The 144179-nt window shown below is 40.7% G+C and overlaps 3 protein-coding genes and 1 non-coding gene across 7 annotated transcripts in view; 1 reads left to right on the plus strand and 3 right to left on the minus strand.

Moving 5' to 3' along the window:
- The window catches only part of Apex2 (apurinic/apyrimidinic endodeoxyribonuclease 2), an 18100-nt gene extending 3910 nt beyond the window's left edge, over positions 1 to 14190 (minus strand). The window contains exons 1-5 of the mRNA XM_036175079.1: positions 13959 to 14190; positions 13096 to 13179; positions 11713 to 11893; positions 11044 to 11190; positions 10283 to 10352 (exon numbers count right to left, since the gene is read on the minus strand). Of these exons, the coding sequence (XP_036030972.1) occupies positions 10283 to 10352; positions 11044 to 11190; positions 11713 to 11893; positions 13096 to 13179; positions 13959 to 14112 (636 nt within the window). The 5' untranslated portion in view covers positions 14113 to 14190. The remainder of the gene's footprint in view (positions 1 to 10282; positions 10353 to 11043; positions 11191 to 11712; positions 11894 to 13095; positions 13180 to 13958) is intronic.
- A 6266-nt stretch (positions 14191 to 20456) lies between these two features.
- Positions 20457 to 77797, plus strand: Pfkfb1 (6-phosphofructo-2-kinase/fructose-2,6-biphosphatase 1). Its single transcript, XM_036175080.1, has 14 exons — positions 20457 to 20802; positions 47886 to 48011; positions 53253 to 53346; positions 54330 to 54396; positions 55360 to 55434; positions 55860 to 55916; positions 58412 to 58533; positions 61794 to 62001; positions 65025 to 65171; positions 67266 to 67370; positions 72856 to 72985; positions 75894 to 75956; positions 77088 to 77152; positions 77485 to 77797. Exons 1-14 carry the CDS (start codon positions 20706 to 20708, stop codon positions 77542 to 77544), a joined length of 1416 nt encoding a protein of 471 aa, XP_036030973.1. The 5' UTR covers positions 20457 to 20705; the 3' UTR covers positions 77545 to 77797.
- Positions 77798 to 79233: 1436 nt separating this feature from the next.
- Tro (trophinin) lies at positions 79234 to 90124 on the minus strand. Of its 4 annotated transcripts, none has more exons than XM_036174435.1 (13): positions 89938 to 90124; positions 88522 to 88595; positions 87087 to 88238; positions 86327 to 86452; positions 86155 to 86218; positions 85890 to 85969; positions 85347 to 85438; positions 84630 to 84709; positions 84499 to 84541; positions 84035 to 84097; positions 83440 to 83554; positions 79494 to 82495; positions 79234 to 79322 (listed from the first exon to the last, which is right to left on the minus strand). In XM_036174435.1, the coding sequence occupies exons 2-12, from the start codon at positions 88564 to 88566 to the stop codon at positions 79505 to 79507; spliced, it is 4851 nt and encodes a 1616-aa protein (XP_036030328.1). In that variant the 5' UTR covers positions 88567 to 88595; positions 89938 to 90124; the 3' UTR covers positions 79234 to 79322; positions 79494 to 79504. The 4 variants fall into 4 exon arrangements, with proteins under 4 accessions (XP_036030328.1, XP_036030331.1, XP_036030329.1 ...); XM_036174438.1 differs by having other exon boundaries at positions 86327 to 86431; positions 89938 to 90122; XM_036174436.1 differs by lacking the exon at positions 89938 to 90124 and adding an exon at positions 89851 to 89928.
- On the minus strand, positions 83734 to 83860 carry LOC118574915. The gene has a single exon (XR_004943791.1). It is a non-coding gene; the product is annotated as a small nucleolar RNA SNORA11 (small nucleolar RNA).
- Positions 90125 to 144179: the final 54055 nt, after the last annotated feature.

Here is a 144179-nt window from a genome sequence, read left to right on the forward strand (position 1 = left end):
TACTCATCTCTGCCACCCACCGTGGCAGAGTGCCTGAGGAAACTCTATCAGGCAGTGCACAGCCATCACACTTTCCGAAGATCCAGAAATGGCAATGGAAACCAAGGAACGGAACACCCACCCAACAAAGACGAGACCAGATATCAGCACACAGAATTACAATCTTCCTAATCCTAGGTGCCTAGACACCAACATAACCACACAATCAATAATAGCCAGGACAGTGTGGCTCCACCAGAATCCAGCAACCCTACTACAGCAGACCCTGAGCAATGTAATATAACCGAGGCACAAAACAAAGACTTGAAAATAGCTATTATGAATGTGTCCAAGGACCTTAAAGAAGGTCTAAGTCAATCCCCAAATGGAGTCTGTGAAAACACAAACCTGAAAGTAGAAGTAGAATCACTAAAGAAAGCCAAACTGAGATAATACTGGAGATGAAAAACTTAGGCACTCCAACAGGAACCACAGAAACAAACCCCACCAACAGAATACAAGAGATGGAAGAGAGACTCTCAGGTGTTGAAGACACAATTTCTATTGTAATGGATACCTCAGTCAAAAAAAGTTAAATCTAAAAAACTCCTGACATGCTGGGCGGTGGCAGCGGCGGCAGCGCACGCCTTTAATCCCGGGTCTCAGGAGGCAGAGGCAGGCAGGTCTCTCTGAGTTCGAGGCCAGCCTGGGCCATAGAGTGAGTTCCAGGAAAGGCACAAAGCTACACAGAGAAACCCTGTCTTGAAAAACCAAAAAAAAAAAAAAAAAAAAAAAAAACCAAAAACTCCTGACACAAAACATCCAGGAAATCTGGGACACTATGAAAAAAACAAATCTAAATAACAGGACTAGAGAAAGAGGAGAAACCCATATCAGGGGCACAGAAAATATTATCAACAAAATCATAGAAAAAATTTTCCCCATCCTAAATAAAGAGATGCCCAAAGTCCAAGAAGCATACAGAACACCAAACAGACTGGACCAGAAAAGAAAGTCCCCTCAACATGTAATAATCAAAACACAAAACATATAGAACAAAGAAAGACTATTAAAAGTCACAAGGGAGCCAGGCGGTGGTGCATGCCTTTAATCCCAGGATCAAAGTTAAAGAGAACTAGTTTCAGGTTTAATAAAATGAAAAAATTTGTGGCTAGTGGCGGCAGTGCATGCTTTTAATCCCAGCACTCGGGAGGCAGAGCCAGGCGGATCTCTGTGAGTTCGAGGCCAGCCTGGTCTACAGAGTGAGATCCAGGACAAGCACCAAAACAACACAGAGAAACCCTGTCTCGGAAAAAAAAAAAAATTGCAAGGGAAAAAGACCAAGTAATATATAAAGGCAGACCCGTTAGAATTACACCTGACTTCTCAAGGGAGACTCTAAAACCGGAAGAACCTGGACAGATGTTCTACAAACTCTGAGAGATCACAGATGCCAGCCCAGACTACTATACTCAGCAAGACTTTCACTCACAACAGATAAAGACATTCTATAATAAAAACAAATTTAAACAGTATGTATCAACAAACCAACACAACAGACGCTGTTAAAAGGAAATCTTCAAATCATAAGAGGCTAGTCATACCCACAAAAACATAAGGAATACATAATCCCTGAGCAGTAAATCAAAGTGGGGGGGGGGGACCCACACCATAGCAACAAAATAACAGGAATTAATAACCACTGATAACTAATTGCTCATTGGTAACTCTCAACATTATTGGTCTCAATTCTACAATTAAAAAAAAAACAGACTAACAGATTGGATTTGAAAACTGGATCCATTTTTTTGCTGCATCCAAGAAATACACTTTACCATCAAGGATAGACATCACCTCAGGGAAAGGGTTGGAAAAGACAGTCTAAGCAAATGGACCTAAGAAGCAAACAGGTAGAGCTATTTGATTATCTGACAAAATAGACCTCAAATCAAAACTAATCAGAAGTGATAGTGAAGGGGGCTACGTACTCAAAGGAAAAATGCACTGAGAGGGTAATGCAATTCTAAACATTTATACATCAAACACAGAGGTGTCCAAGTTCATAAAAGAAATGCAACTACAGCCGAAATCACACACTGACCCTCACACGGTGAGTGGGAGACTGCAATACCACACTCTCACCAGCAGACAGGTCATCCAGACACAAACTAAACAACATCATAATCAAATGGACCTAACAGATATTTACAGAACATATTATCCAAACACAAAAGAATATACCTTCTCAGCATCTCACGGAACTTTCTCCAAAGCTGACCACATTTTCAGACACAAAGCAAGTATAAACAGAAACATGAAAATTGAAATAATATCCTGCATCTTATCAGACAACCATGAAGGAAAGCTGGATATCAACAAATAGAAACAACAGGAAGCTTGTGGAAACTGAACATCTCTCTACTGAATAAAAAACTGGGTAAAGAGACAAAAGAAAAAATTAAAAATTCTAAAATTGGATGAAAATGAATACATAACATGCCCAAACTTATGGGACACGATGAATGTGGTTCTAAAAGGCAAGTTCATAGCACTAACTGCCTATATCAAACAAACAAACAAACAAACAAACAAACGAAAACTGGAGAGACCTCATACTAATAACTTAACAGTGTACCTAAAAGCAAAAGAATAAAGAAAGCACACATAAAAGGGATAGATGGCAAGAAATAATCAAACCTAGGACAGAATCAATAGAAACAAAGAAAACAAAGAATAAATAAAACAGAGTGGGTTCTTTGAGAAAACCCAAGTTAACCCATTACCCAAGTTAACCAAAAAACGAGCAAGAAGATACAAATTAATAAATTTATAGATAAAAATGGGGATATAACAACAGATACTGAGTATATCCAGAGAATCATAAGGATATAAATCTATATTGGACCAAACTGGAAAACGTACATAAATTTGATATATACCACTTACCAAAGTTAAATTTAGACTAGATAAGCAATTTAACCATACACATAACCTCTGGTGAAACCTATAGAAGCAGTAATTAAAAGTTCCCCAACCAAAGCAAGCCCAGGGCAAGAGGGATTCAGCATAGAATCCTACCAGATATTCAAAGAATTAGTGTAAATACTCCTTATATTATTCTACAATATTGAAACAGAAGGAATATTGCCTAATTCTTTTTCAGAGTCACAGTTACTCTGACACCTAAATCACACAATGATCCAACAAAGAAAATTGCACAGGCCATTTTCCCTAATGAACATAGATGCAAAAATTCTCAATAAAATATTTTCAAAGTGAATCCAAAATAATCGAAAAGATCAAGTGAGCTTCAGCCCAGAGATGAAGGGATGACTCAATATATGTAAATCAATAAATGTAATCCACCACCTAAACAGGCTGAAAGACAAAAACCACATCATCATCTCATTAGATGCAGAAAAGGTCACTGACAAAATCCAACACCCCTTCACAATAAAAGTATTGGAGAGATCAGGAATACAAGGAACATACCTAAACATAATAAAGACAGTTTACAGCAAGTCCATAGCCAACACTAACCTAAACAGAGTGAAATGCAAAGCAATTCTAATAAATCAGGAACAAGACAAGGCTGCCCACTCTCTCCACAGCTATTCAATATAGTACGTAATGTCTTAGCTAGAGCAATAAGACAAAGAGATCAAGGGGGTACAAATAAGAAAGAAGGAAGTCAAAGTATCTTAATTTACAAACAATATGATAGTATACATAAATGACCCTAAAAATTCCATCAGAAAAATTCTACAGCTGATAAATACTTTCAGAAAATTAGCAGGATGCAAAATCAACAGACAAAAATCAGTAGCCCTCCTGTATACAAATGTCAATGGACTGAGAAAGAAACCAGGGAAACAATACCTTTCATAATAGCCTCAAATAATGTAAAGTATCTTGGAGTAACTCTAACCAAGCAAATGAAAGTGCTGTGTGATAAAAACTTCCAGTCACTGAAAAAAGAAACTGAAGATTAGTAGGTTTCCCATGCTCGTGGATCAATAGGATTAATATAGTGAAAAAGCAATCTACAGACTCAATGCACTTCCATCAAAATTTCAACAAAATTTTTCATAGAAAATCCTGAGTAACACAAAAACAAAAACAAAAACAAAAACAAAAAAACAAACTACTGAAAGACTCACCCACTCCTGATCTCAAATTGTACTATTGTAATAAAATCAGCATGGCATTGGCATAAAAACAGGCATGTTGACCAATGGAATAGAACTGACGACCCTGACATAAGTCCACACACCAATGGACATCTGATCTTTGATAAAGAAGCCAGAAATACACACCAGAAAAAAGAACATCTTCAACAATGCTGGTCAACCTGGATGGCTGCATGTAGAAGAATACAAATAGATCTATACTTATCAACCTGCATAAAACTCAACTCCAAATGAATCAAAGGCCTTAATATAAGGCCAGAAACCATCATTGTCATAGAAGAGAAAGTGGGGAACAGCTTTGAACTCAGTGGCACAGGAGAAGACTTTCTGAACAGAACACCGACAGCACAGGAACTAAGAACAACAATTAATAAATAGGAACTCATCAAACTGAAAGCCTCTGTATGGATACCATCATTCCGACAAAGCAACAGCCTACAAAATGGGAAAAGACCTTTACCAAATACATACCGACAGAGGGCAAATAGCTAAACTATATAAAGAACTGAAAAAAAGTGGACATCAAGAAAATAACCCATTTAAAAAATGGGGTACAGACTTAAACAGAGAGTTCTCAAAAAGATGAAACACAAATGGCTGAGAAACACTTAAAGAAATGTTCAACATCCTTAGTCATTAAGGAAACATAAATCCAAACCATTTTGAGATTCCATCTTACACTAGTCAGGATGGCCAAAATGAATAAAACAAACGACAGCTCCTGCTGGAGAGGTATGAAGAAAGGGGGACACTCATCCACGCCTGGTAGGTTTGCAAACTTGTCCAGTCACTATGGAAATTAGTGTGGCAGTTCCTCGGGAAATTGGGAATAGACCTACTTCAAGATCCAGCTACATCACTCTTGGGAATATACCCAAAGTACTTTACACCCTACTACAGAGACACTGCTTATCCATGCTCAATTTTGCTCAATTCATAACAGCCAGAAATTGGAAACAGCCTAGGTGTCCATCAACAGATGAATGGATAATGAAAATGTGATACATTAACACAATGGAATATTACTCAGATATTTAAAAAATGAAATCATAAAACTCAGTTAAATGCATGAAACTAGAAAAAAAGTCATCTGGAGCAAAGTAACCCAGACCTAAAAAGACAAACAGAGCAGGTATTCACTTACATGTGTATGCTAGTTGTAAAGCTTTCAGTGTCCATGATAGCTACAGAGTAAGGGACTAGGAGGATGGGAGGATTTCCTGAGCACGGGGAAGAAACAATTACATAGAATGCAATTACGGCTACGCAGAGATGGGTGGGAGGTGGGGGCGGGTGGGACCTGAAATGAGAGGATCAAATAGAGACAGGGAGGGAAGAGGAGGATAAGAAAGAATACGGTGAGTGACAGCTAAAACTAAAGGCCATCCAAGAGGCCATATTAAACCTACTACAGTAGAAGCTTATTAATATATATATATATATATATATATATATATATATATATATATACATACACACACACACACACAACTGAAGAAATATAAATGAAATCACCAAATAATGGGGGAAACAAAGCTCCAACTAGACATCTCTTGCTACCAACTGAAACCTCCAGTACCAGGAATAAGTTACAATATAATTGAATTGTTGGCCAAAGGAGCCCCATGGAAACTCTCAAACAATTCAGACTATTTCCAAGGCTATTGCTTGCTCTCTACAAATTGATGGTAAAGCCCTATTGCCAAAGACAACACAAACATATCTCATTGAACACAAAAAAGTCAAGCTGGTGCCTAACCAGAGCCAGTACTCCACATAATACCAAAGGACAAAGATAACCATCAACTCAGCTAGAAACCCTTTGATAAACAGTGGTAACCTGAATTCATGATACACATGTGTAAAAGTGTATGCAAAAGTGGCACAAAAGTCCTGGGAGTGAGCAACCACTCTCTGATTGGATTTAAGTTATGCTCCATGAGATGGAACCCATGCCTGACACTACCTTGGTGGCCAAGAACCTGCGACTAGATGGTCAGGGGCTTAGGGAAAAACAAATACTACTGTTCTGCTAAAGGAATATAGCAATATGATGACTCATATTCTGCTATACCCATCAGTGCCTTGCTCAGCCATCATCAGAGGAGCTTCCACCTGCAGAAAATGGGAGCAAATATAGAGACCCACATCTGGACAGTGTGTAGAGAGTGACAGACCTTGGAACACTCCTAAAGGGGTGTCTTCATCAAACTCTTCCCCTCAGGGTTCAGGGAGATATGTAGAGGAGGAAGAGGAAAGAGTGTAAGAGCCAGAGGGGATGGAAGACAGCAAGGAAACAATGCCATCCAGACACACGCACGAATTCATGGACACTAGAGTACCTTGTACAGGGCCTGCACAGGTCAGAGCCAGATGGCATCCAACAATGAAAGTGGGAAATGGACATGATCTCCCATTCCTAACACAACGCTATCTACAATAGACAATTGTTCACAAAGTTAACATTAGTTTTCTCCACTGGAGTCTCCCTGGATATGTTAACCACACTGAAGGGCAGGCCCCATGCCAAGCAGTAGGTGGCCAACACAAAATAAACACAGTGGTACTTTTGTAGATCTTTGTCTAAGCATTTTTTTACCTTACTGGTCTTTTGCTTACATATTATGGTTTCCAATTTTGTGTTTTTATGGTTTCTCTCTCTCTCTCTCTCTCTCTCTGTCTCTGTCTCTCTGTCTCTCTGTCTCTCTCTCACACATTTCTGTTTTGTTCTGTTTTTTCTCTTTCTCTTTGTTTTCTAAAGAGAGAGAAAGAAAGAAGGCGTGAAGTTGAAAGGGTAGGGAAGGGGGAAGGATCTTGGAGATGAGGAAGGGGAAATCACGATTAGAATATATTGTGTAAACAAATCTATTTTCAATCAAATAAAAGCGCTTCCTTCCAGAGGACCCGGGTCTGAACCACTGAAGAAGGATGAAAACCTGTCGCAGGCCTTGATGGGTCTTGCGGCATTTATGCTCCTGCAGTGAAGTCTCCATGGAACCCCAAAGCAAGGTTCAGGGAACTTCTGGACAGCTCAACATGCCTCGGAGGCACAAAGCGGCACATGATGGCTCATCCATGTGTTGGGAGAATGGCCCACCCAACTCCACAGCAATGGAAGCTTGGCACTGAAGGCCCTTCCAGACCTTCCTCCCCATGTACTTCTTCATCTGTCTACTTACTTCATTTCAAATATTCTTTATGGCTAATCATTGGACATAAATTATAGTGGCTGCCCTAGTACTTGTAAATTAACTTAACCCATGGATGAGGTCATGTGAACCTCAATTTCTAGCTCAGAAGCTCCAACTGTAACTGGGTCTGAAGTGACAGTCTTGGAGAGTAGTCCTCAACATGTGGGATCTGACCATGTTTGGGGCAGACAAGTTATAACTGAACAGCACAACGGACAACTAGCTGATGCGCACAGATGAAGAGCTGCTTGCTCGCTTGGAGGTAAGGAGAAATCCCCACATCTGTAGAGCTCACAGGAGTCTTCTGTGGGTTATTATAGTATGAGAGCAGAGAAAAAACAGGCAGCTTGCTTTTCTAGCATAGCAGTCCTTTCTGTGAGGATGGTCAAGATGAGAAGTTTCCTATACATTCTAAGGTAGTGCTTCTCAAGCTTGTGCGTATAATAAAGTCTCCTGTAGGACTTTTCAAACAAACCATTACCATGGGTCCACAACTAAGAGATTCTGATTCCATTGTTTTGGTATAGTATTAAGGTATTGATAGGTTTGCTCTAATATGCAGTTAAGGGTTAAGGAAACACTGGCCTAGAGGTAATGAGAGGCTCATCTAAGAAAAAAGAGAGGGAATAGTGGCTTGTTTGGTGAGAATGAAAAAAGCTAGAGTAAAAAGAGCTTTTGTAGAGGGTGGAGAAATGATTTGTGTCTGAAATGAAGAGAGTATGCAGAGAAACTGAGGATGGAAAGAGACAGAACACTAACCATAAAGCACCTTGAATGCCTGGCCTCAATGCTTCCTCTGTATCACAAAAGTAAAGAGGTGGTTTGCAAACAGGAAAACTGTCCTCAAAATCTTTACCATGCCCACAAAGGACTCTGCAGCTCCACCTCCTGCCACTCCCCTCCCCTCCAAGGACACTCTAAAAAGGTTGAGACTTGAAGTTCTCCACACCGTTAATGTTCAATTAACCTCTAGAGATTTAGCTAGTTTTAGCTATCTGACTGATGTCTTTACTTGCCTAGGAATTCCAAGGTTACTCTGGCTTCCTAGGGATGCCATCTCAGCCATGAAAGCACCACTCTAGATAGCAATGTATCTAGGACACATTCACATACTGAAGGCTTAGGGGCCATGAGCTAGATTGGACTTGTTCTCTAGTACATGGGTCAGAGCCAGGCCAAGGTAAGGTCAGTATTGTCTACTGAATGAAAGACAAAACTTCATACATATTTTAGAATAGTATTTCAGTGGGACTATATAAAATTGAAAAAGCTTCTATGTAGTAAAGAAGCAATAATAGAGTGAAGAGACAACTACAGAACATGAGGAAATATCTTCAAACGACTTATCTCATGGAGATTAAGATCCAGAGCATACAAGGAGCTCAAACAACTAAATAACAAAAACAGGTCTGATTGGGAGCTGGAGAGATGGCTCAGCAGTTAAAAGCACTGACTTCTCTTCCAGAGGTCCTGAGTTCAATTCCCAGCAACCACATGGTGGCTCACTACAATCTATAATGAGGTCTGATGCCTTCTTCTGGCATAAAGATATATACATGCAGCTAGAGCACTTATATACATAAAATAAATAAATCTTTTTAAAAATGCATTTTTTTTGAAAAATCAATAACTACAACACTCAGGGGGCAGAGCCAGGTGGATCTCTGTGAGTTCAAGGCCAGCCTGGGCTACAGAGTGAGATCCAACAAAGCTACACAGAGAAACCCTGTCTCGAAAAAGCAAAAGAAAAGAAAAAGAAAAAAGAAAAATCAGTAAATAAAGCCAGGTATGGCAACACATGCCTTTAATCCAGCTCTGGGAGGCAGAGGCAGATGGATCTCTAAGTTTGAGGCCAGCCTAGTCTATAGAGTGAGTTTCAGACTAGCCAGGGCTATACGGAGAAACCCTGTCTCAAAAAAAAAAATGAACAAACAACCAAAAAGAAAAACTGGCAAATAATCTGAATAAATATTTCTCAAAAAGATATGAAAGTAGCAAATATGTATGTATATGACAAAATGTTCAACATAATTGCCAGGGAAATGTGAACCAAATTCAGTGTAATAGATAGCATCTCCCTCTCAGTCTTGTTCGAATGACTATTATCAAAGACAAGTAATAAATGATGACAAGGATACAGAGAAAGGGGAACTCTCATACACTGATGGTGGGACTGTAAACTAGTATGAAAGTTCCTGAAAACGTTTAAACTGAAACTACCACATGACCCAGATAACCTACCATGTTCACTACAGTAGCATTTACAACAACCAAGATACACAGGCAACCTATACATTCATTAATGAACAAATAAGGAAAATATAACACACATTCAGAATACAATACTATTTAGCCCGAAAGAAGACTATATAAGTCATTCGCAGCAAAATGAATGGAACTGGAAGACATGAAAACAAGGCAAGCCCGAAAGATAGATGCCATGTGATCTCACTCATGTATGGAAGTCTGAAAGACAGATCTCATGGAGCAGAAGAGAACAGTTGTTACCAGAGTCCAGGAGAGGTAAGAAGAAAGGGATAGAGTGGTTGCTTAATATAAACAGTGTAACAGGAAAATAAAGGCCTAGTGTTCCATAATATAGTAATAACTAGCAAGAAATTATTTTATATTTCAAACCAGGTAGTAGAAAGAATTTTGAATGTTTGCCCACACAGAAAGACAAATGTTTGAGGTGACAGATAAGGTAATTTACCCCAATTGACCATTATACATGTCAAAATATTACATGATACTTCATAAATACATACAATTATTACATTTAATTTCAAAATGAAAAAAGAATATATTCAAACCAAGCACTAGTTTTCCATAAAGGAAGTGACCTCTGGTGCCAAACTTCCAGTACTGGCTGTCTGGGTGAACAGAACCAGAGTGGGGTGTGGGGTTTAGAGGGAGCCTTACCAGACTGCCTGCATCACAGTGGTCAATGGGTCGATGGGCTGTATTTAGGTCTCCCAGGATTATCACATGACTGAAAAACACCATGTGGGACATTCAGCTGGACATTCAAGAATGAGGAGTCCCATATACTTTATTTTCCCCAGACCCGAGAGCTCAGAGGAGCAACCTCCCAGCTACAGCCTTTGCTACCAATTCCTCATAGCAGTGTGCCTCTTCCATTCTCCCATTTTGACACATTCTGGATGCTTCTCATATATTAGGAACCAAATTCTGATTGGCAAACTTGACACTGTTCCGTATGCTATGAATCCTTCAATGATGTCTATCTAATCCATTGTTCTCATCCTTCAAAGCTGAGCTCCGACAGCCCTGCCTAGAGGAAGCGCTCCATGGCTACTCCCACTTTTTCCTGTCTGTCCTTGAACTAGGTTAGGTACTTTCCCACCCTCGCCTCATTTTCTCCTCAAAACTCTTCTATGGGGTAGGGATTCACACAGGCACCTGACAAAAGAGAACATGGATCAGAGCTGCCCTTGAGGCTTACAGAAGTAAAGAGCCAGAACAAGTGCTCAGAGTACAAAGTCTGTGTGCATGTCACTTTACTCTGTCCTCACACCTCTTAAGCCAAGACAGCAGGACAATATTCGAAACTAGACTGTAAAGGAACTCAAAGACAAAACTCGATGTTCTTTTATGGAGCACGACATAAGGTTAGTAACCAAGATGAGCTCAACCACCCTGGCTGCCTAGACTTACAATACCTGCCAGCTGCCAAGAGGGCTTCTGCTCGGATCTGCAGCAGGCGATAGAAACGCATCTTGAAAGTCAATCGCTCAGCCTTCCCAGGATCCACATGTGGACAGTACACATTGATTAGGGTCAAGGTCTTCTCCTTCCCTTCCAATGTGCTGCAGAGAAAAGAGCACCCCCAAGAGAGGTCAGTTTCAAGACTCCCCTTCCATACTCACACCATGCAGCTTCCAGTTAATGGTTTGTTCATGGGATGGAAGAAAAAGGGTTTGGGACACCAATGAGCAGACACAAGCAGGTCTTAGTGATGGACTCTGGGTGAGGCAAGGACATAGTACCCAGGTAAACTGGGTGATAATGTTGACATTCATGAAGACAAGATACTCAGAAAAAAACCAATTTGGGGCAATGAGTTCTGTGATGGCTAAGCTGCTTTTGAGTAGCCTGTGGAATTAGAGAGCTGTACTCCCAGGCTAGTCTCCCACAGTAGAAAGGGGTACACAAGACTCAGAAGGAAGCATGATTTGCCAGGATCACTTAGCCCAGCCAGTAATAGAGTCCAGGAAGGCAAGTTTGGGAACTTTTCTATAGCAACTGCATACCTATAAGGTAGGCCTTATATTCTGGACACTAAGACTAGAACCAGAGATGGTCTGTAGGAGGAGGATATGGGCTATTACCGGATCTTATGTTGTGTAAGGAGGGCCCGGCCCTCACTATCCAGAACCCGGAGTTCTTCTTGGGTGAACTCATCCATGTTTCCATAGCAACCAACATCCCCATTTAGGGTGGCAAACACACCACTCAGGCCTTCTTCAGCGGCTACTGGGGTAGCACTGTCCTTACAAAAGGTAGCCACACCTGGGAAGACAAAGTATTCTGAATGGGATTGGCAGCCAAAACACTATTGTACAGCCTGTTGCACTCCAAATAGCCCCATACAAGGAATAGTTTTAATTATCTTTGTTAAATGTAACTGTTTATAAAAATGTATGAACAATCCTCCTAATTCAAGGGTCATATATGGCTCTCTAGAATCTGAAGCAACTTGGGCGCCAAATGTTGGGTTGTTCTGTGTAGCATGGGTCAGTTGCAGAAAGAAGGTACTCCAAGATGAAATTTTTAAGGCCTATATGGCAGCAGGAAGGTCCAGCCTCTCTGATGAACTGAACCTTGAACAGCCATACAAAGGCGTATTTACTGAGTGTTACACAAAGTTGCTTTGGGGGTAAAGTATTTCCTCATACCAAGGTCCCAAATCTAATCTATATGTCTCACTAAAGGAAAACATCACATGCCCTCCTGACTTTAGTCCTTTATTGTGTATCATTTACAATACATAATAATCCAAGAACCTCAGGTGCGCCAGAGGCATCTTGTGACCAAAGTCATGCAAAGCTGAAACGCCCCTACAGAAAAACCATTCTACAAATCATGGAAAACAATCACTGATTTCCACAAAGATTCTTTACTGTGCACTGATTGCACCATGATCCTTCAAGGTCAAAGTACTTCTAGAAAACAACTATTCATTCTAATGTCTACCCCAGATACAGTGACTCTGCTAAATTCCTAAAACAAGTAACCCATACCCTGAGGCCTCAGTTTCATCTAAAAAGAACAATAATAACAATAATAATGTATTTTACACAGAAACATGATAAATGCTGATGAAATATTGGCAATTAGTATTATCACATGTCTAAAGTCTTGTAAGAACCCAGAAAGTAAGCATTATCCTCACTTTAGAGGTGACAAACCCAAGATACAAAGGTCAATTAACTTGCCAGAGAACACATAGCTAGGAAGTGGGCCATGTCTTGAACCCTAGCAGTTCAGCCCCAGAGCTCATACAATTAACCATGACATTACGTACTTCTGAGGGCCAAAAGGATAATTTGGTACATAAATATTAGGTTTTATATAACCTCAGATCATGCAGCTTTAGCTTTGGAGATGAAAAGTTGGAATACATTACCTTCTCATTAAATACCAAAAACACTTTCCTGCTATTTGCCTCCATCACCAACACTAACTTAAATACCCCAAAAGACCCCATTTACCAGAATAGCCACTACGGCTGCGGCTGAAGCTGAAATAGGAGTTATAGCCCTCAACAACAGCCAGGGGCTCTGTCAGTGCATCTCCTGGGGGAAAAAAATGAAATATGAAGTTAGAGGTAAAACTAGTACTGTGGACCCATGAAAGACTGGAATTACAGTTATAGGCTAATTACTAGCATACATCAGAGCCATAACTAGCAGGGAGAGGGGAGAGAGAAGTATTTATGATGACAGGAGCTAGAAAGATGGAAAGGTCAGAAAGGGAAATTATATTCAAATTAAGTGGGGAAGCAGGGGGAGCTGAGGAGAGCAAATCAGAGCTAAGTCTTGTGGTCCAGGTGATGAGAGATCTGACGTGAGGGTGGGAGGCAGGAGAGGGAATTAGGAATATGAGTTGGGGATGATAGGAGAAAAAATTAGGAGTTCTAAGTTTGGGGTAAGACATGAAACCGGAATCTGGGGCTCTGAGGTGGAAGAGCAAAGAGGAATTGGGGCTATGGAAGAGAGAAATTGGAGCCTGGGTTGAGGACAAAGATTAGGTGGGAATTCAAGGACTGAAGTGGGAGCAGGGATGGAGAACTGAGGAATCTGGCCTAGGAGCAAATTCAAGGCACCGAGTTGGGAAGGTAGAATGGGCGGGAATCTGTGCCTGCGGGTTTCAACTGGGAAAGCAGGCCAGGAGTGGGAAGTGGGGGCTCTAGGTAGGGTGGGGGTGTTTAAGAGTAAAGGGATCAGTACTCTCAGGTGGGTATATGGGCAGGATTCTATCTACGGGTAAACGGAAAAGTGAAATAAGGTGGAGCAGGGGGCGAAAGTTAGCAGAAGGAAAACACGGTAGAGATCCTGGATTCTCAAACGCTTACTGGTCACTTTGGTCTCCTGGAGACAGACAACATCGGCATTCAGCTTGTCCAAAATGCGTCGCAAGGCCGTGGGACAGCTGCTGGGTTCCTGGCATGTCAGCCCCTGCAGGGGACTCCGGATCCCATTGATGTTCCAGCTTACCACGCGCAACATTTTGGCAAACTGTATGGTTTCAGGAAGCAAGCTTAGGCGCGGAAATTCACCGCCGCCGGAAGTGAGCTAGCTGCCCGCCTTCCTCACGAGTTTGCGCAGGCGTTCTCTCATCTGGTTCCCCCGCCCCCTCCGACGTGCGGGACGCACGCAGGGCGGGGCTTCCAGTTCAGTTCTCACAGGCGGGAGACGGAACTCAGGTGGAAGCTGTAGGAAAACCGGGTGTGGTCGTACAAGCTTGCAACCCCAGTACTCAGGAAACTGAGGCTGGGGCAGTCATGAATTCATGTCCAGCCTGGGCTACATAACAAGACCCAGTCCAAAACCTGGGAAGAGTGACTGGTGAGAAGCGCGTCTCTGGTTGAGCTCCTTTTCTTCTGGCCGCATGCTGGCCTGGACGCCCGATTCTGACTCCTTTTGTCGACACAAAAGTCCCCTTGATGCGTCAGGTTATTTACAAATGGGATTTTGTCACTTTGCCAAGGGTTGGACCTCTGGGGAAAGAGACTCAGCCAAAGCCCTGCCCTCCCCTCCCCCACATGGAGGCAGAGCTCCAGTTTAAGTGAGCGGCCTCTGGTGGTGGTTGAGGGGCCTCTGTTCCCGGAGTCCTTTGGGCAATGGCAAAGGGAACTTTCTCAGTTAAAAGAGCAGTTAAGATTGAGTCTGGAGGCAGGAGACTGCCTCAAATCCTCCCTGTATACCCATATTTGTCTTGGTTCTCATAGTATGTAAAAGATGAGACAGAAAACATAACTTGGCATTTGGCTCCATTTCTCAGATGAGCAAAATTGAGGCCTGGAAAATTTATGCTTCAGAATATTATTGTCTCCTGATGCAGCTATGGTTTTCCCGTCTACATTGTGTCATTTCATTCTTAGGAAAAACCAGGAAAAGGCGCTGAAGCTAAGTAGAAGTTGACTAAATTCGTCTCAGTCACACAGAAGTGGTAGAGCCAAGATTTAAAATCTTCTTAATCAGGTAAATGATTGATTGATTTTGAGTTAATATTTTCTGTCCACACGCCTCTGCATTTAGGTATTTTCCTGTGGGCACCGCTACACTTCATGATCCAACATTTACCACAAGGCACAACTCCCATTGATTCCTGTTGTCACTAGACTGCCAACAGCCGCAGTGGCCATCTCTGACTAGCATGTATGATAAGGGAATAAGTATTTAGCAGATGGATATAAACAGGGCAGTGGGTTCTTGACTTATTTTTGAGTGCACAGAAACAGAATCAGAACAGGCATGGGCCAATTTCCAGGGGGAAAGTATAACTTTCCACCCTAAGGTTTTCACCGAAAATTGCTACAGAGTTATTTGCACTCAAGCGCAGACACCCTCAGAATTTCACAGCCTTAGAGCCATCATCCTCTATGGCTACAGAAAGAGCCACAGTGGGCTGATCTCCCACTCCCAGGGGACTTAACGGTTGCTAGTTAGTGCCAGCAAAAAATAGCTCTGTAATTAAGAAAAGTCTGTGCCTTGAGCTTTTCCATGCTTTGGGAGTTGTGGCTAAGGATTGAGTCCCAGGAGTGGGTTAACTAGGACAAGGGAAATGAACATTTTTCTTCATGTTGCAAGATTACTTTTAAGCAAGGGAGTTTGCCTATACTGCACTGAAGTCAGATCTGGAGCTCAACTCCAAGGAAATCCAGTTCTTGCTCACCTCAATAGCTGGTTTTAATTTCCTCATTCTCCAGTGACTTGTTAATATTAGTACTGACCTTTGGGGCAAGGTGAACACATGGTTGGACTGAAGAGAAAAGGCTCTGGGTGGCTCAGGAACTTCTTTGGCAGATACAGCAGCTAACATTTCAACACTGCACACACCCCTTAACAAGGGCGCTTCCTCAGCCTTCCCAGGAACCAACGGATGTCTCCGGGTTTCCTATTAGGTGCCACCCACTGGACCTGCTTTGGGGGTCTGTAAATGCAGGAGAGCCATCGGATAATTAGCAATGGAAGAAAAAGCCTCTAAGAGAACAGGTAGGTGAGAAAAAAAAGGAAAAGTAGACAGGTGTTTCACAGATCAAAATCCTTGATTCAGGCTCTTGGGAAAGTTTTCTTTGCATAGGAGTTTGATTGGGCTATATTTAAAGGGTATGGGAGAATTGGGAAAAGATGATATGTATGTCTAATCTATCTGTCACTATTTTAAAATCCAGTTGTACTTGACTTTGTAGGATACTGACCTAAAGGACAATCCCCTGCTCTCTTTGAAATTCCAATTTTCATTTTATTTTCTTTAATTTTGGAAACAGGGAGGGTCTAACTATGTTTCCCATGCTGGCCCGAAACTCTTTGTGTATCCCATACTGGCTGTGAGTGTGTGATGCTCCCAGCCTACTTTCCTGCTACGTAGTATATTTTTAATTCAGTGTACAATAGAGACCAGATCTCTGACCTCTCTTCTAGTGTATAAAGTAGGGTTGATCTGCTATGAAATTTTGACAAGTTCTTTAGTTTCTCTGGGTATCAATAGACACCTTGGTAAAATATAAATTAAAGACCCTAGCCTACTTCCCACAGAGGTCTGACCTGATGATCGAGCAAGGGTAGGGGTGGGGGAGGCAGAATCCAGAGCTCTCTGGAGACACTTGAGGACTTTGCTGCTGTGTCTGAGTTTAGTGCTCTTGGCTTTGATGTGGCATCCACAGGTAGTACCACCCACAGCACTCTCTGTGCGCTCCTTCCTGACTGACTACGGCTACTGAAGAACCACTCATATGACTAGAACACCGTGAGCTTTGCAGAGCAGACAGGAGGCTGAGAATAGTGGAACAATAGGCCAGAGAAGTCCTGATGTGTGCTCATCCATGAAGCTAGCCTGTAAGCGTATGATCAGCCATCTCTCAGCCTTCTAGCCTGTAACAAATGCATTCACAACCACGCATTTCACGGCTTACCAATAAGGAGATCCCATTTAGGATTTTATTGCCCACATGTACTACTTTGATGCTTTAAATGCAATTCCTCTCCACACTCAGTGCTTGGAGGTAGGAGCAAGCTCTATGGGTCTTCAAAAGTCACAATTCATAGTTTTCTTGCCTAGAGATAGTCCCAGTTTAAAATGTATGGTTCCATCCTTTAGCCTTGAATGTGAATCCGATGCTGAGTGAACCCTGTGTCTATAACCTGTAGTTAGAGTTTTTTCTTCTCTCTTCTCCCGCCTATACTTCCTGCCTGGCCACTGGCCAATCAGAACTTTATTTACACAGAGCGATATCCACAGCAATAACCAATACATTAAACCTTCTCAGGGAATTTCATAATTTTATTTATTCTATTCCATCCCAAAATTTTAAAACTTTCTTAGATGCCACTCTTTACTTCTGACAAATCAGGTCCCTCATCCTTTTCCCTGAAAGCTGTTATAATAACTACCACTGGGATTTCTTATCGCTATGTTTATCTCATCTGCAGCAGAGAGATGTAGACTGTGAGCAGGGTCACTGAACAAGTGTCCTCCATACCAGAGCCTGAGATGAACAGTCAGTAGATCACATGGATCCAGGCCCCACCTTCAAGGACCCCACAGTCTAGTTAGGTAAAGAGAAACCCTTGCTCACATAGAGGCATGTGGGCAATATGAGAACCAAAGGCAAAGCCTCTCTCAAGGCTACAAGGCTGACTTTCAGAGAAGGTAAACCCTAAAACAGATCTTGATGAGCAAGACAGAGCTCAGTAAGAATAGAAGATGCTCCAGACTGAGCAAAAGACTAAAGACAGGAAAATGCTGTGGTTTGGGACCCTATGAATCAGCCAGTGCAGTTAAACATGGGGGTCTGAGGGATAGGAGCCTGAATAGGTAGATTGGGACTGATTTAGAAGTTTGAATGCTAGTCTGAGGCATTTCTAGAAGACTTGATTTTTTTTTTTCTGTTTCTGGGCTCAGAATTGATAACAGTGATAAAAAAAAGTTTCATAGGCATATTTAAATTAGGTTATCAAACCCAGACCCTAAGTTTTACCCTTTCAGACCTTGTCAGAGGTTCTCTAGCCACCTAGCTCAGATTTCCTGCTACTAAAATTATCTTCTTGATACTTGGCAGTGTCATAAGGACAAATTTGTAAACATAAAAGATATGTTCATGTTATTGGCTAGATTACCTTGGACAAACCATCCCCCCCTCAGCCTCATTTCCCTGTCTTCTTACTGTGGATGTTTGAAAGGAACAAGTAAGATAAATGAAATGGTGCTTTGTGGGCATTGGAAACCACAGAAACATGGTAAGATACTTCAGACAGACTTACACTACTTATGTAACTTGTTAGGGTTTAGAGACTTGTGTCTTGCAAAGTCTATTTCTGAGACTCTAGGGGTTCTCTGCTAATCTGAAAGACCAAGTATTTTTTTTTTAACTTTAAATTGACACATAATTGTACATACTTGTGTGGTACTCTGTGACATTTTATTACATGCCTATAATGTGCAGTGATTAATTGGCATATGTATCACCTCAAATATTTATCATTTCTCCTCTCTACCAGCTACTTTGAAGTATATAATTATCTGTTGTCAACCATAGTTATCCTGCTGTGCTCTGGAACATCACAAGTTATTCCTCCTACTTACCTGAATCCCATACCTGTTGTTCTCTCTTCCCCTCTCCCTTCCCCACTAGTCTATACTCAGCTTCTTACCAACATCTTCTTGTTTCTGCAGTAAGTGAGAACATGTAGTATTTGACTTTCTATGCCAGACTTAGTTAACTGAAACCAAAAATAAGTTTACCTCTTTGATTCTCGGGAACTCCGTACAGTGTAAGTGTTAATTCTGCACTATAATATCATGGTAGAGCTTATAGATTACTTGAAAGAAAAAGACAACTCATTTACTTCACAAAGGAAACATCAGTATTGGATAATATATATTCAGCATTCCCTGGGTTTCTTTATTATATCAATACATTGGAACTTCACTAACACTGAAGGAATAGGCACTACTTTCCTTCCCTATATACCAATTGAAAGAGCAAAACAAAACAGAAACAACTGAGTCACTGGAAAGTTAGCCTTCTGCCCAGTTTCTCAGCTTCAGCAATGGGCAAAGTGAGATTCCATCCAGGCAGTGTGGCTTCCGATTCCATTGTTCTTAACTGTTATGATCCACTGCCACAGTAGGTGCGTTGACATAGGTAGGTTTTGGTATTGAAAGTCTTATGTGTTGTATACATAGCAACTGGAGTGAATCTAACCCTTGTATAGACTAAGGTTCTGAGAAGATATTTTAGGAAGCTTCTTAAATGGCAGAGTGGAACTGGGAGCATTTGAGGGCAGGACCTAGAGATTTCTTTTCCGGAGAGATTGCCCTTGCGTAGTCCAGCTCAGTGGAAGAAAGTTGAGCTTCCTAATACCCAATCACTGGAGGTTTGTTGGGGGTGGGAAGGTTACGAAGAATGAAGTAAAAGGGCACTTGGACATCTTCCATGCAAGCTGTGCAGCTGCATGAATTCTACAGATAAAAGTCTCAAAATAACCAGGGGAATGGCAAGAAGAATGGGGACAAGTGAAAGGGAGACATCTGGATAAGGTGGCCCTGCTCTGTGGATTTGTGCTAGTTAGAGGCCATTGCCTCTTGTCCCTCATACATACTGTCCTCAGTGCAGTTTCCACTCTCCTAAGCCCCCATCCCAACATCTTGGCATGAAGAGCTTTAGCTGGGGTTTGGATTAGATTGTGAAGCCTTTGTTGCTGGATCATCTCATAGCATTGGCAGCCATGTGAACCGTACTTATTTATCGGCTCTCTGCCCAGCAATGACTGCATTCACTCCTATTCCTAAGGTGTCAGATTTACTCTGATTTATTTAACCTTGGCTGGAGAGTATAAAGATGATCAGATAGTGCCAATCTCTTTGGAGTGCCCTGGACAGCTCATTTTAAGAGGGAGAGGTCCTGTGGAGAGGGAGGCAGCAGACTCCAGGGAAAGACAGTTTTGCAATGTCTCGTTGAGTAGGGTGAGCAGTGAGGCAGTGAAAGTCTACTTCCAGTTTGGCTCTTAAATTGCTAGCTCAAAACATTGCATTTTGAATTAGGGACATTATGTTTGTGTTTTCGTTTTGGGGGCCCGTATAATTGTGGTGTGAATCTGTTTCTGAGTTGGAGCTTCACATTTTAATTATGCCTGCTTTTTTATTTCAAAGCTGAGACCTAGCTCCATCACCTTTGCCATGCCACACCACACAGGATGTAAGCACATGATCTTTGGATTTTCATTTGCATACTCTACTAGTCCTGTCTTCATTGGCAGGAAGTAACTGGTCAGACCTGGGCTGTCTTGCTGGCTGCCTTCCTTGCTGGGCTCCAACTTATCTTCTGTGTACATAGCCCTTAGAGTTCAGAGGCCTCTGCTGACTTCTGCCTAGCCTCTGGCTTTCAGCAGTCACGTCCCCACTTGTACATACAGGAGCAGAAGGAAAAGAGGGAGCTGGAGATAGTCTGTGACAGGCTTAGAAACCCAGGGCATCTCCCTGTCCCATCCCTGCCCGCCTGCTGCTGTGGCCACGACAAGAGAAAGGACAGCTAGGAACATAGGAAGAGAGGTCCAGTACCTTGTGGACAGTGCTGTCATTAGCTGCAACGACTAAGATGTCTCAAGAAATGGGAGAGCTCACTCAAACCAGGTTACAGAAGATCTGGATTCCACACAGCAGCAGTAGCAGCGGGCTGCAACGGCGAAGGGGCTGTAAGTGGGGTGTACATTCGTGGGTGGTGGTGGGAGGTGGGTTTAGAAGATCAAACGGTGCTCCCCATCCATTCCTGCCCTCACATAGACGTTGGAATAGATGAGCGATTGAATAAAATAGCTAGAGCACACCAAGAGGCTAATATGAGAAAGGGTAAGGAAGTAAGAGAGAAAGGCAGTAGAGAAGACAAAGATTGAGGATTACATAAAGAGCACCAAAACTACAGGGACCGCTGACTAAGGGCTTTCCCCCTTGAATCAGGAGCTTCTTGTCTAGAATATGAGCATCCTGGTATAGTACTATTCAGAATATTTGATTTTGGCATCTTTTATGAAGGATCTGGAAATGAATTTTGTTTAATTCATGCCAGGGTGAACTAAGGTGATGGTTCCTGGCATGGTGTCTCAGAGGAGGTGCTGAGTCCATAGCACTACCATGTCACTGGCCAGCATTGCCCTTCCTCTGCCACCGTCCTTCTCAAAATAAGTCTGTACCTGCCTGCGCTAGGAAAGACCGAGTACTGAACTCCTGTAGTGCCTCCCTGGCCTTGACATTTCTAGACAATCTTGCTGTTTTCAGGAGTTGAGGGCAAAGACAGTATTACAATGCCATGTCTGCTGGTGTATTATTCACTTTGAAATTTTAAGGAACAGGGACTAAAGGAAAGTAAGCAAAGCTTGGAAATAAGCTTTGAAACCGAAGTATGCCATTTCTCATAGATAACCAAGGATAATCATGCAACAAGGTGTTTGCAGCCCAGCTTGAGACAGCAGAAGGGGGCTAGAGATAAGACATCTGTGAACTGCAGGACTCGGACAGCTCAAGCAGCCGCTGAGGAAGCTTCCAGACTCTTAATGTTAGAGGAGGGTAGGCATAAAGCATACTGGGGGCAATACTTCATCATAGCAGTTCCAGGAAGATGTACAATATTAGATTAGTGCATAGGGTGTAGGATATGTATACAAGAAGAAGACTAGAGAATAAAACCCAGTGTCATGTTCTCTGTTGTTCTCTCCATCAGCAATCCTAATTACTTATCTGGCAGTGTAGTAGTCTGTATGAGATAAAACCTCATTCCACCCTTACCCATCCAGCCACTCTTGATCCTGTTGGGTTTTAGCTGGCAAACAGTGAAGTCATTCTGCATACAAAGCTCTTCCAGAGTGAAAACTCTTATATTCCTAAGAAATCTGACCAATGATCAGGAGGCAGATTCAGGAGGATTGCTCTAAGTTTGAGAGCTAGTCTTAGCTACACTCTAAGTTCTCAACCAGCCAGAGCTATCTCAAAAATTCCAACTCAAAAACAATGTAAGAACAAACCCTGAACAAAACAGAAAAATATGTGTTTATTTTCATTATGAGTTCCACATTCCTTAATTTTTCATAAGAGTAATACTTACCAGATGCAAGGCTGTGTAACTTTGAGTCCCACCTCCTGTGTTTGTAAATGTAGACAAGCCTCTTTTTGCTTCTGTTCTCTCACCTGTAGACTGATGTTGCTAACAGTGCTGTTGCAAAGATTAGATAAGCTGAAGTGGGTAACGTGCTTAGAAGGATGTCCAGCACGTAGTATGCACTCAGTAAATGTTATTAAACAAAAACATGGTTGCCTGCTCTTATTCACTATCATACCCAGTGTTAAATCCTGAGCCTGGCCCAGGACAGAGGCTCTCTAAGTGATCACTTAGCTTTTTCCTTTTCCTTTTATCATTGCCGTTTTCACAAGACATTCCTTAATGATTAACTGAATTGTGTGGCCAGGGCTTTCAGCAATGTCTGCCTTTCCTCCCAGGCTAGGTAGGCAGGCTGTTGTCCCTAGAAAGGTCTGACTCACCTTTTGCTTATAGCATCCTCTCTGGAAGATAGAATCAATAATTTTGTCCTGACTATTAAATGTATAGCCATGTATAGGGTCCTTGGATGGCTGCACTTTCTTACCAACATTATATGTAGATGAGCCACACATATTATTGTTGTGTCTTCCTAGCTTACTTATTTTCCCTTGGTGTGTAATTATATTTTGTGACTATCTTGTAGTTTACCTATTTTACTACTGATGCCCATTAGATAATTTTGAAATTTTAGCTTTAAACAATAATGAAGTGGTCATTTATCTTAGTAAATACTTGTATCTTGCTCTTCTTATGGAATATCTTGGCTGTTCTTGGCCAACTGCTCTTCTCATAAAATTTGGAATCATCTTTTCAAGTTATACACACAGAGAGGCAATATTTTAAAGATTTGATTGGAATCACACTCAATCTATAAATCAATATGGGGAGAATAACTGTCTGATATTTAATTATCCATGAAACATGATATATCTTTTGATATGTTATTTTGAGTAACATTTTATAATTTATTCTAGGAAGGATTTGCACATCATTTTAAGGAATTTTTCTTGTTTATTTTTATTGTTACTATAAATAGTACCTTTGTAGAAAGTTGTGTTTTATAGTAGGTCAATGCGATATATATATATATTATATGGTGAATTTCTAACTGGCAAACCTACTAAGTTTTCTTATTAGTTTTGGCAATTTGTGTGCAAATTACAGCTTTCATTTTTTCCCCAGCAATACTTATCCTTATGATTCTTAAATATCTTTTTTTAATTAATAATTTGCTAAGACCCTCCCCACCTCCAAAACATACAAACACACACACAACACAGTGCAATGTTAAAAAGTATGTTAATAATGTGCATTTGTAGGTTGATCTTGTTTTTAAAGGGACTGTTTTTGAAAGTTTGACCATCGAGTAATTAAATTTTTTTTGGCAGATACCTCTTAAGAAGGTAAGGAAGTTCTTTTTTATTCCTAATGACATAGTTCTTTAAAAGTGAGTTGGTGTTGCAATTTATGAGTTGTATTTCTGTATCTATTGAAATACAGCATGATTATTTGAATTTTAACTTTTTTGTGCTACATGTTTTTTCTTATTATGAGCTAATCTTGCAGTCCTAGGACATAAAAGTACTTCTAAATTTAGTTCAGTACAATTTTGTTCAGTACTTCTGTATTTTCTTCAGGAGAGATTCTGTTTTCATGTTGTCTTTTTCTGGTTTTGGTGTCAAGGTTATACTAACATCATGCAGTGAGGTGAAAACTATTTTCTTTCATTCCATCTGACAGAGTTTGTCCCTGAACTATCTGTTCCTCAAATATTTGGCAGAACTTCCAGATCAAACAGTCTAGTCCTGGGGTGTCTTTTCAACCTTTCCTTCAATGGGTCCCGTTTCTGTGACAGTGTCGCTGTTTGTTTGGTTGCTGCTGTCCTTGTTACGCTGTCCTGGGAAGTTCCCATTTCACACGTTTTCCAGTTTATTGAAAGTTTGGGTGTGCATCTTTTAAAAGATGTTTTCTTGTTATATGTTCTTTTTTCTAAGGTTCATTTATTATCTCTGTATTGAAAAAACCTTTTTCACACACTGTATTCTCTAACAACATTGTTTACTTGTACCTTTGTTTTGTTTTGTTTTTTCCCCTTGACAAATCTTGTGAACAGTTTATATGCTGTATGGTTCTTTTTAAAATAAAAAATCAGCTTTGGGTTTTGTTTTTTAAGCTTCATTTTTTTTTGTTTGCTCCTTCTGTAACTTTATTTTTTGCTTTATCAGCTTTCTAGTAGCTATTCATATCTTGCTGTCTTTGAATATTATTTAAATGAGTTAGATGTTCATCTTTATTTTCAGGCTTTTTTCTTTTCTGATCTATAATCAGCCTACTACACAGCGCTTGTGTTCTATGTATGCATAAATCTTTCTAGACCATTTGATAACCAGATAGTGCCATAGATTTGCTTAGTCCATCACTTACCAGTTGCCCTCCTTGCCTTAGTCTCTATTTCAGGACTACTAGAACAGTGCCAGCCCTTGAGCCAGCTTCTGTTTGGATAGGTCATATCCACTCAAATTCCATTCCTGCTAGAAAACAAACTTTGGGTGATCCCAGGTCCTTGAGATATGCTTTATGGAGCATTTGGTGACTGTTCTCTGAGCACTTGAAAAGACTGTATATTTTACCTTTGTGTTGTGTTTATCTTAATTAAATCTTGCTTGTTAATATGGTTGAAATGTTCCAATATTCTACTGGAGTTTGGGCTGCCTATCATTGTGGAAAATTTGTTAAAGAATCCTAATAATTTGCCAAATTTGCCAGCTTGTTACAAATAATTTTGACAGTTACAAATATATTTAGACTGCTGGTTAAGTTTCCAACCTTGGGCTGGGTGTTGGTGGCTCATGCCTTTAATCCCAGCACTCGGGAGGCAGAGCCAGGTGGATCTCTGTGAGTTCAAGGCCAGCCTGGTCTACAGATTGAGATCCAGGACAGGCTCCAAAGCTACACAGAGAAACCCTGTCTGGGGGGGGGGGAGTTTCCAACATCAGACAAATGGCTGAGGTGTCTTTAACATATCAAAGCTGGACCAGACAGCCAGGATCTCCTAGCATCCCTCAGTCCTGACTTGTTACAGAGTGTGGTTGGCATACCCTGCCCTCTGCCCTGAACTCTCCAGCCCCGGGGATGGGCTACCCTTCCCCCAGAGGCTTTTCTCTGTATGATCTAGACATTTTGGTTACCTGCCCTTTTGTACCTTTGGCCTCCTGGCTGCTGAACCTGGTTCCTCTCTCTCCCTTTTCCCTTATCTTCCTCTTCTCCCACATAGCCCAGCTCAGTCTGGTGATGTTCACTCTAGATTCCTCCAGATGTTCCTACCTATGACTATGCTCTCCCACATATCTATAATAAACTTTCTTCTCCACCATACCTAGGAGCAGTCATATCCTTTTCTTTCCTCTTTATTTCTTTTTTTAAACTGCTATATCTTTGGTAATATTAAATAGTTGATTATTGTTGCCATATTGCCCTACAATCTTATTTCCTTTGATACTAATATATCTACACTCAGTTGTTCTAAATTTAATATTTGCCGGGTGTATTTTCCTTTTTAAAATTTGTTTTATTTTTTTGAGACAGAGTCTCTTTATTAAGTAACTTTGACTGTCTTGGAATTCACTATGTAGACCAGGCTCACAGAGATCCACCTGCTTCTGCCTCCCGAGTCCTGGGATTAAAGTCATGTACCACCACTGCCTGGCTTCTTCACTTCTTTTATAATATCCTTCCTCTCTCTCTCTCTCTCTCTCTCTCTCTCTCTCTCTCTCTCTCTCTCTCTTTAATGAGATAAGGTGTCTGCTAGTTCAGACTGGCCTTGAATTTCTGATCCTTCTGTCTCCACCTTCCTAGTGCTAGGTTGACAGGTATGTACTACCATGCCTAGCTTTTACAGTGTCTTTTGAAGTACAAACATTTTTAATTTTGAACATTATAGAAGTAGAAAGATCACAAGTTTGAGGCTAGCCTTGGCTACATAGCATCTTTCAGTTCAGTCTTGGTTGCAATACTATGTCTCAACAATACAATTGTTTTAATTTTGATAAGTCCAACATACTTATTTTCTTTTCTTGCTAGTAGTTTAAGTATCATTTCTAAGAAACTAATTCAGTGCTATAAAGATTTATACCTAGGTTTTACTTTAAGACTTTACGAATTTTATAGTTTTGGTTCCTATATTTAGGTCTTTAGTCCATTTTGAAATATTTTTTTTCATATGGAATGAAACAGTAACATAACTTCATTTTGTCTTTATATGTGAATACCTGGTCATCCCAACTGCATTTACTGAAAAGATTTGTTTCCACACTGAATTATTTTGACACCATTAATGAAATTCAGTTGACCATAAATTAAAGGTTTTATTTCTGGGCTTTTAATTATACGGAGCCCCCATTAATTACAGTCTTCATTCCTATACTTTTAGCACATAGTAAAATTTACATATAATAAATTTTGAAACTTTGAAACATGAGTCCTTCAGTTTTGTTCTTCAAAATTTTTTTGGCTACTTTATACATCTTTTGCATTTTCATATGTATTTTGGGGATGCATTGGTCTATTTCTGCAAAGGGGCTGCCTTTGATCTGTAGATCAGCCTGGGAATATTACCATCTTGACAATATTGAGTCTTGGCTTTTGAGCTGTTTCATTTACTTGGGTTGTTTTGAACGTCTTTGTAATTTTCAAAGTACACTTTTATGTTTATAGATTTAATTTTTATGGCAGAATAAATGGAATTGGTTTTCTTAATTTCAACTTCTTTTCTCATTGCTACATTTAAAAATATTTATTTTTTAGATTATAAATCTATCATTTCCTCCTTCCCTTTCCTCCCTTAAAACCCTCCCATGTACCCCTCCTTGCTCTCTTTCAGATTCTTGGTCTCCTTTTTCATTAATTGATGTATATGCCTCTATGTATGTATATACATATATTTTCCTAAATACATTAATACAACCTGCTCAGTCTGTACACTGTTACTTCTGTATATGTTTTCAGGGCTGACCTTCGGCTACTGAACAGTCAGTTGATGTGATCTTTCCTGGGGAAGACTGTTTTTTAGCACTCAGCTTTCTTTATTTGCCTGTAGTTCTTTGTGTGGGGTTGAGGCCTTGTGAGCTTTCCCTCATCCATGTTAGCATATCTGCTGTTGTCCATGTTCAGCTCATGTTTAGGCTGTTGTGTAGGTGGAAGTTTCTGTCCTGCCAGCAACTCCCAAATATCCAGCAGCCAGTTCCCAAATCACCACAGAGAGGCTTATATTAATTATAAATGCTCAGGCTTATTACTAACTAGTTCTTACCTTAAATTAACCCATAATTCTTATCTATGTTTAGCCACGTGGCTTGGTACCTTTTCTCAGTATGGCATTCTCATCTTGTTTCCTCTGTGTCTGACTAGTGATGCCTGGCTCCACCCTTCCTCTTCCCAGCATTCTTAGTTTAGTCACCCTGCCTATATTTGTGCCTGGCTACTGGCCAATCAGCATTTTATTAAACCAATTTGTGTGACAGATCTTTACGGTATTTAAGAGGATTAGTTCACAGCACTGTTGTGTTGGTAAGCCTTTATGGTATACCTTCTGTCATCCCTAAGAGACACAATCTCACAGAAAACTCTATTCCTCTGACTTTTACAATCTTTTCCCCACCCCTCTTTCTCAACAATCCCTGAGCCTTAGGTGTGGGATTTTTTATTGTAGGTGGTTTTTTGTAATGGTCTCTGTCTATTGCAAGGTAAGTTTCCTTGATGAGGGATGAGAACTACACTTATCTATTGGTATAAGGACAAATATTTATAATGTACTTAGGGATTATACTGGTTTAGTAATGTGACACTTTATAGATTCTCCTCTAAGATCTATGACTTCACTAGCTCTGTATAGTTGGCTAAGTGTCCAGTAACAGGCATGATTTCCCTCTCATTGTTTGGGACTTAGGTCCAATTAGAGAGCCGTTGGTTACCACCAAGGTATGAGTACCACTACTGCACCCTTAGGGTTATTGTGCCATGGTGATTATTGTTGTGGTTCATAGGCATCATAGGTGGGTAGGATTGTTGGCTGCTTCCCTTCTTCTGATACTATAAAAGCTAGTCCTCAGTGAAGAGGCGTTTGGATCAGTTCTAGCTCAAAAAGCCTCTGGGTACTTCTTCTGAAGTATATGGCATCTTTAGCAGTAGTATGTATGCCCACTTATGAGGGCAACCAAGGGCAATAACAATACCTTATAATGTTTTGGGAGTCCCTTGGACAATCTTGATGAATAAGTTAAAAGAGGGTTTCTCATGCCTGGTGTTGAGGTTTTGTTAGATGGTCTTTGGGTCTTGGAGGGAGCATTGTCAGTCAAAATGAGAAAATTTCATTTTATATATATATATGTATATTATATATACAATGAATATACTATGTATATTATAGTATTTTTAGGTAGTTAATAGTATGTTTCCTAATGACTCTTCAAACATCCTTACTGTTCGTTTATCCTCCTCCCACCTTCTGTATTTATATCCCTCTTAGTCCCTAATAAGCCCCCCCTCATTTTTCTCACTTTTCACAATCAGATCAATTGTACCCTGCTGTTCCCCTCTCTATTGCTCCCAAACCCCAGCAATGGCCCATTATTATGTTTCTGATGTCTGCATTTACTCTAAGTTATGTGATCTTGCATGAAGATTTGGAGTTAGGGACAAAGCATAAGAGCATGTGATAATTGTATTTCTGAGTCTGGATTGCATCATGCAACCAGATGATCTTTTCTAGTTGCACCCATTTACCTAATTTTTTTTTTTTACCTCATTTCTACTTTATAGAAGTGTAACTGGTTTTTTTTGTTTTTGTTTTTGTTTTGGCGGGGGGGGGGGGGGGCTTTCGAGACAAGGTTTCTCTGTATAGCTTTGGAGCCTTTCCTGGAACTCACTTTGTAGCCCAGGCTGGCCTTGAACTCACAGAGATCCACCTGGCTCTGCCTCCCGAGTGCTGGGATTAAAGGCATGCGCTACCACCACCCCTAACTGATTTTTATGTACTGATCTTGTTTCCTGTGACATTTCTGAAGTAATCATGTTCCATAGTTTATTGTATTCCTTTAGCTTTTTTGTATATAAGATTATGTTATCTGCAATAGAGAGTTTTATTTCTTCCTTTCGATCTGAATTACTAAAATTTATTTTTCTTGGGTAATTATGTTGTCTAGAACCTCTAGTTGGATGTTAAGACAGAAATGTATGGCCACAGGCACAGAGACTGGGGTAATGCAGGCTCAAGTCCAACAATGCAGCAGCCATCACATTCTAGAAGAGGGAAAAAATGTATCCTCTTCATATGTCTATCCTCCAGAACTGTGAGAAAATAAATTTATCTTACTTTTTAAAAGAGAGAAACAGATGAGGTTAAAACAAACACCCTGATCTTAGGTAACTAAACATTCATTCATTCACCATTAAGTGTGATATTCTTGTGAATTTTTTATAGAAGCCTGTGATGCTTACCTTGATTGGCAACTGGATTGGATTGAGAAGCACCTAGGAGATTAATAAAGTACAGCATTGGGTCTGGCTATGAGAGCACATGCAGGGAGGATTAACCACTTAGAATGGGATGGCACCATCCCATAGGCTAAGGGCCCAGGTAGAATAAAAGAGGCAGAGGAGAAGCTCCCTAGTTCAGCCCTCTCTCTGCTTCATATTATAATGTGAGCTGCTTTGCTCTTCCCTATGCTCTCTGCCATGATGGGCTGAAACTGTGAGCCAAAGTCAGTCTCTCCTCTCTTAGTTGTTTTCCTCAGGTATTTGCCACAGGAACAGAAAGTCTGATAACCACAATGTCCTTTATGAAACTGAAGCTTTTTCCTTCTGCTGTTTGTCACGTGGCATGATTGTATGGCTTTTCATTTTCAATTTCTGTTATGCAGTATTACATTTACCAATTTTCAGAAATTATACCAACTTTGCATTCCTATAATCAATCAAGTTTGGTCACAGTATGTAATATTTTTTAATGCTTCTCTGGATCCAATTTGCCAGTATTTTGTTGAGGTCACATATTGATCTGTAATTCTTTTAATATCTTTGTCTGGCTTTGGTATTTCAGAAATATTTTCATTTCTTTTTATTCCATCCCATTGACCACACAATTTCAATGTGTCAGTTTTGAAGCAGCATATTCAAGTTGTAGCATTTGCCCTAGGATTTATAGTATACATTTAAATATTTAAGTTTATTTTCAAATAACAATTTTATATTCAAATATCACTTCATGTATAGCATAGATACCTTTTGCTCAAGGATTCCTAATTCCTCTGACTTTACCCTTGGAACTTTGCCATTAATCATTCCATTTATCTATATGCTATAATCACCTAATACATTCTACTCTAACTTTCATATGCACAGGCATAGGCATACTCATCCACACACATACACATGTAAAAAAAGACCTCCGTTCAAAGGGATTAGTCTTCAGGAAAATATAAATCATAACAATAGTGATATATTACTATATGCCTATTAGAATAGCCCAAATTTTAGAACATAGAATTCTCTTTTTCTTCATTAAAACTATGAAAAATCCGTTTATTAAATCCTTTTCCAACTATTTTCCTTTTTTATATAGATGCAGATTTCTGAGCTCTATCTAAAGAGCTAAAGAGCCTTCAGCATTGTCTAAAGCACCCTCAGTGTTGATTACAGGGCAGAACTGTTAACAGGTCTGAATTTATTTTTAAGAACATATTGCTGAATATTGAATTCTAATTTGACAGTTTCTTTTTTTTAATTCCTTTTCACTGTCTTTTGTCTTCTGATAAGTCTCTGAAATCTCTATCGTTCTTTTATTGATTAAGTGCCTCTCCCTCCTCTCTTTATGACCTCCTTCAAGATTATCTTCTTCTTTGCTTTTTGTGAAATTAGTTAGAATTATAATTGCCAAAGATTGGAAAATTGTTCAGTCACTTATTTTGGGCTTCCCTTTTGGTCACATTTCTCTTTTGGTCTCTTCTCTCTCTTGTAGCTTTTCCAGTTGTAATCACAGTTCTGAATGTTTATTGGCATATTACTAGGCTATGGGGGCAGACGACTGCTCTCTTTTCCTTTAAGTTAAAGTTGTGTGATTGATTAGCGCAGTGGGCCTGTATCTTGCAGCTGTGGCCATCATGAGTATTCCTCTCCCTTTCTATCCAAAGCATTTGCAATCTCTTTTCTTAAAACTCTCTTTCCCACTGACGATAGACTAATTTTTTTCCTTAGGTGAGATATGAAGGCTGGAACAGGATTGTAATGGGACGAATTTACCTTCCTCTAACTGTTCAAAAAATGCTAACATGGGCTGGGGATTTAGCTCAGTGGTAGAGCGCTTGCCTAGCAAGCACAAGGCCCTGGTGTTCGATCCTCAGCTCAAAACAAAAGGGGGGGGGGGACTGGAGAGATGGCTCAGAGGTTAAGAGCACTGACTGCTCTTCCAGAGGTCCTGAGTTCAATTCCCAGCACCCACATGGCAACTACAAGATCTGACACCCTCACACAGACATGCATACAGGCAGAACACCAATGCACATAAAGTAAAAATAAACAAATTATTTTTAAAAATGCTAACATTTTAGATCTCAGACCTCTATTAGAGAAAAGAACTAGAGAGAGACACAGTTGTTATCCTTATGTTCTTCTGTCCAGTGCCACATGGGGAGCTCCCTTTTAACTGCTCTGTGAAAAGCATGTGAGATTCCTGTAAAAATATTTGATAAAAGTGTGGAGACCCCAAAGAGTTCCTAAGGTTCCTATAGGGCCTTCTTACTCTTGTGCTAATGTTTGTCAAAATCATTATTGAACAATCTTACTAGCTTTTGGCATCTAGGGCCTTTATTTGTTGTCCCTGAGTTCCCAATGCAACAACTGGCTTTTAATAAAGTGAACCAAGTAGAGAGTAAGAAAGAACCAGCAAGATTGAGACAAGGGTCATGATCTATTACAGAACATAAGAGTTCACATGAGAACTACCATACAAACTATTGCATGTGCTCTGTTTGACCTAGGGATCTCCCAGTAGACCTTGCCTCCTACAGCATTTTAGAAACCAGAAAACAGTTCAATTAGTACTTTTATTTACTATGCATTTGACATAAGATCTAGCACTTTTACTTGTAGATATAATTCACTTCATTTCTCATAAAGAAAATTGAAAAATGTTTATACAATATATATATATATTAGAAAATATATATATTAGAATATAGAGCTTTATTAAAAATTCATTAAAAAAAACTAGAAATAACCAAGATGCCTTCAATTGATGCTGGATTAACAACTAGAATACCACTCACGAATGAAGAGAACTGTTGAGTCATACAACAATTAGAATATATCTCAAATGCATTACAAACTAAACTCTATTGTGCTAAGAAAAAAAAAAGCCTGAATCAAAGGTTGACATAGAATATAATTCAATCTATTTGAAATCCTGGGAAAAGCAAGGTTATCAGAATAGAATATAGATCATAGTAACCTGGGCTTGAGGGTGGGATGTTATTAATTCTAATTATAATCAGCTATGTAAGAGAAAATTATAGGGATGTAATTGTTCTGTATGGTGTTATGGAAGTGAATATTTGATTTTATATACTTGTAAAAACTCAGAGGGCTAAATTTGTGTTTTGGTTTTTTAAACAAATCATGTAAAGTATTTGGATAATCTAGCATTGAACGTAGTTTGCGACATATAAATCTGAACTGTACTACAAGTATATAGAACAACCTTACCAAATGGGATGGAGAAATATATAACTGTTGTTAATGGTTTGATTGATACTGTAAGACTAATAACAGAAAGTGTCAGTACAGAGATGCTACTGTTGTTGGTGAACTTGTTTCTTGTAGGGTTTTGTATAGTGGATCTCTTAAAAGTTGTTTAGAGATTCCAAATCTTACTTAACTCTTTTGGGAAATGTCAATGTTTTTCTTTTAGTTTTCTGTATATAATATTTTCAGAGCTTTTTCAGAAATACTATTTAGACCTGTCTTCTGTGTACACCCCCTAGTGGTCTCTCTGGGTCTTGGATGGAAGTCTTAAAAGGTTGAGCTTCTAAATTGGTATCCTAATTAGCACCAAAACACTAGCAAGTTGTAAGTAAACTCTTTCTTCTTTTGTTTCTTTTCAGTGCTTTCCAGTTTCTTAGGCTACCATTTTCTGTCCTCTGTTCAGAAACTATTCACTGTAATGGTTGTACTCCTTCTAGAAGCAATGTAGAAGGAAAGGAAAGAGGGAAAACTCCTATGAAGTGCAATCAGAAGTTTTCCTGTGTCCTGCCCGGACCCACAGCCACTCAGACCCAAGTAAACACACATATATTAATTATAAACTGTATGGCTGTGGCCTGTGGCTCAAGCTTCTTGCTAGCTACTTCTTATAATATTAATCTGTATATTGCCATATGTTCCGTGTCTTTACTGTGTGCCATTACATGCTTTTCCCTGGACAGCAGGATGGCATCTCCTCTGCCTCTGCCTTTCTTCTTCCTGTCTCTCTCTTGGATTTCTTGCCTGGCTATATCCTGACTCGCCATAGGCCAGAGCAGCTTCTTTATTTATTTTATTTTATTATTTTATTTTATTTTATTTTGGTTTTTCAAGACAGGGTTTCTCTGTGTAGCTTTGCGCCTGTCCTGGAACTCACTTGGTAGCCCAGGTTGACCTCGAACTCACAGAGATCCACCTGTCTCTGCCTCCCGAGTGCTGGGATTACAGGCATGCACCACCACCCGCCCAGCTCAGCTTCATAGCACCATATATTCACATCATACAGAAAGACATCCCACAGCAACCATCCCACAGCAATGAAATCTGCTTGTGTCCTGCTGACGATCTCTCAAACTCCAGAAAGATTCTCAACCCATAGAGTTTTGATTCCTATAAGCTCCCGTTCTGGGCCACTTCTACTTCTGAGATGCCTTTGAGGTTGCTTCCCTCACTATAGAACTAAATTGTAGAGTCTTGTTGTTTATTTCTGCTCTTTTAGGGAGGCTGCTACCAAGCTCCCAAATAAATCACACACAGAGGCTTATACGTAATAAATACCTGACCTTAATTTGCCTTAGTTTCTAGCCAGCTTTTATTAACTTAAATTATCCCAACTACCTTGTGCCTCTGGGCTTTTATCTTTCTCTTACTTCTGTAAACCTTATTCTTACTCTGTGGCTTGCTGGTTGTGTAGCTGGGTGGCTGGCCCTAGAGTCCTCCTCCTTCTCTGGCTCCTCCCTTCACTCTTCCATCTCTTTTTCTCTCTCCTCCCAGATTTCTTCTTCTATTTATACTCTCTGCCTGCCAGACCCCCCCATCTCTCTATCCTGCCTTGTGATTGGCTGTTCAGCTCTTTATTAGACTAGTCAGGTGTTTTAGACAGCCACAGTAACACAGCTTCACAGAGTTAAACAAATGCAACATAAACAAAAGTAACACCCCTTAAAATAATATTCTACAGCAATAGAGTAAATAAAAACCCAAAAGAGGCTGGGATGTAGCTCAGTGATGGAGCACTTGCTTCAATCTCTAGTAGCTACCCCCCCCACACACACACACAAAATAACCTCGCCAGGCAGTAGTGGTGCACAACTTTAATCCCAGCACTCGGGAGGCAGAGGCAGGTGGATCTCTGTGAGTTCAAGGCCAGCCTGGGCTACAGAGTCAGTTCTAGGAAAGGCCCAAAGCTACACAGAGAAACCCTATCTCAAAAAAAAAGAAGAAAGAAAACCTCAAAGAATTTCTCCCATGTTCTCTGAACATTATTTCTCACTTCTGTTTCTTCTTTTAAAAGTATATTAATGTGTATTTATTTATACAAAGTTATGGGATTCTTTGCTCAAGCCCAAACTACAAGCTTTATTCTCTGACTTACTCTGTCTATTAAACAGGGCCCAATTCTGTGCTTCATGTGATAATGAATTCAGGCTCAGGATAGTGAAGGTTATAAAATAGTGTTAATTTTGTAACTCTCAAGATATTCCTGCTTGTTTGTTTGATTTTTTTCATTTATTTATTTAGGGGTGAGATGTATATACCATGGACTGTATGGGGAAGTAAGACAACATCTAGTGACAGTTGGTTGGTTCTTTTCATTCACCATGTGGCTTTGGGGTTTGAATTCAGGTCAGAATTGAACTTAATGCCAAGTGTCTCTTTGCTCAGCCTTCTCACTATCACTAACCCTTGTTTGAGACAGGGTTTCGCTGTGTAGCCCAGGATAGTCTCAAGATCATGATCTTCCTTCCTTAGTTATCAAGTACTGATGTTACAGGTATGTGCCATTAGACATGTTTAATTATTCCTTCAAACTCTGATATTTTTTCCTAATTTTCCTAACTTTCCTATGTCTGTTTACTTTTCAATATTCATGCAGAGGTTCAGGCATTCTTTTAGGGTTTTATATTTTAGTTAGTGATAGATAAAAGACTCCAAAGAAGACTGGGCTGTATGTGTTTTGCAGAAAGCATATATTTGGTTATTATTTCTTTATCTGGTATTAGAATCTCTCTCTTTGATGTAGGTAAGCAATTTATATTGAAACTCGTTATTCATATACTTGGAATAAAACTCACCATCTTGGTGGATATTGGGGTGCCTGCATGCAAACTCTTAGGCAAGAGTTTCCTAAGTTTCAGGCCAGCCTGGGGACCTAGCAAAACCCTATTTCAAAATATACGTAACTTTCTCTGCAAAATCCTCCCATCTTGTGAAGCATTTTCTGTTCATTATATTTGTTCTTGCTATTTCCTGTTCATAGTATATAATCACTTTTCTTCATTATGTCTTCAAATATTTCTTCTGTTCATTCTTCCATATGTACATATTAAGTATACATGTATTACATTTTCTATTCACATGTTTGTTTTTGTTTTTCTATTTTCCTACTTTTCCTTATTATATTTAACTACTTAAATTTTTTTTATTAAGAAAATTTTTTCATTCATTTTACACACTGATCAAAGATTCCCCCTCTTCCCTCCTCCCATCCCCCAGCCTCCCCACAACTCACCCCCCACTCCGCCTAACAAGAAGACAAGGCTTCCCATGGGGAGGCACATCCAGTAGAGGCAGGTGCAAGCCCTCCCCCTTGCCTCAAGGCTGCACGAGGTATCCCATCATAGGTAGTGGGCTCCAAAAAGCCCCCTCATGCACCAGAGATGGATTCTGATTCTACTGCCAGTGGCCCCCCAAGCAGATCAAGCTATACAATTGTCTTGCCATGAAGAGGGCCTAGTCCAGTCCCATGAAGGCTCCACAGCCATGGATCCAACTTTCATGAGTTCTCACTAGTTTGGTTTGGTCATCTCTGCAGGTTTCCCCATTATGATCCTGATGCACTTGCTCATAGAATAAATCCTCTCTCTCCTACTGGACTCCTGGAGTTCTGCCTGGTGTTTGGCTATGGATCTCTGCATCTGCTTCCATCAGTCACTGGAGAAAAGCTCTATGATGACAGTTAGGGTATTCATGAATCTGATCTCTGGGGCAAGCCAGTTCCATTCAGGTGCCCTCTCCACTCTTTCTAGTAGTCCAAGCTGGAGTCATCCTTGTGGATTCCTGGTAACTTACCTAGGACAGGGTTTCTCTATCTCCATGATATCTCCCTCCATCATGGTATCTCTCTCATTGCTTTCCTATTCCATCCCTGTTCCAGCTTGACCATCCCATTCCCTAGCCTCCATTGCCCACCCCTTCACCCCCAGTTCACTTGTGGAGATCTCATCTATTTCCCCTTCCCAGGGTGATCCATGTGTCCTTCTTTGGATCTTCATTGTTAGCTAGCTTCTTTGGAGTTGTGTGTTGTTGTCTGGTTATCCTTTGCTTTACTTCTAGTATCCACTTATGAGTGGGTACATACTGTGGTGGTATTGTGTTCCCCACAATATTGTGCACCCTAATAAATTTGTCTGGCATCAGAGAACAGACAGCCACTAGAACAGAGCCACAAATGGTGGTTAGAAAATGGGTCAGAGCAAGCCATAGCAGAAGTTGGGAGGTGGTGGTGCACGCCTTTAATCCCAGCACTTGGGAGGCAGAGCTAGCTGGATCTCTGAGTTCAAGGCCACTTTAGAAACAGCTAGGCATGGTGACACACACAGCCTTTAATCTCAGAAATCCAGCCTTTAATCCCAGGGAGTGATAGCACAAAGCAGAAAGGTGTATAAGGCATGAGGACCAGGAACTGAGTTAGTTAAGCATTTGGTTGGTTTAGCATTCAGGCTTTGAAGCAACACAGTTCAGCTGAGAGCCATTGGGATGAGGACACAGAAGCTTGCAGTCTGAGGAAACAAGACCAGCTGAGGAACTGGCGAGGTTAGGTAGCTATGGCTTGTTCTGTGTCTCTGATCTTCCAGCATTCACCCCAATAACTGGCCTCAGGTTTGTTTTTATTAATGAGACTCTTTAAGATTCCAACTACAACATACCATGTTTGTCCTTCCCAGTCTAGGTTACTTCACTCAGGATGATATTTTCTAGTTCCATCCATTTGCCTGCAAATTTCATGATGTCATTGTTTTTCTCTGCTGAGTAATACTCCATTGTGTGTATGTACCATATTTTCTTTATCCGTTCTTCAGTTGAAGGGCATCTAGGTTGTTTCCAGGTTCTGGCTATGATGAATAATGCTGCTGTGAACATAGTTGAGCATGTGTCCTTGTGGTATGATTGAGCATTCCTTGGGTATATGCCCAAGAGTGATATTGCTGGGTCTTGAGGTAGATTGATTCCCAATTTTCTGAGAAACCGCCTACTGATTTCCAAAGTGGGTGTACAAGTTTGCACTCCCACCAACAGTGGCAGAGTGTTCCCCTTGTTCTACATCCTCTCTAACATAATCTGTCTTCAGTGTCTTTGATCTTAGCCATTCTGACAGGTGTAAGATGATATCTCAGAGTCATTTTGATTTTTTATTTCCCTGATGACTAAGGATGTTGAGCAATTCCTTAAATGTCTTTTGGCTATTTGAAATTCTTCTGTTGAGAATTTTCTGTTTAGCTCTGTAGCCCATTTTTTAAATTGGATTGTTTGATATTTTGATGTCTAGTTTCTTGAGTTCTTTATGTATTTTGGAGATCAGCTTTATGTCAGATGTGGGGTTGGTGAAGATCTTTTTCCATTCTGTAGGCTGTCATTTTGTCTTATTTACTGTGTCCTTTGCCTTACAGAAGCATCTTAGTTTCAGGAGGTCCCATTTATTAATTGTTGCTCTCAGTGTCTGTGCTACTGGTGTTATATTTAGGAAGTGATCTCCTGTGCCAACACATTCAAGGCTGCTTCCTACTTTCTCTTCTATCAGATTCAGTGTAACTGGATTTATGTTGAGATCTTTGATCCACTTGGACTTGAGTTTTGTGCATGGCAATATATATGGATCTATTTGCAATCATCTGCAACATCAACTTATGTCAGCACCATTTATTGGAGGCATCACCACAATTTCTTTAACCGTTCTGTTGGAGAACATCTAGGTTGTTTCCAGTTTCTGGCTATTATGAAGAGAAGAGCAGTGAATCAGCAAATGTGCGATGGTACGATGTATCATCCTTTGGGTATATGCCTAGGAATGGAATAGCTGGGTCTTGAGATCAATTCCCAGGATTCTCAGAAACTGCCATATTGATTTCCAAAATGGCTGTACAAGTTTGCATTCAAACCAGCAATGGAGGAATGGTCCTTTTGCTCCATATCCTTGCCAGCATGAGCTGTCACTTGTGTTTTTGATCTTAGCCATTCTCACAGGTATGAGATAGAATCTCAAAGTCATTTTGATTTGCATTAACCTGATAGCTAAGGTTGTTGAACAATTCTGTAAGTGTATCTCAGCCATAAGAGATTCTTCTGTTGAGAATTCTCTTTAGATCTGTACTCTGTTTTTTAATTAGATTATTTGGCTTGTTGATGTCTAGTTTCTTCAATTCCTTATATATTTTGGAAATTAACCCTCTGTCAGATATGGAGTTGGTGAAAATCTTTTACCATTCTGAAGGCTACCATTTTGTCCTATTGATGGTGTCCTTTACCTTACAGAAGCTTTCCGTTTTAGGAGGTCCCATTTATTAATTTTCAATCTTAGTGCCTGTGCTCTTGGTGTCTGTTCAGGATGTTGTCTCCTGTGCCAATGTGTTCAAAGCTATTCTCCTACTTTCTCTTCTATCAGGTTTAGTGTAACTCGAATTATGTTGAGGTCTTTGCAAACGCTTGGATTTGAGTTTTCTGTAGGGCGATAGATGTGGATCTATTTGCATTCTTCTACATACAGTTAGAACAGAAGATGGCTTCTTTTTTTTCCATTGTAAAATTCTGGCTTCTTTATAAAAAATCAGATTTACGTAGGTGTGCAGATTTACATCTCTGACTTCGATTCTATCCCATTGATCCATCCACCTTTCTGTTTTTATGCCAATACTATGGAGTTTTTATTATTATAGCTTTGTAGAAGAGCTTGAAATCAGGGATGGTAATACTTCCAGAAGTTCTTTTATTGTACAGGATTATTTTAGCTATCCTGGGTTTTTTTTGTTTGTTTGTTTTTGTTTTTCTGTTACCTATTTTTAATTGTGTTATTTATTTTCATATTTACTTCCTTAAATTCTTTATGTATTTTGGATATTAGCCCTCTATTTGATGTGTTGCTGGTAAAATTCTATTTCCATTCTGTAGGTTGCTGCTTTGTCAGAATGATGGTGTCCTTTGCCTTACAATAGCATTTTATTTTCATCGAGTCCCATTTGTTAATTGTTGGTCTTATTGCCTGTGCTAACTTTGTTTTCAGAAAGTCTTTTCCTGTGCCAGCAAGTTCAAGGCTACTCCCCACTTTCTCTTCTATCGGGTTCAGTGTATCTGCTTTTATGGGGTTTTTGATCTATTTGGAGTTGAGTTTTGTGCAGTGATAGATCTATTTTCATTCTTCACATGCTGACATCCAGTCTGACTAGTACTATGCGTTGAAGATTCTGTCTTTTTTCCCCAATGTGTATTTCTGACTTCTTTATCAAGAATCACTTGTCAATAAGTGTACAGATTTATGTCTGGGTCCTCAATTTGATTCCATTGATCAACATACCTGTTTTCGTACCAGTACCATGCTGTTTTTATTACCATAGCTTTCTAGTTAAGCTGGAAATAAGGGGTGATGATAGCTCCCACTATTTTTTCCTAAAATTCAAGATTGTTTTAGCTATCCTTGGTTTTCTGGGTTTTATTTTTTGTTTTGTTTGTTTTGTTTTGTTTTGTTTTGTTTTTGATATAAAGTTCAGAATTGGCCTTTCTAGGTCTGTAAAAAATTGTGTTGGAATTTTGATGAGGATTTCATTGAATCTGTAGATTGCTTTTGGTATGATGGTTGTTTTTACTATTTTAATACTGTGACATGAACATGGGAGATCTTTCTATCTTTTGATCTCTTCTTCAATTTCTTTCTTCAACAACTTGAAGTTTTTTATCATGCAAGTCTTTTACTTGCTTGCTTAAAGTTACCCAATGTATTTTGCTTTATTTGAGGCCAGTGTGGGAGGTGTTGTTTCCTTGATTTCTTTCTCAGTCTCATTCTCATTTGTAAATTTACTAATTTTTGTGAGTTACTTTTATATCCTGCTACTTTGCAGCGAGTATTTATCAGCTGTAGGAGTTCCCTGGTGGAATTTTTAGGGTCACTTATGTATACTATCATATCATCTGTAAATAACTATACTTCTACTTCTTCCTTTTCTGTTTGTATCCCCTTGATCTCCTTCAGTTGTCTTATTATTCTAGCCAAGACTTTAAGTACTATATTGAATAGATATGGAAAGAGTGGACAACCTTGTCTTCTTCCTGATTTTAGTGGAATTGCTTTGAGTTTCTCTCTGCTTTTGTTGATGTTGGCTATAGGCTTGTTGTCAATTGCCTTCATTATGTTTAGGTATGTCTCTTGTTATCCCTAATATCTCCAAGAATTTTATCATAAATGGGTGTTAGATTTTGTCAAAGGCCTTTTCTGCATCGAATTAGATGATCATGTAGTTTTCACCTTTCAGTTTTTTATATGGTGGATTACAGTTATAGATTTAAATATGTAGAACCATCCCTGCATCTCTGAGGTGAAGCCTACTTGATCATGGTGGATGATCTTTGTGATATGTTCTTGGATTTGGTTTCCAAGTATTTTATTGAGTATGTTTTTCATTTATGATAATAAGGGAAATTATTCTTTAATTCTCTTTGTTTGTTGGGTGTTTATGTTGTTTAGATGTTAGGATAACTGTGGCCTTGTAAATGAATTGAGGAATGTCCCTTCTGTTTTTATTTTTGGGGATAATTTGAGGAGTATTAACTCTTTGTACTGGCTGGTTTTTTTTTTTGTGTGTCAACTTGACACAAGCTAGAGTCATCAAAGGAAGGAGCCTCAGCTGAGGAAATGCCTCCTTGACATCCAGCTGTAAGGTATTTTCTCAATTAGTGATCAGTGAGGGGAGGGTCCAGCCCATGGTGGGTGGTGCCATCTCTGGGCTGCTGGTCCTGGGTTCTATAAGAAGGTGGGCTGAGCAAGCCAGGGGAAGCAAACCAGTAAGCAGCTCCCCTTCATGGCCTCTGCATCAGCTTCTGCCTCCAGGACCCAGCCATGTTTGAATTCCTTTTCTGACTTCCTTCAGTGATGAACAGCAATGTGTAAGCCAAATAAACCATTTCCTCCCCAACTTGCCTTTTGGTCATGGTGTTTTGTTGCAGCAATAGAAACCCTAACTAAGACACTCTCCTATAAAAGTCTGGTGGAGTTGGAGATTTAGCTCAGTGGTAGAGCGCTTGCCTACCAAGCACAAGGCCCTGGGTTTGATCCTCAGCTTCCAAAAACTAAAAACTAAAAATAAAAATAAATAAATAAAAGTCTGGTGGAATTATGTGCTAAAACCTGGCCCTGAGGGTTTTTTTCCTGGTTGGCAGACATGTGACTGCTTCTATATTACTATGAGTTATAAGTGTTTAAATTGTTTATTTTGTCTTGATTTAACTTTAGTAAGTGGTATGTATTGAGAAAAGTATCCATTTCTTTGAGAGTTTCCAATTTTGTTGTTAGAGGTTTTTAAAAGTATGTCCTTATCATTCTCTGGATTTCCTCAATGTCTCCTGTTATGTTCCCATTTTCATTTTTAATTTTGTTAATTTGGATATTCTCTCTCTGCCTTTTAGTTAGTTCGGATAAGGGTTTGTTTATCTTGTTGAATTATCAAAGAATCAACTCATTGTTTCATCGATTCTTTGTATTGTTCTCTGTGTTTCTATTTTATTGATTTCAGCCCTGAGTTTGATCATTTCTTGCGGGCTACTCCTCCTGGGTATGTTGGATTCTTTTTGTTCTAGAGATTTCATGCGTGCTGTTAAGTGGCTAGCATGAGATTTCTCTCTTTTTTTTTTTTTTTTATGTCACCACTTAGTACTGTGAACTCTCCTCTTAGCACTGCTTTCATTGTGTCCCATAAGTTTGGATAGTTTGTGTATTCATTTTCATTGGATTCTAGAAAGTCTTATTTCTTTTCTTTATTTCTTGACCCATTTTCATTCAGTAGAGAGTTGTTCAGTTTCCATGAGTTTATAAGCTTTCTGTTGTTTTTAATATCCAGCTTTAATCTGTGGTAGTCAGATAGGAATTAGGGCGTTATTTCAGTTCTCTTGTATCTGTTGAGACTTGCTTTGTGTCCAAGTATGTGGCAGTTTTGGAGATAGTTCCATGAGGTACTGAATAGAAGTTATATTCTTTTGTGTTTGGATGAAATGTTCTATATATATCTGTTACATCCATTTTGTTTATGGTGTCAGTTAGCTCTAGCATTTCTATGCTTTGTTTTGTCTGGATGACCTATCTATTGGCATGAGTTGGGTATTGAATTCTCCCACTTAGTGTGTGAGGGTCAATATATGATTTAAGCTGTAGAAGTGTTTCTTTTACAAACTTGGGTGCCCTTGTGTTTGGTGCATAGATGTTAAGGATTTCAATGTCTCCTAGGTGGATTTTCCCTTTGATGCATATATGTAGTGTGCTTTCCTATCTCTTCTGATTAGTTTTTGCTTGAAGTCTATTTTGCCAGATATTAAAATGGTTCCACCAGCCTGTTTATTAGATCCAGTTGCTTGAAATATATTTTTCCAACCCTTTACCCTGAAGTGATGTCTGTCCTTTATGTTAAGGTATGTTTCTTTGATGCAGCAGAAGGATGGTCCTGTTTTCACATCCATTCTGGTAGTCCTTGTCATGTTATTAGGGAATTGAGACCATTGTTGCTGAGAGATATCAATGACCAATGATTTTTGACTTCTGTTATTTAGTGGTGTGGGTGGTGGTGATGGTGGTGGTGGTGGTGTGTGTATGTGTGTATGCACTCTTGCTTGCATGTTTCCCCTCTTTTGATTTGCTGGTCTGAAATTATTTATTCCCTCTGTTTTCTTGGATGTAGTTACCCTCTTAGGTTGGAGTTTACCTTCTAGCCCCACTTCTGTAGGATTCATAGATATTGCTTAATTTTTTTTTTTCTCATGGACTGTCTTATTTTCTACATCCAGGGTGGTTGAAAGTTTTACTGGGTACAGTATTCTCGGCTGGCATCTGTGGTCTCTTAGAGTCTGCATTGCATCTGCCCAGGCTCCTTTGGCTTTAAGGTCTCCATTGAGAAGTCGGGAGTAATTCTAATAGCTCTGCCTTTATATGTTACTTGGTCTTTTTCCCTTGCATCTTTTAATATTCTTTCTTTGTTCTGTATGATTAGTGTTCTGGTTATTTTGTTCTGAGGGGACTTTCTTTTCTGGTCCAGTCTATTTGGTGTTCTGTGTATTTTTTTTGTACTTTGATAGGAAACTCCTTTAGGTTAGGGGAACTCTCTTCTATGATTTTGTTGAAAGTATTTTCTGTGCCTTTGAATTGGGCTGTTTCTCCTTCTTCTATTCCTGTTATAGATTTGGTCTTTTTATTGTATTCTAGATTTCCTGGGTGTTTTGTGCCAGAAGTTTTTTATATTTAATCTTTTCTTTGATTGAGGTATCCATTTCTTTGATTGTGGTTTCCAGGGCCTCAGATTCTTTCTTCCATTTCTTGTATTCTATTGGTGAATTTTGCCTTTATGGTTCCCGTTTGAGAACCTGAAATTTTCTTTTGCAGATTTTCTCCAGCTTGGTTTTTTTTCTTACTGATTCTATTTCTACTTTCAGGCCTTCAAGGGATTTGTTCCCTCCCTCTTTAAGACCTCTATCATGTGCATAAAGGCTGTTTTAAGGTCTTTTACTTGTGCTCCAACTATGTTGGAATTCTCTGCTGTGGTAGGTTACTGGCTGTAATGGAGACATACAGTGAGTATAGCTCCTGACATTACGAGGAGACGCATTCTCACTACAGACTTCCTGATCCTCTGGCTTTTATATTCTTTCTGCCCACTTTTCCTCAATGTTTCTCAAGCCTTGGGTGAGAGAGTTATTTTGTAGCTGTATTCATTGGGGCTGGGGTCCACAACTCTGCATTTTGATTAGTTGTGGTTTTCTGTAGTGGTCTCTGTATGTTGCAGAGATAAGCTCCCTTGATGAAGGGAGAGGACTGTACTTATCTGTGCGTATAAGGATAAATGTTTAGATTGTTGTTAGAGATTATGCTGGTGTAGTAAAGTAGTGGTAGATAACTCTCTCATCCTGTGTGATTGCCTTTCAAATAAAGCATTTAACACGATAGCCATAGCCAGTTTAAATCCTCAGTCTGATAATCCCAGCATCAGTGTCATAACTAAGTGTTTCTGATGCTTTCTCTCTCTTCAGACTTTTTATTTGGTCTTGATTCTTCTCCTCTCCTTTTGTGTTGCCTCCTAGAGACAGTCCACCTCTTTTATCTCATGAAGATATATTTCACTACTGTTTCATCTTGTGGTTTTTTTGTTTTGTTTTGTTTAGATTTCTTTAAACATTTTATGTGTATGTGCTGGAGTCCAGCTCCGGATGACAGCAGGGTCTGAAGATGGGTAGATGCAAGAGCGGTGACTGGAGGAATCAGATGCAGGACACTTCTTAGTCTCATTTTAGGAGAGATGGACAGAGAGGAAGCACAGCTCAGTATGGCTTGTCCTACTCTGACAGGAGCCGTCCCCTGCAGGACAGCTCCCAACAGAGGATGTAAGGAGTTGGTGAGGGAAGGAAGTGAGCCGGGCCATGGTGGTCAGGAGAATCTTGCAGCCTGACTGACTAGCAGCCAGGGTGCTTCTTTATTTATGCAGGGATACAGTCATGATGTTCCAAAACATAGATCATGTCATTTTTGGTTTTGGACATGCGTTTCACTTCCTTTTGCTCATCTTTTAGTCATCATTAATAAACTATGACAGAACAGAATTATCATTTTTCCCTCAAGTTTTGACATCATTAATAAACAGTTATCATTCTTAGGCATTAACCCTATAACCCAATTTTTAAGAATCTAGAGGCATATGACAGCCTGTTCTCAGTCTGGTAGCTTTGGTTGCTTCCAGGAGCTAGACCAAAACATCATCTTCAAAACAGCCAGGTATATTGCCATGCCCCAAGCAGTGTATTATTAACTCTTTTTTTGTTTGTTTGTTTTTGTTTTTGTTTTTATTTTTCAAGATAGGGTTTCTCTGTGTTGTTTTGGTGCCTGTCCTGGATCTTGCTCTGTAGACTAGGCTGGCCTTGAACTCAGAGATTCACCTGGCTTTGTCTCCCAAGTGTTGGGATTAAAGGCATGCGCCACCACCCACCACCACCACCACCACCACACACACACACACACACACACACACACACACCCGCTGTATTATTAACTCTTAATGATCAGAGTGCCCAGGAAAAATCCTCAGGCTAAAGCTGCTACAGTTATTATTCAAATTCTGGCATAATACAATGTTTATATTTTATATCTTTATAGAATTTGTCTATATGTCTAATCCTGGCATTTTGTTCTTCCTTGGTCATATGACACCACAGTGGCTCTGCACATGCTACCTGTCCTAAGAGAGGGAGGTTTTGACATCTCATTCTTTCATCATCTTTCCACTCCATACTTTGCTCAGTGTGTCTCTGTGTAGGGCAGAGGTATATGCCACGGAATTGTCTGAGTCGTACAGTGGGAAGAGGCTTGTAATCTGAACTGTGGCCAACTCCTCTAGCCCACCGAGTGAGTTTCCTTTGTTTTGACTATCTTGTTCCTGTGTAAGTACAGGGACAGATGTTTCAAGAATGTCTCATAGCCTCATGAAGAGACCTCTGGCTTCTTTATGTGTCATAATCTCCAAGGCATAAGGAAAACCTTCAAGTAGATAAGGATATCTCCTTAAAGGCGAGGGGAATAATATGTTCAGGGCTGTCCTGAGGAAGCTTAGAAGTAGCGTTCCTGGGAGAAGGCATAAATGATTCATAAGAAGTTTTCCATCAATCCAACATCCCCAAATTGTACAAATATTAAAAGTCCCTCGTATGAAACCAAAGGTGGCATGGCAGCCATCATCATACAACTCAGCTTTGCTGGATCTTTTGTCAAGCAGCTGTGCTGGCTTTATGACTTCTGCCATTCCATTCAGATATGGCTGAGTGCTTTGCTGCATGTGTATGTGCTTGTGGAGGGCAGCAGAGGGCAGCAGAGGGCAATAGAGTCCCTGGAACTGGAATTACAGGTGGTTTTTGGCTGACTCGTGGTTGCTAGGAACTAAACCTGGGACTTGTACAAGAGCAACAAATGCTCTCAACTACTGAACCATCTCTCCAGCCCCCTTCACTACTACTTTTACTGAAGCTATTTAGTTTGGTAATGAAGGATGGGGAACGAAGATGTTCTGTTATTAAGTCTCAGTCCTTGGCAGGCTTCCCTTGAATATTGAAGGTGTGACCATCACAAGTGTTTTTGCACTCCAAATGTAATGAGTAGGCCTGGCACCCTGCTAGGCAGGTACATTTTCTGTATTTCTTCCCAGTTCAGAGAGTTTTCATCGGTGCCCTTAACTTTGGTTTCGCCTCCTTCTGCAGATTGAACTATTTCCCCTCCCTGGTAAGAGAAGGTAAATTGGTCTGGCCCGAGTTCCAGGAGAGAAGGGGTAGATTGATCAGGATTGCCTGTCAGGTTCAGTAAGTTACCACCAGTGCTCTCAAGCTACAGTTTCTCTTGCCTTTCCCTTGGAATGATAAGGCTTTCCCCACAGGAATATGGAGCAAATATTCTGGGCAGAATTTGAGCAATGGTTATTGTTCTGTTCTCTTCCCCAAGCCAGAACTATACAATATTTTTCTCAGGACTTTTCTGTCTTCTCTGCCAGCTCCTGGAGGAAAATTGAAAAAGTATTTAAAGCTGTTTGTCTACAGTCCTTATGAATGTCACTTTAGCAATGCCTTAGCAATTCATTAGTCATTTTTTATCTGGACCATCTTATGAGTTGGTATGTTCTTCAGCAGTGTCTGTATCAACTAAGAAATGCCAGAGTTCTATTGCCCTCTGCAGATGCCTCTTTTTTTTTTTTTTTTACAAGTTTAAGTTGGCTATCTGCACTGCAACCTCAATTTTCTGATGATTCTACGAAAAGTTGTAATGCCCATTTAAATCGCACTTTTTTTTCTCATAATGGTGGAAGTAGTGTGGTTTCCAACTCTACATCTCTAAGCTAATAGCAGATGAGCCTCTAAGTGTAGGGATAAGCTTTTGAGGATCTGTTTGTCTTCCAGCATCCATACCACAGTTCACCAATTCCCCCACAATGGTGATCATGGTGGGTTTACCAGCTCGAGGCAAGACCTACATCTCTACGAAGCTCACACGATATCTCAACTGGATAGGAACACCAACTAAAGGTATGTCTCAGAATTCATTTGCTATACATCCCCATCACAGGCCACTAACTGAAAACTGAGGAAGGTAGAAGGCCATACCTTTCGGTACAGAAAACGCTGCACACCCTTGTTCCAGGATTAGAACCTCTTCTACCACTGTCACAACAGTCTTAACAAATTATATCATTTCACAAGACTATGTTCTGTGCCTAATACTATGCTGGGGTTTAGGCATACAAAAACTAGTATTAAGACTAAATCTGCTCTTCAGAAGGCTTACAAACTCAAAGCAATCCTCTGAGTACTTGCAAGTATTTTTTTTTATCACAACTACATTATCGCATCAATAACACTATTGTTTATTTGCATTGGTGTTTTGCCATGGGTGTCAGGTCTCCTGGAACTGGAGTTACAGACAGCTGTGAGCTGCCATATGAGTGCTGGGAATTGAACCCAGATCTTCTGGGAAGAGCAGTCAGTTCTCTTAACCATTGAGCCATCTCTCCAGTCCCCAATAACACTTTTTATCACTATAATTTTTCACTATTTCATAGTAAAAAAAAAAAAGTAAGGCCAAAGAGGTGAAATACCCTTTCTAAAGGGACACAGTTGTAAGTGACAGGATCAAGATACAATTGATTTCAAATTTGACATTCTCTGCTCAGTCTAATGCATGACTATATTGAAGGGAAAAGAGAGTTCCTGTGCTCTCCTTTCATTCATTATTTTCCTTTTATCCTTTCTCTTGTTTGTCCCATCTTTGTATCTACTCCATCTATCCAGTCACCCTTCCCTCATTCCCATCAAGCCTTCTCTGTTTCTCTTTTTTGTGTGCTAGGGATTGAACCCAGAGCTTTGTTTATAATAAGCATATACTCTAGTACCAAGTTATACCTGGCACCAAATCTTCTCTTCCCCACCCCACCCCCATTTATCCTTCCTTGCCTTTCATCCACTTTCTCTAATTAATTCACTAAAGTTTTCCATGTGCCAAAACCCATGCCAAGCATTAGGAAAGAAGTAAAAATGGGTAAGACTCCGGTCCTGTCCTTGAAGAATTCTAACCCTGAGTGGTATACATAACAACTCCTAGGCTGGACTAGGACTTCTCAGATGCATGCTGAGGGTGCTCACAGAGGGAATTGCTGACTGACAGGCATCAAAACCTTCATGATAAGAATATATCTAACATGGGTCCTGTGGGAGGAGGGGAACCTTTGACGAGGCAAGGAAGGTAGGAAAGAACTATTGTCTACAGAATTGCAAGCCTGAGGAGCTTCTACTGAATGAAGAAGCACATGACATAGTAGCAGATGTGTCTCTGTCCTGATCCCCCTTTTATTCTGTTTCTTCAACTTAACTGCTCACATAGGTCTTCAGAGTCATATTTCAAAGTACAAGACTGATAATACTTGAGATCTCCAAAGGTCTCCTTGGTCTGAAGTTTTGAAACCAAGTCCTTTTACTTCTGTTCAAGACCATCCACACTTGACCTATTCCAGACCTACATCCAGCCACAGTGGTTGACCCCTGTCCACCAAACATACTTTTCTTTCTGCAAATGTTATACCTTTGTTCAAGGAGTGTCTACCTACTTGTAGTCTACCTTTAATGAATGTCCTTGCTCCTGACCATCACCCTCTTACCCACCAGTAAAAGATACCTACCCCAAAAGGCCTTGTTCAAATAGTGCTTTCTCTAAGATACTCTAAGCTAAACCCAAATGTAACCTTTTCCTTTCCCCTCACTCTTCTGCATAGTTCAGTATTGTCTCTGTTGGAGCACTTAAAGGATTCTGTAGGAGCTACACTGTTGCCTGATTTGGTTACTGTCTAACTTTTTAGTTTATGAGCTGATTGAGAGCCCAAACACAAAAATCTAGGAGTGTGTGTGGGTGTGTGTGTGTGTGTGTCCCCCGTCCGTCCATCCATCCCAAAACTCATACCAACCACTCCTTACAGAGTAGGTGTCTTCCTTGGTCACTGTTGTATTGCTGTGAAGAGACACCATGCCCATGACAACTATTATAAGACAAAACATTTAATTGGGACTTGCTTACAGTTTCAGAGGCTTAGTTCATTATCATCATGACAGGGAGCGTGGCAGCATGCAGGCAGACATGGCACTGGAGAAGTAGCTGAGGATTCTACATTTTGATCCACAGGCACGTGCGCACGCACACACACACACACACACACACACACACACACACACACACACAGAGAGAGTGAGAGAGAGAGGCAGAGACAGAGACAGAGAGAGGCAGACACTGAGAGAGAGAGACAGAGAGAGACAGAGAGGCAGAGACAGAGAGAGACAGACACTGAGCCTGAACCTGAGCCTGGCTTAAGTTTTGAAATCTCAAAACCCACCCCAGTAACACACTTTTTCCAACAAGGCCATACCTATTCCAACAAATTCCACACCTCCTAATCCCTGATGACTAAGCTTTAAAATATATGAGCTTATGGGGGTTATTCTTATTTATACCACCATATTCCATTCCCTGGTCCCCATAGCCTTGTAGACATATCATAATGCAAAAATTCATTCAGTTCAAAATCAAAAGTCCCCATATCTATCACAGCCTCAACATTGTTTAAAAGATCAAAATTCAAAGACTTCTATGACTCATGGCAATCTCTTAACTTTAACCCTCCTGTAAAATCAAAATGAAAAAGCAAATCATGTAATTCTAGCGTACTGTGGCACAGAATATGCATTGTCATTTCAAAAGAGAGCATAGTGTGGAAGTACTAGACCAAAGCAAGACCAAAACCTAGCAGGGCAAACTCCAAATTCTACATCGACATGTCTAATGTCAAAGTGTTCTTCAGATCTTCAACTCCTGGCAACTGTAACACCTTTCTCTCTCTCTCGGGCTGGTTCTATACCTGCTCTGCAGTTCTCCTTAGCAGGTATCCTACAACTGTGACATCACCAACATCTTGGGGTCTGCAGTACAATCTGCGCTTCACCTTTACAGCTTTACACAATGGCCTCTCTTGCTTCCATGCTGGGGCTCTCCTGCTACAGGCCTAGCCTCAGCTGCTTTCCTTAGCCACAAAGGGAAATTGCATATCCCTTTTCTTGTATCCTGGACTCTATAGCCAGAACCAAATGGCCAAAGCTGCCAAGGTTTTATGCTTGTTGGAGCTGGAACATGGTCCTTCATTCAAATACGTTTTCATTAGTTTTCTGTTTTTGATAATTTTCTTCACTGCTTAAGCTTTTCTTAATTCCTTTTCACAACTTGGAAGCTTAACTTGCTGGAGCCTTTACCTGAGGTCACCACTCCCTTTATTTCATCTATCATCAGGCTTTTCTTTAAACTTTTTATCTCTTTGAACACAAAACTTAGCTCCATTACACTTCCTAGTGCCCCTTTTCTCCTCAAACTATACATTTTGTGATTTTCTTTGCTCAGCTTGTTCCTTTTCATTATAGATTTACATAAGACTAATTACTAATAACTACATGACACAGTCGATACTAGCCTGCCTTGAAATCTCCTCTGCTGGGTCCATTAATCTAAAATTCTTCAGTTTAGCCTGAGGCAGATGTGAGAGACCTACCCATTTCTCTGTGGGAGGCCCACTCCTACTTTTTCCCCAGGATACTCTTGAGGAGGAAGGAGTGAGAAATATTTACATAGAAAGATAGAGGAGAGAGAAACAGATAGAAACACAAGATAGCTTTGGGAGGGCCTAGAGCAATACCCACTGGCCCCTTCTGTCTCTTCTAAAGGGCTTATTAAAGGCATACCAAGGGGTGGAGCAAAAGACCTCCCCCCAGCACAGCCAAGTGCAGACCCTTCCAATCACCTGGTAAACATGCACGTGGTCAAGCCATCCTCTAATGCAGCCCTGATGGGTAAAGCAAGCTCAGATCTCACTAGGAAACCTCTGAGTGCCTCCACAGGCAGATTTTTAGGACAAGGGCAAAAACCCACCACATTTCTTTGCCAAAATATCATGAGAATGGTCTCTAGGTCACTTGCTAAATATCTTCCCCTCTGAAACTTGATCTGGGCCCTAACAATTCAAATCACCCCTAGCACTGCCTTCTATGCTCCTACTAGGATGGCCCAGTAAGCCTTGCTTAAAGCATCTAACCACTTTTCTAGTTCAAAGACCCAAAATCTTTCATATTCCTCCAACAAACAGCATGAAGAGACACTATGACCAAGGTAACTCTTATAAAGGAAAACATTTAATTGTGGTGGCTTACAGGTTCAGAAGTTTAGTCCATTATCATCATAGTGGGAAGCATGGCAGCATGCAGGCAGACATGGCCTGGAAAAATAGCTGAGAGTTCTACATCTGGATCGACAGGCAGGTGGAAGAGAGAATGACTATGGGCTTGGCATGGGCTTTTGAAACCTCAGAGTCCATCCCCAGTAACATGCTCCCTCCAGTATGGCCACACCTCCAACAAGGCCATACCTCCTAATCCTTCTCAAATAGTGCCACTCCCTGATGACTAATCAATCAAATATATGAGCTTATTGGAGCCACTTTTATTCAAACCACCACAGTATCCTAAATTTATTTCTTGGATGAGTGAATTAATGAAATGTGGTTTCTTTAGCTGTTTATCCTCTTTCTCCATTCCTTCTCTGTTTTTTTTCCCATCATAAGTGGGAAAGTGCTTTTTAGAGATTAACATTTAGATTATCCCTTATGATATAGAATGGTAAAATAACCTTGGTAACTGGGAGTCAAGAGACCCAGTCTGTATATGTTATCAATTCCCTCTTGCCTTGAGCTTGGATAACTGATTTTACTCTCTGTATCTCATTTCTTTATCTTCCCTATTGAATAGGACATTTAAACATTGCAATTTATGATAAAGTAACATAGCTTATAATCAAACAGGTTTGAGTTTCAATTCCAGATTGCCAGTTATTAACTTGAAAGCTATTTTGTACCTCTGAGCTTTACTTTCCTCATTTGTAAAGGTGAAATGGTTACCCCTACTTTGCAGGACTAATATAAGGGAGAAAATGAGTTGGTACCCATAATTTGAATTTTTTTTTTTTTGAGCTGAGGATTGAACCCAGGGCCTTGCACTTGCTAGGAAAGCACTCTACTACTGAGCTATATCCCCAACCCCAATTTGAAGTTTTATATGTATATTTTCCTTTTATATGTACAATCTCCTATAAATTCTGCCATCTACCCCTGAGGTTCCTTCCAGCAAGAACATATTTTTGGCCACTCCAATCTTCCCAACCTCTTCACTAGGGTTTCCTGTTTTCAGTGTTTAATTTAGGCCAGTATCGACGAGAGGCAGTGAGCTACAGGAACTATGAATTCTTTCTCCCAGACAACATGGAGGCCCAGCTTATCAGGAAGTAAGTGCCCAACATTTAAGGACCTGTGCTGCTCTTCGGCTGAGGGGACCTTTCTTCATATCCTTCTAGGGGAGAAGGATAGAGTAACCTGCTCTTTCATGGGTGTCCAAGCTTTTGACATTGCAGCATAGTGTGGTCATCTACAATGTTTATGCTTAGTCATAACTCAGTCAAGTTATGAAAAAATAGAAAAAAATGCAGTCTCAGTGTTTTAGGTAAGTTTACAATTTGTGTTGGGCCACATTTCATAATTATCCTACGCCATGAGTTGAACACCCCTGTGTCCAGTCTTTCTTGCCAGCCTACTTGAAGTCTGCTCTAGTAATAGCCATTCCCTATCAAGAAGCATTTACAGTCCTCTGTTTCTGGTGAGAGAACATAGAAATTTCTTACCCTCTCATCTGAGATTGAGTGTTTCAGTAGCTCAGCCCTCTTCAGTCTCTGCAGTGTCATCATTTCAACTTTAAAGTCTCTTTTACCTATATGGCTGTAAATACTTCTAGGTGCAACCTGGCTCTCAACTGGGTCCTCACTATAGACCCAGTAACCAGTAATTAGTAAAGAGATTTTTTGCTGAAAGCCTAAGTATATTATGTTATGCCTATCATACCTGTGTTTACAATGTTGCCTATGCTGGAAATTCATTAACTCAAAGACCACATCCCTAGGCCTTACCTGTGTTCATCAACCAATTCAACTTGAGCTCTAGTAGCACACAGAGCACTAAAACTAGGATGCTTTGATTGCTCAACTTTTCTTGTACATGTCGTCTTATATACATCATCTTAAGCTGTACACACAGAGCCAGTTTCAACTGTGACCCCTCTGTACTTAACATGATGCCTAGAACAAAAGGGGCTGTGTAGATGTTTAAAAGATGAATAATTTAGTAGAAAACATATGAGAGATAGTCCATAAGAGAACAAGGGTGAGGGGAACTCATCTAAGAATAGAAATTGTCTGCTTCTTTCTCTGTTTTTCAGGCAGTGTGCTCTGGCAGCCCTAAAGGACGTTCATAAATATCTCAGCCGTGAGGAGGGTCATGTTGCGGTAAATAATCTTCCATTTTCCCCCTCAAGCTGTCATTATGGAAAATAGATAACATGTACTAAGCATTTATTTATGCCATACATTATTCCAAGTACTTTGTTTATATTAATCATTTAATTCACATCGCCCCATGAGATAGTTGTCATTATTATGCTCTATTTTAGATTCCAAAAGAATTACCGTAGAAAGATTCAGTTGTTTCCCATGTTGGTGCAGTATTTGTAGAATCCATACTCTTAAGCCCCATGCTTCATTGATTTGTCCTCAAGATTTAGCAGTATAAAAATTTAAGACTGCAGTAAAACATTGCTGTCTTTTCTTCTATCGAAATGTTATAAACTTTCTTATTAAAAATCCTTGCAATTATAAACATACCATACCAAAATAACAAGACCCAAAGTCTATACAACTCCATGGACTTCCATACAGTTTAGAACATAAGCTGTGAAGCATGTCTTTTGTTGTTGTTTTCTTTTTTTTACAGAGAGATTTGCCCAAACATCTCAGCAATTTAATGTCTTACTTAAATCCTTGGGTTAGAGGTCCTCAAATATGTAGATGCTAAGGATAGGGAAATTTTCCTGTTCCTGAGCTTTTCTAAGGCTTCAGGAAGGACAGGCCTCATCTGGAGATGCAGCTCTATCAGTAATTCATGACTGTTATCAGAGCAAGTCCTTCTTCTAGGCCTGTTACTTTACCTATAACATGATCCTAAGAAAAATCCCCAAACTCTTCATGCCTTATTACATTTGTAGGGTGGAGGACATTTCTGAGCAGACAGTAAGGGCTCAATGAATGCTTTTGAAAGTGACACAAGCCAATTCTAAAGCCTTCTTTTTCTTTAAGACTCTCTTTAAGTTCTGCCCCCTTCTGGAAGCCCTCCACTTGGAACAAAGGTGAATGAAGAATGGTATTATATCAACACTAGATTGAGAGTAAACCAATTTTATTACATGTCTCTAGGTTTTTGATGCTACCAACACTACCAGAGAGCGACGATCATTGATTCTGCAGTTTGCTAAAGAACATGGTTACAAGGTAGAGTGACACAGCCATGCTTACCTAGAGCAAATTCCAAGGAAGTACAAATTAGGGCCCTTAGAGCAGCCAGTCTGGACACCATGGGCTCAGTGTCTAGCTTTCCTGGTAAATTCAAAAACAACAGAGCAGAACAGAACAGGGGGATATCCAGGTTAGGCAGTGGAAGCTGGTTACTGACAGGCTGAGACTGGGGATAGTGAGGTGGCAATGATGAAGGAGTCATGAAAAACATGTTAGATCCAAAACCCAGCAGAAATCTATGGCAATTCAGTTAGAGCCAGGCTGCCTCATAGAAGTCAGAATCCTGAAGGCACCATTGTGTGAAAGCATTCTTTTTAGAAATGTCCCTAGGGATGACTCAGGGATATCAAGAATGGGTATGTTTACTTGGCTCGCCAAAAAGCTCTCTTTTTCTCTTCTAGGTCTTCTTTATTGAGTCTATTTGTAATGACCCTGACATCATTGCAGAAAACATCAAGGTAAGGAACACCAATTACCTTTCTTTCTTAGTCTTTAAAAAAAAGTTTTAATTTAATTTACATTTAAATACACATGTATGTCTATATATGCATACATACATTATGCACGTGCAAGTGTGTCTGTGTGTGTGTGTGTGAGTGAGTGAGAGAGAGAGAGAGAGAGAGAAATGTGTGAAATGTGGAATGCACATGCTGTGGTGTGTATGTAGAGGTCAGAAGATAATTTCATGTGTCAGTCCTCACCTTCTACCTTATTTGAGATAGGGTCTCTTGTTCTCTGTTGCATTTTCCAAGCTAGCTGGCCCTTGAGCTTTTAAAGCATCCTCCTGTCTCCACTTCTCATTTCACAATAGAAGCACTGGGATTACAGATACACCACCACTATATCCAGCTTTATGTGGGTTTCGGTGATCCACATTTAGGTATTCATCCTTGTGTGGCAAACTCTACCCATTAAGTCATCTCTATAACCCTCAATCCTCCTGATTCTGTCTTAGGCTTGGCTCATACCTAAAAGACCACTATAAACTTAAAGCGTTCCTCTCTGAGATGCTCATCCCGCTTTGTATAAGAAGCACTCCCCTGACCATCCTTGCCCAGTGTTCCCATAAAGTTAGATGAAGCCAGCATCTATAGAGCCCTTAGAATGCATCAAGCACTAAGCTTGACTCTCTGGTTTTTTTTTTTTTTTTTTTCACAAAAACCCTGCATGTTTGTTGTAGAGGAGAAACTGAGGCTCCAAGAGTTGAGTTGGCAAAGACTGGTATAGCTCAAAAAAAAATGGAATTAGGAACACATCCCAGCTTGGCTGTCTTTCTCAAAAGCCCATATTCTCTATTGTGCCCCACATTTCACATCAGAATCATTGCTACTTTTAACCTCTTAACTGCATGGTCTAGAATGAGATCACTAACAAACTTTTGTTGTTCCTTGTCCCTTCAAATTACTGGTGCTCAGGAGCATAAGAGATCTTAAAGGCCATCTCTTTCAACCTTTCATCAAGTACTTAAAATTTCAGCTAAGTATTTGTCTATATTTCTGTTCACACCTATAGTAACAATACTCATTGTCCTTTAAAAAAATGTAGCCCAATCAAAGTGAAATTTATCTCCCTGTAACTGCTACACATTTGTCCTATTTTTATCTCTTGGGATGTATAGCATGTTCAAATCTTCTTCCTCTTCATCCACCCAATTATCCATCTATGTATTGATTCAGGAGAAACTGTACACTTGGATAGCCATTGTGGGCATTAAAGATATAGAAACAGTAAAAGCCCTTCTCTTGAACTCACAGTCTAGTTAGGGACACTGACAGATATATAGACAGAGCCCTTGAGATTAGAGATGAGGTAAGGGGAAAGGTTATAGGAACACAGTGGTAAGGGCCACTCTTTCATGCCAGGGGATGCCATGGAAAGCCTCCTAGTAGAGATAACAGCAATATCCTGATGTGTGCACAGGAGTTTTTACAGGTAAAGAATTGAAATGAAGAATAACATACACTAAATGTGATACATCCAGGGAACTAAGTAGTTTGAATCTGATAAAGCAAAATGTGTGTCCAAATAGGAGAGCAGTAAGGGATGGTAGTGAAAAGGCAAGTGGATTTGTCATAATCCACTTGTTAAAATAGTTCATACTTTGTCCTAAAAGACACTTGGAAATGGTAAAGGAGTTTAAATAGGAGAGTCCCATTGTCAAATGTGCATGTTATAAATATCCTGGGAAAAATAAATAAATAAATATCCTTCTGGGAACAGTGAGATGGCTCAATGGATAAAAATGCTCAGCACACAAGCTGGATGACCTGAGTTCAATCCCCAGAACTCATAAAGGTGAAAGGAGAGAACCAACTTCACAAAGTTGTCCTCACACTCACCATGGCATGCATTTGTCCCCCAACACCACATCGTACACATATATATGCACACAATAATAATAATAAAATTATGAAGTAAAATTTTAAAAGGAATACCTTTCTGACTACCAGCAATCAGTCGCAAAGTTCTAGTGAGCATAGGCAAAAAGATTGGCTATTTAAAAAAAAGATTAGAGAGGCTTAGTTTGTGCTAGTGAGTGAGATTCCTTGTAGGCTCAAGTGATTGAGTGGAGGAGTGGGAAATAAAGGAGGAGAAGGTGGACACTGGAGGATTAGGAGGTGCCAGTCTTTGAGAAAGCCAATGACAACATGCCTATTTTCTCAGCAGTGACTAAATACAGGACAGCCTTTATGATCTCAAGTCAAGATAGCTTCTTCTTCTGCAACACAGTTTCCTGTTCTCTTACAGACATTGTTAAGCAGTGTGCTCTAGGAGTAAATACATTGTAAAATATAGCCCAGCTTCTCTTTGGTTGCCTAATTTTGTCAAAGTCTTAAGTTTCCATGCCTTTGTAATGGGGTGTGTGGTAGTCAGTTGTCTGTAAGGGCCCTTTCCAAGTACAATGTCAGGGTCTCTGTTTCTCCACATTTATCCTCTTCCCACCTTCTAACAGCAAGTGAAACTCGGCAGTCCTGATTACACAGACTGTGATCAAGAAAAAGTTTTGGAAGACTTTCTTAAGAGAATTGAGTGCTATGAGATCAACTACCAACCCTTGGATGAGGAATTGGACAGGTAAGAACCCAACAACACCCCAAAGTCAAGGTCTAGAACCTTAGCCCAGTTTTGCTGTCTTATGGGGACCTTAATTTTTCTCTCCATAATATCAGAAGTGGGACTTGATATGTTTTTTATGCCCCCGTGCAGTCCAGTTTTCCGTGAAGCAGTGATTCCTTGATGTGGGATGTATTCATGAGGTGACTAAAGTTGTGCCTTCCTATGTAATAGGCACAGATTGAGACTTTGCTCCCAGAACCAATGCCTCCCTTCTGTGGATATTGTGTTGTTGTTGCAGAAATACTAGTCACATGACTGTCACCTCGGTATCTAAACAGATTTGCCTTTTTTCTTCCATCCCATTCCTGTAGTACCTCCCTAAAGGAGGCTGTGGTAGAGCTGAGATCATAACTTTCCAAAAAGAGGAAACTGAGTCTTAGGGAGCTGAAGCTACTTCCCAAGCTGTTACCATAAGTCATGGGTGAGGCTAGAAGTCTACTCACATAGTCTGTCTCCTGTTGTGTTTCTCCTCTCATAACCGCCATGTGTCTCTTCAATCGGCAAGTCTTTAGAAACCTTGTATGGTGAAGGTGTAAATAGAGTCAAATGAGACAGGCTCTGTCCTTAGGTAGCTTTTACAGAGGTTCAACATATGAAAAGACTATAAAGCAATAAAATAAGACAATTTGCTTTCATGATACCACTTACAGATAGGGAAGTATTGGTTGGCAGTTTAAAGCAGATGTGAGTTTAGATATAAAATGTTCAAAGAAACTCGCTCTCTTTCAAAATGGGTTCTTATGAAAACAGACTCTGGCTACCCATACTCTTTGAGACCCAAGTTTGAAGTGTAAAAAGGCTGTAAATGGTCATTATTACTCTAAGAAGTTTAAAAGCATCCTTTCAGTCTTATCCAATGAAAATGTAAGAAAAATGGGTATTATCACTTGGGAAACTGACAACTGGGATTGATCAGGTCAAACACTTGCCCGGGGCTATACAGTCTATACTGTCAGCAATACAGTCTGTACTGAATGAAGCCTGTATTTCCCAAATTCCAGCCTGATTTCACCCCTTCGCATTCTTCTATCACAGGAAATCTCAAATGATACTTAAAAATTCAGTGTAAGGGGCATGGCCTTCATGTGTAATTTTAGATTACTCACTGTGCATGCTCCCTGAATCAAAGATAACACTTGTTTCTCTCAGAAAGACATTTAATGGAACTGGGTTGTTTATGCTTTGAGAAAAGTGGCTTTTTCAGATTCCACAAAGGCATTGTATAGGCTAACATCATAAGCAGAAAGGGGGCTGAAGGGAAAGAATGACATTAAGGTAACTGAAAGACCTGAGTCTAGACACCTAGAGGGGCACTGTTTGGTTTTGTTTGTTTCTGTTATTCTTTTGATAAGCCCATTGAGCATGAAGAAGATAGATGTAGAAGGCCGGTTTTATTTAATTATTTTTAATAAAATTAGTTATTAATTTATGTAATTAATAGACATTTATAGCTCATGCATCATGGCCAGCTTTAGCAGTGCCTAAGGAAGACAAAGAAGCAAGGTTGCCCCTGTTCTGCTTTAAAGACCAGCAATCTGGAGAAGGTGGTGTATATACAGTTGACCCCAGGTGTGGGAACAGTAAGCCAGATGATTGAAAGAACTCAGAACAGGGAACTTGGCCCACCTTGAAGGAAGAATGCCTGGAAGAACTGGATTATTCAGTAGGCAAGCTAACCATGTGTTCATGGCATCAGCAATGTTGGATCTTGCAAAAAGAAAAAGAAAACTATTCTACAGCCATCTGACAATTAGTGTTTAAAAGCAGCAACAAAAAAGTAGGCAAAAAATAAAACCAAGGCCTTCTCATTAGTATAGTTTATGTATTTTATATTAAATTGCATATGTTAGGAGATGAACATGAACTTTATAATAATTTGTTATTGAGCAATTACAAACATCTTTATATAGCTCTAAACTGCAAGATTTCTTGGAGAGAGTAAATGTTCTAGCTTTTGAAAGATATGTACATAGGAGCTCAACTTTGGAAATCAGCAAGGTACATCATTTCAAGCAAAACAAAAAGTACTTTGAGACACCCGGCCTAATTTGCTCTTAGTATGCAAAGAGGAGAGGACTACTGAGAATATTTTAAGTACAACAGCAGTACAAGAATTCAAAAGTCATGGGTAAAGTGTGGTGCTGAGAGTGGGGAGACCAATGGTAGATAGCGTGTAAAATCACTTAGGCTGTCAGACAGACAAAGCTATGGAATTTGATAATTCCCTTAGAAATACAGTCTAGTATTAGGAAAAGATGTTCATTCATTCATCCAGTCTCTGCAAGATACACAGAAAATATTCAACAAATGCAAATGTTGTGGGAGCCACTGCATATGGATCCCAGAGCTGTGAAAGATGAGACTGTAGATGTAAAGGACTTTTCTAGGAAGATCAAGGAAGCAGCTCTCTGAAACCAAAACCATCAGCAGCCTTATGTGCCCTGGGTTGCTTGTGCCACCCTAGGACTGCATTTCCCACACCTTCCCATGGAGCTCTCTCAGATTCTTACAGTCAAATAACTAGAGATTTATGGCTGTACAGAAGCTGTAGAAGTCTTACTTCATGGCTCTAAGTCTTCCAATCTGTTGTATCTTCATCCCGCCTCCCAGCTCCTCCAGAGACAGGTTGTTGTATTTGATTATTACTCAATATATAGTTTCTAGAGCTGAGCACATAACTAAAGGGACCACCAGGAACTTGGGGCCATGACCACAAGTTTGCTAATGATGTTCTGCACCATTTCTGTATCCCTTCACACCAATACTTGGTATCTGTGCTGTTTGTGATAAGGATGTTGACTATTATCCACGTGTTTTCAAGTGTATGTTTCTGACTGCTCTAAGAGTTCCCAAAGGGTAGATAACTTCTACCCAAAGCACGGTGCCGAAATTCAGATGAAAGTACTTGTGAATTGCAGGTGTAGGCTATAGAGAGGAACCTCAGCCAGTTGCATTGTGATTAGGAAAGGTAAAAAGGCAGATTGACTCAAGCTGAAGAAAGGAGATGGTAGCCCACAGTGATGAGGTCCTTGGGGTTATCAGGAACAAAATCTCTAGGACATATACCTAGAACAAGACTAGGTATAACATCTTGGTAAGTAGAAGCTGAACTCCAGAGAAGGATTGGAAGCAGGATGTGTGGTTGGGAATTTCTCTTGAGATCAACTCTTCATACCATCAGCACCTAAGATGTTTGTTTCTGCTTGGGTCTGGCCCAGTCATCTGTCCTACATCAAGATCTTTGACGTGGGCACACGCTACATGGTAAATCGAGTGCAGGACCATGTTCAGAGCCGTACAGCCTACTACCTCATGAACATTCATGTCACACCTCGATCCATCTACCTATGCCGGCATGGTGAGAGTGAACTCAACCTCAGAGGCCGCATTGGAGGTGACTCTGGCCTCTCCACTCGGGGCAAACAGGTAAGGAAGGCTCCAAAGACTCAGGTGGGCAGACTAGGTGGGGTGGCCAATGACTGGGTTTTGAGGAGAAGTATCCTTTGATGGGAAAGGAGCAAATTATGATCGATCCTTGTCTTCTACCATGAGTCACTGAATCCTGTCACAGACATTGAATGGTTCCCATATGCCTACTGCTTCTGCAAAATCAGTAGCATGGTCCTCTAAGGCTGCTCAAATCTAGCTGCTTCTTGAGCTCTATCACAGAGACCACCCTTTCCATACTTGATGTCTCTCCTCATCATCCACCACTCTCTCCTTTGCTCATGCTCACCTTGCTGTCCCTTTTGGTCCTTCTGTCAGCTGGTAACTGTCAAATACATAGATAGGTGAACTGAGGGTCTCAGCCTGAATCCCTCTTCTTCATGACTCAGTGTTGATGTTCTCCCCTACTTCATTTGACAAAACACATTGCCCCTACCCTACTGCTTCTTATCACTCCATTTCCTTCCAAAGTCCTGCATCTGCTCCAAGATCTAGTCATCCTGGAATTCCTCACTATTCACTCCTTATCTCTTGGGTCACTGGCCTTTGGGAACATCCCTCCTCATTGTGGTCTGTTACTGACTCTCTCTGGTCATTACTCTCCCTGTTCCCAGCCTGATAAAGAAACCTTTCCATTCTGGGTACTGGTTTTATAAAGGGATTTACTTCTCAGCTTCTGGTCCTTTATCTAGGCTTGTTATCACACATGTTGCTGGGGAAAATCACTTAGGGATAGCATAGGGAGGAAATGAAGTACAAGAGAGGCATTACTGGTTCTTAGTGTCTTTTTAAAAAAACAAATTTTATTTGCTTTTATTTTATGTGTATGTTTGTTTTGCCTGCATGTGTGTCTGTATACCATGTGCATGCCTGGTGTCCACAAAGGCCAGAAGAGGGCATCAGATGTTCTGGAGTTTAGATTGTTGTGAGCCATCATATGGATGCTGGGAGCAATAACAGCCAGTGCTCTTAACTGCTGAGCCAACTCTACAGCCTTTTTTTTTTTTTTTTTAAATACCATCAGTAATGTGAACTAAGCATAACTGTCATTGTTTATGGATGAGGAAGCTGAGCAACAGAGACAGAAAGCAGCCTCAGATCACATGGTCAGTACAAGATAACATAGGCAGGACTGAAAACTAGGCCTTCCTGCCTTGCCTCAGCACCCCTGCTTGATAGGAGGGAGATGTCCCAAACTGGGACTGTTCCTAAAGCCTTGTCGTCAGAGAACCTTTCTGATTCCTGTGGACTGGAAATTTCCCTCTGGAAGTTGTCTCTTCCCTGACTCTTACCTCTCATGCTCTCCAGAACAGAGGCTGAGATCATTTGAGGTATTTTTCATCTCCAGGATTTCTTTGCTATAGTTAGTCCATTTCTTACTTGCACAGCTCATTTTCTTACATGGAGAAGGTTCCATGCCCACATGAGTACCTCCTGCACACACAAATGTGTGTATATATGCACGCATCTGACCCAAACCTTTACATTCTTCAGCCCCACTGCACCAGACCTGGTTTTAAAGGCCAGCCACCCTAATCTCTATAACTTTCACTTAACTAGTACCTACTGTGTACCAGGAAATAGTTTGCTTTCCACACAGCTCAGAGACAAGGCTGGATAAGTGCATGATGTTTACATTTTATAGGTATGGTATGAGGTCAGAGATGGGCACTATGTAAGGAAGCTATTAGGAATTTGCCTTTCTCTTACTCTCTCAAGCAAGGGCTTCTTCTACCCATGAACACTGACTTCTGACTTGCATCTATCATACAAATTTGTGCCTATGCCCATTTGTGCAGATTTACCTAGGACATGCCATGTTTGATTAGCACCTTGAACACAGGGCTCCCATGGCCCTTTGTGGTTCCCTTCTGCACTGCCATTGTTTCTCTAAGTGGCTGGATCTGGAGGGATTAACACTCCAGCATCCAAAACAGGGCTATGACTACTCAATGCATGTGCAAATGCCTTTCAACTGGGTATCAGGATCCCCATTCAAGCAATGGGAATTCACAGCATGTCTTTCATATTCTGGGCACTTATAACCTTGGAACCCCATTGTAATGGCCTGAAATCTGCTTCAGTGCAACTAGCTGATAGTTTCTTCCAGTCTCCAACTGAGGACAGGCTATGGTCACAGGAATATTAACTTTCAGGCCCAAGTGTAGCCCCAAGGACCACTGGAGATGGAGTATAACCAGAACTCCATGATGTGATTTGATTAACCTCAGACATATAGAAAGATACCTAGAAGTGCTGGATGTCATCAGAAATGGAAGGAGAAAGCATGCAGACCACAGGGTGTTCCATTTGTTCTTAGCCTCCACATATGTTAGAGGTGGGCCTGTTTGAATGAATGATTCACCTAGTAGAGGATTCAGTGAACAAACATCAGTGTCCCCTACCCTAAGCATAGATACTCCTTTTTACTTTCTTTCATCCTTAGTGGTTCAGGAAAAGATATGGCTTTTATTTTTGACCCTTTATGACTGCACATATTTGTTAGATAAAATTCATTATTTCCATGCTAATTGTATATTGGCCCATCATCTTATGGGCTTAATATTGTATGTGATGAGAACGTTCAAAATCTTCTAAGGGTTTGGATATGTACAGCACCAATTTTTAACAATAGCTACCTTACTGTGCATTGGAATATTAGGACTTATTCTCTTAACTGTAACTTTGTACCCATTGCTCACTCTCTAACCATAACTTTGTGTCCTTTGATCAGCCTCTCTGTATCATACCTTCTCAAGCGTATGTCTTTATGTAATTTTTTTTGTGGTGCTAGGATTAGAACCCAGCACATCAGTATCTGTTAGGCAAATGTTCTACCTCTGAGCTATAATCCCAGGTTTATCTTTATATAAATTTAACCCTCGTTTTCTTGCTTGTCCTTCAGTACTTCACCATTCACGAGAGGTTTGAACTTGTTCTTATGGCTCCCTTGGTCTTTCCCTTCTCACTTCTTTTTTCCTTTCTTTCCTTTGTACCCCTAGTATGCCTATTCCCTGGCCAACTTCATTCAGTCTCAAGGCATCAGCTCCCTAAAGGTGTGGACTAGCCATATGAAGAGGACCATTCAGACTGCTGAGGCCCTAGGTGTCCCCTATGAACAGTGGAAAGCCCTGAATGAGATTGATGCGGTAAGATGGAAAGGGTTAATGTCCTGCCATGTATGTATGGAGGTGGTAATTAATTCTAAGATTATCTCATGGGTTACCTCTATTCTAGGGAACCTAATTAGTTCATCAAACCTTGTTCTGTGTTTTGTCAACCAACCATGTATAAGAGATTTTGTGAAGTTCAGCATTGGATTGGCCTATGGGAACATCTGTGGGGCATTTTCATGATTTCTAATTTATATAGGGGGACCAGCTCACATGGGCAGTATCATCCCTAGGCAGGTAGATCTGGGCTGTATAAGAAAGGCATCTTAATATGAGCCTTAAGGTAATAATCAAGTAATCATGTTTCCTCCATGGCTCTTGCCCTGATTTCCCTTAATGATGGACTGTCATCCTGCCCAAAATGCTTTTGGTCATGGTTTATCACAGCAAGAGAACCAAACTAGACAACTTAGATAAGGTAGTTGTTATTTTTACATTTTGCAGATGAGGAAAGTTAAAGTCAGAGAGGTTAAGCATGTCGCCTAAAGTCAAAATAAGAAGGCAATGGTCATTTCCATAGGCAAAAAGCCTCACAATAAGCCTCAGAATAGAAGCTTAAAAGAGTCTAAAAGAATCTTTGTGCACTTTATTTCCTATGAGTAATGTCCATTCGGAAAGGCTGACACTGCAGAGCTGTTTGTAATTTGTAAGTGTTCTATTCCCTGCCCCTGAAGGAAGCCTGGTAGATAGTCCAAAATGACAACAGCCCGAGTCTGTGACCCCAGGCACCAAACAAATAGAGTTTAATTAAAACTCACACACTTCGAAGGAAATGTCAATAACAATATCACTTGTTACCACCAGCACCAGCAGCCTTGCCTACGGGGATTTGTCAGTAGACTTGGAAGCTCTCAGAATTTATCTTTCTAGACCCACTCTGAAACCATTAAAAAATTTCCTAGTTTTTGCCTTCTGAAGTATCTGTGGATAGATTTTTCCCAGAGATATTAAAATAGAGGGCAGGACAGGAAGATTAAAGAAGGCTATCCAATGGGAGAGTTGCACTGTATTGTGTACTTGCATACAGTTTCAGACACCTGCCACAAGTATGCTTAAAGGTATACACATGCTTCACAGTCACAGCAACCCTCTTCTGCCAATCATGTCTGCACTATATATGCACACAAATCTAGAAATAAATAGAGGCACATCATATACATATATGCATTTCCTATGGGTACAGGTGAGCAAGCCATTGACGTGTACACAGCACTAATACATAGCTTCAGACATAGTCACACAGATACAAATATATAGCAGAAATATAATGCAGAATGCACATATTCATGGATATATGCCAACAATACGCATGAAGACACATGCCACAGAATCACCACATGGGTATATTCTCAGATACTTAGACACTCTGTACATACACATAGAGACTACAAGTGCACTACATATGCAAAAATAGATACATAATATATACACAAACACAAGGCTTTGAACATATCTCAAGCACACTGATGTGTTTATCTAATTCTTTATCAATAAAAAAATCAGGAGTCAGATATTGAGGTAAGAACTTGAGTGATCAGAGAAGCAGAGAAACCACCAGCCACCTCTTCTCTCCTCAGTTCCTCCATCCAAAAGGCCTGAGATCCTCTTTCAGCCCCACCTTACTACTTCCTATCTCCTATCCTCAGTTCAAGACCTCCATGGTTAATTTCGGTCAGCTAGTGGCTAGCTACACCCTCTGACTCAAAGCAAACTTTATCATCAGAATGCAATCAAAATATCACAGCAGCACACATAATAAGCATGCTGCACGTGCTTATAAACACAGTAGCAAGTCCCTATTGTATATATACCTATATATAATATACACATACAGAACTATTGAGGTAATCATAGGAAAATATCATATACTCAGTCTGAACACACCCTTCCATTTGTCTTCACACACACCTCACACACACATACACACCATAGGCAACAGGTACAACTCAAGAGGTACATTCACAGAAACCCAGATGTTATACTATTCTATAATCATTGGTCTCTGAACTGTGGGAAAAGCTATGTGGATTTCCCTTGGTGTTTATATTGTTCACAAATACTTTTTAATAGGGTGTCTGTGAGGAGATGACCTATGAAGAAATCCAGGAACACTACCCTGAAGAATTTGCACTACGCGACCAGGATAAATATCGTTACCGCTATCCAAAGGGAGAGGTAAAGTTGAAGGGGTGGTCTCACTCCTAGGATTCTTCCCCTGTATCTTCATTCCAACTGCCAGAGTTTTGTAAATAGCTTTAGAAGCAAGGCAAAGCATGTTTTCAGTAACTGTCACCTGTCAACATACATGATCTGATCCTTAGCTGTTAGGCAACCTAACTCTCTTCTTTTAAAAATATTTATTTATTTATTTATTTATTCATTCATTCATTCAGTGTGTGCATGCATGTATGCCATGGCCTGCATACTTGTGAAGGTCAGAGAACCCATGGGACTCAATTCTCTCCTTCTATCATGTGATTCTGAGGATCAAACTCAGGTCGTCAGGCTCAGTGATAGTTGCTATGACCTACTACTCCTCTTTTTTTTAAAGCTACATATTTGCCTGCTTATAGGCATTATGTACTTCTAGAAGAATACACTTTATCCAATGCCTTGTATTTGTCATTTTCTCACTGGACAACTTGAAATAGCTCAATATACTCTAATTCTGTAATATTTTATTGCCAACTTGCCTAAAGTTCCAGGCTCTCTCAGCAGTTGGCAAGGAACAAAAGCTATTAGTTTAATCAACTTCTTGGCTACCATATGAGCCAGACCATAATTTTCCTGTCTCTATATGAGATGAATGCTTATTGCTTTCAGTACAGCCTCTACTTAGCCAGTTCTGCATTTTAATATATTTATTAGTCATACTCCATCTCTGATCCAAAACCCTATGAACAGTTATCTGAAAATATGGACATCTGGGAAGATAAAACAGTAGATGTTATGTTCAGTCACAAATCACTTTAATATTTTCATCTTCATTCTCAGAAGGGACTTTATTAAGTTAATGTTATTTGTTCTCATTTCCTTTATATATATATTTAGGCTGTGTTATTAGAGGCATACAAATTTAAAGCAGTGTTGTCTTCTCACTGCATTACATATTTTTATTAAGAATGACTTAATTCTTTTTTCCTTACTAATGCTATTTACCTAACACAAATCTAGCTCTCCATGGTATCTTCTAACCATTTTCTGAGTTCATCTTTATTTATTCGCTTTCAACTTCTCTGAGTACTTTTGTTTCATTTATGTCTCTTATAAGCAGTTTATAGTTGAATTTTGTGGTTTTTAATCCAAACTGAAATATGCCTTTTGAATACTAAGCATGGTACATATATTTTATTGGTATTACCGACTTTTTAACATTTGTTTCTATTGTCTTGAACTTTCTATGCTTACTTTATTTTTCTCTTGCTTTCCTTAGGATTGAGTTTTTCATCAGTATGTGTTATAATCTGTTTCCAGATTCTTATGGAGGTTACGCTAACTTTAAAAAAATCCATCATGGTTCTTTCTGTTTTTGAAGATATCCCACTAAGGGTATGAGGTCAAAATATTGTACTTTAAAATCACTCCAAATAATTTGTTGTGCATTGCTATACAATCAACTTGAACATTTAACTTTTTATATTTCTTTTTTAATTAAATTTTTTTCATATAATATATTTTGATTATGTTTTCCCCTCCCCCAACTCCTCCCAGATCCTCCCTACCTTCCCTCTTGCCCAACTTTATGTTGTTCATTCTGTCTCTCTCCTCTCTGCCTCTTTCAGAAAAACAAAAACACAAAAAAATGAAAATCAAAACAAACAAAAAAACAATAAGACAGAAAATGCCAAAACAAAACAAAAAGCTCACAAAAACAAAACAGATAAATCATGGAGTTAATTTTTCATTGGCCAGCTACTCTTGAGTATAGAGTCTGCTCTGAAGTGTGCTTGATATACCAGTGATAATACATTGGAGAAAACTGATTTGCGATTTTGCCAGTGGGTATCAGTTGCAAATAGCTTCTTGGTTAGGTGTGGGACCCCATGTCCACTCCCTCCTCTCAGTGCTGAGATCCTGAGTGACTTGAATCTATATCATGCTACCATAGATTCACGTGTGCATCAGTCCTGTTGTATCTGGGAGACACTATTTTCTTATTTTTCTGGAAGTCATCCATCACCCCTGACTCTTAATCTGTCTGCCTCCTCTTCAACATAAGATCCCTTAGTCTTGAAGGGAGGGGTTTGATGAAGACATCCCATTGAGGACTGAGTGTTCCAAAGTCTCTCACCCCCACACATTGTCCAGTTGTGGGTGTGTGTTTATTTCCATCTACTACAACAGGAAGCTTCTCTGATGAGAATTGAAGTCATTTATAGTTAATGCTCTTTTAGCAGAATAATAGTGTTAGATTTTCCCATAGGCCAATGACTTATCTAGTGTCAGGTTCTTGGACACTTTAGCAGTGTCATGTATAGGTTCCATCTCATAGAATTAGGCTTAAATCCAATTAAAAACTGGTTTGTTGTTCTCATAACATTTGTGCCACCATTGCATTAGTGTATCTTGCAGGCAGGTCACTGTTAAAAGGCACGGGTTTTGTAGCTGGGTGACATTGACAGTTACCTTTTCTCCTCTGGTAGTGTGCAGAGTACCTTCCAGCGCCATAAATGCTAGTCAGTAGGGGTAAAGCTTAGTTGGGTACCAACTCAACTTCTCTGTGTTTGATGACATAAGTAAGTTGTGTCTTCAAAAATAGGGCCTTACTATCAGATTGTAGAGAAAAACCAATAGCCTGCATTGTTTTGTGGCCTTCTGTGGGACCCCTTTGGCCAATGACTCAACAAGATGTAACCCATTCCTGGGACTGGAATTTTTACTTGCTAACATAAGATGTCTAATTGGGACATTGTCTCTCTTATTCTATGGTGACTCCATTTAGTTTCCTTTTGTGTATGTGTATATTTTAGGAAGCTTCTACAGTAGGTTTCCATGTGGTTTTTCAAAAGGCCTTTATAGTTAGTTGTCCCTCCCATATTCCCTCCTTTACCCTACTTTCCCATACCCTCCCCAAGGAAGAGGAGATAGAACATTATGTTCGGGAGTTATAAAGGTGAAACTAGAATAGGAGCAGTTAGTATTTGAATATGCATGACTAACGATCTAAAAACCAATGCCTCTGCTATCCCCTAAGTAGTATAGGATCTTTCAAACATCAGTAACTTCCTCTCTTTACTTATGTGTCTTATATTTTCATGTAGCCTCAATCTCTTATTCCCTAGATGAACTACTGTGTCGTAACTGTTATCATTACTTTATAAGTCATTTAACTAAAAGTTTACTGATCCTTTGATCATTCTTGCTTCTATCCCAAGTTCCATTTTTCCATCTTGTTATGAAAGTTTCTCTTCTGAAAATATGTCATTAGTACTTTCACCCTTCCTATTACCTAAAACTATCTTGGGAGTGCAACCTCAATCCTCAATGTTAATTGGTTACATATGAAACTCCCAGTTGATTATCATTTTCTCAGCACTTTAAAGATATTCCTCTCATTGTTTTATTGTTTCCAGTATGGCTAAGAAATTGTTCAGTTTCATTATTGTTTCATTGGTTAAGTGAAAAAAAGCTTTTATATCTGTGTTACCTTTAAGCTCCACTCTTCTATATCTAGATACTTACTTGATTTACCCTCCCTTCCTCCTTCCTCACTTCCCTTCATCTCTCTCCCCTCCTCTCCTTTCCTCTCCTCATCTTTTTCCCCTTTTCTTCTCCTCTCCTCCCCACTCTCCCCTCCAATTCTCTCCTCCATCTCCTTAGTCCCCCTTTTCCTTTCCACTCTCTTCTCCTCTCCTCAACATCCCTCCACTCCTCCCTTTCTCTCTCTCTCTCCCTCTCTCCCTCCCCCCCCCTCTCTTTCTTTCTTTCTTTCTTCCTTGTACTAAGGTTATAAAACTTCCTACATGTATGCCTTCAGCCTTTTAAAATAAATTGTTACCGGAAGCTTTTCCCATCAGAATCAGAGAGGCAGATACATTTTCTTACTTTTTTCCTGTTGATGGACTTTTTCTATTTTAAACTTTTATGGAGGCTATAATATCGGGAACTATGGGGGTCCAGGAAGAATCTACAACGAGCTGATAATTTAATCCTTGATGAAAAGAAATGAATCTATGTACACGAAACTCCTTAGTCCATACACTTTCTTCTTCTGTGTCAGTTCCCTCTCTACACAGCTTCTGTTCTGCTCGCGTGCCTAGTTTCTTTCTTGCCTGATTTCTCTCTACATTTACCTGCTGTCCCCTCTAGGTTCTGTCTTAATTCTCTCATCTTAGTTCTGCCCCTTCTAGGTTCTCATCTATCCAGTTCTTTCCCATTTTAACACTTCTCTCATCTCCTTCTCTCTCATCTTGATCTTCCTCATTTTGTTCTTCCCCATCTGGCTCTCCTTCATCTTCCATCTTGTTCCTCTGGTACTGTCTTCTAGCCTTTCAATCTAGTTCCTCTCCAGTTCTTACCCATCTAGTTCTTCCATTCTCTTTTGTCTTCTTCATCTCATCCTCATGTTCTATATGTCAAATCCTCCTCTAAGTCTCCTTATACCTTTCTGTTCTCCATCCTCAAGTTCTCTGTGGTATTCAGTTATAAACCCAAGCAATAGCAATCCTCCCCCTCCAGCCAGGTCACCAGGCTTGAATTCTTACAGGGTCATAAAGGCAGGTAAGAGTTTTCCTCAGGCAGTGACCACCAGGCTTTCTTTTATCATCCCATAGGTGAGTGGTTAAAGGAGGAGGTCAACTGAGAACTAATGATCGGTTAGTAGATCAAAAAGGGAATTGATGTGCTCAATCTACATCCCTAGAAGAGGTTAGGTAAGAAGTTAGGAGTCTATAATGTTAGTAAAGCTGTATAAGAAAGGAGGGTCTCACCTTAAATTGCACAAGAAATAAAGCTATCCGCCTGACCTAGGAAACAGGCAGTTTCCTCAAGGGTGTTACCTTAGTTCAGGAAATTGTTTGGCCTTGGATGCTTGATAGGTATTTTAGATAAATACACTGTTAGGAGTTCTTGGAACCACACACAGAATACAAAAAAATCATTGTGGAAATCGGCCAATATATATACAAAAGTTAAAATATCACCAAGCCTTCTTAAGACATGGCTTGACCTTAGTGGTAGCTTTTGTGATAATAGCCATTACATTTTCCTGCGGCAATATAAAGATTTGTCCTCTGAGAGTCTCATATTTATGTTGAATCCCAACTCCTAGCTTAACTCCTATTTCTATAAGGTTTTTGAAATCCCAGCTTCTTGGTTAATGAGATTGCCAAATATCCCAGTAGAGCTGTGGCATCTACACCCACTTACTTTGTTTTCATTTTGGAATACTATGGGTCAGAATTTTCCTTTTTTTTTTAATGCCAGTCGTACAGTTAAGTACATATCTCATAGTGGGGGGTATAGTGTTGTCTTTTAGCCCACATTTATTGATTGGTTCATTTAACAGACAAGAAACTAAAACCCTAAGAAACAAGTGATTTGCCTTAGTCACACTGTTGGGTCAACAACTCAACTGGCTCCCAAACCAAGTTTTTTCCTCTGGGTAAATATGCTTCACTCCCACTTCCACTTCTTACCAAGTATTTCTTTTTTTGTTTAGTCCTATGAGGATCTGGTTCAGCGTCTTGAGCCAGTTATAATGGAGCTGGAACGACAAGAAAATGTACTAGTGATCTGTCACCAGGCTGTCATGCGGTGTCTCCTGGCATACTTCCTGGATAAAAGTTCAGGTACCATCGCACCCCCATTCCTGGTATGAAGAGGTGGATATGATTTGAGATGCTGATGTCAGCAATTAGAAGTTTTTATCTTGGGTTGGCGATTTAGCTCAGTGGTAGAGCCCTTGCCTAGCAAGTGCAAGGCCCTGGGTTCGATCCTCAGCTACCCCCCCCAAAAAAAGAAGTTTATATCTTAGTGGTTAAAAGCACAATATTTAAAACGAAGATATTTAGGTTCAAACTTGTTACACGTGTCTGTGCTACCTTCAGTAAGTACTGTTACCCCGTCCTCCACCACCCTGTTTTCTCAACTATAAAAATGGAACAAATTAATGGTAAAATTAAACTAAACATGTTAAAAGCCAATAACAGATGATGCATTTATGGGCTATATTGCCATTCATTATTAGTATACTCTTAGTTAATCTATAGAATCTGCATATTGAAAGCCAGCATAAACAGTCTGCCACAGCTTCACATGCTGAGCCAGTATAGCTCTGAAGCACACTGGCCTCAGCTGAGAGTGAGATCTGTGCCCTTGCTGTAGGAATAATTTCTCCAAGATAGCAATGTCTACAATTTAATTTTTTCAAGTGGTAATTTATTTTTCAAAACTATCTAGACCCTGTATTTATGAAAGTATGTATACACAGACTCTATATATTGCCATATATACACAGACTACTTATGCTATGCTGTCATACATATTTATACAGGCTTCATATACTGCCATATGTGTGTGTATACTTTATATATACATACATACATACATACACTAAGACTTCATATATTATCATACAGACTTTATATACAGCCATATATGTGTGTGTGTATGTATATAGACTATATATGCTGCCATACATATGTATACACAGACTTCAAATCCTGCCATATATATGTATACAAAGTATATATATACTACATCTTATTCTCAGGTGGCTTGGCACCACCTTCATATGACAATCCATTTCTAATGTGGATGCTGAAATGTTGGCATTTTCAAAATATTTTGAAGGTATTTGGGAGCAATGCTAAATGCTATTTTCTAATGCGTACAGTGTCCCAAACTCTTGAGTCAGTTCTGTTATGCTAATTTAAAAATAAGGAATATATAAAATATGGAATAATTTAAGATTGGAATCCAAGGAACTTGAGAACTTGACATTGGATAAGTCCTATTTTCTACTTGGTCTTCAACATCCTCCCTCAAAAATGTCCTTACTTTAAATAGGTGATGGACTATATGATGGAGGTCCTTTTAGTCTTAGAATTCTGATATGTTTACATCTGTGCTTTTCAGAGCATTTTTTGAGATTGCGAGCACTATTCCCATTGCTCAGATGAGAAAACCAAGGCTTGGAGAAGTGAAATGACTTCCCAAGTTCATGGTATAGGAGTTAATCCCAGATGCCTGTCAAGAGGCCCTGCCCTCTCAAATATACACAGGGGCCTTGTAGTTACTTCCTAATGTCTCCATTTCTTACCGTCTTTCACAGAGACCATTCTAGCTGCTCACAACTTCTCCTGGGAGCAAGGTTACACAGGGCTGGGCAGATAGTTTGACCCATATTCAGGAGAGTGATGAAAGAATGCACAGAGAAGTCATATGAGTTAGAGTGCATACCCACAGACTGCAGGGCTAGGGCACCTTTAGATTGTACCTAATCTAATCTTGTTCTGTAAAAACACTGAGGGCCAGAGAGAGGAGACAGTGGTAGAGCTGGGTCAGAAACTGTAGATGAGTTACTTCTGTTCTCCAAAGCTATTTCTTCATATGGAAAGTAACAATGGACAGGACCCAGAGCATCAATGAGGGTGACAGTGTGGTCATACACACAAAAAATGTCATTGGCCCAGAGCTTAATTATAATGATTGACAGTGAGGAGGAACAGAATCAATTTCCAGGAAAATGCCCCATCTTGATATATCAGGAGATTGAGAGAATGGTGGCATGCTTTAAAGCCTACAATTAACCTAAGGGACAAGAAGTCATTACAAGAGATGGTATTCCAGCTAAATAAGGGAAGTAAGGATATGTAATGCAGCCTGGAGAGTGGTGAGGTGGATATCAAGACAAAGTGCCCCAAAAGGTGTGCATCCCCAGTACTCTGTGAATCCCTCCATGGTGGCAGTCACAAACTGCAAAGGCAGAGTAGGCACCTTGTCTTTGGAGTACCTAAGTTCAAGGCCTCAAACTGCCACTTCCTAGCCGTGGCACATTTCCCCCTGAAGCCCATTTCCTTATCTATGGAATGAGGCAGATCACCCTTCTTTTCTGTCTGTCTGAAAAGTAGAAACACTGGTCTTGAAAGGAAATTGTACATAAATGTTCAGAGTCACTTTCTGCGTAATTGTCAATAACAGGAAACCAATGAATCAATCAGTTCTTGTCTATAAACAAGTTGTAGGAATTGCACAGAGAAAGAGACAGAGACAGAAAGACAGAGACAGGGAGACAGATGGGAGGTGGGGGGTTGCTGCCTGAGCTGGAGAAAAGATTGTAGGAGTCGTCAAAATAGTACATGTGCCTCAGCCACGGAAGTACTACTTAGAAAGGGTTCAGAATTGTGGACTCTTGTGGGGGTAGAGGGTGTAAGGAGTCTGTGGAAAGTTGGCCTGGGGCAGGAGGGAAGCTTGCTTTCATCTCCTGCTGATTCTGAGTAAAGAATTGAGGCCCCTAGGTGGGTACCTAGCCCTTCCATGGGACTCACACTCTGTCCACCTTTCCAGGCAGCTAGGTTGCTCTCTCTTGCCCTGCTTAGCTTGCTGTTTTGACTATCCACCATCTAGAATACCAGCTGTAAGTCTGTACTGGGACTCAAGTAGGGAGCAGAGGTAGAAGTGGGAGCACCCAGCAACCTGGATGTGGTCCTCTGCCCAGTACTGCATCTCTCAAGGCTCTTTCTTCCTCCTTTCCAGATGAGCTGCCCTATCTCAAGTGTCCTCTGCACACAGTGCTCAAACTCACACCGGTGGCTTATGGTAAGTAACCCCACTCTCAGCTAAGGAAAGGCACGTAGAAGCCAGGACTATGCCTCCAGTGCCTAGCATTGGCTCTAGAAGGTTCCTGGGTGAGGTTCCCTGGGTGGCTGGCAGGATGTCCTGGTAAAGGTGCAGCTGGTGACAGTAGGGTAATAGGGAAGGACTAGGCTAGCATCCAGACCCGGAGCCTGGCTCTTTCTGTCTCTGCCTGGGCACTGAGTACAGAACATTGTTCTCTTTGTGGCCCCAACAGACACCTCAGGAAAATTATAGGTTGGGGTCATCTTGAAGAATGGGGGCATTAGTTACTTACGAAAGGTTCATAAGCAAGGAAATCAAATGTAGTCCAGGGTAAAAGGACCAACTGAAACCTGTGATAGGTTAGGTTAGTCTACAGGAATGGTGCTGAAGGGCTCCATTGAACAGTGGAGCTCCTGTGTGGGGCCCCCACACCTTCTTCTTCAGGTTCCCTAGAACTTCCCAGGAATCACAACTTTAATATTGCTGTAATTGTCTTCTGAATAAACCTTGCCTGGGTTTGAGTACCCAGAACCACAACCTAGGACTCTTCCACTTAGCATGGCTTGGAGGACTGTCAGTCATACATACATTAAGACCACTGGCTTATAGGTCACAAAAGTTGGGGGTGGGGTCACAAAGATCATCTCCTCTCATTTCTTTCCCCATGTACAAATGGACAATTGAAGGCGAGCAAACAGACACACAAAGAACTGGGCTTTGGGGCCCGAAATCTTTCCCACACATCCTACAGCTCATCTGAACTCCCCTGTCTTAGGGAAGATATAATCTAGGGCAGTGGTTCTCAACCTTCTTAATGCTGTGACCCTTTAATACAGTTCCTCATGTTGTGGTGACCTCCAAACATAAAATTATCACTACCTTATAACTGTAATTTTGCTACTGTTATGAATTGTAATGTTAATACCTGATATTTAGGATACTGATATGCAACCCCCAAAAAGGTCGTGACCTATAGATTGAGAACTGCTGATCTAGAGAGTATGGGCCTGGGGTGTGGGCAGTGATGATGGTAAAGGGGGAAATAACACCTTAGGGAAGACCTGGGCTTATCCTGAATGTTGATGGACACATGCGTTATTCTTTTCTGAGGCTGCAGAGTGGAATCCATCTACCTGAACGTAGAAGCTGTGAACACACACCGGGACAAGCCGGAGGTAGGTGGGGTGCTCTGTACCCAAGCTGGCTGTTAACAAGGTACACTCTGAAAGTACCCTCACACATGGAAAGGCTGTCTGCAGCCCCAGACATCCCAGGTGTTTCAAATCAATCAGCACTCAGTAATGGCAAGAACCATAGTCTAGGCCCATAGAGGCCCAGGGCTGTGACAGTCCCTGCTAAACAGGCCTCAGGCTGATTCCCCAGGCATGCCTAAGAAGAGTACCAGGACCCATCCCCTGCTGAAAGAGGGATGCCTGGCAGTGAGGACAGGAGGCAAGGCAGGAACTGGGACCCTATACCTCCTACTAACCCTGGGCTCTCTCCTTAGAATGTGGACATCACCCGTGAACCTGAGGAAGCCCTGGACACTGTCCCTGCCCATTACTGAATCCTTTCCAAGTGGTCAGATTGCCTCTGTCCTCGTTGCTTTCCTCCTGTAAGAACTGCTGCCCTTGTTCTCCCTAAGCAGACTCTGGCTTTGTCCTGAGAGTGCCCTACCTCCAGTGAAGAAGTCCGTAGCAGCTCCCAAACAAGTCTCAATTCCTAAGGAGCCTACTTAGTCACGGACAAAGTTCTTCTTAAATAACTATTTTCTAATGAATAAAGACATGTCTTCCTGCCTATAGGACAGGAAGAGGCTATATGGCTTCTCCCATTGTTCTCAAGATCTTGATTCTAACCCAACTCTGGTGCTGTTGGTGAAGAATGGGTAAGGATATCTGAGATCAAAGAGTCCTGGGGTAGCACTCTCAAAGATGGAAGAGATAGGTCCTTGTGAGTTCCTGTTGGTTTTGTTCCTTGGCAGTCAAGGTACACAGAGACAAGATGTATTCATCATCATACTCAGAGAAGAATCTAGCACTTGGGCGAAGAGCTTCAGTTTCCTCTAACTCTTGCTACCATCCTGAGTAATTTCATTGCCTATGTTAATGATTCCATTAACACCCTCTCTCCCTCCCAGGGATGTGACCCCCCTCAACTTCTGTGGTTATCTGTTTTCATTTGTGAGATCCTCTCTCTGGGCTAACTTAATGACTAAAAGCTTCCAATTCATTCAAGTCTGTAAAATTTCATCATCCTTAAGACTTTAGCAGTATGCCTCCATACCATAGGCATTCATGTAGTATTTCCTAAATGAACAGTATCTGCCCTTGTTCATCAGTATGTTCCTTTTGAGCTCTCCTTTGTCTCCTAGTTCTTTAGTCTCTCAATAGTCTTGTAATCCCTAACCAACTTGGACCTACTTCTTCAGCCACTAGCCGTCCACTAATCATTATGGGCCAGGTTCTAGTGTGCATCTGACAAAAAGACTCATAACCTGGCTGCTGCCGCCTTTGTTCCCTTGTCTTTCCATCACAACCACCCAGTAAGAGACAAGCCTTGGAGCATCCACGCCCTTTTTTTCTGGGATCTACTAGGGTTGTAGATCACGACTTGAAACAGGTCTATTTATCTACTCCCACAGCTACCCTTGGATCCTGTTCAAAGTCGGGGTCACCTTGTATTCTCTGGCACCCTGTCCCTTTCCACTGTCTCATACTACTTCAGTCAATTCCTGACTCTTACATATCAGTCCCCTGCCTCTCATTTGGCTTTGGCCCTATAGTCCATACTTATTTTTCTTTCCTATCCCAAGAGAATGTCTTCTTGCTCCCACGTCAACTCCTAATCCCTTCTTATCCCTCTATTCTTATACAGTTACCCCAAGTTAGTGTGAATTGACTATCCATAGCTCTTTCTGTTTGCATTCTACCTTGGGCTTCCCCCTTCCATATCTTTGCTCAAGCTGTTATCCCTTGGCCTGCCATACTTTCCCAGAGCTCTCTGACCCTGAGAAATACCTGCCTTTTAGCTGGAGCCCCACAGTCCCCAGGAAGCTAAGTTGAACTCTAGTTGTTCTACAAACCGCGAACATCACATCTAGCCATATCAAAAGATGGAATAAACTCAGATTCCTTTGGCAAATTTAATGTAACTCTGATACCAAAATATGACAACAACACAGGAAGCAGACACAAAGCAGGAACAGCAGATTTGTCATAGTGTTTCACTCAGCTAGTGGGTAGTAGCTGCTTAGGCTGCTGTGTGGACAGATTCCAAAGCTGCACACTGGCGCCATGGGAAGTACTGCTGCGTTGGCGTTCTCTGTAAACATGGGTAACAGACCTGAAAAAGAAAGCAGACAGGGACATGTTAGCCCCCAGCCCATTTCCTCCTATCTCCTTTCTTGTCTCCTTCGTCTTCTCACTTGGCCCTCCTATCTTAGGGTTTCTTCTAGTATCTCCCAACTATTACAGCTCTCCCCATGGATGCTGCCTAGGGGACCATCGCAGTTACCTGAAACTCCATTAGCCGTAAGAGAAGCCACAGGCACCAAGGTTAGTGCTTCCACCACCAAAGCCGGCACCGGTGCTTGGTCCACCGCTGAAGCCGGCACTGGTGTTCAGTCCCCCACCGAAGCCAGCACTGCTGCTCAGTCCCCCACCGAAGCCAGCACTGGTACTCAATCCACCACCGAAGCCAGGTGCAGTGCTTGGTCCGCCGAAGCCAGCTCCTGTGCTTGGTCCGCCACCAAAGCCACCAGTGCTTGGTCCGCCGAAGCCAGCACCAGTGCTTGGTCCACCACCAAAGCCAACAATAGAACTGGGTCCGTTACTGAAGCTGGAGCCGGTGCTGGCTTCACCAGTAAAGCCATTGCTGGTGTTGGAATCACTGCCAAAGCCAATGATGGTATTCAGTCCTCTGTCGAAGCTGGCATTAGGCCCACTGCCAAAGCCATCGCCAGTGCTGAGGCTTACACTAAAGCCTGCACCAGTGCCAAGTGTGCCGCCAAAACCATTATTGGTACTCAGGTCACCAGCAAAGCCATTAGTGACCAGTCCACCACCAAAGCCAGCGCTGCTGCCAAGTCCATCACCAAAGCCAGCGCTAGTGCCCAGTCCACCACCAAAATCAGTGCTAGTGTTTAGTCCACCATCGAAGCCAGCACTGGTACCCAGTCCTCCACTGAAGTCAGCATTAGGACCTAGTCCACCACCGAAGCCGGTGCTGGTGCCCAGGCCACCATTGAAGCTAGCATTGGGGCCTAAGCTTCCACCAAAGCCGGCGCTGGTGCCCAATCCATTGCCAAAGCCAGCACTGGTACTTAGCCCATTCCCAAAACTGAAAATGGCACTGGTGCTGTGCCCCTCACTGAAATTGGCACTGGGTGCACCACTAAAGCAGGAGTTGGTGCTGGAAGAGCCTCCAAAGCATAGGTTGGTGTTAGATGCACTGCCAAAACACAGACCGGTGCTGGGTGCTCCACCAAAACAGAGATTAGTGCTGTGAGAACCACCAAAGCTGCCGCTGGTAGTGGGAGCACTGCCAAAGCTAATGCTGTTGCTGTGGGCACTACCAAAGTCAGTGGTACTAAGTGCCCCACCAAAGCCAACACTGGTACTGAATGCACCACCAAAGTCGGGGTTGGTGCTGATGGCACTGCCAAAGCTGGCGCTGGTGCTGATGGCACCGCCAAAGCCACCACTGCCATTGTGTGCATTATCAAAGCTGGCGCTGGTGCTGATGGCACCGCCAAAGCCACCACTGCCATTGTGTGCATTACCAAAGCTGGCGCTGGTGCTGATGGCACCGCCAAAGCCAGCACTGCCATTGTGTGCATTACCAAAGCTGGCGCTGGTGCTGATGGCACCGCCAAAGCCAGCACTGCCATTGTGTGCACTACCAAAGCTGGCGCTGGTGCTGATGGCACCGCCAAAGCCACCACTGCCATTGAGTGTATTACCAAAACTGGCGCTGGTGCTGATGGCACCGCCAAAGCCACCACTGCCATTGTGTGCATTACCAAAGCTGGCGCTGGTGCTGAGTACACTGCCAAAGCCAGAACTGGTGCTAATGGCACCACCAAAGCTGGCACTGCTGTTGAGTGCATTGCCGAAGCCGGTGCTGGTGTTGATGGCACCACCAAAGGTGGTACTGCTATTGAGTGCACCACCGAAGCCAGTACTTATGGCACCACCAAAGCTGGCACTGCTGTTGAGTGCATTGCCAAAGCCAGCACTGGTGCTGATGGCACCACCAAAGCCAGTAGTGCTGCTGAGTGTACCGCCAAAGCCAGCACTGGTGCCGGAAGAGCCACCAAAACTGACACTAGTGCTTAGTGTGCCACCAAAGTCAGAGCTGGTGCTAGAAGAAGCACCAAAGGAAACACTGGTGCTGAGTGTACCACCAAAACCAGTATTGGTGCTAGGAGAACCACCAAAGCAGATACTGGTACTGAGTGTGCCTCCAAAGCCGGCACCAGAGCAGGGAGAGCTTCCAAAGCAGACACTGGTGCTCAGTGTGCCTCCAAAAGCAGTGGTGGTGCTAATTGCACCACTGAAGACAGTGCTTGTGGTAGGTGCACTGCCAAAGCTGGTGCTTGTGCTGAGTGCGCCACTAAAGCTAGCTGCGGAACTGCTAAGTGTGCCTCCAAAGCCACAGCTGGCTCCACCATTCAAACTGGCACTGGTACAGGGTGCACCACCAAAGCTAATGCTGGCTCCACCACTGAAACTGGTACTGGTGGTAGGAGACCCACCAAAGCTAATACTAGCTCCACCACTGAAACTACTGCCAATGCTGGCTGCACCAGCAAAGCTGATGCTGGCTGTGCTGCTGAAACTGGTGCCGGTGCTGGCTGCACCACCAAAGCTGATGCTGGCTGTGTTGCAAAAAGTGGCACTCGTACTGGGTGTGCCACTGAAGCTAATGCTGCCTCCACCGCTGAAACTAGTGCTAGTGTTGGATGTGTCACCAAAGCTAATGCTTGCTGCACTGCTGAAGTTGGCAGAGGTGTTGGGTACACTACCAAAGGTAATGCCATTTCTGCCACCAAAGCCACCACTGGGGTTGGGCATGCCACCAAAGCTACTACTGGAGTTAGGTATACCACCAAAGCCACCACTGGGGTTGGTTATACCACCAAAGCCACCACTGGGGTTGGTTATACCACCAAAGCTAATACTAGCACCATCACTGAAGCTATTTCTGGTACTAGCTCCTTGATTGAAGTTGACAGTGTTGGTGGGATCTGCATTTTCTTGGGCTCTGGAGTCAATTTCAAAGGAAAACCTGCTCCAAGCCTGAGCATCATCACCCAACTCTTCCCTTGTTAAGCAGTCAATATCCATGTCATCCCAATTCCAAGGCCCAGCCACAGCTTCCTCTCCAATCCCCATTTGGGCTCTTGCCTCAGCCCTGGCCTCAGCCTCAGCCACAGCCACAGCTGCAGCCTGAACGTCCATCTCTACTGCCTCCCGGTACTGAGCAGCCCAGTCTTTAGGATCTTTCTTCTGTACCTAAAATGGAAATTATAATTATTGTAAGAAAAATAGCCTTTATAGTTATGTGTGAAGTACCCATTTATGGGATCCACACAAAACTAAGGGTAAATTAAAAAAAATCTTTCTAGAATTCTAATGAGTAAGTCTTGATATCAAACTTCAGCTCTGATAACTCAGGCATCAAGTTATGTCCTTGGACAAGTTACTTAATATCACTGAGCCTGAATGTCCCCATTTGTAATACGGGAAATGATAAGAGACTCAGTATGTTATAGACTGAGTGTATTTCCCCAGAATTCTTATGTTGAACACCTGACCCCAAATCATGACTGTATTTGCAGACAGGGTCTTTTATGGGTATAACTTAAGTGAAATGAGTGAGGCCTTGATCAAATAGGATTAATGCCCTTATTTTTTTTTTTTTAAAAAGGCATGGCACGGGGTTGGGAATTTAGCTCAGTGGTAGAGTGCTTGCCTAGCAAGCACAAGGCCTTGGGTTCAGTCCTCAGCTCCGGGAAAAAAAAAAGAAAAAGAAAAAGCATGAAAATGAACTCAGGCTTGCTCTATGCTATGTGAAGATGCAGAAAAAGTTACATCTATAAGTCAGAAAAAGCCTACACCAGAAACTGACTATACTAGATGTTGATATAGGGTTTTTATCTCCAGGTTTTTGTTTTTTTTTTTTTTTTTTACCTCTGATACACTTTAGGAGTGTATTAATTTCTGTATCTAAAGCCATCCAGTTATTAATAATTTCTAATGGCAGCCTGAACTGACTGATGCAATGTAAAAATTAACTAGATAATGAAAGATATTTATCTTGCAGTATATATCTGGGACATTAGTGTGGATTTATATATTTATATGCAAAACATATTTTGCCCCATACCTGTCTATCACTGCACACAGCCCACCTTGGCCTGGAGCATCTAATGTGCCAAGCTCAGGAAGTTCATTACCTTACATGCAAATTTTAGGACTTTCATCTTGCTAGTCTCATGGTAAGACCGCAGGCCCCAGAAGAATTCATATTCAGGTGGTCTGCTGTTGGGGACTCTCTTGTATTCCAGATACCTTGGAGAAAGGAAATGAAACTTGCTTGTAAACAAGCAAAACAATTGTTTAAACACTAGGCCTCAGATGAAGCAATTTCCTCTAAACCAACAATCTGGAGAAAAATTTTCAAGTCCCTCCCCCCTCCAGACCCAGACTCATTCCAATGGAAACATGGCTCCATGTAAAGCCATGGTGATACATATAGAGGACATGATACCACAAAAGACAGATGTGTTTTGTCTCCTATGAAGACTAACCCCAGATTGCTTTTGGGTATGCTGTTAATAAATGGGCCGTTTTGGGCACCTGCTATGAGAACACACCATTGCAAGGGTCCTAATGGGACTTGGCCACAAGAATTTTATATAGGACTTGAGTGTAGACCACAGGATGCCTATTTGTCTATAAAGAGTGTACTAAAGGCATTAAGTATTTTTTGAACCAAATTACCACACTCAGAGCACTTCAGAGGTACACAAAACCTTGAACACAACTTACTTCTGCTTCACGAATTCATCTGTGATGAGTTTCCTCACTTCTCCAAAAAGTGAATGTCTTACCCTAGCAAAGGAAAAAATAATCAGTGAATATAGATCAGAACTTCCAAGATGGAGGTAGAGAGGTATTTCCCAACATGGAACAGATTCTACAGCCAATGAGGCAGTCTCAACGAAGTGAAGATAGTAGTGAGCATATGGCCACTAGAAGAAAACAGTGGAGGCCAGATGGCACTTTGTCAGAGATGCCTGAAGGTCCACCTTACACCTCATCTCAGAACAGACAGAAGACATAAAGAAGAAAAGAAGCAGAGTTCAGAACAATTTTGTCATTCATCCAGGTAAGAAACCCCCCAATCCCCACCCCACACATGCTCCCTAGACCACCAGGCTGACGCAATCCTGGGACCGTCCTCTCTTGCCAAAAGACAACACGGACAGCAAGCGCTGAGAGCCCAATCATACCCAGGACGCAGCCCCAACTTGCGCAGAACCTCCCAGATGACAGCTGCAAGAGGCAAGGAGACAAGGACAGAAAATGAGCATCTGGAATCCAGACAACAGTCACCTATTCAACTGCATGCCCAGCTACTCACCCTCACTGGCCTTGTTGCCATTCATAAAAATGACACTCAGAATCACCATGAGGAGGCCCAGCTTAGGTGTGTCCTTGGTCCTAAGAGAATAACAGGACAAAGAGAAAGTTTATGATCATAAGTCATCATCTATCCAACACAGTTCATTAGGCCAGCCTCTCCTAGATTCCTCAGATACAGAGAATTCGGCCTACTCTGTGGTCCCAGCTATCTATGACCCAAGGCAAGGTGCTTTCACTCTTGAGTCAAGGTCTCCAGTAAAATGGGAAGCCACATACTATCCCTACCCAGGGTTAGCAGGACATGGACGAATCCCTGTCAACCACACAGGCGCTCAGTTAATGGGAGTCTTTTCTTTCTCTCTTAAAGCCCCCAGCCCCGAGAAGTTCTAGATGGAACCCTAGTGACACCCTGCTCTCAAGCATCATGAGCCACACCAGAAATCCCTTTGAGAGCTACCCTTCCACAGCCAGGCCAGGCACCCAGTAGAAGAGAAGTAACAACAGGCTGACTTCCTGGGAGCCTGTTAGAAAGCCATGTGACAGCAGGAATGCCCCCCTCCAGGCTCTGAAACCCTTCTGTCATAATCTGGTACCACTGTTGCTCACAGGGATCCAGTCATGTGTGGGAGCTGGGACATGGGCATTTAGACCATCTTTCCTGAGCTGCTCAGAGGAAGCAGAAGCCCCTTCCCACCCTAGCACTTTCCCAGCTTACGTTCCCAGTATGCCTGCAGAGGACTCCTGAGTGCTGATAAGAATATACAAGCTACTTTGCTTATCAATTTCCTTCAGATTGACTCGAAACATCTGCCAAGTAAAAGAATAGCCTGTAAGATTGCAAAATACATCTTAGGTATCAATTAGCATGTTGGGCATTCTGCAGAAAAGTAAGGGTTTTGTGTGAAATAGAAAATGAATGTAAAGCATATAGTTCAGTACCAAGCACATATTAAACATGTAACAAACATAAGATAGTCATCCACAGCATCTTTGTGATCATCGAGCCTCTGCATTACGTGGGATGGTGTATCCAGCAACAGAAGCCAGGACTGAGCTACGTAGCTTCAGTACTTGCTGTGTTTCCACCGCTGACTTGCCGAGTGGTCAGTGGTTGCTCCTCCCCAGGCCACTGTGTGCTCATCAGCACAGTAATGGGAATGTATTAGGTCTCTGTGCTTCCCCCCAGGAGGGTGATCATATACCTTTCTTCTGTTGAAGGTTTCCCCAGTGCACCCATCCCCCAGGGCTGCCCCTTCACCTTCTCCAGAGCGTAGCTTGCTCGTTCAATGATCTCTGGGAAATACTCATCATATTCTTGGATGACATCCTTCAGCATGTCTACAAGAAAGGGAGACAGAAGATGCTAAAGTGTACAGAGGCCAGATGACTGTGGTCTTTTACAAGCCCTATGTGGTCAGGGTAGCTATGGTGAAATATGAGTGTGGCTGCTGAGGCAGTATGAGAGGAGGTGATGAGTAAACAGCCACAGGCTGTGAAGAAGAGAGCTCAAGGAGGCTGGCTACCTGAGCGCTTGATGGGGATCTTTGTCTGGTCCTTAACCAAAAGGTATTTCACCAACTTATTTGCCTAAAAGAGGAACAGTTGGGGAGGTATCAATACAGTGGCCAAACACTTGGAAGAATCTCAGAGAATGAAGAGAAAGAAAAGCAGGACATGAGCAGATTGAATTCTTACCCTTTCCTGCAAGATGGCCACATCTCGAGGTGGTGGAGGCCTCCGGCCCCATGGGATCCGCCTGAAATTACTCCCAATTCTTTCTTCTCCATTGAGATGCTTAGACTTTATCAATGGACAAAATTTCTGGAGTTACCAAATGAAAAAGATTGCTGTTTCTTCCAGAAAGTCCCCCTGGAGTCTAGCAGGCCTAGACTCTCTCCTACAGAGGGGTGTGGCCCTAACACTGGCTACCCTGACCCCCACGCTTTTCTTTCACTGGCTTCTAGGTAACATTGTATTTCAACCTCAAGGGCACAGCCAAACAAGGACATGGCCTGGGTATTTTCCCTCTTATTTGGCCACCACCATACTCAGCTAGCTATAGGCCTTAGATGGATCACCTTATTCCAGGACTTTGTTTTCTTCTCTGTAAAACTGGGACTTACAGTCCCCAGTTAGTAAGAGTTCTTTTTATGAAATCCGCATGTAACCTGGGTAAATGTATATGACACAAAGTATGGCACATGGTTAAATATAATGTAAATACATAGTGAGTTACACATAGGTCTTGACCAAATACACAAATGTCTTTCCCTACCAATCTATGAACTACTAGTGAACACAACTGTATCACATTCTTCTCAGCATTACCCTATAGCCTGTATGAACACAAGGTCACTCTTGAAGTTAAGTGACTCAGGAAACATAAGACAAATGAACAACCCAGTATAGGAATGAGAAAGCAGCAAAAAGTTAAGGATAATGTCACAGGTCTCACCTTGCGGTTCCTCTTGCCCCGGGTTCTGGTTGTGGGCTCTAAACTCAACTGAGCCAGATAGTCATCTGCCAAGGCCTGGACAGCAGCAGCAACCTGAGTCTCAAGGGCACTAATGCTGGCCTGAGAGGTAGGCATCTTGGCCTGAGCTCCTTGTTCCGTGATTTGAGCATGGCTTTCAGTTACCCGAGTCTTAGTGGCAGACTTTCGAGCCCTGGACCCTCTCCTGATCCGTACAGTGACTGACAGGGCATGGTTTGTGACCATTTGAATGGCAGGTGGAGCCTCAGAGAACTCAGAAGCAGAATTTGGGCCTTTATTGGCAACCTTCTTCCCCTTGGGCTTTTTGGGCCTTAGAACTACAGTTGAGGCCTCAATCTGTCTGCCAGATCCCTCAACAGCATTTGAGGACTCTACATATTCAATGTCAGTATTTGTGGTCTTAGCAGTTGTTCTTTTAGCTTTGGAAGTTTTCTTGGTTCGGATGGTAGCTGCTGTGGCCTGGATACTAGCTGTTTCCTTGGCAGTTTGGCCTTGGGTAGTTGTGTGTGTAGCAGTCGAAGCCAGTGAGATCTCAGTGACACTAGGTACGGTCTTATTGGCAGCCTTCTTTGCCTTAGAAGCTTTCTTGGGTTTGCTGACAGCTATCAAGGCCAGGGAATTAGCTGACTCGTTGGCAATTGGTGACTGGATAGTGGGTGAGGTACCTGGTAGGTTTAGGGCATGTAAGGGTGACTTGAGCTGTGTAGTGACATCCTCAGTGCCAGTTAGAGATACCTTAGGTGTAACTCTCTTTGTCTTGGCTTTCTTGGTCTGAGCAGTAACTGAAGCCTGGATATTGGCTGCCTCAGTAGTAGTTGAAGCCTGGCTGATCTGGGTGAACATTGGTAGGTTTAAAGCCTGCAGAGTTACTTTAGGCTTGTTGCTAGCAATGTCATTGGCAGATGGGACTGGAGGGGGATTGGGTGTGGTCTTAGTAATAGCTTTAATAGAAGTCTTCTTGGTCTTGTTTTTCTTAGGCCGGCTGGCAACAGGGGGGTCCTTGGATGCCGACAACAGGGAATGCATCAGCAGGACATTATCCTTCTCTGTGGTCTCAGTCTGTACATCTGGAGAGAAAGGAAGCCCTAGGCTCCCAGAGGGAGGCAGAGGGCCCTACATACTTAGGATTATGATCCTATGGGCCATCTGGCCTCCCTACAACCACCCCTCTTTACAGTAGACTCCCCTCCTTGGCAGTTTGATTGAAAGGGGGTGGGAAAACAAGGAGGAAGCAGGAGATAATAAGGCAAATTTCCCTCTTCCCAGCACCATGCAAAGGAAGATTGAGCCAGCTTAGGTAGGAAATTGTGGAACTACACAGTGGTAGTGGACTCCAGAATAGTAAGTGAATTTGGGGCAGGACAGATGGTCTGGTAAGAATACAGAGAGCTCTCACCTGGAATGTGGGCATCCGATAACCATAGTCATTTCTTCTATCCATCTTCCTTCCTGAGAGGCTAATAGCTGAGCCTGAAAGAAATTAGGGCTGAGTTAGAGGAAAATAAGGGGGCAGGGAGATTCATCAGAAGTCTCGCTAAATCTGAATGGTGAAAGAATTTATCTAATTTTGGGCACCAGACCTTTCTGGGTTTGCCTATCTAGAAGCCCAGGGTATCTGGTTTCTGAGCTCCAGCATTTCCAAAATGGCAAATCAGTTCTACGACCTACACCTAAATACCCTCTACCACACCGCAACCTGACAGTGCGCATGCGCACAGAACACACACACACACACACACACACACACACACACACACACACACACATACACACGCACACACGCATGCCGCACGCTCACAGGTTTCCCAAATGAGCTTGGTCCTAAGGGCCTTCAGTGCGCATGCGCCTTGGTGGACAGGACCATCTCGAACCATCTCGTTTCCACTTATGCCCACCCTCCCCCTCTGAGCTACAGAACCTTTCGGTCCCACCGGCCGCCGCCTAACTACACCATTTCTAGTCCACCCTTTCCCTTCAGAAGTGGCTCAGGCCACTTCGCGCCTCCCCCGCTTCCTCCCTCCCCCAGCAGCCCCCCCCAATTCCTTTGCGTCCGTGCTGCCTGTCAGCCACTCACCCTCGCCATGGTTCCGCAGTCCTCCGCACCTCCCACCCCTCTGCACCTCCCCCCCCTCCGCAAGCCCCCCCCCCCGCCGCCGCAGTCGCCTCTGCTGACACTGCCCCCCCCACCTTGGTCCACGTCTGCAAGGGCCCAGCCCCGCCCTTTCTGCAACATGGATACCCCACCCCCAAATCCAACAGGGATACCCTTGGTGGATTCCCAACTCCCTAACCCTACCAGGTCATTCCCCCTTTCAAACCAGTGCTAACCGGATCCTAGCCCGCCCTTTCTCCATTCCAAGCCTGGTCCTTTGGCGGTTTTAAAAGGCTTCTGTTGCTCCTTTCTTGGTCCCGATCCCATCCATCTTCCGTAGCCCAAAGGGGGTCTTTCTTCAGCTTAATCCGGGCCCTTAATTCCGTTCCTTACCTCCCTCCTGAATGTGGTATGCCTCCCTTTTTGCTACAGCCAGAACGACTTCTCAACGTTTCCTTTCCACAACCCCAAACAGGTCTGCATCCCTTCTTTCCATCCCCAAACTGAGTCCAGACCTTCCCGTAGCCCAGAGATCCCGCCTCCGCCTTTCCCCCTGAGAATTGGGTCCAGGCACCTCTAAACCCACCACATCAAAACCGCTAGATCCCAAACCCTGGCAGATTTTCTTCAAACCTTAATGTTGTGTGAAGCCAGTCACCCCGAAGCCACAGCCTTGAAGGCCCCACAGGGTCTTTACCAAAGCTAGCCACCTCAGCTCACCTCGCCCTCGTGAGTCCAGAGGACGTCTGCTCTCTCCAAGGCTCTGCTCAGGTCTGAGCTTGTTACCCCCCCCCTTCGCCTGGCCGGAAGTGGTCCTGCCTCTTTCCGCCTCCAGAGGGGGGTCTCCGTCCCTACCGGCCCGCCCCACCTCCTCCCTGCTTAACGACTTCCCGATCTCCTCAGTGCAGCTCCTCTTTTCTGTTTACTACTTCTTGTTCAGCATCACACCTATTCTCCATTTCATTTCTCCGTTCCCCATTCTGTGTCCCTGCAGAGCTCCCACGCCTGCCCCAACAACACTAATTACATAGCGTAAGACACTGTGAGAACAGAGGATTATGTCACATTCACTGCTGACTTTCAAATACGACCAGATTAAGATATTTAGAGTCTCTAAACATTAATAGGATGCTCCCAAATAATTCATATATATAATATAATATATAAATTAAATATATAGTTCATATATATATATATATATATATATATGTATATAAAGTAGATGTAAAAAAAATCAATTAGGGCTGGTCAGATGATTCAGCGAGTAAAAGCACTTGCCACTAAGCCTGAGGACATGAATTCTGTTCCCTGAACCCACATGGTGGAGGAAGAGAACCTTACTCCCACAAGTTGTCTTCGAAGTTCTGTTTGCACACAAACACATTATTTATTACACATAAAAATGTAATAAAGTGCCTGGATGTTTCAAGTTATTTCAAAATAATTGCATTGATGCCTTTTTAAAAAGCAAATTATTTGAAAAATATTGGAGTGGGCATTTAACAAAGCACTGATGTAATTCCAGAACTACTGGGGAGGAAGATGTGGAAGGATCTTGATTTCACGTATAGCCTTCTACACTGAGACTGTATATAAAAATTGTATACATATAATGCATATATACATATATACATTTGTATTATATGGACATACAAATATACATGAATGTTTTTTCCTGTTCTTCTTTTACTGATGCACTGAGCAAGGACTTAGGCTGTCTCTTGTAATATAGAGCACTACTACCAGTGCAAGAAACATTTTGTGGCATTCACTTTTTCATTCAACTATGTCAAAGTGAGTAGAGATGATTGTGTCAGATAAAAAAAAGATATGAAGTCAAAAACTAAAATGACACATTATAAAAAGAATGACATTATAGCTTGGGGATGGTGGCCCATGCTTTTAATCCCAGTACTCAGAGGCAGAGACAGGCAGAACTCTGTGAGTTCACAGCCTAGCCAGGGCTACATAGTGAGATCCTCTATCAACACAAAACAACAACAACAACAACAACAACAAAAGACTATATAATAAGAGACATTTCACAAGGACCGCATAAAAATTACAAATATATATGAATTCACATTGAAGTACCTAGATACATGAAACAATGTTAATAATGGATAGAGAAATGGAATGCAGTAAAAGAACAGTAAAGAACTCCAACACCCATCTTCCAACGATGTAGGGATTCTCTGGATGGAAAATCGGTAAAGTAAAGATGGACTTGAATTTCACTTTAGGCTAACTTAACAGCCATCTACAGAACATTCCAACAGACAGCTGCAGAACACACATTCTTCTCAAATATACATGCAGGATTCTCCAGTGCAAATCCTAAGTAAGGCCACAAAACAAGTCTTAACAAATCTAAGAAGAGATTGTTTGTCAAAACACAGAACTGAACATCACAAAATGTGAACTTTAATATATACAACAAAATTAGCCACAGCATACAGTGATCCCTTGATGAAATAAAATCTGACAAGTGAATCTTAACTTTATTATAAAAGCATCCTGAAATTACACATTTTTATGATGAAAAAGGAAAAGGGAACTGAAGGTTGAAAGAACCTAAGTAATATTGCAAAAGGTGAAAAAAGGAAAAATTTACCTTAATATATTTGGACAACTGATTGACTGGAAACTAAAAATGAGGGCAAAGGAAACCCTATAATTATACTGTCCTCTAGATAGTACATTTCTTTATTTTTCCCTTTTTGTTCTCTTATTGAAAATAGATTTTTTTCTCACACAATATATCCTGATTATAGTTTCCCCTCCCTCTATCCAGTTTCTCCTGACTTTCACTCCATTTGTGTCTCTCATTACAAAAGAATGGGCTTCTAAGAGATAACCAAACGTAACAAATAAAATATAACAAGATAAAACAAAAAACATCACATTGAAGCTGGACACAGCAAGCCAACAAAACACAGAGACTCCAATTATAGATACAAGAATCAGAGACGCATCCCTTCACTCATTCAGGACTCCCATAAATATACTAAGTGAATAGCTATAATATATACACAAAGGATCTGGTGCAGACCTGTGTAGGCCCTAGGCTTGCTCCCTCAGTCTCTGTGAGCTCATACACACCTTTCTTAGTTGATTTAGAAGACCTTAATCTGCTGGTGTCCTCCATCTCCCGTGGCTCTTACAATCTTTAGCCTCCTCTTCCATGGGATTCCCTGAGCTCTGGGGGGAGGGATATGATGGAAACATCGAACTGAGACTCTGCATAATGTCTGGCTGTGGGTCTCTGCACCTGCTCCTATCTGCTGCCTGAGGAAGCCTCTCTTATGATGACTGGATAAGGCACTGATCTGTGAGTATAGCAGAATATCATTAGAAATCATTTCATTAATTTTTTTGACCAGTGGTGTTTGGTTTTACCATAGGTCTCTGGGCTATCTAGTCTCTGGTTCTTGGTTACCAAAGCAGTGCTGGGTGTGAGTTCCTTCTCATGAAGTAGACCTTAGATCTAATCAGACATTGGGTGGCTACTACCACATGTTCTGTGCTACCATTGCCCTACGATATTTTCCAGGCAGGACAGATTGTAGGTCAAAGATTTTGTGTCTCAGTTGCTGTCCATATTTCTATTTTTTGGTAGCTTGCAGAATACCTTCCCACACCAAGGAGACTAGAACATAGGGGTGAGGGCTTCACAGTGAGCTGTGTGTATGTTGTCCTCAGCAGTGAGGCCCTGCTGTTAGTTTGCAGAGAGCAATCTTCTGTTGTAGCATCAGCCTGGGTTGTTTGAGAATTTCCATGGGACCCCATTTGGCCAACAGCTCAATTGACTGCAACCTAGTCCTGCCACTGGATGCCTCTCCTAGTGACAACAGATGGCTAGTTGAGACTCTCTATCCCCCAATACTAGGAGTTCTTATTAGAATCATCTTCATATATTCCAGGAAGTTTCCACTGCACTAGGTTTCCATACCACCCCAAATGCCCCCCTCAATTCCATCTAGCTCTCCCTACACTCTCTCCCTTGACGCCATCCACACCACCTATCACTCCTATCCCCATCTGCCCACAGTTTGCCCATAAAATCTATTTATCCCTACCAGGGGGACCCCTGCATCATTCCTAGACCCCTCCTTGTTACCCAACCTCTCTAGGTCTATGGATTGTAGCTTGGTTATCATTCACTTAACAGCTAATATCCACTTATAAGTGAGTACATACCATATTTGTCTTTCTGGGTCTGGGTTGCCTCATTTTGGATTATTTTTTCTACTCCCATCCATTTGCCTGCAGATTTCATGATGTCATTGTTTAAACAACTGAGTGATACTTCAGTATGTAAATGTACCACTTTTTTATTCATTCTTCTATTGAGTGACATCTAAGTTGTTTCCAGTTTCTGGCTATTATGAATAAAGCCAGAATGAACATAATTGAGCAAGTGTACTTGTGGTAGGATAGAATGTCTTTGGAGTATATACCCAGGGGTAGTATGTAGCTAGAGTTTTTCTGGTCCTGCCTGGCCCAGGGTCAGGACAAATCTCTCTCACCCGCAAGTCCCACAGCTGCTTAGACCCAACCGAGTAAACACACAGAGACTTATATTGATTACAAACTGTATGGCTGTGGCAGGCTTCTTGTTATATAGTCTTTCTATCTTAAATTAACCCATTTTTATTAGTCTATAAGTTGCCACGTGGCTTGTGGCTTACCGGTACCTTACACCTCGCTTGTCAGCAGCTGGCAGCATCTCTCTGCCTCAGCCTTCCACTTCCCAGGATTCTCTTCTCTGCTTGTCCCGCCTATACTTCTTGCCTGGCTACTAGCCAATCAGTGTTTTATTTATTAATCAATCATCCACAGCAGTAATATAGCTGTGTCTTGAGGTAGATCAATTCCCAACTTTCTGAGGAACCACTGTATTAATTTCCATGGTGGCTGTACAAGTTTTCACTCCCACCAGCAATGGAGGAATATTCCCTTATTCTACATCCTCACCAGCATGAGCTATCACATGTTATGTTGATCTTAGCCATTCTTACAGATGAAATCTCAGCCTTTTTGATTTGCATTTCCCTGATGGCTAAGGATACTGAACATTACTTTAAGTGCTTCTCACCCATTTGAGATTACTCTATTAAAATTCTCTGTTTAAAACTATACCCCATTTTTTACTTGGGGTTATCTATTCCCCATTTTTAAATTGATTTATAGTATTTTTGTATCTAGTTTCTTGACCTCTTTATGTATTTTGGATATTAGTCCTCTATTGGAAGTGGATTGATTAAAAAAAAAAAAAAACCTTTTTCCATTCTGTAGGCTGCTGTTTTATCCATATGACATTTACCTTTGCCATACAGAAGTTTCTCAGTTTCATGAGGTCCCATTCATTTGGTGTTGATCTTAGTGTCTGTGCTAACAGTGTTCTGTACAGAAATTCTTCTACTGTACCAAAGAGTGTGAGGCTATTCTCCACTTTCTCTTCTATCGGGTATATGGTTTTATGTTAAGTTCTCTTGACCCAGTTGGACTTGAGTTTTGTGCAGGCTGTTAAATATGAATCTATTTGCGTTCTTCTACATTCATACATCCAGTTTGACCAGCACCATTTGTTGAAGATGCTATGCTTTTTTCCAATGTGTATTTCTGGACTGTTTAATCAAAAATCAGGAATATATATATATATATATATATATATATATATATATATATATATATATATGTTGATTTATGCCTGGGTCTTCAATTCCATTCCATTGACAACATGTCTGTTTTTATACCAATAGTATGCTGTTTTTATAACTATAGCTCTGTAGTACAACTTGAAATCAGGGATGGTGATACCTCTGGAAATTTTTGTATTATTCAGGATTGTTTTAGCTATCCTGGGTTTTTTTTATTTCCCATATGAAGCTGAGAATAGTCCTTTCAAGGTCTGTGAAGAATTGTGTTGGAATTTTGGTGGGGATTGCATTGGATCTGTAGATTGCTTTTGGTAGGATGGTCATTTTTACTATGCTAATCCTGCCGATCCATGAGCATGGGAGATCTTTCCATCTTCTGATATCTTCTTCAGTTTCTTTCTTCAAAGACTTGAAGTTTTTATTCATAAAAGGCCTTCACTTGCTTGGTTAGAGTTACCCCAGCATACTTTATATTATAGGGGATTTTTATGAAAGGTGCTGTTTTCCTGATTTCTTTTTCAGTCTGTTTCTATTTGTATATGAGTTAATCTTGTACCTAGCCTTTTTGCTGAAAGTGCTGATCAGCTGGAATAGTTCCCTGGTGAAATTTTTAGGGTCATTTATGTATATTATCATATTATCTGCAAAATACAATACTTTGATTTCTTTCTTTTCAAATTGTATCCCCTTGATCTCCTTCAGTTGTCTTATTGCTCTAGCTAAAACTTCAAGTACTATATTGAATAGATATAGAGTGAGTAGATAACTTTTTGTCTCTGATTTTAGTGTAAATACTTTGAGTTTCTCTTCATTTAATTTGATATTGGTGATGGGTTTGCTGTAAGTAGCTTTTATTAGGTTGAGGTATGTCCCTTGTATCCCTAATCTCTCCAGGACTTTTATCATGAAGGAGTGTTGAATGTTGTCATCAACATTTTTTCAGCATCTAATGAGTTTTTTCTTTCAGTTTGTTTATATGGTGCATTACTTTGACTGATTTTCATATATTGTACAATGCCTGCATCTCTGGGATGAAGTCTACTTGATCATGGTGGATGATCTCTTGGATGAGTTCTTGGATTCTGTTTGCAAGTATTGTATTGAGTAATTTTGCATCTGTATTCATAAGGGAAATTGGGCTGTATTTTTTTTTTTTTTTTTTGCTTTTTCGAGACAGGGTTTCTCTGTACCTTTGGAGGTTGGTCTGGAAATCGCTTTGTAGACCAGGCTGGCCTGGAACACAGAGATCCACCTGCCTCTGCCTCCCAAGTGCTGGGATTATAGGTGTGCGCCACCACTGCCCGGCTGTAATTTTCCTTGTTGAGTCATTATGTGGTTTGGATATCAGTGTGACTGTGGCCTCATAAAATGAATTGAGCAATGTTCCTTCTGTTTCTATCTTGTGGAATAATTTGAAGAGTATTGGCCTTAAGTCATCTTTGAAAGTCTGGTAGAATTTTGCAATACAACCAACTGGCCCTGGACTTTTTTGGTTGGGAGACTTTTTTTTAAGATTTATTTATTTATTATGTATACAGTGTTCTGTCTGCATGTATCCCTGCAGATACAGAGGGCACCAGATCTCATTACAGATGGTTGTGAGCCACCATGTTTTTGCTGGGAATTGAACTCAGGACCTCTGGAAGAGCAGCCAGTACTCTTAACCTCTGAGACATCTCTCCAAACTGGTTGGGAGACTTTTAATGACTGTTTCTATTTCATGAGGAGTTATAAGTTTCTTTAAATTGTTTATCTGATTGTGATTTAAATTTGGTAAGTGGCATGTATCCAGAAAATTATCTTTTTTTTTTTTAAATTTACCAATTTGTAGGAGTACAGATTTTTGAAGTATGACCTGATGATTCTCTGGATTTCCTCAGTATCTGGTTTTGTTAAGTTGGATATTCTCTCTGCCTTCTAGGTAGTTTGGATAAGGGTTTGTTTATGTTTTTGATTTCTCAAAGAACCAACTCTTTGTTTCTTTGATTCTTTGTATTGTTTGTTGTTTCTATTTTATTGATTTCAGCCTTGAGTTTGGTCATTTCTTGCTGTCTACTCCTCTTGGGTGTGATTTTTTTCTTTTTGTTCTAGAGCTTTCAGGTGTGCTGTTAAGTGACTAGTGACTAGTGCTATGAACTTTCCTCAGCACTGTTTTTCATTGTGTCCCATAAGTTTGGGTATACTGTGTATTAATTTTCATTCAATTCTTGACAGTCTTATTTTTTCTTTATTTTGTTTTGACCCATATTTCATTCATTAGAGAGTTTCTTGGTTTCTATGAGTTTGTAAGCTTTCTGTTGTTCATATCCATCTTTAATCTGTGGTGGTCAGACAGAATGCAGGGAGTTATTTCAATTTTTTTGTATCTGTTGAGACTAGTTTTGTGTCTGAGTATGTGATCAATTTTGGATAAAGTTCCATGTGGTGCCAAGAAGAAAGTATATTCTTTTGTGTTTGGGTAAAGTGTCCTGTAAATATGTGTTAAGTCCATTTGTTTTATAAAATTTGTTAGACACAGTATTTCTCTGGTTTTTGTCTCGATGACCTGTCTGTTGGTAAGAGTAGGGTACTCAAGTCCATCCCTATCAGATTGTGAGGGTCAATATGTGTTTTATGCTGTGGTAGTGTTCCTCTCACAAACTTTGGTGCCTTGATGTTTGGGTATAGGTTTAAGAAATGCAATGTCCTCTTGGTGGATTTTTTTTGTTTGATATGTATGTAGTGTGCTTCCCTATCTCTTCTGATTAGTTTTGGTTTAATGTCTATTTGGTCAGATATTAAAGTGGCTACAACATCTTGCTTCTTAGGTCCATTTGCTTGGGATATCTTTTTCCAACCAATGACCCTGAGGTAATGTCTGTCTTTGATGTTGAGGTGTGTTTCTTGCATGCATCAGAATAGATCCTGTTTTGCGTTCATTCTGTTAGTCTGTGTCTTTTTATTGGGGAATTGAGACCATGGATATTGAGAGATATCAATGACCAATGAACGTTGATTCCTGTTATTTTGTTGTTGTTGTTGGTGGTGGTGGTGGTGGTGGTGGTGGTGGTGGTGGTGTGTGTGTGTGTATATATATGCTTCCCTCCTTTTAATTTTGCTGGTGTGAGATTATTTATTTCCTGTGTTTTAATGTATATAGTTAATCTCCTTAGGTTGGAATTTTCCTTTTATCGTCCTCTGTAGGGCTTGATTTGTAGATAGATGTAGTGATATTGTGTTCCCCAAAATACTGTGCACTCTAATAAACTTATCTGGGGTCAGAGAACAGAACAGCCACTAGATACAGAGGCCAGAAAATGGTGACATTCACAGTTTAATACTAGCCTTCTGGAGGCAGAGATCCATCCAGATCTCTGTGAGTTCAAGGCCACACTGGAAACAGCCAGACTTGGTGACACACGCCTTTAATCCCAGGAAGTGATGGCAGAAAGCAGAAAGGTATATAAGGTGTGAGGACCAGGAACTAGGCTAGTTAAGCTTTTAGGCTTTTGAGCAGCAGTTCAGCTGAGAGGCATCCAGTCTGAGGAAACAGGATCAGCTGAGGAATTGGTGAGGTGAGGTGGCTGTGGCTTGTTCTGTTTCTCTGATCGTCAGCATTCATCCCAATACCTGGCTCCAGGGTTGATTTTATTAATAAGACCTGTTAAGATTTCTGATACAGATAGATGTTGTTTAAATTTGACTTTATCATGGAATATCTCTTTTTCTCCATGTATGGTTATTAAAAGTTTTGTTGGGTATAATAGTTTGACCTGGCATCTGAGGTCTCTTAGAGTCTGTCCCTTTTGGCTTTTGGAGTCTCCATTGAGAAGTCAGGTGTAATTCTAATATGTTTGCTCTTATATGTTACTGGGTCTCTTTTCCCTTGCAATTTTTAATATGCTTTCTTTGTTCTACACTTCTAGTGTTTGATTATTATGTAGTAAGGGGACTTTCTTTTCTACTTTCCACCTATTTGGTGTTCTGAATGCTTCTTGTACCTTTACAGGCATCTCCTTCTTTGGGTTAGGAAATTTTTCTTCCGTGGTTTTGTTGATAACATTTTCTGGGACTTTGATCTGAGTTTCTTCTCCCTCTTCTATACTTATTATTCTAAAGTTTGGTCTTTTAATAGTGTCTCAGATTTCCTGGATGTTTTGTGTCAGGAGTTTGTTAGATTTAACATTTTTTAATCAATGTATCCATATCTTCTAATGCGTCTTCAGCACCTGAGATTCTCTCTTCCATCTCTTATATTGTGTTGGTGAAGATGTCATTCCTGTTTGAGCTTCTAAATTTTTCATTTCCAGTTTTATCTCAGTTTGCATTTTCTTTGTTACTTCTATTTCAAATTTCAGTCTTGCACAGTTTTATTTATCTCCTTCAACTGTTTACTTGTGCTTTCTTGGCTTTTTTTAAGAGATTCATTCATTTCCTCCAATTGTTTGTGTTTGCCTGGATTTCTTTAAGGAACTTATTTCCTCTTTAAGTACATCTATCATCTTCATATAGCTGGTTTTAAGGTCTTTTTTCTTGTGCTTCAGCTGTGTTCTTATATTTGAGTCCTGCTGTTGTAGGATATCTGGGCTTTAGTGGAGACATATTACCCTGGCTTTTGTTGATTGTGTTTTTACACTGGCATCCTATCATCTGGGCTTGGGATGATTAAAGGTCTAGGTGCTGATTTCTATATTGGTCTTTGTTGGGTGGGTGTTTTGTTCCTTTGTTTCTGTTTCCTCTCTGGATTTTCCAAGGGTGTGGTTGCAGTGTGTTACCTGTTTTCCTGGCCTGTTCAGCTGGTGTGTCCACAGGGAAAGCCTTCTGGTGTTGGAGGCTGGAATACTGCAATGAGTTGAGGAAAGGAAGGTTAGAGGAGAAGTAGGATGTCTCTGTGATCCCTTGGGGCTGAGGTCAGAAAGGAAAGGAAGACCACAGCAGTTTCCATCTACAGAGCTGGGGATGAGACTAGGGAAATTGGGTCTCTAGAGCAAGCAGTAAGAGAGGTCTGTGTCTGACTTCAGCCTACTCGTTGCCCTGGGAAGAGGTGCCCTTGGGTTTAGCAGGGGTTCCTGCTGGAGTTGGGGTCTGGGACAAAGCAGTAGTGGGAGAAAGGAGGTTAGGAGGAAATGGGATCCACAGGAGATGTGGGCAGTGGTAAGGGAAGGCTACAGTGATAGGGATGAGACTGTGGGATGGGGTCTGGGAGAACAGAGAGTATACATTTGTTTATTTTCACAACATGGGTTAACAGTTAACAGAAGCCCCTATACAAACATGCTAGGATGGAGCAAATGAGTAAATGAGTGGTGGATGATGGCCAAACTTTCTGAAAGCCATCAGAAAGTGAAATTAAAGATAGTCAAGAAAGACAAATGTAAATGTATTCTTGAATTGGAGTTACGAACTTCTTTATTTTAAATTCACTATATTTGTGTTTTAATTTTACACATCAGCCATGGGTTCCCCTGTCCTCCCCCCTCCCGCCCCCCCCCCCACCTTCTCCCTATCACTTCCCCTCTGTTCCCATCTCCTCCAGGGCCAAGACTCCCCTGGGGATCCATTTAAACCTGGTAGATTCAGTACAGGCAGGTCTAGTCCCCTCCTTCCAGGCTGAGCAAAGTGTCCCTGTGTAAGCCCAAGGTTCCAAACAGCCAGGTCATGCACTAAGGACAGGTCCCGGTCCCACAGCCTGGGTGCCTCCCAAACAGTTCAAGCTATTCAATTGTCTCATTTATCCAGAGGGCCTGATCCAGCTGGGGGCTCCACAGCCTTTGGTTCATAATTCATGTGCTTCCATTCATTTGGTTATTTGTCCCTGTGCTTTTTGCAATCTTGGTCTCAACAATTCACTCTCTTACAGTACCTCCTCTTTCTCGACAATTGGACTCCTGGAGCTCCACCTGGGGCCTGGCAGAGGATCTCTGCATCCACTTCCATCAGTTAATGGATAATAGTTCCAGCACGACCGTTAGGGTGTTTGGCCATCTGATCACCAGACTAGGTCAGATCAGGCTTTCTCTCAACCATTGCCAGCAGTCTACAGAGGATGTATCACTGTGGATTTCTGGGGACCTCTCGAGCACTCTGCCTATTCCTGTTCTCATATGGTCTTCATTTATCATGGTCTGTTATACCTTGTTCTCCCTTTCTGTTCTTGATCCAGCTGGGATCTCTTGCTCCCCTAAGCTTTCTTTCCCTCGAACCTTGCCCTTCATTACTCCCACTGTCGTCCAGGTTGTTCATGTAGATCTCATCCTTTTCTCTGTCATTGGGCGATATCTATGTCTTTCCTAGGGTACCGTTTTCTAGGTAGCCTCCCTGGAGTTGTGTAGCAGTCTAGTCATCTTTGATTTAAATCTAGTATCCTCCTATGAGTGAGTACATACCATGTTCGTCCTTCTGAGTCTGGGTTACCTCACTCAGGATGATTTTTTCTAGATCCATCCATTTGCCTGCAAACCTCATGATGTCATTGTTTTTCTCTGCTGAGTAGTACTCCATTGTGTATATGTACCATATTTTCTTCATCCATTCTTCAGTTGAAGGGCATCTAGGCTGTTTCCAGGTTCTGGCTATTACAAACACTGCTGAGGACCTATATGACAAGAACTTTAAGTCCCTGAAAAAAGAAATTGAAGATGTCAGAAAATGGAAAGATCTCCCATGCACATGGATAGGCAGGATTAACATAGTAAAAATGGTGATCTTACCGAAAGCAATCTACAGATTCAACGCAATCCCCATCAAATTACCAACACAATTCTTCACGGACCTGGAAAGAATAATACTCAACTTCATATGGAAAAACAAAAAACCCAGGATAGCCGAAAGAATCCTGTACAATAAAACTACCTCTGGAGGCATCACAATCCCCGACCTCAAGCTCTACTATAGAGCTACCATAATAAAAACTGCTTGGTACTGGCATAAAAACCGACATGTGGACCAGTGGAATCGAATTGAAGATCCTGACATTAACCCGCACACCTATGAACATATAATTTTTGACAAAGAAGCCAAAAATGTACAATGGAAAAAAGAAAGCATCTTCAACAAATGGTGTGGCATAACTGGATGTCAATGTGTAGAAGGCTGCAAATAGATCCATATCTGTCACCATGCACAAAACGTAAGTCCAAGTGGATCAAAGACCTCAACATAAATCCAGTTACTCTGAACCTGAAAGAAGAGAAAGTAGGAAGTAGTCTTGAACACATTGGCACCAGAGATCACTTTCTAAATATAACACCAGTAGCACAGACACTGAGAGAAACAATCAATCAATGGGACCTGTTGAAACTGAGAAGCTTTTGTAGAGCAAAGGACACGGTCAACAAGACAAAGCGACAGCCTACAGAATGGGAAAAGGTCTTCACCAACCCCACATCTGACAGAGGGCTGATATCCGGAATATATAAAGAACTCAAGAAATTAGACATCAAAATGCCCAACAGCCCAATTAAGAAATGGGCTATAGAACTAAACAGAGAATTCTCAACAGAGGAAGTTCAAATGACTGAAAGACATTTAAGGAATTACTCAACATCCCTAATTAACTGGGAAATGCAAATCAAAATGACTCTGAGATACCACCTTACACCTGTCAGAATGGCTAAGATCAAAAACAAAGAAGACAGCTTATGCTAGAGAGTATGTGGAGCAAGGGGAACTCTCCTCCACTGCTGGTGGGAATGCAAGATTGTACAGCCACTTTGGAAATCAATATGGGGTTTCCTTAGAAAATTGGGAATCCATCTCCCCCAAGACCCAGCTGTAGCACTCTTGGGCATATACCCAAGGAATGCTCAATCATACCACAAGGGCATTTGCTCAGCTATGTTCATATCAGCAGTGTTTATAATAGCGAGAACCTGGAAACAACCTAGATGCCCTTCAACTGAAGAAGGAACTTCTATAAGAAATCATGTTTAGCTTTCTTCATACAAAGATTTATGAATAAAAACAATGATATGTGTATATATACAAGTTAATTCATAAAATGCATTTTCTTGACTTTTGTCTCAAGATACGTTCATAATATTAAACAACACTAATATCTAGATCTTGGTTCCTAAATACTAATCTTCAATGAAAGAGCCAAAATTGTGGCTAATCACTAATTTCAGGGATCAGCTGAGAAAAACATAGTATGACCCTGAGGCAACTTAGAGTACTAGAAAGTAAGGAACTGCTCAAAAAACAAAGGGAGTGGTACAGCTTGGATATATTCTAGTTTTATATTAAAAATATTGCTTTTAGCCAGGCAGTGGTAGTGCATGCCTTTAATCCCAGCACTCAGGAGGCAGAGGCAGGCAGATCTCTGTGAGTTCGAGGCTAGCCTGGTCTACAGCACTAGTCCAGGACAGGCTCCAAAGCTACACAGAGAAACCCTGTCTCAAAAAAACAAAAAAAAAAAGTTGCTATTAGCTGGGCAGTGGTGGCACATGCCTTTAATCCCAGCACTCAGGAGACAGAGCCAGGTGGATCTCTGTGAGTTCAAGGCCAGCCTGTTCTACAGACCAAGATCCAGACAGGCACCAAAACTACATGGAGAAACTCTGTCTTGAAAAAAAATATTGCTTTTATTTTTTCACTTTATAATTATATCATTTTCCCCTTCCCTTTCCTCCCTCCAACTCTCTTTCAAATGCATGGCCTCTTTATTCATTTATTGTTGCTACATGCATATATATGTGTGTGTATGTATATGTATGTATGTATGTGTGTGTGTGTGTGTGTGTGTGTGTGTGTGTATATATATATATATATATATATATATATATATATATATATATATATATATATATACACATATATACCTAAATATAAGCTTCTTGGTCCACATAATGTATGTATGTTTTCAGAGTTGACCATTTAGTATTAGATAACTAGTCTCTTTGCTCTTCCCACTCCCAATGTTCCTTAGTTGCCTGTAGTTCTTTGTGTAGGTTGAGATCTTATGGGCTTTCCACTGCCCACTTTGCCATTTCTGTCCTTGTTCAGTGTGGGAGTCTGCCGGAGTCCAGCTCCTACCTGTCGAAGGTTTCTTGGGGGGAGGAGAGCGGAATGAGGAAATGATAGAAAGATAGAAAGAGACAATAAGAAAGACAGAGACACAGGGTAACTTGGGAAGGGCCCTGAGTCAATACCCAGTCGCCTCAAGGTTTATTCTAAAGAGCTTTTTATACAACGCTAAGGAGCAAGGCAAAAGACCTCCCCCTTTCAATATCAAAGCACAACATACAGCCAAGTGCAGACCCTTCAAAACACCTGGTAACCATGTCCGTTGTCAAATCATCCTATTATGCAGCCCTGCTGGGTAAAGGAAGCTCAGATTCTCTGACCTTGAATAAGGTCTTTCTAGGAAGCCTCTGTGGGCCTCCACAGTTTAGCTCGTGTTTAGGCAGCCATTTGGTGAGACTTTCTGAGTGTGGCTTCTGACAGTACTAAGAGAAAATCTCACAGCAAACTCCCTGATCTTATGGCTCCTACAATCTTTCTATGTAGTTGGCTAGGTTTCCAGTACCAGCCATGGTTTCCCTCTTGTTGAGAGGGTCTTAAGTTCAATTAAAGAGCTGTTGGCTACCATCAAGGTATGTGTGCCATTACTGCACCTTAGAGTTATGGCATATGCTGGTTTTTGTTGTGGTTATTACTGTTGGTTGCTTCCCTCCTTTGGGAACTTGCATGGTGCCTTCTGGTACAATGAAAATGAAAGCTAGTCTTCAAGGAGGAGGATTTCAAGCCACTTCTAGCTCAGGAGCCTCTGGACCCTGCATTTGAAGTGCCTGGTGTCTTCAGCAACAGGAACTTACCTTCTACTTCTGGGAGCATCTAAGGGCAATAGAAATAGCCTGTATGCTTGGGGAATCTCTTGGACAAGTCTGACCAACAACCCAAAAGAGAGCTTCTCATGCCTGGTGTTGCAGTTTTGTTAGATGTTATTTGGCTCTTGAAAGGAGTATTGTCTACACAGATGGAAAAATTGCATTTAAACTATATAGCTATATTTATTTATATTCTGACAAATGTGTATTTTAGTTCTTTTTAGGTAAATTGTTAATAGTATTATTCCTTATGAGTTTTTCAGACATCCTTACTAGAATGTTACCCTCTGCTCCTTCTTCAGTATTTATCTTCCTACATCCTCCTTAATTAGAGCCCCCCATTTCCCATTCTCATGTACACATCTATTCCCCTCTCTATTGATCTCCCCCTCCCCATATCCTGGCAATGGTCCCTTTTCACGTTCCTAGTTTCTGCAGTTATTCCAGGCTGATAATTCATGGTTAGGGGACCTCAAATAGAAGAGAACATGTGACATTTGTCTTTCAGGGTCTGTGTTTTCTCACTCAATATGATATTTTCTAGTTCCATCCTTTTACCTACAAAATTCATGATTTCATTTTTTTCCTTACAGCTATACAGCTATTCAAGTAATATTCCATAGTATGTATGTATGTATGTATGTATGTATGTATGTATGTATGTATGTGTATATATATATCTATCCAGTCATCAGTCAAAGGATGTTCAGGTTGTTTTCATCTCCTAGCTATTGTGAACAGGGCGGCAATGAACATGGCTAAGCAAGTATCTGTGGAGTAGGATATCAAGTCCTTTAGACATATGCCAATGAAAGGTATGGCTGGGTCATGTGGTAGATTTATTTTTAGCTCTTTGAGAATTCTCCACACTCATTTCCAGAGTGGCTGCACCAGCTGGCAATCACACAAACATTTAATGAGGATTACATTTTCCTCAACCCCCTCAAGTATTTGTTGTCAGTTGTTACATTGATCTTTGCCATTCTTACTGGGCTAAGATGAAATCTCAAAGTTGTTTTGATTTGCATTTTCCTAATTGCTACAGTGAACATTTTTTTTTGAGATATTTCTTAGCCGTTGTTTTTATTCTTTTGAGAACTCTCTGTTCAGGTCCATTTTTCAATGGGTTGTTAGGAGTTTTTTTAATTCTTTTTTGAGTTCTTTATATAGTCTGGACTATATACACTAATACTCTGTCAGATATATAGATGACAAGATTTTCTTTCATTATGTGGGACTCCTCTTCACCCGATTGGTTGTTTCTATACAGAATCTTTTTAGTTTTATGAAGTCTCACTTGTCTATTGTTGGCCTTAATTTTGGGACAAATGGAGTCCTGTTTAGGAAGTCCTTTCTTACACCTATATTATGTAGGGTGCAGCTTACGCTTTCTTCTGTCAGGTTCAGTGTTTTGGATTTTACATCTAAGTCTTTGATCCATTTGGAGTTAATTTTTTGTGCAAGGTTATATATAAGGGTCTAATTTCATTCTGCATGTGGACATCCAGTTTTGATACTTTTCTTCAGCTTATGTTTTTAGCATTTTTCAAATTTTGAGTGGCTGAAATAATGTGTACTCGTTAAAAAATACAAGGTTATCTTACATGTCTATCTTATGTATCCTGAAATGTTGCTGAATTTAACCTTTATGAAATTGGGGGGAATCTCCATTTACAGATACTTGTTATCTGCAAACACAGTTTTTGCTTATTTTTCTCTTCTTCCTCCTTATTCTTATTCTTGGAGACAAATTCTCACTACATAGGCCAGGCTGACCTCAAACTCACAGAGATTCTCCTGCTCTGCCTCCTGTGCTGGGACTAAAGTCATGTGTCACGATGCCTGCCTGGGTCTTCAATTTTGTTCCCTTGGTCTATGTTTTTGTTTTTATGCCAGTAACCGTATTGTTTTTATTACCATGGCTCTATAATATATATTAAGATCTGGAATGGTAAACTTTCCACCATTTTTTTTTCTCAGAATTGTTTGGTTACCTAAGTTTTTTTTTTGTTGTTGTTGTTCTTTGTTTTTGTTTTTGTTTTGGTGGTTCCATATGAATTCTAGAATAGTTGAGTTTTTTTTAATATGTGTCTGTGAAGAATGAAATAGAGATTTGGTTGTGATTCCATTGAATCTATAAATGGCTTTTGGTAAAATGGTCATTTTCATAATTAATTCTATCAATTCATGAACAAGAGCTGTCTTTCCATTGTCTAATGTGTTTATATCTTTCTTCAGCTGGTTAAAGTTTTTATTCTAGAGGGCCATCACTTCCTTTGTTAGATTTATTCTTAGATATTTTATTTTCCTTAAGGCTGTTGTGAATGTGAGTGCCTATGACCTCTTTCTCAGTATGTTTGTTTTTGGTGTATAGAAAAGATATTGATTTGTGCAGGTTGATTGTGTATCCTACCACTTTGCTGGATTTGTTTAACATTCCTAAAAGTTTTCTGGTTGAATTTTTGAGATTTATAAAGTATAATGCCATCTGCAAATAGGGATAATTTTTTTCCCTATTTGTACCCCTTTAATTTCTTTCTCTTGCCTTATTTCTCCAGTTCCTGCTTTGATCACAGTATTGAAAAGAAGTGGTGATAACTGATAATCCTGTTTCCTTCCTGATTTCAAAGGAATTCCTTAATTTTTCCCCATTTAGAATTATGTTGGCTGTATGTTGTTTTATGTTAAGGTATATTCCCACTAGTCCAACATTCCCTAGGATTTATATCGTGTTGGATTTTGTCAAAGGTGTTTTCTGCATCTATTGAAATGATTGTGTGGTTTATTACATTTTTTGACTTGCATATGTTAGCAAACCATTCCTGCATTTCAGAGATAAAACCAACTTGGTCATGGTATATAATCTTTTTGTTGTATGTCTGTATTCTGTTTGCAAGTATTTTATTAAGCATTTTTAACTCTATGCTTATTAGGGATATTGGCTTACAGATTTCTTGATCTGGTTTTGGCATTAGAGTGATCCTGGCTTCATAGAAGGAGTTTGGGAGTATGCATTCTGTTTCTTTAAAATTTTAGACAAGCACCACCTACACCAATTGGAAACACAGGTAAGTGACTGGTCTCCCAGATAAACTGCCCTGATCTCTAGGCCCTAAACTCCAGGGTACATCCCGTGACCCTCCCCCTCCTATGTCGGCCCCAGCAAGGCAGCTGGGCCCTGACCCCAACTCAGGTGGAACCCCACTGCTCTGGTGCAGAGCCCCAGCAGCAGGCTAGCAGGTGACAGACCTGAAGGGATGCTGCACCACTACCACTGCCACCCAGTGGACTCTGTTCTCACAAGACCCACTCCACCACCTAACCACACTTATTCCAGCATCCTCCCCATGGACAGCCCTCTCCTCCAACATCAGCAGACCCTATAAGCACAAGTGCTACCACACCAATTGGAAGAACAGCAGCCTCTATAAGCACAAGCACCATCTACACCAGTTGGAAGAACAGATGGATAAATGTCAATGTAAGAATACATTCAACACTATAAAGGTCAATATGGCACCATCAGAACCCAGTAATCCTACAACAGTAAGACCTGAACATTCCAACGCAGATGAAGCAGAAGAAAATGACCTTAAAAGTAACTTTATGAAGATTATAGAGGCCCTTACAGAGGAAATGAAAATTTACTTTAAAGAAATTGAGGAAAAGACAAAGAAGACAATTGGAAGAAATCAATAAATCTCTTAAAGAAAGCAAAGAAAAAGACAAACAGGTGAAAGTAATAGTTCATGACTTCAAAATTGAAATAGAGGCAATAAAGAAAACAGAAACCTAGGGAATTCTGGAAATGGAAAATCTGGGTAAGTGAACAGGAACTACAGATGCAAGCATCTCCAATAAAATACATTAGACAGAAGACAGAATGTCAGGCATTGAAGATATGATAGAGGAAATAGATTCATCACTCAAAGATAATGCTAAATCCAAAAAATTCTTAACATAAAACATCCAGGAAATCTGGGACACTATGAAAAGACCAAATCTAAGAATAATAGGGATAGAAGAAGGAGAAGAATTCCAGCTTAAAGGCACAGAAAACATATTCAACAAAATCATAGAAGAAAACTTTCCCAACCTAAAGAAGGGTATGCTAATGAAGGTACAAGAAGCTTTAAGAACTTCAAATAGACTGGACAAGAAAAAGTCCCCTAGCCACATAATAATCATAACATTAAACACAACAATAAAGAAATAATATTAAGAGCTGCAAAGGAAAAAGCCACATAATGTATAAAGGCAGAACTATCAGAATTACACCTTATTTTTCAATGGATACTCTGACAGCTAGAAGGCCCTGGACAGATGTTTTACAGACACTAATAAACCACAGATACCAGCCTGGAGTATGATACCCAGCAAAACTTTCAATCACCATAGACAAAGAAAACAAGATATTCCATGACAAAACCATATTTAAACAATATCTATCCACAAATCCAGCCCTACAATAAGTACTAGAAAGAAAACTCCTACCCAAGGAAGTTAGCTGCACCCATAAAAACACAAGCAATATATAATCTCGCACAAGCAAAACCCAACCCAAAGAAGGGAAACACACACACACACACACACACACACACACACACACACGCTACCAACAACAACAATAAAATAAAATAAACAGGAATTCACAATCACTGGTCATTAATATCCCTTAATATCAATGGACTCAATTCACCTATAAAATAACACAGACTAACAGAATGGATACGAAGCAGGATCCATCCTTCTGCTACATACAGGAAACACACCTCAACTTCAAAGACAGGCATTACCTCAGAGTAAAGGTTTAGGAAAAGATTTTCCAATCAAATGGACTTAAGAAGCAAGCTAGTGTAGCTATCCTAATATCTAACAAAATAGACTTCAAACTAAAATTAATCAAAAGAGATGAAGAAGGACATTTCATATTCATCAAAGGAAAAAATCCATCAAGATGAAGTCTCAATTCTTAACATCTATGTCTCAAATACAAGAGCACCCACATTTGTAAAAGAAACATTAGTAAAGCTTAATCACACATCAAACCCCACACATTAATAGTGAGAGACTTCAATATCCCACTTTCACCAATGGACAGGTCTGCCAGACAGAAACTTAACAGAGGAATAAGGGAACTAACAGATGTTATAACCCAAATGGACTCAACAGATATCTGTAGAACATTTCACCCAAACACAAAAGAGTGTACCTTCTTCTCAGCACATCATGGAACCTTCTCAAAAATCGACCACATACTTGGTCACAAAGCAAATCTCAACAGATACAAAAGAAATTGGAATAACCCCCAGTATCTTATCAGATCACCATGAGTTAAAGTTAAAATTCAATAACAACACAAACTACAGAAAACCTACAAACTCATGGAAACTGAACAACTCTCAGCTGACTTACCAGTAGGACAAGAAAAAAATAAAGAAATTAAAGATTTCCTAGATTTCAATGAAAATGAATGCATAACATACCCAAACTTATGGGACACTATGAAAGCATTGCTAAGAGGAAAGTTTATAGCACTAAATACCTACATAAAGAATTTGGACAGACTCTGCCAGCTCCAAGTGGACCAAGAGGTGAGCCTTTGTTCTCCTAGACTATCACCCCAGCCTCTAGTCTTTAGGCCCAGGGGCACAACCCACACTCCCATACTCCCACCCATTGCAGTCTCAGTTGCAGGCCAGCAGGCAGGACTCCTGCAGCCTGGCCAGACTACCACCACCCCACACCAGACCCTGTAACCTACAAGCCCCACCCCACCCTCCAAACTCACCCATCCTCCGAGATCACAGCTGCTCCTGGAGACACAGACTCTGACAGCTCTGAGTGAACCAAGAGCTCCAATTGGACCTAAAGAGGTTCCCTCAGACACAGACACCATTTGCACCGATTGGAGGAAGAGATAGGCAGACACCAGTGCAAAAATACATTTAACAACATAAAGAGCAATATGGCACCACCAGAACCTAGTGGTTCCACATCAGCAAGACCTGAACATCCCAATGCAGGAGAAGCAGAAGAAATCGACCTTAAAATGACCTTAAGAAGATAATAGAGGCCTTTAAAGAGGAAATGAAAAATTCCCTTAAAGAAATCAAGGAAAAGATAAATAAAAAACTGGAAGAAATCAGTAAATCCCTTAAAGCCAAGAAAAAGTAATCAAACAGGTGAAGGAAACAGTTCAAGACCTGAAAACTGAAATAAAGGCAATAAAGAAGACACAAAGTGAGGGAATGTTGGAAATGGAAAATCTGAGTAAATGAACAGAAACTACAGATGCAATCATAACCAACAGAATGCAAGAGATGGAAGACAGAATCTCTGGCATTGAAGATATGATAGAGGAAATAGATTCATCAGTCAAAGAAAACATTAAAGCCAACAAAGTCATAATACAAAATGTCCAGGAGATCTGGGACACCATGAAAAGACCAAATCTAAGAATAATAGGAATAGAAGAAGGAGAATACCAGCTCAAAGGCGCAGAGGATATACTCAACAAAATCATAGAAGAAAGCTTCCTAACAAAATGAAAGAAATGCCTATAAAGATACAAAAAGCTTACAGAACACCAAATAGACTGGACTCCAAAATAAAGTCCCATTGCCACATAATAATCAAACTACTAAACATATACAATAAAGAAAAGATATTAAGAGTTGCAAAGGAAAAAGGTCAAGTATAAAGCCAGACCCATCAGACTAACAACTGACTTCTCAATGGAGACTCTGAAAGCCAGAAGGTCCTTGACAGGTGCAGACAGTAAGAGACCATGGATGCCAACACAGACTATTATATTCAGCAAAACTCTCAATTGCCATAGATGGAGTAAACAAAATATTCCATGATAAAAACCAGGTTTAAACAATAGCTATCCACAAATCCAGCCCTACAGAAAGCAGTAGAAGGAAAAAATCCAACCTAAGGAATTTAGAAACACCAATGAAAACACAGGCAATAGATAATCCTACACCAACAAATACCAAAGAAGAGAAACACACAGCACCAGCCACACAAAAATAACAGGAATTCACAATCACTGGTCATTAATATCCCTTAATATCAATGGACTCAGCTTGCCTATAAAAAGATGCAGGCTAACAGAATGGATACGAAAGCAGGATCCATCCTTCAGCTGCATACAAGAAACACACCTCAACTTCAAAGACAGACACTACCTCAGAGTAAAAGTCTGGGAAAAGATTTTCCAATCAAATAGACTTAAGAAGCAAACTTGTGTAGCTATCCTAATATCTAACAAAATAGACTTTAAACTGAAATCAATCAAAAGAGATCGGGAAGGACATTACATATTCATCACAGGAAAAATCCACCAAGATGAAGTCTCAATTCTGGACACTTATGCCCCCAATACAAGGGCACCCACATTTGTAAAAGAAACATTAGTAAAGTTTAAATCATACATCAAACCCCACACACTAGTAGTGGGAGACTTCAACATCCCACTCTCAACAATGGACTGGTCTGCCAGACAGAAACTTAACAGAGAAATTAGAGACTTAACAGAAGTTATGACTCAAATGGACTTAATAGATACCTACAGAACATTCCACCCTAACACCAAAAGTATATACTTTCTTCTCAGCACCCCCTGGAACCTTCTCTAAAATCGACCACATACTCGGTCACAAAGCAAATCTCAACAGATACAAAAAACTGGAATAACCTCTTATATTTTATCAGACCACCATAGTATAAAGTTAGATTTCAACAACAACAAAAATTACAGAAAGCCTACAATCTCATAGAAACTGAATGGGTCAAGGAAGAAATAAAGAAATTAAAGATTTCCTAGAATTCAATGAAAATGAATGTACAACATATCCAAACTTATAGGGCACTATGAAAGCATTGCCAAAAGGAAAGTTCATAGCACTAAATGCCCACATAAAGAAGTTGGAGAAACCACACACTAGAGACTTAACAGCATACCTGAAAGCTCTAGAACAACAAGAAGCAAACTCACCCAGGAAATAATAAAATTGAAGGCTGAAATCAATAAAATAGATACAAAGAGAACAATACAAAGAATCAATGAAACAAAGAGTTGGTTCTTTGAGAAAATTAACAAGATAGACAAGCCTTTATCCAAACTAAGCAAAAGGCAGAGAGAGTGCATCCAAATTAACAAAATCAGAAATGAAAAGGGAGACATAACAACAGACAATGAGGAAATCCAGAGAATCATCAGGTCATACTTCAAAAACCTGTATTCCAGAAAATTGGGAAATCTGAGGGAAATGGACAATTTTTTGGCTAGGAACCCCATACCAAAGTTAAATCAAGACCAGATAAACTATTTAAATAGACCAATAACCCCTAATGAAATAGAAACAGTCATTAAAAGTCTCCCAACCAAAAAAAGCCCAGGACCAGATGGTTTCAGCACAGAATTCTACCATATCTTCAAAAAAGAGTTGATACCAATACTCTTCAAATTGTTCCACACAATAGAAACAGAAAGAACATTATCAAACTCCTTCTATAAGGCTACAGTTACCCTGATACCCAAACCACGCAAAGATGCAACAAAGAGAATTACAGACCAATCTCTATCATGAACATTGATGGAAAAATACTCAATAAAATATTGGCAAACTAATCCAAGAACACATGAAAAAAATTATCCACCATAACCAAGTAGGCTTCATCCCAGAGATGCAAGGATGGTTCAACATATCACAATCTGTCAGTGTAATCCACCATATAAACAAACTGAAAGGGGAAAAATACATGACATCTCATTAGATGCTGAAAGAGCCTTTGACAAAATCCAACACCCCTTCATGATAAAGGACTTGGAGAGATCAGGAATACAAGGAACGTACATAAACATAATAACAGCAATTTAAAGCAAGCTGTCAGCCAACATCAAATTAAATGGAGAGAAACTCAAACTGATAACACCAAAATCAGGAACAAGACCAGGCTGTTCACTCTCCTCATATTTATTCAATATAGTACTCAAAGTTCTAGCTAGAGCAATAAGACAACAAAAGGAGATCAAGGGGATACAGATTGGAAAGGAAGAAGTCAAACTTCCACTATTTGCAGATGATATGATAGTATACATAAGTGACCCCAAAAATTCTACCAGGGAACCCCTACAGCTGATAAACACCTTTAGTAATATGGCAGGATACAAGATTAACTCAAAAAAAAAATCAACAGCCCTCCTATATACAATAGACAAACAGGCTGAGAAGGAAATCAGAGAAACATCACCCTTTACAATAGCCACAAATAATATAAAATACCTTGGGGTAACTCTAACTAAGCAAGTGAAAGACCTATATGACAAGAACTTTAAGTCTCTGAAGAAAGAAATTGAAGATATCAGAAAATGTAAAGATCTCCCATGCTCATGGATAGGTAGGATTAACATGATAAAAATGGCAATCTTACCAAGAGCAATCTACAGATTCAATGCAATCCCCATCAAAATCCCAACACAGTTCTTCACAGACCTTGAAAGGTCTCCAACTTCATATGGAAAAAAAAAAAGAGTAACTAAACCAGTCCTATGCAATAAAGAAACTTTGGGAGGTATCACCATCCCTGACCTCAAGCTCTACTATAGAGCCATAGTAATAAAAACAGCTTGGTATTGGCATAAAAACAGATACATGGATCAATGGAGTCAAAGTGAAGACCCTGACATAAATCCACATACCTATGATTACCTGATTTTTGGCAAAAAAAAAAGTCAAAATATTCGACGGAAAAAAAACAAAGCATCTTCAACAAATGGTGCTGGCATAACTAGATGTTGACAAGTAGAAGAGTGCAAATAATCCCCATATCTATCTCCATGCACAAAACTGAACCCCGGGTGGATCAAAGACCTCAAGATAAATCCAGTTACACTGAACCCGAATAGAAGAGAAAGTGAGAAGTAGCCTTGAATGCATTGGCCAGCCTGGTCTACAAAGCGAGTTCCAGGAAAGGTGCTAAGCCACACAGAGAAACCCTGTCTCGAAAAAAAAATGGCATACAGATCTGAGCAGATAATTCTCAACAGAAGAATCTCAAATGGCCAAAAGACATTTAAGCAATTGTTGAACATCCTTAGTCATCAGGAAATGTAAATCAAAATGACTCTGAGATACCATCTTACACCTATCAGAAAGGCTAAGATCAAAAACACCAATGAGAGCCTATGTTGGAGAGGATGTATTTTAAGGGGAATACTCTTCCACTGCTGGTGAGAGTGAAAACTTGTACAGCTATATTCGAAATCAATATGGTGGTTTCTCAGAAAAATGGGAATCACTCTAACTCATGACCCAGCAATACCAGTCTTGGGCATATACTCAAAGATGCTCAATCATATCACATGGACACTTGCTCAACTATGTTCATAGCAGCATTATTCATAATAGCCAGAACCTGGAAACAACCTAGATGCCCCTCAACTGAAGAGTGGATAAGGAAAATGTGGTACATCTACACAATGAAGTATTACTCAGCTGTAAAAAGCAATGACCTCATGGAATTTGCAGGCAAATGGATGGAACTAGAAAAAAATCATTCCAAGTGAGGTAACTCATACCCACAAAGACAATCATGGTGTGTACTAACTCATAAGTGGATATTAGGATAAAGTACAGGATAACCAACCTACAATCCACAGCTTCAGAGAGACTAGATAACAAAGAGGGCCCAAAGAAGGATGCATGGATTTTCCTGGGAAGGGGAAATAGAAGAGATCTCCTGAGTAAACTGGGGGCGGGGTTGGGGCAGGATGGTGGAATAGGAACTTGAGGGAGCAGGTTGGGGAATGAGATGGAGCAGGAGTGTAACGAAAGAGATGTCTTGATTGGGGGACCATTTCAGGTTTAGGGAAAAACCTGGTTCCAGGGAAAGTCCCAGTAATCCACAAGGATGACTACAGATAAGACTCCTAGCAGTGGATGGGTATGGAGTAAATGGGAGTTTATGGAGGAAACAGGAGGAGAGGAGGGAGGGGAACTGTAAAATAAATGAAAAATGTTAATTAAATAAAATAAAATTTAAAAAATTAGGGGCTGGAGAGATGGCTCAGAGGTTAAGAACACCGGCTGTTCTTCCAGAGGTCCTGAGTTCAATTCCCAGCACCCACATGGTGGCTCACAACCATCTGTAATGAGATCTGGCACCCTCTTCTGGCCTGCAGGGATATGTGCAAACAGAACACTGTATACATAATAAATAAATCTTTGAAAAATTAATGAATTAAAAAAATTAAAGTCTGGCAGAATTCTACTGTAAATTCATCTGGCTCTCTATTTTCTTTTTATATACTTGAAGGCTTTTTATTACTGTTTCAATCTTCTCATTTGGTATGGGTCTATTTAGGTTGTTGACTTCTTGGTTTAATTTTGGTCATTTAACTGAATCTAGAAAATAATCCATTCCCTTTAGGTTTTCCAGCTTAATGGAGTACAGGGTTTTGAAATATTCCCATAAAATATTCTGAATTTCTTTGGTGTCTGTTGTAGTACTTCCCTGCTCATTTCTGACTATTAATTTGTGGCCTGTCTTTCTTTCTTTTTTTTTTTTTTTAGATTTATTCATTTATTATGTATACAATATTCTGTCTGCATGTATGACTGCAGGCCAGAAGAGGGCGCCAGATCTCATTACAGATGGCTGTGAGCCACCACGTGGTTGCTGGGAATTGAACTCAGGACCTTTGGAAGAGCAGTCAGTGCTCTTAACCTCTGAGACATCTCTCCAGCCCCACCCCCCCCCATCTTTATTTCTTTTGGTTAGTTGGTCCAAGAGTCTGTCAATTTCATTTATCTTCTCAAAGAACCACCTCTTAGGGGCATTGATTCTTTCTATTGTTTTCTTTGTTTCTTGTAGAATATTAGTTTAAGATGTGTTACATTTATTTAATGATGAAAAGATGTGTTGCATTCTTTTTTTAATTAAATATATTCATTTATTAAAATTTTCCATTTTACGTACCAACCCCAGTTCCTCCTCCCTCCCTTTCTCCTGCCTCCTCACCTCCCTCCCGCTCTACCCCCATCCACTCCTCAGAGTGGGTAAGGCCTCCCATGGTAGTCAACAAAGTCTGGCATACCAAGTTGAAGGAGAGCCTAGCCCCTCCCCATTGTATCAAGACTGAGCAAGGTATCCCACCACAGGGAATGGGCTCCAAAAAGCCAGTTCATGCACCTGGGATAAGTCCTGGTCCTGCTGCCAGGGACCCCACAAACAGATCAAACCACATAGCTGTCGCCCACATTCAGCAGGCCTAGTTCAGTCCCATGCAGATTCCTGAGCTGTCAGTCTAGAGTCAATGAGCTCCAACTAGCCCTGGTCAGCTCTCTTTGTGGGTTTCCCCATCATGATCTTGACCCCCTCTTCATTTTTTTTTAATGCTGAATGCCATTTATTGAAGGAGGGAGGAGGTCTTAAATACAGGCTTACAGCAAAGTGGGAGAACCCCGGATGGCAGAAGTTCACCTCTGATTTTTTTTTTTTGAGCTGAGGATCAAACCCTGGGCCTTGCACTTGCTAGGCAAGCACTCTACCATTGAGCTAAATCCCACCCCTGCTCCTGACATTTTATAATCTTGCATCTAAGCAATTAACGCCCAATATGCTGGATACACAGACAAGGAGCTTCCCTTAAGCATTCAGGAGGGTGGAATCTAGCAGAGAATTAGTATAGGGAGGATATCAAGGTCAAGGTCAGCAAGCAATGCAACAGTTACCCAAAACCGGGGCCAGGGACCTACAGGTCCCCACCCCCTTTTACTAAAAAATGAGCTTCTGACTTAAGTTGCATGGGATGTCAGCAGGTCACCTTACTTGTCATGGAGACACCTGTCCAGGCCACACAGGTGTTCTGTCTTAGGTTGGTGAGTGCCCCCCCCCCCGGCATTACCTGTCTCTGAATACTCATTATCATACAGGTTCAATCTTGTGAGAGCTGCAGAGTTAACTGTAGCCAAAGATCTCTAAGTGGTGCTGGGCTTGCAATCTGTGTGTTCGACACAGAAAAGACCAACAGAAGTCTTAACCCACCCATAGCTGGTAGGTTAAAGGCAACTGAGCCATTCCCTTCCTTAACGAGTCTTACTGCAAATTGAAGACCTTGTAAGATGGTATCCTGAGAGCAAATGGAACTTGAGTTTGTAAATTTATAGCTTTCAAGGCCAATCGAAATGTATATAACTATTGATTTAAATTTGTCATGCCCAATAGAATGAAAGATTAACTAACTGTGGTAGCTACTTTTGCTGCCAGGGTCTCCACTGTGCTAGCTGTAGTAACCAATTATGAAATGGCAATCCCAGAAACAGTAGTGGTGGTGGTCATCACTGTTATAAAAGCAACAACAGCAGCAGTGATGTCAAATTCTCTTCTGGAGTGTGTGGGTATCCTTGGCATGGACACAACTCCAGGAACATGAACCACCAAGGAACATTATTCTTGATCCCAGCACGACTTAAGCTGGCAGCTCTGCAAAAGAACAACTAAGAACCATAAAGAAAAAACAGGCAGCTCACAAGGAACAGAACTAATGGTCTCATAATGGCTACATTCAGGCTCACAAATTTTAAAGTGTCTTCAAAGGGGGCTAAATGAATTTCAGGAGGCCAAAAAATGTTGCACAGAGCCACTCCTGAGAAGTAGGTACTGCTCCAGCTTGAATAGGATTTTGAGAATGAAAATGCTTAGCTGGCATGCTGCTGTTAATAAATGGAGGTCAGTGATCTTCCGTGTTGTCCTTAATCTCCTAGGTGACTGGGTGACACGTTCTCAAACATACTTGAAAAAGCAGTTACCATACATTACCTTCTGGAGAATCCAATCACATGGCTGCAGTTCCTACGTTTATGTTAATGCTTGCCAAAGCTGGCCATATTGGGCTTTCAATCCCCATTGAAATCAGAAGGGGAGAGTTTTTCATGAAGGCCCAATAGGTCTCTGCCATGTTGGGCTTCAGCTGCAGCCACAGGGTGCCCTCAGCCCTCAGAAACCCAATGAGGAATTTTATTGTCCTGAGGAAAGACATAAGCAGAACCCCGGGCCCACACCAAGACCAGATTGGGTCCCCTCCAAGTGTCAGTAGAAAGGTCCTTCCACAGCTCCAGAGGGTGATTTGCAACAGGAGCCCTCCAGTGCTTATCTGTAGTGGATATTCCAGCAGAATCCACTGATAAAAAATTTAAACTATATAATACAAGGAAAAGAATAGAATGTGAAGAGGAATGAGGAGCCCCTGGTTTCCCCTTTTTGCTGTAGCAAAATATATTTGTCTGTTTGTTTGTTTTTAATAGTTCAAATTTTTCTTTTCTTTTTTCTTTTTTAGATTAATTAATTAATTTTTCTATTATTAGCTTGATACAGTATAAATTCTTACCTTAATAGTGTAATGTTTCATTGAGGGTTGCTTAGTAATTGAGTAAAACCAGATTTTATTATAAGCAACAGTCATCCTAAGGTCCTCCATGTCGTATATATAGCATTATGGTTCTGTGGGTTGCAGTCTGATTGTTCTTTGCTTTCTATCTAGAATCCACTAATAAGTGAGTACATACCATGTTTGTCCTTCTGGGTTTGGGTTACCTCACTCAGGATGATATTTTCTAGTTCCATCCATTTGCCTGCAAATTTCATGCTGTCATTGTTTTTCTCTGCTGAGTAGTACTCCATTGTGTAATGAACATAGTTGAGCATGTATCTTTGTGGTATGATTGAGCATTCCTTGGGTATATGCCCAAGAGTGGTATGGCTGGATCTTGAGGTAGTCTGATTCCCAATTTTCTGAGAAACTGCCATACTGACTTCCACAGTGGTTGTACAAGTTTGCACTCCCACCAACAGTGGAGTAGTGTTCCCTTTGCTCTGCATCCTCTCCAACATTGACTGTCATTAGTGTTTTTGATCATAGCCATTCTGACAGTTGTAAGGTGGTATCTCAGAGTCGTTTTGATTTTCATGTCTCTGATGATTAAGGATGTTGAGCATTTCTTGAAATGTCTTTCAGCCATTTGTGTTTCTTGTTTTGTGAATTCTCTGTTTAGCTCTTTAGCCCATTTTGTAATTGGATTGTTCCGTATTTTGATGTCTAATTTCTTGAGTTCTTTATATACTGTGGAGATCAATCCTCTGTCAGATGTGGGGTTGGTGAAGATCTTTTCCCATTCTGTAGGCTGTCTTTTTGTCTCATTGACCATATCTTTTGCCCTGCAAAAGCTTCTCAGTTTCAAGAGGTCCCATTTATTAATTGTTGTGCTCAGTGTTTGTGCTGTTGGTGTTATATTTAGGAAGTTATCTCCGGTGCCAATGCGTTCAAGAGTACTTCCTACTTTCTCTTCTATTAAGTTTAGTGTAACAGGATTTATGTTGAGGTCTATGATCCACTTGGACTTGAGTTTTGTGCATGGTGACAAATATGGATCTATTTGTAATCTTTTACATATTGACACCCAGGTATGCCAGCATCATTTGTTGAAGATACTTTCTTTTTTCCATTGTATAGTTTTGGCTTCTTTGTCAAAAATCAGGTGTTCATATGTGTGTGGATTAATGTCAGGGTCTTCAGTTTGATTCCATTGGTCCGTATGTTGGTTTTTATACCAGTACCAGGCTGTTTTTATTACTATAGCTCAATAGTAGAGCTTGAGGTCAGGGATGGTGATGCCTCCAGAGGTTGCTTTATCATACAGGATTCTTTTAGCTATCCTAGGCCTTTTATTTTTCCATATGAAGGTGAGTATTGTACTTTCCAAGTCTGTGAAGAATTGTGTTGGGGTTTTGATGGGGATTGCATTGAATCTGTAGATTGCTTTTGGTAAGACTGCCATTTTTTACTGTGTTAATCCTACCTATCTATGAGCACAGGAGATCTTTCCATTTTCTGACATCTTCAATTTCTTTCTTTAGAGATTTAAAGTTCTTATCAAAAAGGTCGTTCACTTGTTTAGTTAGTGTTATCCCAAGGTATTTTATATTATTTGTGGCTATTGTAAAGGGTGATGTTTCTCTGACTTCTTTCTCTTTTATCATTTGTGTAATAGGAGGGCTACTGATTTTTTTGAGTTGATCTTGTATCCTGCCACTTTACTGAAGGAGTTTATCAGCTGTAGGAGTTCCCTGGCAGAATTTTTGGGGTCACTTATGTATACTATCATATCATCTGCAAATAAAAAAAGGGAAAAATCACAACTAAAATTATAGACATGGAAATAATATCAACAAACAACAACTCCAGCTAGAAATGTAGCTTATAGGTATGACTGCCAGTCTTCATCATATTCTCTCTAGACATCTATCTTGAGATATAGGGTTTTTAGTACTAAAAATCAGGAAACTGAGATATTGTTCACCCAAATAGTAACATAAATTTATTCTCACTTAAACATCTTATCTAACTAACCTTTGCCAATATAAGCAATTCAAGATTGTGCTTTGAGTTGTTTGTTTTGTTTTGAGACAAAATCTTCACTGTATAGTCCTGGAAATCACCATGTAGATCAGGGGGCCTTGAACTCACAGAGATCCACCTGTCTCTGCCTCCTGAGTGCTAGATTAAAGGCATGAACCACCCACCACAGCTGACAAATTTGTGTCATGAAAATTATAATACTGAACTAAACATTGATACAGATTTGCTTCAAAAGTAACTTCGTTTTTCACATAGATTATCACTTTGAAATCCAATCTTATAAAAGATATTTTTCCTACAACTTAAAGATGAAGTTAAGCTGGGCATGGTGGTATATGCCTTTAATCCTAGCACTTGGGAGGCAGAAGCAAGTAGATCTCTGTCAGTTCGAGGCCAGCCTGGTCTACAAATTGAGTTCCAGGACAGCAAGGACTGTTACACAGAGAAAGCTTGTCTCAAAAAAAAAAAAAAAAAAAAAAAAGATGAAGTTAAATTTGATAAGCCTGAAGTTTTACATTCAGCAAACAGAAGGTCCATCTTTTAATTGAGACCTAGTCACATTTTTTTCAAAGATTTTATTTGAATGTGTGCTCATACGCACACATATATGAGTATAGTGACTTTGGAGGCCACAAGAGGGTGTCAGATCCCTTGCACTTGGAGTTACAGGTGGTTGTAAGCTGCCTGACATGAGTGCTGGAAACCAAACTCAGGTCCTCTGCAAAAATGGTATGTATTTTTTAACTGCTGAGCCATTCATTTCTTCATTCCCACTGGCTTGTGTTTTTAACCATTTGGATACATTTTTAAAATAACACTATGTGTTCTTCCCCTAAATTTAAATATATTTTTGAGATTATAATATAATTACATCATTTCCCCCTTCCCTTTCCTTCTTCCAACCCCTTCTATGTACCAACTGCCTTGCTCTCCTTCAAATTCATGACTTCTTCTTCTTTCATTGTTGTTATACACACACACAAACACATGTATGTATGTATGTATGTATGTATGTATGTATGTATGTATGTATCCTGTTAAGTCTATATGATGTTACTTGTATGTAAATATTTTCAGGGATGACCATTTGGTATTACATAACCAATGTATGTCTCCCCAACCTGAACAAGGCCAGACACCAATAGATATGCTAGTATGGATGGGGGAAAGCTCTTGGAGCCTCAACCCTAGACAATAAACTACAACCAACTAAGGAATGTTGGGAGTGGAAGAAATAGTTCTCCCTAGGAAAGAGTGCACACTATGTTTTTAATGAGCTCCACAGGCTTGTGTTTTTAACCATGGTAAGCATTTAGATTCATTAAAAAATATTGACTGCATCAATCATAATCCCCAAAAAGTATATACTATATTTTTCTTCCTTTTTTTTTTTTTTTGGTTTTTCGAGACAGGGTTCCTCTGTGTAGCTTTGCACCTCCCCTGGATCTCGCTTGGTAAACCAGGATGGCCTTGAACTCACAAAGAGCCGCCTGCCTCTGCCTCCGGAGTGCTGGGATTAAAGGCGTGCGCCACCACCGCCCGGCTTTTTTTTTTTTTTTTTTTTTGGGGGGGTTTTTCAAGTCAGGGTTTCTCTGTGTAGTTTTGGTGCCTGTCCTAGATCTTGCTCTGTAGACCAGGCTGGCCTCCAACTCACAGAGATCCTCCTGGCTCTGCCTCCCGAGTGCTGGGATTAAAGGCGTGTTCAATCACCGCCCAGCTTCCTTATTTTTTAAGGAATAATCATTTGTTGAGTACACTTCAAGGGACAGTAGATTGATCAATAACTGTAGTACAGCCTGAGCTAGTACTATATTTCTCTACCTACACTCACTGCAAATTGTTAATAATTCAAAGTACAGTGTAGCATACACTAGGCCCTGGGAGATTTTATATATATATATATATATATAACATAGGGTAACTAGATTGGATCCCTCCTTAGGACACTCAGATCTACTTGGTAAATAAATCAGAGCCAAGCTCTTGAATAAGAGCCAGGATTGTTACATATGTCACCTAGGCACAGCAAGAATTGAAAATTGCACACTTCCCATCCTTATCAAAGCCCTCCTTAGCAATATAATTTCTGTTATTAGTTATTCTAAAGCCTTTAAAATAATTTTATATAAACAAAATAATCTGACAACAGCAAGGCTAAAGATAATATATCAATGTTCAGACATTCAGTTGTTTATTTATTTATTTATTTTGAGCTGAGGGTTGAACCCAGGGCCTTGCGCTTGCTAGGCAAGCACTCTACCACTGAGCTAAATCCCCAACCCCAGTTGTTTTATATATAGTTGTTCTGTTGTTTTAGATAGAGGTTAATCCTTTCTGAAAGTTAGTATAGAGTTGTTTGGGGTTTTTGTTGTTGTTGTTGTTGTTTGGGTTTGTTTTTTTTAACTAAATGCTAACCTGTGAGTAACTAGCTGTATTAATGAGATGGTTGTTTATTTGTATTTTGAAACAGAATATCACTATATTGCCCTAGCTGGCCTGAAGCTCTCTAAATGGAGACCAGGTTAGTCTTGACCTCACAGAGATCCATCTGCCTCTTGAGTGCTTGGATTAAAGGAGTTTGTGATGCAATATTTTATTAATTCTTTGAGAATGTCATACAATATATTTTTTATCATATTTACCTCTTTCTCCTCCTCACAACTTCTCCCAGATCTACCCACAATTTCTTACATTCTTCTTTTAAGAAAATCAAGTCCAATTTGTACACCTACTCATGGGTATAGGGCCATCATCTGGAGTTTGGTCAAGCTACTAGTGGTCACACCCTTAAAGAAAACAGATTCTACCTCCGCTAGAGGCCATTAACCATCAATAGCTCTTCAGTTATGAGGGGAGGCTCCCTCCCCTCTCCATGCTAGAATCTTGATTAGCTTGATCTTGTACAGGTCTTGTGCAGATCACATCAGCTGCTGTGAGTTCATGAGCATAGCAAACACACTGTTTCACTGCTGTCCTCCCCTGCCTCTGGCTCTTAAAATCTTTGTCTCCTTTTCTGGGATGGTCCTGAGCCTTGGAAGGGGGTAATAGAGATGTCCCATTTGTGGCTGAGCACTCCAGTGACACTTAGTTTTTATCACTGTGACAAAACACTGGAGAAAAACAACTCAAAGGAGGGGACATTTATTTTGCCAATGTTTTCAGTAGTTTTAATCCATTATCAGATGGCTCCATTTCTTTTAGAGCTGAGGCAGGGCAAGTCATGATGGTGAGTGCATGTAGTCCTTATGGATGACCGGAGGTAGAGAGAAAAAAGAGCCAAGAATGTACCTAGTGACATATTCCTCTAACTAGGTCACATTTCCTAATGGTGCAAACATCTGTGAACACATAAATGGACCCTCCATCACCCCAAGTTAAAGAAATGTTCTCTTAATGTTATTCAAGGATGCTTTTCTCTTTCTACACTCACATGGTCAATATGATTAGTCTCCATAGCAGTCACTTCATTGCTTTTTGTAATCTTCCCAAGTCTTGTATCTACTAATTCTCTGATGTTTTCCCTGTGTGCCTCAGTAATTCTGTTCCTCTAGAGAACCCTGACTAATACACAGTGCAGGATCTGAGAGGAGCTGGGAAGAGAACAGAATATGATCAAAATATATTGTGTGAAATTATCAAAGAATAAATAAAAATATTAAAATATATTTATATACATACAAATGGCATATATGCATATAGTTTGATTTGGGAAGAAAACTTAGCTATACTATCAACTTTAGGAAAATATCCCAGTTTCTGGTATGGAGTTGGTATTGTATAAAAGTAAGTAGCCATTTTGGTTTAGAAATGTTAAGCTTATTTTTCAATTTATATAAATATGTAAGGTTTTATCTACATTGTTTTTATTATAAGAACCAGTAAGTATTCATCAAATAACGCTATAAAGTGATACCTATATGTTTGTTCCAGCACTATTCACAATAGCTAAGATAATGGCATCAATCTAGGTGTTTGGATGAATGAGTAACGAAAAATGTGATCATATAGATATAGATATTTTAGCCATAAGAGAATGAAATTCTGACATTTGCAGCCAAATGGAACTGGAAAACTTTAAGTTTTATTAAACAAATCAGATACAAGAAGACAAATATTCTACTGTAGAATGGTCCTCAGTAGAGTTTAGGAAGGTAGGCAGATTGTTGATAAACACCAGATTTGATAAGTGTACATTATAATGAATATGTCAAATATCACATAGAACCCCTATTAATATGTGTGTTGATAAAATATTTTAAAAAATTAGAAGTATCACCTACTTGTTCATACCTTGTGTCTGATGTTTGCAAATTTCAATGGCCATTTTCCACGTGGGTAGATATGGCAGGGAAAAAAACAAGAGGAAGAATAAGAATTCATTATCTTGAAAATAGTCTGGACCTTTTCACTCTGCCTAACTTTATAATCTAACATTCAATTTAAATGCATGTCCCCTATTGGGTCACAAACCAAACTGTTTCTAATGAGTGTATGTTCCACTGATAGATTTGTCATGGTCATCCTCCAGGTTTGATTTTCTCCTTTAAGAGTCTACCTAGGAGCTGGAGAGATGGGTCAGTGGTTAAGACTTTTGTTGCTCTTATAAAGGACCAGAGTTCAGTTCCCAGCATCCATCTCAGGTAGCTAGCAACTGCCTTTAACTCCAGCTCCAGGGAAACCAATATCCTCTTCTGGCCTCAGGGTGCCCTAAACTCAGGTGCACACCTACTATATTCCCAATTTTTTAAGTGTCTACCCTATCTTTAAGTTCTACTTAGGATGATACACAGTATTAAAAGATTAAAAGATATCTGTGGTCCTTCTTTCTATTGAACAGCTTTTGTTATAAAGGCAGTGCCAATGTCTGACTTGTTTAGAACAATTCAAATGTGTAACATAATCTAAGACTCATCATATACTATCATATACATTTACTAAGCAGTTGGAGATGGCAGCAATGTACCATTAAAAGTTATCTGTACAGGCTGGAGAGATGGCTCAGAGGTTAAGAGCACTTGCTTGCTCTTCCAAAGGTCCTGCCTGAGTTCAATTCCCAGCAACCACCTGGTGGCTCACAACCACCTGCAATGAGATCTGGTGCCCTCTTCTGGCCTGCTGGAATATGTACAGAAATACTGTCTACATAATCAATGAATAAATCTTCTAAAAAAAAAGTTATCTGTAGAAATCAGTGTAGAAGCCAGTAGTATCTTCAAGAGGCAGGGAGGTTGGGGATGTGGCTCAGTGTGGCTAAGCATTTGCTTAACATATATGAGGCCCTGGGTTCCAACTCCAGCATCACAAAACCAAAAAGTAGGCTGTGAATAGCCTCCCCATTTTCCATAACTGGCTAGGTCTAGTACCTTTGAATATGTGTCCTCACCCTCCCTTTCTCACCTGGCTATGTGCTGTTAGTCTAGATGTATTTGCCAGACTTTCAGGCTTTATATTCTGGAATCACTACATCTTGGTTTGGGGGCCCGGTCCTGAATTTCAAATCAATTACCATATCTTGTATAATGCTATAACTAGGTGGGTGCCATGTCCAGATGTCCTCTTCTGTGTATGCTGATTTGATTATCATTTTATTGCCCTTGACGTTCATCCTTAAAGAGTCTTTGGAACTGGATGTTCATGCAGGTCATAACCAGAGGTTGTGGGTCTTGTGTAATTTTCTGCAGTAATATGTGCATCCATGCAGGAGAATGCTTCATCATTTATGCTTCTTACTACCAAGTACTACACTGTCAGCCTCTCCACTCCTGCCCATGAATCAGTGAAGGTGCAACCAGGTTCACTGTCTAGGATAAAAACCATGGAAATTACACAGCTGAACAGAGGTCTCTATTTCACATACTGAGTCCACTTTCTGTTGCCTTCTGATCATGATGTAGCCAGCATCATGTCTACCTGCATGCTTCCATACCCCCCACCATGACAATAATTCACTGAACCTCTGAACTGTAAGCTGCCACCTCAGTTAAACGTTTTTCTTTATGAGAGTTGCCATAGTCATGGTATCTCTTCACAGCAATAGAAACCCTAAGACCCCCACCTTTCTTTCTTGATATGTCACTTCTGCTTAATAACAGTCACTTGCTGGGCAGCCACCACTTTGTTGGTGTTCTCATTTATGACCTATTTTGTGGTAGTACTATCTAAGGGTCACATTACTTACTGGTTATTACTTTGTTAGATTCTATACTTATGTCTTCTAATGACAACTAGTAGTGGTCTGCTAAATAGAGTATATAATGTGGTCATATATGGCAGGTTCTGTGTACCCCAGGAAGCACCATAGCCTACTGGTCACATGGTATTGTCACCACTTTAGTCACTGACACTGGAAGCTTAAATGGCTCCTTGAGGATGATAGATGCAACTTGGAAGATAGTCTATGCAGTCTGCAGAAACATTTTCCTAAGTATGATTGTCTCCGCTGTCACTAGAAAAACACCCTCTCAAACCCTGAGAGACAATCCCTTTTACTAACCAGTGTTCGGTTTCTGACAAGATACTACCTAGCCAGCCAAACAGGTATTGGGAGCTGTGTCCACTGCTGCTGCTACTGCTGCAAAATCAGATGCTGAACTGAACCAGACAAAATAGACTTGAGACATGAAAGATGCCAAATTGACCTTCTATTCACACCTTCCATGAAGAAATCATGTATAACCCTCTCCCTTATTACTGACCCCTTGCTGTATTTTTATAACTTTTCATAAAATTTATTTTACATCTCAACCAATCCCTCTTTTCCTCCCATCCCCTCTCCCCATCTTTGCCCCCATCTGCTCCTGCTCTATTTCTATTCAGAAAAGGGCAGGCCTCCCATGGGTATCAACAAAACATGGCATATTGAGTTGCAGTAAGACTAAGCACCTCTCCTTGTATTAAGGTTGGGCAAGGTGACCCAATATAAGGAATATGGTTCCAAGAGCCAGCCAAAGCATTAGGGACAGCCCTTGCTCCCACTGTTGGGAGTCCCACAAGTAGACCAAACTACACAACTGTAACACATATACAGAGTACCTAGGTCAGTCCCATGTAGGTTCCTTGGTGTACAGTTCAGACTCTAAGTTCCTATGAGCCCAGGTTAGTTGTTTCTGTGTGTTTTCTTGTGATGTCCTTGACCCCTCTGTCTCCTACAATCCTTCCTTCCTCTCTTCAGCAGGATTCCCCAAGCTCTGCCTAATGTTTGGCTGTGCGTCTCTACATCTGTTTCCATCAGTTGCTGGATGAAGGCTCTCTGATGATAACTGGGCTAGGCATCGATACATGAGTACAGCAGAATATTGTTAGGCATCATCACATTGACATTTTTTTTCCAATTGTATTTGCTTCTATCCATCCAGCCTATGGGTTCTGGCACTTCAGGCAGTGTCAGTGGTGGGCTCACTCACATGGCATGGGTCTGAGGCTGGACCAGTCATTGGCCATTCCCATGATTTCTGCTCCACCTTTACCCCAGCACATCCCATAGTCAGGATAGACTGTAGGTCAAAGTTTATATATCTGGGTTGGTGTCCTAATCCCTCCACTGGAAGTCTTTCCTGCTCATAGGAGATGGCCAGTCAGCCTCTGTATCTGCTATTGCTAGGAGTCTTAGCTGGGGTCATCCTTGTCGATTACTGGGTGTTTCCCTCTAACCCCATGCTCTTAAAAGGACTTCTGTTCTTTGTTCAGATTGGAAGTCGATCTGTGAGCCAATCCTCCAAGTTTCTCCTTATTCTCTGTCCAAAGAATAACCTTTCCTTCATTGTGGCTCTCAATTTTGTTGTTGAGTTCATTATTCTTTGAGGGAGACAACACAGTTGGGATTGGAAATTACTGCCTCTGCTAGCAATTGCCCACGGACTGAAATGTGTCTCCCTATTACCTTACATTTTTTGGCTATCCTAACCTGTTTTACTGATACTGTGTGACTGGGCTGGGGAAGGTAGGTAGGCTCTCAATGGTGTACTTATCCATCTAGTGCTATTATAATTGTGAATGTTCCCCATTTGGAATATCCCCAAGAAGCAAGAGAAGTATTACACATACTTAACACATCTCTTCCTGCAATTCATTTAGCAACACTTGAACATGCATTGGCCCCGGAGGACCTACTCAAAAATTACATCATTCCATTGTATAATCTGAGTCAGTTCCAAATCTAGTTAAAGTCATTTTCCCAATATGCCCATGGGTTTAGCTCAACACCAGAGTAGCTTGTTTCTCAATTTCCAAAAGAGCTGAGGTATTGTTGCTGGATTTATTTATTTTATGTGTATGAGTGTTTTGCTCAAATGTATGTCTGTGCACCACCACGTGGGTGCCTGGTGCCCATGGAGGTCAGGGGATCAAGTCTCCTGGAACTGGAGTTAATTGTCAGTTTTGAGAAGTATGTGGCTGCTGGGAACTGAACCCAAGTCCTCTGCAAGGACAAGTTTTCTTAACTGCTGAGCCTCTAGCCACAAAGACAAGAAATTTTGGTGATGTAGTTATAAAATACCTAACAATTCCTCACTAGAGTTTTCTGATTTTGCTTTTTCTTGAAGGGGGAGGATTGAGGTCAAGACTGCATTGAAATCAGTGAATACTATCACAGTGTTACTATCACAGACCTCATTGAGAGGTTCTGGTTCCTCTTAGTTCCCCATTTGTCCATAGTAAATACAAAGGCTGGGCAGGGATTCTGCTTTCCATTTTTAGCCCTTTCATGGCCTGACAATAAGACATGCTTTTTCTTTTTCTCATGGAAAATTATTAATATATTTTTGGGACCCTCCAAGTCCACAGAACCTTTAATCGGGTATCATTTTCTTCTTTATCCCAAGGTACTTTTTCCTATTCCTGTATCCAGGCTCACATTTTGGAAGTTTGTTATCTCCAAGCTAAGTACTTTCTAGGGGCCATCTCAGGGGCACAAGAGATTTTATTATCCCTTCTAGCCTGGTGGTGCCAACTAGAAAACCCTTTACATCAGGCCCTGTGTGGCTGTCTTGTCCTTTTTTCTTTGTTTTCATTGTTTATTTGTTTGTCTGAGAGAGGGTTTGTCTGTGTAGCCCTGACTGTCCTAGAACTCTCTCTGTAGCCCAGGCTGGCCTCAAACTCAGAGATCTGCCTGCCTTTTCCTCCCAAGTGCTGGGATAAAAGGCATGTGCAACCACCACCTGGTGAAATGTTTATTTATTTAATTTTTTAAATATACTATGTCCCAACTATAGTTTCCCCTCTTCTCTCCTCCCAGTCCTCCCTGTTCAAGGTAGTTTTAATTTGTATTTTCCTAATTTTGATGGATGATGTGCCGGGGGGATTGGTTGTATCAAGTATGGATGCCTTGGGCTGTCCTGATGTGATTGGCTGCTGGTCCCTTGTCTTCCCTCCATCTCTCCCTCTGCAGAGCCAGAGGGCTAGTTTAGTGGAGGGAAGGGAGAGGGAAAGGGCCAGCAGCACTACCATCCCTGCTGCTTCTGAGGTCCACTACCTACTTGGCCCAGGGGGTCCATGACTGACTGATGGCTGAGGCTACCCTGTAGTGTCAAGTCTGAGGCCTGAAGTCCTAGGACTACCTTGGGAGAGTACTCCATCTTATTCCCTGCCCTCAGGTACTCTGCGACTTCAGAGCTAGGTCTTGCGTTTTTCTTCTTCAGAGGAAAACAGGAGATGAAGGACAGTAGGGAAGAGTCTCTGCCATGGCACTCTGACATCCTTTCATATAAGCAAAGGCTTAAATTGTAGGTGTTTGAAACTGGGGCTCCTTATGAAGCTCAGACTGGCCTCAAACCTATATACCTCATATCTGTCTAACTTTATTTAATCTGATTTTTGGTTGAATAGCCATCCTTCCCAAATATGAACTAATGGGAGGCCTGTGAGGTCCATAAAACAAAGCCATTTCCCACATGCTTTCCTGACTCTCCTGAGATGCTGTGCATGAAATAATTGCTTTTCTCCTGGTTCTGATAAGGTGTGGAGTGCCTGGCATTACCTTCTTCAGAATTGAAGAAAACTGTGTAGCTGAAGTATAAAATTGGCCCCTCAGTACTGGAGTATACCACAGTTTGTGTTGTCATAATCTGACCTCTTTTGTGGTGATGTCATTCTTCTTAATGTATGAGACAAGAACTGTGAGGAATTGGCATGTTTTATTATGCTTCCATTTATTGTCCATATAAATAATAAACAGCTTGAATCTGAAATGGCTCATTGTTCCAAAGATAAACATATATTACTGTACTCTGCCTTCAATAATGTTAGCAGTATTCTCCATAGGCCTTAGAAATACCCCCCCAAACAGCCCAATCTTATACTAGTTCCTCAGTTAGCTGTCCCTCAGTTCTTTTGCCTGGAACCACTCACCTCCCTGGAATGACTCCAATGCCTATCCATTGTCTCAGACTTTCCTGAGGCCTCACATGCATGCCCTGGAATTTAGTAATAATTCTTTGCTCAACAACTCCTTATATTCTCCACATCCATACCTCTCTTTTGATTTCTTTTTGTCCCATTCTGATACAGAGCTCTATTAGATATATCCCTATTTGGAATGTATTCTGCCTTTGCTGTATCTTAGCCAGTATGTTGCAGATAAAGTAAGAAAATCACAAAGTCAGTTATTGAATTCTGATTCTGAAAAGCCTTGATCCAACAGTGAGGCATCCTCTCCCCCACAGTCAGTCACTTTTCTTTTAAAATTGGATTACATTTCTTCAGTATACAAATGGGGATATATATTTAAGGCGTATTTTAGCCAAGAAACATTTAGATTTAGAAAAATGATAGAAAGGAGAGAGAGGTAGATTGATTAAAATAATTTAATACTTGTTAATCATAACAAAACTCGAGAGAGAGAGTGAGAGAGAGAGAGAGAGAGAGAGAGAGAGAGAGAGAGAGAATGTTTATGTGTCACTATGGATTCTGAAGAGAGAAATGATAAGCTTGGTAAAACCTAGGCTGAGATGTCAAGCTTACATATTGGTCTGAAAATCAGAAAAGAGAATAAAATACAGTCCTTTCCCACCCCACCCCCAAGTATATAGCACAAGTATCTGGCAAGATTCCAAAATCCGGTTGCAACGTATTTTACAAGAGTAAAGAATTATCTGTGTAGGATTCCAGCAAAAAAACCTATTCATATTTCCTGTAGTTGAGAGCAGCACACAAACAATGGTATATTTCCTAGGAAAGGAAACTGAAGTCTATGATCAGAAAAAGAAGATACACAAAGAGACTAGCACAAACAAATGACCAAAAGCCACATAAGAAAATATCTCAATGATGCCAGCATTGGTAGATAAAGAACATGGATCATTAGATCCTCAGCTCCACACTTCCACTCCAGATTTTAAATATGAACAGCCGAGGGTCAACAAGTAGATAAACTTAAGTGTCTGCCACCCAATGTGATTGTAAAAGAAAGAATCAACATTAGAAAGAAAAGAAAGTACATCTTATACCTTTAACATGATGGATATGATTTTGTACTATTAATATAGGTAAGTTTAGAAATAGTGTTGATAGAAGTTTAGAAATGGTTATAAATGGAAAAACCCAAACATTTCTCTTTTTTTGCTTTTAAAAAAATATTTATTTTACACCCCAACCATAGTTTCTGCTCCCTCCTCTCCTCCCATGCCCTCCTCCCCACTTCCCTTATGCCCCCCTCCACCCAATCCTCCTCTGTTTCTGATCAGAAAGGGGCTGGCCTCCCATGGATATCAATAAAATATGGCATATCAAGTTATGGTAGAACTAGGCACCTCCCCATGTATTAAGGTTGAGCAAGGCAACTCAGTATGAGGAACAAGTTCCCAAGAGCCAACCAAAGCATTAGGGACAGCCCCTGCTTCCACTATTAGGAGTCTCATAAAAAGACCAAACTACACAACTGTCACGTGTCTGTAGAGTGCCTACATCAGTCCCATGCTGGCTCCCTGGTTGTTGGTTCTGTCATGGAGAGCTCCTATGAGCCCAGGTTAGTTGATTCTGTGGGTATCTTGTGATATTCTTGACCACTCTGGATCCTACAATCCTTCCTCCCTCTCTTCAGCACGATGCCCCAAGTTCAGTCTAATGTTTGGCTGTGGGTTTCTCCATCTATTTCCATCAGTTGCTAGATGAAGCCTCTCTGGTGACAATTGAGCTAGGCACTAATCAATGAGTATGGCAGAATATCATTAGGCATCAGTATAATGACTTTTTTTTCTCCAGTCATGTTTGGTTATATGCTAGGTCTCTGGGTCATCCAGCCTCTGGGTCCTGACACTCCAGGCAGTGCCAGGGGTGAAGCTCAAACATTTCTAGATTGAACAATCACATGTGCCTGAGAGAGGGGAAAAAAAGTCTCTTCCAGCCACCTGGTGGCAGTGTACTCTGTTCAGTTTTGAGGGGGTGAAAGGCTTCTTTCTACTTGCCATGTTGTTTCATGGTGCTCTATAAGTGGTATGTTTTTCATATATTAACCTTTCTGACTAGAACCATCCTTGAAGAATCATGTCCATCGAATGAAAGTGAGACCCCTTTGTTTCCCCATCTATGGTTCCTCACCTTCAGCGAAGGTCCAATTTCTCCCTTGTATTCCATTAAGTTAATATTGGCGTCTTAGTGTCATCCAGATCAAATATTGCTGTCACTTGGTTCTCCATATCTTCCTTCTCAAAGATAACCAGTTAGCTCATAAAGGGCATGAAGTTAAGTCCAACTAATCTTGAGGTTTCCAAATTAGAAAGCAGAGGCTAGGCAGATTTTGAAAGCTCAAGGATTGTTCAAGAACATGTTTTTATGGAAATATAAAGAAAAAAATCAATGTCCTTTATTAGAAAGATGTACTTGTATATTTATACTTTATCCATAAAGGTTAATTCAGTTTTATTTTTCCTGCTAGATGTGCTCTATTTTGACATTAACAGTGTAAATGTCTACAATAAATGAGTGTTTCTACTTTCTGTTCTAATGCTTCTGGTGGCAGGAATTTGGCCTTTATGTTACTATAATTCCTCCAGAAAAATGGAACATGTTGTCATCATTGGCAACATTCTTCATCCCATTCAGTAATATGAAGCTTACACTTTGTTAGTACAAATGTGGCTTTATATGTTTCTTTTCATGTTAAATACTCCAATCACCTGTGAATCTAGAGACCTTTATGGGACTTGGCTATACTTACGTAGCTAGGTAACAGAGAACGAACATCAATTCCCTGGAACCCATTCTCTCACTATTTCTCCAGGTCTCCTCAATTACATATCTCCAGTGATGGACCTTAAAGTTTTCCAAGATGTCTCATTTGGTGAAAGCCACGAGCCTTGAAGTGGTAAAAGTAGATGATATAAATATAGGCTCCTCCCTTTGCAATCTTACCATATGGGAGCCAGTCAGCTTCAGCTGTATGCAGGGGTGGTTAGAGTGATTGTGAAGGACTCAGTAGACACAAAAGACAAGGAGAGGGAGTGTGGAGTGAAGGGACTGTTAACATATAGGTAGACTAGAGTAAGAAACATAGTGGGTGTGGTGATAGACTGTGTATGCTAATAAAATTGGCCTGAAGATCAGAGAACAGAACAAGCCACTAGATTAAACATAGAGGCCAGGCAGTGGCGGCACACACCTTTAATCCTAGCACTCAGAAGGCAGAGAGCCGTCTGGATCTCTGTGAGTTCAAAGCCACCCTGGACTACATGAGATTGATCCAGTCTAGGAGAGAAACAGAGCCAGGCAGTGGTGGCACACATCTTTAATCCCAGTACTTGGGAGTCGCACACCTTTAATCCCAGCACTAAGAATCAAGTGATATGGCTGGGCGGAGAAAGGTATATAAGGTGTGAAGAGACAGGAACTAAAGCCCTTTTCAGCTGAGGAACTTTTTTGGCAGAAGCCCTTTTTGGCTGAGGACTTAGAGACATTCAGTCAGAGGATTTGTGGAGTAGGTGAAGTGAGACGTGGCAGTGGCTTGTTCCTTTGTCTTTCTGATCTTTCAGCACTTACCCCAATAACTAGTTCTGGGTTTTTTGTTTTTTGTTTTTTATTAAAAGACCATTTAAAAATCATGGAACAGGTGGGTGAACAGAGATAATATACAAGACATTTCTATAAGAGGAATGAATTTTGAAATTTTTTATCATGAAGAAATGATAATTTTTAAGATATATTAAGTATTGTAGAATGTGTACCTATTGAAACATTAGATGATATCCTGTTAATAAGTACAGATTTTTGTTTTTATGTATAGGTTTTTATAAAGACAGAAATGGAAACAGCAAGAGGAATAATATGTGAGATGGTGAGAAGTTGAATCCTTACTGTAGCTGGAAAATATCTCAGTCCGGCCCAGCCCACAGCCACTTATAAAATAATCACCCCTAGGCTTATATTAATTACAAACTATATGGCCTATGGATTCAGCTTCTGGCTAGCTACCTCTTTCATCTTAAATTAACCCATTCCTATTAATCTATAAGTTGCCATGTGGCCATGTCATTACTGGTCTGCTGGCATCTTGTTGCTCCTTGGGCAGTGGCTGGCATCTCTCCTGACTCCGTCCTTCTTCTCTCTGAATCTCTGCTTGGATTTCTGCCTGGATGTAAGCTTTCTTGCCATAGGCCAAAACAGCTTTATTTATTATCCAATGGAAGAAATACATATTCACGCATACAAAAAGATATCCCACTGTACTTCCTCTTTTTCTAATCAAAAAGGAAGGTTTTAACTTTAACACAGTAAAATTATATATAACAAAACAGTTATCAAGCAAGAATTATAGTTACAATATCTAGTCTATTTATATTTGGCAAAATTTGTGAATCTAATGTTTAATATCTAATTTACCTTTTATCATAACTAAGGAAAACTATAACTATAACTGTCTAGTCTTCAACTCCATCAAAGACCCCATAAGAATATATTACCTGAGTAAACAGGAAGTGCAGTGCAAACAACTTCCATAATTCTAGAAATGACAGAGAGATCTGACTGCCTGACAGTCATCAAAATTTCCTCTGTAACATTGGGGCATCTATCTTCAGTGTACAAGCCTAGACTCTTTGGTATAGCTTTCAGTGAAGAAGGAAATGTTAAGAACTGTTCTGCCCATTCTGGCAAAATTCATCAGTCACTTCCTGTGTCCTATAGAATGTCTTGCAGTTTGTTCTACGAAGCAGGAACCTAAAGGACCATATTGCCTTGCAAAGTTTAGTGGTCACCTTCCTAAGGGTCCTGCATGACCAGTTTATACAGCATCCTGTCAAGCAGTCGAGGCAAGGGCACTTTTTTGCCCAGTGGCCAACCCTTGCCACAAAGAAAGCAAACTCCATAAAGAGTTTCTTCAATACCCATCATCCACTTTGGAGTAATTAGTACTGCCAGGAGCAGACATGTGTCACTGTCCAGAAAAGTATAAGTTCTTAAAACATTTAAATGCCATATTCTGTAGGTCATATTCTGTAGGTCTTTGAAGTGTTTGAAGATTACCTACCTAATTGAACTATACCTCTGTATACCTAAAAAACTTAACTAACATGACTGTAAGTTTGATTATCATAGATGACTATTAATCTGTATTTCTTAATTATATTTTAGAATTTGAAATGAATTTCATAAACATAATACTTTAAACAAGAGTAGAAATATACATACAGTATAACATTACATTTGTATCAATAAACTAAAATCTATAGCAATGTAAAATATTTCAAGTTAGTTGTTGCTTCTTAAAAGTATATTTAATAATCTACCCTTTTATCCTATCATATCTATATCCTTCATTTCTATATCATATCCTCCTTCTTTTAGAAAGAGATTGACTATGACCAATAACAATTTGTAACCAACACATATGCTGTGAATATGTGTTGCTCTGATTGGTTGATAAATAAAATGCTGATTGGCCAGTAGCCAGGCAGGAAGTATAGGCAGGATAAGCTTGCAAGGAGAATTCTGGGAAGAGGAAGGCTGAGTCAGGAGATGCCAGCCTGTTGTCCAGGGAGCAGCATATAATGACACACAGGTAAAGCCACGGAACATGTGGCAACATACAGATTAACAGAAATGGGTTGAGTTTAAGTGTAAGAGCTAAACAGTAGTAAGCCTGAGCTAATGGCTGAGCAGTTTTAATTAATATAAGCCTCTGTGTTTACTTGGGTCTGAGCAACTGTGGACCAGGCAGAACACACAAAAAAACTTCTGGCTATAAAAGACAAATATCCATAATCCATTTGGGGGGAATGTGGGTATAGTGTTCAAGGCTACTTCCTGCTAATTGGGGGCACTTTTAATCTTATGGTGATCCTGAGAAAATTCAAGATAATGGTCAAGTCCTGGGAAGACCGGCTATAACTTTTATTGATAAATACCACAAGATTCAGGAGGGCTTGTTTGATCAAATCTGATCCATCTTAACCTGGAAAAAAATCCACATCCTCTTGCTTCCTGTGGAAATAAAAGCAGAGCCTCCTTTCTAAAGCAACATATCCTTAAACCCAATTTTTTTATCTTTTCTTTTTTTTATTAAAGAATTTTTTATTCATTTTACATACCAACCACAGATTCCCCTCTCATCCCTTCTCCTGCTCCCCCCACAGTCTTCCTGCCCCCCTTGGCTCACTTCCACCCCCTCCTTGGAGAGGATAAGGCCTCCCATGGGGCGTCAGCAAAGCCTAGTACATTCAGTTGAGGCAGGAATAAGCCACTCCCTCCTGCTGATGCCTCCCTCAAGGCTGAGCAAGGCATCCCACCATAGGGAATGGGCACCAAAAAGCCAGCTCATGCATCAGAGTTAGATCCTGATCCCACTGCCAGGGGTCCCTTAAACAAACCAAGCTACACAACTGTCTCGTGTATGCAGAGGGCCTAGTCCAGTCCCATGCATGCTCCATAGCTGTTGCTGTGGGTTTATAGTTTGTGAGTTCTCACAAGCTTGGTTCAGTTGTCTCTGTAGATTTCCCTATCATGATCTTGACTCCCCTTGCTCATATAAACCCTCTTCCCTCTCTTCAACTGAACTCCTTTAGCTCAGCCTGGTGCTTGGCTATGGATCTCTTCATCGGCTTTCATCAGTTACTGGATGAAGGTTCTATGCTATCATAATCAAGAATATCTTTCTCCTGTGTGTATCCCATTAAGTATTCTTCAGTGCTTATGAACTGACTTAATTTGTGCCTTTATTGAAATGTTCTTCATGGAAGGGACCCATGTATATAGGAGGTAGAAAGTTAACTGAAGGCGAAATTTATCTCTGTCATCACAGAAAGCCATCATTCATGCTAGGATGAGGTTTTTCATCTGTGTTGCAGCTAGTTTTTTTTTTATTTTTCTTTATGAAGAAAATTTCTACTCACTCTACATACCACCCACAGATCCCATCTCTTCCCTTCTCCCACCCCCCAGCACTCCCCCCACAAGCCACCCCACATCCCCACATTCCCCAAATCAAGGTATCCCATGGAGAGTCAGCAGAGCCTGGCACACTGAGCCTAGGCAGGTCCAAGCTCCTCCCTACTGCACCAAGGCTGCACAAGAAGTCACACCACAGGCACCAGGCTCCCAAAAGCCTGTCCATGTACCAGGGACAGATCCTGATCCCCGTCTGGGTGCCCCCCCCCAAACAGTTCGAGCCAAACAACCATCTTCATATCCAGAGGGCCTAGTCCAGTCCCATGGGGGCTCCACAGCCACTATAGACCCTAATTTTGAAGTCAAGATAACTTTAAAATATCAATATGTTGGTTTAGCTCACAGCCTTTACAATCACATGTCCCTCTCGAGTTAAAAATCCCAAAGACAATGCAAGCCAACCTTTTTATGACTATCTATATCCTTTTTCATCTCTCTCTCAAGCCTATATACCTTTTTACACACAATGCCTTTTTAAAGCACTCTCAGGTTTTAGGTGGAAATTCTTGCCCCACATTGGAATGCCAGATGTAACCAGAAATTTCTTGGTCCTGCCTAGCCCTACAGTCCCATAGTCACTTATACAATAATTACTCAGAGATTTATATTAATTATAACTGTATGTACTATGGCCTCAGCTTCTTGCTAGCTACCTCTTTCATCTTAAATTAACCCATTCCTATTAATCTATAAGTTGCCGTGTGGCCATAGCATTACTGGTCTGCTGGCATCTTGTTGCTCCTTGGGCAGCAGCTGGTGTCTCTCCTGACTCTGCCTTTCTCTCTGTATCTCTGCTTGGATTTCCTGACAGGCTGTAAGCTATCTTGCCATAGACCAAAACAGCTTTTTAATTATCCAATGGGAGCCACACATATTCATAGCATACAGAAAGACATCCCACAACACTGCTTGTTACCTCCCACATAGTGGACCGTGAAGTCGGCCATGATGCCTGATCTGGAGAAGGCAGACTGGTCTTGCAGTGTTGGGGAGAAGGTGATGTGGACACAGGTCTCTCCCCTCTGTATCCTGGTGGATGGGGGCATGTCACCCTCACCTGTATGGGTGTTGAGGTGGTATGGAGGGCTCAGTGCAGAAAAAAGCCATGGGTGGAGACAGTGACAGGGCCATGTGTGGGGAGAGTGAGAAGTGCAGTCCCCCACACTCCCAGCTGCTCCATCAGCCTGGCATGGCCTTCCAGCTGCCCCACTGTCACTGTCATGAGCCCTGTGGCCAGCTCCCGCCCTGCCCCACTCATCACACCCTGCCTGCCAGACCCAGTCCTCCCTTGGCTCCCAGCCCTGGCGGTAGAGGGTCTCTCCTTCACTCATAACCTCACCCTGCCTCACTTCCCACCCAACCCATGGCCTGTCTCTGGAGGACTCTCATGTCCCCAGCTCCACCAGGAACCTCAGTGTCCTCCTCCAGAGGGGCAGTGTAGTGGGTGGTGAGGACAGAGACAGACACAGTGGCAGGGCTGGGCTCCTCTCCTGTCTTCCTGCTGTGAGACAGGGCAGGCTAGCAGGGACCTCCTCTGGGACACCTCTGGGACTGTGTGCCTCTTCTTCCGCCTCTTCCCCCTGTCACTCAGCATCATGCCTGTGAAGGAGCCCTTCAGAGTCTGGTGAAATCACTCATGACTTTTGCTTCTGGACATTTGCTGAACCGGCTGCAAGATCAACTCCTCTGGAATTTTAGTCCAAGACGAGTGTCCATTTAGAAATGTCTCAGGGCCTCCTTTTCTCCAGAAAATGGAGACTTGGGAATTCTGCTCCCCCTCCTTCCTGCTACAGCTGTCAGGAAGCTTAGGGGCAAGCCGAGCCCCCAAGCTCTGAGAAGCCTGCTCACATCCATTTCCTGGGCTTCCTTCCTTCCAGAAGTCTTTGTTTTGTTTTATTCCTATAGGATAGTTTCTATCCTTAGCTTTTAGATTTTAATAGGAAGTATCCAAGGAGTTGCCATTTATACCTCAGAACTTAAGAAGACTTGTTCATGGTGTTGCTTCTGGAACAGATTAAAGAGCAATAATTTGATCTGTTCTACCCCAAAGGTCAAAATGGAACAACAGGTTTGAAGATCTCAGTTATCACGCAGCAAAAGACAAGTATCCTCAAAAATGAGCAACAAATGAGGCAACTTCTACAGTTCAAATAATTATTTCCTTATTAACTTTGTCCCAGAGTAAAGATAAATTATATCCACAAGAATAAAAGGTATCAGCACCCAAATATCCAGTAATCAAAAAATAAAATTGTATATGACAGATAATGAAGAGAAGTATCACTCAGGGATAACTGAACCAGAACTGACATGATGCATTTAACACACATTTAACATTCAGTAGCAAAACAAAGTAATGCTTTAATTTTTACTGCTCTAAGAATTTGAGTGGACATTTCTTCAGAGAGGACATAAAAATGGCCAACAGATATGTGAAGAGAAGCTCAAAATCACCACAGAGTAAAACCACAATGAAATGTTGCCTCACCTTTGTCAGAGTAGCCATTACCCAGAAATCGAAAGGCAGCGTTTCTGCAGACCTTCAAACTGGATACAAAATGGTGTGGAATTCATCTCTCTGTTTCCTCACTGCACACAAAGTATGCTCAGCCTCCTCACACACCTGCTGCCACTTGTAGAGCTGCTTTCATAGCCCTGATGGCCTGGAAACGAAAAGAAACCCTTCATCCTCTAAGTTGGTTTGGTCAAGTATTTTTTTTCACAGCAATGAGAAAAGTATGAATAACTATAGTAAGATATACTATAAGACATATAGTAAGATATATACGTAACAACAGATAAAATATTGAGAATATTGTGTTAAGTAAGTCAGGGTGGGCACCACATGTGGTAGAGACCCAGGTGGCAGTAGCTGAGAGTTTACGTCCTGATCCCCAGCATTCTGTGTGGTGATACATTGTGTACCCTAATAAGATTTGCCTGAAGATCAGAGGACAGAACAAGCCACTAGATTAGACATAGATGCCAGACAGTGGTGGCACACACCTTAATCCCAGTTCTTGGGAATCGTATGCCTTTAATCCCAGCACTTAATATCTCACACCTTTAATCCCAGTATTTGGGAAGCACACACCTTTAATGCCAGCACTAGGAAGGAAATGATAGCTGGGAGGAGAAAGGTATATAAGGTGTGAGGAGACAGGGACTAAGGTCTTTTCAGGCTGTCAAGTCCTAGAGGTAAGAGGTGGCAGTGGCTTGTTCTTTTGTCTCTCTAATCTTTCAGCAATTACCCCCATATCAGGCAACAGGTTTTTTATTAAATGACCATTTTAGAAATTTGTGTTACAACTCCCCTTCTATGCCACCCTCCATTTGAGTTATCCAAGTCTATTGCTGCTTGTCAGAAACATATATATCATCTAGCAAGTCTCCATCCTTCTGGGACTCTCCTTATACCAGTCCCATTTGCTATCAGGGATCCTATAGCCTCCACATATGTTGTAGACCCATGTCGGATATCCAGTACTCTCCTGCACTGCCACCCTCCATTGGGGTTGCCAGTTCCCTTGAATGCTATTCAGGGATACATACCTCTGTAACCAGAGATTCTCTGTCCTGCCCTGCCCCATAGCCACTTTCAAATAATCACTCAGAGGTTTATATTAATTATAAATGCTTGGCTGATGGCTCAAGCTTACTACTAACTAGCTCTTACACTTAAATTAACCCGTAATTCTTATTTATGGTTTTTTTTGTTGTTGTTGTTGTTTTGTTTTTTCGAGACAGGGTTTCTTTGTAGCTCTGGAGCCTGTCCTGGACTAGCTCTGTAGCCCAGGCTGGCCTCGAACTCACAGAGATCCACCTACTGGGATTACAGGCGTGCTCCACCACCTCCCGGCCTTTTTTAATTTTTTTATTATTTTTTTTTCCTTATCTATGTTTAGCCATGTGGCTTGGTACCTTTTCTCAGTATGACTTTCTCATCTTGCTTCCTCTGCATCTGACTAATGATTACTGACTCTGCCCTTCCTCTTCCCAGCATTCTTAGTTTGGTCGCTCCACCTATACTTCCTGCCTGGCCCATGAGTGTTTTATTAAACCAATTTAAGTGACAAATCCTTCCAGTATACAACAATATTATTCCACAGCACACCTCCTCTAGGCTCTTTTTCCTCCAAGACTTACCTCATCCCAGCCTAATCTCCACTGTGGACCCTCCAGCCATCACACATGACCCAGAGTCCTACAGCCCTGCTAGTTGCCCAACAGGGATTCTCCAGCATTGAGACCCAGAACCAGTCCACAATGCCAGGAGAAACTTGTTCCAGGGCTTCTTGACCAAATTGATGATGGCATCAGGCTATAGCAGAGAAACAGAAAATCAGGATATATCCTCAAGTACTAGATAGAGGAAGTCAAACTTTCAACCATACTATGAATTAGTCTCATTATGAACATTGTAAACACATCTACTGAAAGAGAAAAGGAGACTTTAACAGACAGGGAAAAATTCAAGCAACAAACTGACTTGAAATGCTCAAATTCCAAAACAGAAATAAACACACAAAAAACCAGAAACATCACCTTCCAAAAATGCAAATCTCATAGTAATGACCTCTAATGTAAATGAATTCAACATAACTATAATCAAACAAAGAAGACAAAAAGATGAATGAAATAAGGAAGTCAATCCAAGATTAATCCCAACACAATGATTTCAATAACTCTCTCTCATCCAGAAATATACAAAGACACCCTAGAATTAAAAATCATCACAAATCAAGTGGATTTAACAGTTCTATAGAACATTTCACACAAGTATTGAAGAATGCACATGCTTCTCATTGGCCCATGATTCTTTCTCCAAAATAGACCACATATTAGAACAAAATCAACAAATATAAGAACATTAAGCCAGGTGGTGGTGGTGCATGCCTTTAATCCCAGCACTCGGGAGTCAGAGCCAGGCAGATCTTTGTGAGTTTGAGGCCAGCTTGGTCTACAGAGTGAGATCCAGGAAAGGCACAAAGCTACACAGAGAAACCCTATCTCGAAAAAAAAATTATAATCACATCCTGCATTCTAACTGACTACAATTGAATAAAGCTTAATTTCAACAGCAACAGAATCTACAGAAAGTATACAAACTCATGCAAACTAAACAACACACTACTGGATAATAATTGGATCAATAATAAAATCAAGAATTTTATTAAGAATCAAAAGAAAATGAAAATACAACATACCAAAATCACAATAAAAACACTGCTGTAAACTTTTCTCATATGACTGAGTGCCTGCTTCAAAATGATTCAAGGATCTCAAATAAATAAATTATTGACGCACCTGAGGCCTTGAAAAATAAGAGAAAACAACACTCCCCAAAGTAGATAGGAGCAGATAAGCAAAATAAAGTTTGAAATTAATGAATAGAAATGAAAAAATATAAGGAATCAATGGAATAGAGTTTGTTCTTTGAAAAGAGTAACAAGCTTCTCAATTCTTTAACCAAATTAGCCAAAAGAAAGAGGAAGATGATTTAAATTTATAACATTACAGACAAAAAGTGAGGTATTACAACAGACACTGAAGAAATTCAAAGAATCATAAGGACATACTTTAAATCCACACTCCACCAAACCAAACTTGGAAAAATAAATGTATAAACCTCTAGACTTATATGGCCAATCAAAGCTAAATCAAGATTAAATGAATTATTTGAATAGGCCTGTG

The sequence above is a fragment of the Onychomys torridus genome, chromosome X (genome assembly GCF_903995425.1).
Source record: "Onychomys torridus chromosome X, mOncTor1.1, whole genome shotgun sequence".
Taxonomy (NCBI): domain Eukaryota; kingdom Metazoa; phylum Chordata; class Mammalia; order Rodentia; family Cricetidae; genus Onychomys; species Onychomys torridus.

Excerpts from the sequence above, each read along its gene's own strand:
- Pfkfb1 (XM_036175080.1), top strand. The coding sequence starts at position 20,706 with ATGTCTCAAGAAATGGGAGAGCTCACTCAAACCAGGTTACAGAAGATC. Across the intron at positions 20,803-47,885 it reads GCTGCAACGGCGAAGGGGCT|CATCCATACCACAGTTCACC; the intron begins GTAAGTGGGGTG and ends TTTGTCTTCCAG. Across the intron at positions 75,957-77,087 it reads ACTCACACCGGTGGCTTATG|GCTGCAGAGTGGAATCCATC; the intron begins GTAAGTAACCCC and ends TTCTTTTCTGAG.
- Tro (XM_036174435.1), bottom strand. The coding sequence starts at position 88,566 with ATGGATAGAAGAAATGACTATGGTTATCGGATGCCCACATTCCAG. Across the intron at positions 86,219-86,326 it reads TGGCCATCTTGCAGGAAAGG|GCAAATAAGTTGGTGAAATA; the intron begins GTAAGAATTCAA and ends TTCCTCTTTTAG. Across the intron at positions 82,496-83,439 it reads TCCTAAAATTTGCATGTAAG|GTACAGAAGAAAGATCCTAA; the intron begins GTAATGAACTTC and ends TTTCCATTTTAG.